Source organism: Excalfactoria chinensis, chromosome 21, assembly GCF_039878825.1.
Source record: "Excalfactoria chinensis isolate bCotChi1 chromosome 21, bCotChi1.hap2, whole genome shotgun sequence".
Taxonomy (NCBI): domain Eukaryota; kingdom Metazoa; phylum Chordata; class Aves; order Galliformes; family Phasianidae; genus Excalfactoria; species Excalfactoria chinensis.
The window spans coordinates 147,690-269,737 of NC_092845.1; the positions used below are offsets into that span (position 1 = coordinate 147,690).

Genomic DNA, 122,048 nt, shown 5'->3' on the forward strand with positions numbered 1-122,048 from the left:
CATTGAAAGGGTCTCTCTTCTGTATGGATGCGCTGGTGGCACTTCAAATCAGAACTGCTTTTGAAGCTCTTCCTACACTCAGTGCACTTAAATGGTCTCTCTCCTGTGTGGACGTGATGGTGGATGGTGAGGCTGTAACTGCTTTTGAAGCTCTTCCCACACTCAAGGCACTTATATGGTCGCTCTCCTGTGTGGACACGTTGGTGTCTTTTGAGTTTAGAACTACTTTTAAAGCTCTTCCCACACTCAGGGCACTTGTACAGTCTCTCTCTTCTGTGGATACGCTGGTGGGAAGTGAGGCTCCCACTGACTGTGAAATTCTTCCCACAGTCAGAGCACTCGAAGGCTCCCTCTCCTGTGTACGTGCACTGCTGCCCAGTGGGGTGGAGTCTCCATTTCATGCTCTCTGCAGAATCACAGAACTCGTCATGCCTCTTTGCTGAGTGCATGCACTGGTGGCTAGTGATGCTGGAATCCATTTTAAAGCTTTTCTCACACTCAGTGCACGGATTCTGCTTTTTCATCCGGCACGCATCCTTGCTCCTGGTTTCCTCAGGCTGCTTTGGACCTATGGTGAAGTCCACTGGGTTCCTCAATGTCATTCCCAGACGCTTTCCCAGGGGTTCCTTGATGTGCTCACCCTGACCTTGCTGCAGGCCTTCCTGGGCATCCCTTCTGATTTCTTCCACAGAGATGTGACCCCGCTGTATTTCTGCTACACAACTTCTCTGCAGAACCTCCTCTGTATTTTTGATCCCACTAGCTTCTGGATGACAGAGGAAATGCACACGGTGCCCAAAATAAAACAGAGGCAGAGAAGGCTCTTACAGCCCCAACATTCCCCTTCCCTCCACCACCTCACCTGGGCTGAGGTCTCCTGGCACGGCCTCAGGACTTTGCACATCTGGGATCCAGGGCTCTTCCCCTCCTTCAAGCAGGGAGATCAACACGGGCTTGGGGGCTGGAAGTGGAGCTTCAGGGAGAGAAACAGGGAACAAGAGAGCATTTCCCTCATGCTGGCACAGTGCCTCTTCAACAGCTCCACTCTGTGTCCCTCCCCAGGGAGAAACCACCATTTGGGCCTGAATGACACCATGCCTACATCTTCCCGTGGAGCAAAGAATGCTTTGACATCTCTGAACATTGTGAAGGGATATTTGTTCTTTTGAATTAACTTGACAACAGCTTATTGATATTCTTACAATCTACCAGTGGTCAAGGCATCAAAACGTTGATGGCAGTTGCATGGAAAATCCTCAGTTCCAAAGCAGTAACCAGGGAGTCATCTGTGAGCTGGAGCTGGTGGCACCATGCAACACACAACACAGAGGGCTGGTTTTCTCCCTTCTGGCTGATGCCTGCTTGCCAGCACTGACTCTGTGGCTCTGATCAGAGTGCCGTGCATACTAATCCCTTCTGAAACTCATGCTTCTCAGTATCTCTTTTGTTGCTGGCACTGTGGTGTTAGTCAATATGTAGCTGCATGGCAGTTATTCAAGGCCTGGCTTGCAGAGGCTCATTCTGCACAGCCAAAGGTGCCCTAACGAGGAGGAAAGGCAGCCAAGCTCTCACCCAGCGAGGCCACGCACTGGTACGTCTCCAGCATCACGTCCCGGTAGAGCGCTCGCTGCGCAGGGTCCAGCAGCGCCCACTCCTCCCTGCTGAAATACACGGCCACCTCCGCAAAGCTCACGGGCTCCTGCAAGCAAAGAGGCTCCTTGCTGGAACAGCCAAGGCCCAGGCAAGCAGCCTGCACAGGACAGAACCTCCTATCCCAGCTGCATCTCTGTCCCCAGCACACACACGCTGGGCTGAGGGCACCTCCCTCTTCCCCTGCATTCACATCCCTGGCCCCTTGGCCTCTCCTGCCTGCTTCCCCAACCCCTACCTCAGCTGGATGTGCTGCGGCCATTTGCTGCTCTCCTGCAGGCTGGGATGATCACGACTGGAAGGCAGAAGTTGAACTGGAACCTGCTGGGAGAAGAAAAATGTCAGGGGAGCTGTGAAGGAATGCAGCAGTCCCAGTCCCAGCTCAGCCCTTTTGCAGGGCACTGCTTGGCCTTGCAGAGGAAGACAATGAGCTGCAGCACTGGAAACAGTCTGGCTCAAAGAGATGAACCATCACAAAGCTGTCTCAAACTGGGAGGCTGAAACCACTGGTAGCTGACACTTGGTTCAACACCTGAGACTGAGCCAGGGACATAAGACAAAGCACGGCAAGGAAGCAGTCATCTTACCCCAAAACAGGGAGCAGCCCAAGTGCCCCTCCAGCTCTGCTGCACAGCAGCGGGCTGCAACACAGGACCTGCCCTCAAGCAGGGCTGTCTCTGCAGCTCACACCTGCACAGAGATGCCTTGCAGCTTGACAACAAGACTCCCTCTCAGTACAGATCTTCTGTAAGACACCTGTAGTTACTTTGGAGCTTTCATGTGTTCCTTGAGGTTCTGTCTTAGAGGGACTGTGCACGTATGATTCCTTCCACACAACGCCTTGACCAAGCTTTGGACTAGGAGAGGATCCAGCCACATCCTAGCTCCTTATCTCCATGGTCTGAAGACATGAGAAAGAAACAGGAACTACTCCGAGCCTCATGACTCAATGGGAGGGCCTCCTATAGGTGTGTGTGTAACCCTACCCTCCATGCAGTAAATAACCAAGTGTATCCAGCCACCTCCGATCCCGTTGTGTCACTGTTAAATCTCTACAGCATATCCGTATTATATCAACAAATATAGTCCTGCTTCTCCCTTAGGAGTGTGTGTGCTGTGTTTGGATCCACCTGTGACAAACGAGAAAGTCTGCAGGATGACAAGAAGGGAAACAAACCGATGACATAAGACATGAAGCGCATCCCAAATTCTTCTGTGAATGTTCTCGTGGCAACTGCTGTAGTTGAGCAGCAAGCAGAGGTCACTGGGTGCAGTAAAAGGACGCAAAAGGGGAAAGGTGTTATCAGCATCGTGTCAGGTTTGGAAGTGACATATGAACCAAAGGAGAACTGCACCGGTCCTCCCAGAATCAAAAGCGACTGATATTCCACAATATTTCTGCTGCGCTACACAGTGGAAGTTGTGCAGGTAATGCTTGTTCACACAATAAACAAAGACCTCCCTGAGTCACCTACAGTCCTTTAGGCCGCACATCACATCCTCCACCTCTATGGTTTGGCTCCAAACAGATGTGAAATTGCACCAATAGCACTAATTAAAGGCGCTGCCTCTTCACAGTTAAGGCAAACAGAGGCAGCAGAATGACTGCTTACTGTCTACCTTAGCTGCAGTTAAGGAAACTGAACAGTGATAGACGAGAAATGGGAAAGGGGAGTTTGATTGGAGGTCTGAGTGGTGAAGGAAGTTGAGGACATACAACAAGGACAGCCTGTGCCAACTGGGGGATCTTTTGATTGACTACAAGCACGCCTAAAGGGGACGGCTACCCAGGAAAGAGCTGCAGAAATACTGTGAGAAAATGGTACGGCCATCCAACCATCCAGCAGGAGGTGCAGAAAAGCACCTGGTTCATGGCAGAACACCGTGAATGCAGCCCCCAACACTCAAACACAGTGAGCCTCAGCACAGGTGGCAGCTGCCAGCAGAGCAGCCTGCTGGAGCACCGACCTCTACTGATCAGGGAGGGGAACACCTGGTGGCAAACGGATTCAATCCTCTGGCAGATGTCTGTATATCCTCTCAGGAGTGCAAGTAGCCTTGGGCTTGCTGAAATCAACCAAGCCCTCAAAAAAGGGTTGGGAAAATACCTTGTGAAGGCGACTGATGTCTTTCTCAAAACCACCTACTGCTGATGTTACCTACAAGTGATGATGGCTCACATTCCTTGGGTAAGGAAGTGCAAAACGGCGAGGAGTCAACTGGATGGTACACACTTCTCAAATCAATAGGACGGCTTACTTAAACACGTAAATAAATCAACAAAACATCCAACCATACGGAGATTATTTTTCTATCTCCTGAGAGAGTATCTGACACCACTGCAGCCAAACCAGCCTGTGATGGTCACAACCACCAGCAGCCGATGCTGGTAATTTTAACTGAACCGTGAAGGCAACTCATCGAATAGTAGCAGTGCTAAACAGAACAATTAAGGCAGTAAACAACCAAATGGTTACAACAGCCTTGTTAAGCCGTTGTTAGAGCACTCCAGGATACCTGCACTATATCAATAAATACATTCCTCCCTCTCTCTTCAGCTGAGCACGCAGACTGCGCTCACTGCCAGGGGACGCTCTCAGCAGCGCGTGCCCTTTGCAGAAGGCAGCCTGGGCTGTGCTTTACTCACCTGCTGCTGCTCGGCCGTGCTCTCAACGCGTGCTCCACTCAGCCCACAGGCTGCCAGCTTCTCATCGCCTGTTCCAGAGCCCAGTGCTGGAGCTGCTGCAGATGCTGAACATGCTCAGGGCCCGCAGCTGTGCGCTAAAGGCATCTGCAGCTGCCGGGACAGCCTGAACAAAAGCCTTGCGAGGGGTTTGCACAACCCCAGCTGAGCCATCAGGCAAGCGCTCAGCAAACAAAAGGGAACGCCATTGCAAGGGTCGCCAGAGGCACATGTTGCCCGCAGGGAAGCGGGGGACTGCCGGGGAGGAGGAGCAGGGGGAGGGCAAATTCCCTCTTTTAGGCTTCGCATTAAGACACTCCAAAGGAGGCATCGTGGAGTTTAAAGCTTCCATCAATCCACGCCTGCAGAGCGAGGCCGTCTCGTGTCTCCCGTGGCCCAGAGAAGAACTGTAGTCCCAGCTGCGCGGTGTTACAGAGAGCCAACCGGGCAGCAGAGCACGCTGACCTCCTCTGCTCCCTTCCTCACCGTCCCAGCTCCGAGCCCGTTCCCGTTGATTTGCGGAATCAAACTCTATAATCCAGAGATGGGTTATAAAGCAGGTATGTTTATTTCAGCGCTGGGTGCAAGGGGGATAGCTCCTCCAAACTTGCACACCAACTGGTAAAACCGTGATACAGATATAGGTACACCTCATGCATAGTCAATGATGTCCCGTAATTCTGATACATATTCTTTATCATGCAGACCCCCTCTTGTTATCACCCATCTTGTCAGGGAGATGCAACTCCTCTTTTGATATTTACAACCCCTAATCCCCTCCTCACCAGATGTTTCAGGGAGTTCTCACTCCTTATCTGCTCTCCCAGACCCACTGTCTCCATTCCTTGTTATTCTACCTAACTAAATCATTTTCTGTAAACTCCATTCCTTGTTATTCTACCTAACTAAATCATTTTCTGAAAACTACCTTTAACTATCCCCCTTCTAGCCCCCCTTTATTCTGAATTCCAGCAGAGCATCTGTTTTCTGCTTCCCTGTTCACCGTGACCCTCGGAGCTCAGCCCGGGCTGCAGAAACTGCTCCCCTACTGGCAGCCCGTCGGGCCAGCAAACCTGCTGCGCTGAGTGGGAGCTGGAGCCGGGACCAGGGTCCCGCCTGGGGTACGGCAGTGCGGGTTCCGCCCCGTCCGGGGCCGCTCCCCGCTGCTCTCCCGGCGCTGCTGGCAGGGGGCAGGAAGCGTGCGCTGCTCTGCACGAGCCACGAAGGGCACCTACCTTGGGTGCGGAGCAGGCTGCTCCCAGCTCTGGTGCAGGTAGCCAGGCTCCTCGGAGTCGCGGAGAGCAGAGGATGCCGAGCGCCCTCAGCCCGGAGCTGGCCGCAGGACGGCCTTGGTGCACCTCCTGCCACCGCGGTGCTGCCCGGATGCCTTCCAGCCAGGCTCTCGCCTCTTCCGCACAGGCTCAGGAAGGCAGGAATTGCCACAGCGAGCACGTCCCGAGCCGGCTGCCAGGCGCTCGGCAGTTTCACAGCTCGTTCTCATGGCACATCCGCACCCGGGGGAGCGATGGGGGCTGTGTTCAGTTACGCTAATGAAGCGTCGCTTTCTGCCGGCTCTCTTTGCTTCCTTCGGTGGGGACATTCGCACACCCTTGTGGTCACGCATCCCTCCCTTGCTGTCCTGGCGTTCCTTTCATTCCTCTCACCCAGGAGCAAAACAGCGCTGGGCGCTGAGGGGAGTCTATACTCCGCCTGGGTCTCAATTTGAACAAAGGATCGGTTCTGCGTTGATACAGTTCTTATCTCTTGTATACATTCCTGTCATTCTCGGCTGTGCAGGTTAATGCTGGGGCCTGGGCTGTTGTTGGGAAGAAAGTCAGCAGCCTTTTCTGTTATTCTTTGGTTATTTTCTAGCAGATGATGTGCCCCGGCAATGTGTAGTTTGCAGTGCCGGCAGCTTCTTAGTTTCCCTGGTTTACAACACGATTTACATGTGTAACACGATTACATGTAATCATTTACATGATTACATGTTGATTTCTGCAAGTTTTGCTTTCTCTTTAAGGCGTTATCTTGTAGACCTCTTCCTCTTCATCCTCCTTTAATATCATCATTTGATCTGAGTACTGGTGTTTGTTTTAATAATGGTGCTGAACACTGAAGCATGAAGCAGAGGCTCTGTTGGAAGTTAGAATAAAGGGGGGCTGGAGGGGGATAGTTAAATTTAATTTGTAGGTGGGAAAAGGAACGATCTAGTTAGTTAGAATAACAAGGAACGGAGACAGTGCCTCTGGGGGAAGAATTTCCTCTACCCACCCACCTCAGTTTCCACTCTTGGAGTTTAAAGCCATTCCCACTTGTATTATCACTGTCTGCCAATGCCAAGTAACATGCAAGATCTGGTAGTGGGTCAGGTAATGACACGACAACAGCACATGGACAACTGTGCTATAATTGTCTATTTATTGGTAGTGTGGAGCCTGGAAAACTCTGGTTGAGGACAGCAGTGGTTCTGTGGATGTCAGATGGTGCCCCAAACCAACTCATTGGGCTGCTCCCACCTCCTGATGGATGGTGAAGAGGAGCGAGAGGGCAGAGGTGGTGCTGGGGAGGGCTGGGGGCTGCCGGGCCTGATCTGTTTCCCCCTGGCAGTGGTTTTCCAGGTGTCTGATGCCCCTAAGCTGACACGGTGGGGGGGCCGCTCCTACCTCCTAAAGGATGGTGGTAGGGGAGGGGGAGGGCCGTGGGGGGACTGGGGGTGACCAGGCCTGTCATGCTGGGGGCGCTGCTGCCATCTCTTGAATGATGGTGTAGGGAAGTGTGGAGGTGTTGCTGGGGGGGCTGCTGGGTCTGGTCTGTTTCCCCCTGGCAGTGGTTCTCCATGTGTCTGATGATGATCCTGAGCTGACACCTGGGGGGGCTGCTCCCACCTCCTAAAGGTAATGGTGGAGAGGAGCGGGAGGGCAGTGGGGGTGCCTGAGGGGGTCATTCCTATCCCCTGAAGGATCATGGAGGGGAATGGGAGGGGGTGACGGTGCCTGGGGAGGTGGGGAGCTGCTGGTCTGGTTGTGCTTCCCCCAGGCAGTGGTTGTCGGTCTCTTGGACAGTTTCCCCACGTCTGCACTCTGAGTCCCCTGATGGATGGTGGGGGGGAGGAAGAGGGCAGAGGTGGTGCTGGGGGGGGGCTGGGGGCTGCCGGGCCTCTCAGTCTTCCCCAAGGCAGCAGTTGTCCGAGTGCTGGGTGATGCTCCGGAGCTGACACCCTGAGCGGACCGCTCCCGCCCCCTGGAGGATGGCGGTGGGGGCGGGGGGTCGGCGTTGCTGCCCGGTGGGGCCGGGGGCTGCTGGGCCTGTCGCTCATCTGCCAGTTCGCCGTTGTTTCAGTGCTGGCCGATGAGCGCCAGCCTCCACCCCGGGTGGGTTCTTTCCGTCCCCCGAAGGATGGTGGGGGGGCCGGGGGGACAGCGTTGATGCCTGTTGAGACCAGGGGCTGCTGGTCTTGTCAGAGATCCCCCGCTAGGAAGCTTGACCGTGAACTGTAGATGCTGGTATCATCCTGGCCCCATTTTTTAGCTTCAGCGAGGCGCCTGCAAAGAGAACGTGCTGAGGGCACAGGAGAGCCCCTGCTCTGCTTTTTCCCAGCACATGGCAAAGAGCCACCCTCAGCTCCCAGCCTGTCTCTGGCTCAATTTTGGAGCATGAGAATGTCTGCCCATTCCTCTCCATCTCTATTCCCAAGGGATCCTCCTTCCCCACCCTCTCCCCAGTCCCAGATTTCATCTCCAACCCCCAAAATTGGCATTTCCAGGTTCCAAATTCATCCACCCTTTCACAGCAACACCATAGAAGGCACCACTGGAGCTGGGAACTCCTCCCCAGCCAAGCTGTCATGGATTTGTACCTTTTGCTATGGTATCCCACCTCATCACATCCTGTGGAGCACAGAGAAGAACTACACGGCCCAGAGGAGCTCAGGTTCAATTAGACTGTATTATATTGTGTAATCTTGCATCCTGACATCATAGTTAGTAAAGTAAGTCTTCCTCCTTAGATCGTTGCCGCTGCTCTGTTTGTTTCCTTAGCCCAGCTCCCATCTCACTACCCCTTTCCCTTCCCATTTTGAAGGGCCAGGGAGCCCAAAGGCCTACTACCCCCGTCATGGACATAGATTGATCCAGATAACCCTGTGACAAGGTTGGGCAGTGATAGGACAAGGGAGAATGGTTTTAAACTGAGACAGGGGAGGTTTAGGATGGATATCTGGAGGAGGTTTTTCACCCAGAGGGTGGTGACACTGGAACAGGTTGCCCAAGGAGGCTGTGGATGCCCCATCCCTGCAGGCATTCAAGGCCAGGCTAGATGTGGCTCTGGGCAGCCTGGGCTGCTGGTTGGTGACCCTGCACATAGCAGGGGGTTGGAACTGGATGATCATTACGTTCCTTTTCAACCCAGGCCATCCTATGAGTCTGTGACTCTCACAGCCCCCACCAGAAGCACACAGCCTGTCCGTGCCCAGGATGGGAGCAGCTGTGCAATGGCACAGACATCTTTACCAGGGCATCCAAAGGAGCTCCTCTGAGCTATTCCTGGGTATTCCAGCCTTGGGCTGGGGGCAAACCCACGGGGTCTGTCCCTCCTGGGCACACCCTGTGAGCTCATAGAAGGCGTCACTCGGCCTTGGCAGCTGTAAAAAGTTGGTGAAAGTTTGTTCATTGTGTTGGGTATGTTGTTGTTGTTGTTGGGGAGGGGGCTGCGCGGAACGGAGTCAAGCGGGCTTCCGGGTTTTGTAAGCGCCCCTGCGGCTCCTGCACTTGCCGCCCCTGTTTCTGCGGCTTCTGTCTACCCGCCACGTGGCAACGAGTGGCGGGAAAGCATAGCGGCGGGGAACAGAGTGGCGGGAAGAATGGGACCAATCAACAAGAAGAGAAGAACCACTCGGAGCAATACTGCCCGGCAACAAGGGAGCGCAGGCGTGGAAGGCCAACACGGCAGCCAATCAGAATACAAGAGAGACTATAAAAGCTGGGGCCAGCAGGGGGAGGGTGCGCCACACGTGCGGAGCTGTGACTCCCGTGGTCGCCCAGCGCTGTTTTTGTTTGCGGTTGCTTACTCAAATCAATAAATTATTCATGATTTGAAAACGGATTTGGTCCAATTCATGACAGCAGCTGTCAGCCATTATGGCATCGGAACCTGTCATCCTACTGAGCCACGCTGCAGAGCTGTGCAGCACTGCAGTCCCGTGAGGAGTGCAGAGCAGGCGAGTGGAGAAGAGGTGCTTGTGTCCTGGGAGGAGAGCAAGCCATTCTCTGTGTCTGTTAGAGGAGTGAAGGTGTCAAAATGCCAGCCCAGCTGGGCAGGTGGGTGCAGCAGGGCCCAGAATGAGGGGAGGGGAAGCCAGAATCACTGCGTGCTGCTGGGCTTTCTCCAGCCAGGCAGCCCAAACTCCCTTTCCGTGGGCACAGCCCTGCTCCTGCTCTGGGGAGAGCCCAACGGGGCAAGGCTGCTGCCCCCCATGGCACAGCAGAGCCCTTCATTCTCATGTGTCCCACGGGTGCTGTGACACTGGCCAGCTCTTACTAACGGGTCCCCCCTGGACTCACATCTCTGCTGGGCAGAGGAACCCATGGCAGCCGTCTGCTAAAGGGATCCCAGAGACCATGTGTGTCCCTGTGCAGGGCCGTGATAACCACCATCTGATCTCTCCCTTAGGCAATGTGTCTCCCAAGAGAGGGGAAGGAGGACTCCCGTCCTGCCTCTAGCGGTCCTTTCCGGTGAGTGTTCCCCACCCAAAGCCATCCCAGCACAGCCGGGGAGCGGGACTGTCCCACACGGCGTGTCCTCGCTAGGTTGGGAGGAGGGAAATGGGCTGCAGGGCTCAGAGCAGCCTGGCAGACTCATGGTCTCTCCTGACCGATGTCCCCCACAGCTGGAGCCTTCATTTGGATATTGGGAGTATGGAGAAATGACGTCCTGCAGGTCAGTGCTATGCTGCGCGGCAGAGGCCAAAGCTCTGCCCTTCGGCCTCCATGGGGACAGTTTGGCCATGGGCTCATCGCTGCTGAGACGGAGCCAGGCTGAGGGCTGCCTTGGCAGCAGGAGGGCTTTGGTGTGGCAGCATCTTCCCAGCACCCAGCACAGAGCTCAGGCTGAAGGCAACAGCGCATGGGAAGAAGGAGCCTTTGGGCCATCTGTGGCACTGGGGAGTCCGGAGGGGATGGGAAAGCGAAGGGAGAAGCAGCAGATGCTCTGCAGCAATGGAGGGCTGAAGAGCCCAACATTGGGCAGTGGTCCTCTGCAAAGTGCTGGGAAGCAGCAGGAAATTCTGCCATTGTTTCCTTGGGAAGCTCCTTTGGAAGCTCCTTGTGCTCCTTGTGCTTCCTCCCATCCAATGCCTTTCTCTTCCAGGTGGTGTCTGCAGGACCTGGGCAGAAGCTCCTGTCTATGGGGTAAGGACACTTCCTTGCCACTCACCTGGCTCTGTAGGGTGGCCTCAGCTGGCTGTGTGCTCTATGCACGCCTTCGCCTCGTGCCCAGGGCTCCAGCCTTTCCCATCTGTACGGTGAAGGCAGCCCTTGGCAAAGCCAAGGAACTAAAAGGGCTGGGGGATAAGGAAGGGCACAACCCCTTGGAATCCTTCACCTCGTGGCACTGGAACATGGACCTGCGGGGTGGACATGGCTGAACAAGACTTGCTTTGCCTTTGCCTTCAGGAACCCACTGGTTCAGCTGTCGGCCAGGAAGGAGCTCATTGCAGAGTCACTCTCTGATGTCCTGGAAGAGAACGGGATCCACGGACTGAAGAGAGAGGTAATGGCACTGCTCCCTCCTGTTTCCTTTCAGCCCTTTACAAGGACAGCTCTGTGCTTTGGCTGCCCGCCCCACACCTGGCTATGGGGCTCAGCCTCCCCTGTGTCTTGGAGCTGCTCTGCTCCCCACACTGAGAGCTGCTGCTGGTAAAGCTGGGATCAGGGTGCTCTGTGCAGAGCTGTGAATTCCCCCTGGGCTGGGCCCCAGCCAGACACCTGCTGGGCTTGGCTTGGAGGCTGGACGTGGCCCCTTCCAAGAGACTTGCACTTCAGGCTTCTTAGCTGGAAGGGCCATTCTGCAGGCCAGCTGCAACCGGAGCTCTGCAGGGCCTGGCTGGCTCAGGGCACGATCTGACTGCCTGCCCAGGCTGTTCTGCAGCAGACACAAGGCTGGCAACAAGGGGATCAGGCAGAGCCCAAAGTCCATCTTTGCTGTGTCTCTGGAGTGCAGTGGCTCATCAGGGCACACCTGGAAAGACACGGAGCCTTCCCTTAGCTCTTGGGTAGGACACCCACCTCCTGTCTTTGTGCTCACTGCTGTCTCTCCATTCCTTATTTGTTGCCAGGAAATTCTGCAGCTGACACGGCATGCAATCGAGAAAGTCATGGAAAACAGCTACTGGATGCCCAACTGGGCTCTAAAATCCTTGGGTATGTAGACAGCTTCACTACCCTCAGCTTTTGTGCCTGGCACTCCGCAAAACCTGCCCAGCTCTGCCTTCTCTCACAGTGATCTCATAGAGCTTTAGGCTGGCTGAGGTCTGAAAGGAGCTTAAGACCATCCCAGCCCAACTCCCTGCCATTGACAAGACTGCCATCCTTTGCATCAAGGTGCTCAGGGCCCCATCTAACCTATTCTCAGCGCCTCCAGAAACAGAACATCTATGGCTCCTCTGGGCAGCACATTGCAGGGCCTCACTGTCCACTGGGGGTCAAGAATTTCCTCCTCACATCCCATATAAACCCCCCATCTCTCAGACTTTACAAACTCTTCTCTGCTCCCAGGGCTGACTGGCTCCTTGCCCCAATCAGTGCTTCAGGCCGGGACTCAGCAGTTCCCATACACACAGAGAGGGGGATTCTGCACCCCAGAGCCCCGCCAAGAGCAATGAGCATTCAGTCCTTCAGCTCGTCTCTGGGCTGTCCCAGTGCACATGTGTCCATCTTGATTTCAGGTGCCACTGTTGATGCGGAGAGGACAACCAAGAGTTATGGTGGGAAAGGCTGGATTTCCCCCCTCTTTTCCTCCGCGAAGCCCCCCGAGACCCTCTTGCAGGTAAGGCATGAGAAGTGGTGACTGTGGGCTTCCCCCCTTTGCTTCCCCCCCTCCCCCCACAGATACCCCATAGAGCCCCATAAGGGCCCTCCCTCCTTCCTCCAGTCATTTCTTCCCCCAGTCCTCCCTCCCCTCCTTCCCTCCCCTCCTTCCCGTCCCCTCCTTCCCGTCCCCTCCTTCCCGTCCCCTCCTTCCCGTCCCCTCCTTCCCGTCCCCTCCTTCCCGTCCCCTCCTTCCCCTCCCTTCCTTTCCCCCCCATCCTTCCCCCATGCTCCCCCATCTCCTCACCCCAGTCATTTCTTCCCCCAATCCTTCCTCCCCATCCTTCCCCCCCAGTCCTCCCCTTCCTCTCACCATTCTCCCCCCCTCCTTCCCCCAATCCTTCCCCCCCATCCTTTCTCCATCCTCCCACCCCCCAATCCTCCCTCCCCCCCCATCCTCCCCCCAATCCTTCCCCTCCATCCTCACCCCAATCTGGCTGCACATCACTTTCCCTTGGCCCAGCATTGTTGCTCATCCCACACTCTTCCCATCACTGACACCAGCGTTGGGAGGGTGCTGGGCTGACAGATGCTGGGAAGGGCTGCCCCGCCACCTCTGTGCAAGCAGAGAAAGGCAATTGAGTCCAGAGCTGTTGTCCAACCCTTTGCATCTTGCCCTCCCGTCCCTTGAGTAGCGTTCCATGACGGGCAGCCCCATAGCAGACAAGGTCTGTGCTCCCTGCCCACCATCCAGCTCTGGCGGCTCTTTGCCTGATGGACGCGTCTCTCTCCTTTCAGCCCGATGTTTCTGCTGGCAGCTGCTGGGCTTTCCAAGGCTCTCAGGGCCACGCAGTCATCCAGCTGCCGGAGAACATCTGGCCCACGGCTGTCACCATGTGGCACGTCTCCAAGGCGGTCTCTCCCTCTGGGGATGTCAGCAGTGCCCCCCGAGACTTTGCCATCTTGGTAAGGCTCTGCCTGCTGCTGCTAATGGAGGGCCCTGAGGAAAAAGCTTTGCCATAGAGCCCCATAAGAGCCCATAGAACCCCTATAGAACCCCAGAGCCACCCAAAGAGACCCATAACCACAACATAAGACCCTATAGAGATGCAGAAGAGCTCATAGAGAACCAAAGAGACTCATAGTGCCCACAAACAACCCATAGAGCCCCATAATTGTCCCACAGACACCCAACAGAGCCCCATAACTGCCACATAGAGCCCTGTAAGACCCCATAGAATCCCTATAGAGCCCCAAAGACACAAAGCAGAGCACCATAACCACAACGTAAGACCATATAGAGCCCCCACAGACACCCCATAGAGACCCATAATGCCCATAAGACCCCATAGAGTCACACAAGAGCTCACAGAGAACCAAAGAGCCTCATGGTGCTCCACAGACACCCAACAGAGCCTCATAACTGCCCCAAAGAGCCTTGTAAGACTCCATAGACCTGCACAAGAGCTCATAGAGAACCTTAGAGCCTTATGGTGCCCACAGACACCCCATGGAGCCCCATAAGGGCCCCACAGACTCCCAATAGAGCCCCATAACTGCCACATAGATCCCTGTAAGACCCCATAAAGCCACACAAGAGCTCACAGAGCACCACAGAGACACATGGTGCCCCACAGACACCCAACAGAGCCCCATAGGAGCCCCACAGACACCCAATAGAGGGTTGGAAGGGCTCCCACCTTTGGCCTTGGTGTGTTCGTTATGGCATGGCCTGCCTCAGTGTGACCACCATCATCTCTTGTCTTTCAGGGAGTGGATGAGGATGAAGGGGAAACTCTCCTGGGGTTGTTTGTTTATGACGTGGACGGAGAGATCGCCCAGACCTTCCATGTTCAGGTATGGCAAGTGCAAGGGGGGAGGGCCGGGCTGCCTGCAAGGCATGGCAAGAAAGAGCTTTCCTGCCCACCCTCTGCTCTCCAACATGGCCGACTCCCGCAGGGTCCCTGTTGGAAGCCTTTGGGGGGTGGGGGGGGGATGTAATTAATGACCACAAATCACCCCCAAAATTGGGATCCCCCCCTATAAATTGAGCCCCCTCCCCATATTTAATGGGCCTGGGATGCCTAATTAACCCCTTGTAATTAAAGGGCCTTTGGGGAAAGGGGGGGGAACCCCTAATTACACCCCTATAATTAAAGGGCCTTTGTGGGGGGGGGGGGGGAATCTGATTAATGACTCAAATCAGCCCGATAATTGAGACCGCCTCTCCCTTAAATTGACTACCCCCCTCCCCCCCCCCAACATTTAAAGGGTCCCCTAATTAACCCCTTGTAATTAAAGAGCCTTTGGCGGGGGGGTGGGGGTGGGGAGGGGGATGTAATTAATGACCCCATGGGAAGCACTTTTTGTTTTTAATCTTCCCATGCCCATAACGAAGCCTCTCCTCTGCTACTGCTTCACTTATCTACTGAGACCTTGAAAGAAAAGAATCTTATCTTGTTCTAAATGCAGAAACAACATTTGATTCCCACACTGATAGGATGGGTGATAACAAGAGGGGGGTCTGCTTGCTAAACAACTATTGAATATGGATCCGAATTGCAGGAAATCATTGGCTATCTATTAGGTTTACCTATATCTATGGGGAGAACAGTTGGATCTATGGGGCACTATGAGATCTATGGGATGCAGTGGGATCTATGGGGTGAACATTGGGATCTATGGGGCAATATGGGGCTCTGGTCCCCCTCTGGCCCATAATGAAGCCTCTCCTCTTTGTCTTGGCAGGAGAAGCCCCTTCAGGCCTACAGAAAAATCAAACTGGAGGTGCAGAATAACTGGGGGAATGCAGAATACACCTGCATGTACAGAGTCGATATCCACGGAACCCCCTAAAAACCTCTAAAAAAAACCCTTAAAAAACCTCTAAAAAACCCTAATAAACCCTAAAAACCCCTAAACGCTGATGTCTACCAGAGGGTTTTAATTAGGGATTGATCATTCAATGAAGAGATGTTGATAACTTTCTGCCCGCCTCGAGGTTGGTTGGGGGGAGGGAGAAGCTGATGGGGCTGAGTTGGGTGGGTGTTCGGGGGGTGTCCCCCCCCATCCCCAATGCAGGGTCCCTCACTGCCCCCCTTTCCACCCTCCCAACACCCCCCTGCTCTCCCTCCTTATCCCTCTCTCTGACCCCCAGGGTCACACTGTCCTCCCTAGTCCCCCTCCCATCTGACCTTCAGAGCCCCCCCCCACTCCAGTTCCCCTATTCTGATCCCTACAGCCCTCTTTGACTTCCCCCCCTTCCCACCTCAGTTCCCTACCCCCATTCTGACCCCCAGGGTCCCTTCCCAAACCTCACCCCATCCCACCCTTCCTATTCCCCCATTATGATCCCCCCCCTCAGCCCCCATTCTGACCCCTAGAGCCCCCTATCCACCTCCCCACCCCCCATGAAACACCCCATTCTGTCCACCAGCTCCTCTCTCCCCCCCAGCGACTCCCCCTATTCTTACCCTAAGGGTCCTTTCCCTCCCATCCCATCCCTCCTATTCCCCTTTCTGATCCTTTTCCCCCTTCTAATATCCCTCTCAGTCCCCCATTCTGTCCCATAGAGTCCCCTGTTGTCTCCCCAGTGAGCCCCCCTGTTCCTACCCTCAGGGTCCCTCCCCCATTCCACCCCTCCTATTCCCCCATTCTGATCCTCTTCCACTCCCCATGCCCCCCCCAGCCCCCCATCCACAATCACCAAGGTTGGAGAAGCCCTCCAAGCTCCCCCACCATCCACCCCTCACCAATAGCTCTCATTCAACCACGGCCCTCAACGCGGCATCTCCATCCCCACCACCCCCTGTGCAGCCCATTGCAGCCCCCAACCACTCTTTAGGAGCAGCACTATTTCCTCACATCCAGCCTGAATCTCCCCTGGCACAACTCAGGGCCATTCCCTCCCATCCTATCACTGTTACACGGGAGCACAGGCCGACCCCCAGCTCATCACAACTTCCCTTCAGAACCCATAGAGACACATAGAGACCCATAAGGACACATAGAGACACATAGGGACCCATACAAACCCATTGGGACCCATAGAGAGCCCATAGGGAGCCATAAGGACCCATAGAGACCCATAGCCACCCCATAGACCCCATAACCCCTTAACCACTGTTACACGGGACCCCCAGCTCATCACAACCTCCCTTCAGGAGCCTTGAGGTCTCCCCTGTGCTCCTCTTCTCCACGCTGACCCATCCTGGCTCCCCATCAGCCCCATCAGGTTCTCCAGACCCCTCACGGCTGCACCTCAACCTCATTGGGTTGGAAGGGACCTCAAGGATGATGAAGCTCCAACCCCCCCATGCCTGGCAGGGCCACCAAACTTCCACTATTGACTAGATCAGGTTGCCCAGGGTCTCACCCAACCTGGCCTTGAACACCTCCAAGGACGGGGCATCCACAACCTCCCTGGGCAGCCTGTTCCAGGACCTCACCACTCTCCTAGTAAAGAACTTCCCCCTGACATCCAACCTAAATCTGCCCTCTTTCAACTTAAATCCGTTTCCCCTAGTCCTGCTATTATCAGCCCTTTCAAAGAGTTTACTCCCCTCCTGGGCGTAGATTCCCTTCAGGTATTGAAAGGCTCCAATGAGGTCACCTTCTTTTCTCCATGCTGAACAAGCCCAGCTCCCTCAGCCTGTCCTCACAGGGCAGGTGCTCCAGTCCCCTGACCATCCTCATGACCCTCCTCAGGACCCTTTCCAACAGCTCCTCTTCTTTCTTGTACTGAGGGCTCCACACCTGGACACAGCACTCCAGATGGGGCCTCACAAGAGCAGAGTCAAGAGGGGGAATCGCTTCCCGGTCCCTGCTGGCCACCCCTCTCCTGATGGAGCCCAGGATCCCATTTGCCTTCCGTGCTGCCAGAGCGCACTGCTGGCCCACGTTACGTGTATCGTCCATCAGGACCCCCAGGTCCTTCTCTGCCGAGCTGCTCTCGAGGATCACTCCTCAGTGAGGACAGCAGAGTCTGTCAAGAGCACCGAGCAGGGAAATGCAGCGCGAGCCATCGATTGCCTACGGAGATGAGCTGCTGGAGGCATCTCCGGTGCAGAGCTGGAGAGCGAGGGTGGCCAGAAAGCCAAGGGAAGGGAGGGGAGGGGGCCGAGGGCGAGCAAGGAAGGAAGGGAAGGGGAAGGAAGGAAAGCGAGAGAAAAGACGCGACATGAGACGTTAATGACGGGGTCCTTTTCCGGCAGCCGCCCCCCCCAACAGGCCCCGGACCGGCCTGAGCCACGTGACGAGAAGTGCTTGGTGGCGGCATGGCGGCGTTGCGGGGCCGGTGAGCGGGGCCGGGAGGAGCGGGCTGTGTGCTGCGAACGGGGTCGGGCCTCGGTGCGGGGGCACGGAGGGGCTGCCGGGGGAGGAGCTGGCGGTGCTGGCGGCGTGCGGCGGCAGCGAGTGCGGCGGGGGCCGGGGGGCAGCTTCCTCCCGGGGAAGGCCGTGCGAGGATGGAGCTGTCGGTGCGGCCTTGGGATGCTGCCTGCAGGGAAGCGCAGCGGGCGCTGTGCCGGGTGCCAAGCCGTGGCTCGGCGGCGTGCTTTGCTCGGCCTTGGAAGGCTGAGGTGTAGGCAGCCGGTTTGCGTCGGGTTGAAGGGGCCGGCGCTGCCCTGAAGGGAAGCGAGAGAAGCGGGCAAAGGGAGGGTGAGTGTCGGGATCCGAGGAGGGCGGTTTGTGTTTGCGTCGCGTGCGTGTCTGTCGTTTGCCTGACGTGTTGGTGCGCGTTGGGGTTTCAGGTGTGTGAACGAGGCCTCCCCGTGAGAATTGGCGGCGAGCAAAGGAATGGAGCGAGGAACGGGGCGCCAGGCCTGGGTGCCGTGTTGGACTGAGGCTGTGGAGCCGAAGGAAGGTGTGTCCGATGTCCTTCCTGTGGCTGTGGGTGAGCGGGACGAGTCAGGGCTGCGGTCTTTGCGATGGTGTTTGTTGCCTGGGACCGGCTGCCTTAGCAGAGTGGGGGCAGGGAGAGGGAGGTGTGGAAAGTGGCAGCAGTCAGGAGCATGTCTGTGTCACGGCCTTATTTAGATCAGTCTTCGATTGATCGATCAATCTATGATCTCCACGTGATGTTCTGATGTGGAACAGCAATAGAAAAAGTACAAAACCACGACAGTATGGCAGCCCGAAAAGATTTGCTTGTGGAGGGAGGGGGAGGGTGAAGGAGGCCGAGGGCCCTTTTCTCGGGGCCGCTCCTCTGTACCCTCTTGCTGGCCGGAGAGAAGGGCTGCCCGCTGGGCACAGGGAGCGCCTTGTAGCTCCTGTGCTGTGCCCTGCCCTCCAGCCCCCTCCTCATCCTGTGTGGAACGCCAGTGCCAGCAGTGCGGCCGCCAGTTTAGAAACCTCCCCACCTTGGTCACTGCTACTGCGTGCAACGCACTGGCCTCTGAGAGATGTGACAGATAAGAACCATGTCAGCAGCAAAGAGGGCGAGGGTTGAAGTTTGCCCAGTTTCATGCGGGAGGATGGAGCTGGGGACCCTGGAAGTAAAAAGGAGGAGGGGCCCGCCATGACCATCAGGTAGAGGAGGGGTAAGAGAACCCGTTTCCATCGCGCCTGCACCAGCCTGGTGACCAGCAACTGTGCGGAGCCTATGGAGGTGGATCCATGTCACCTTAGCCCATGGAGGTGGATCCACCTCCAGAGAAGGAGGCTGGAGGACGGGCCTGGACCAGCCCCGTGACCACCTCCGTGGAGCCCATGGAGATGGATCCACCTCCGGACGAGCCCATGGAGGTGGATCCGCCCGCGGCACAGCTGGCCTGGCACCACACCACCGTGCCAGGCCCCGCATCAGTACCACCAGGGCTGCAGCATCGCTGGTCCAGGCGCAGGGCTCCTTCCCATCTGCGCGGCCCCCGCCCCCGGCAATAGCCGGGAGGCTTCATTTAACATCTGCTCCTCCTCTGCGGGTCCCCGGTCCCATCTTAACCCTCCTATGTCCCATCTTAGCCCTGTTTTTATTGTTGGTTTTCTTGTTAATTTAGTTGTAGGGTTAGGAGTAGGTTATTGTTCGTGTTTTTGAGTTAGGAGTAGGTTATTGTTCGTGTTTTTGATTAGGAGTAGGTGTTACTGTTCATGTTTTAGTGTTAGGAGTAGACGATTGTTCCTGTTTTAGAGTTAGGCTTAGGTTACTGTTGGTGTTTTATTGTTAGGTGTAGGTTTTTGTTCCTGTTTTAGAGTTAGGCTTAGGTTACTGTTCGTACTTAGAGTTGGGTGGGTTCCTACCAGCAGCTGGCAGCAAACAGCGCTCACTCGGTAAGCACACGCCTGCTTTCTCACCCGAAGACGTGAGCGCTGCTCCACGAGTGCGGAGATGTGCTGACATCTCCCAGGGATGGGATTTGCAGCTTGTGACTCTTCTGTTGCAGGTTGTCGAGGGGCAGCGCGTGAGTGGCCGTGAAATGCAATTGGGCTTCAGGAGAGCAGTCTGGAGCTGCGTCTGGAGCTGCCGTTGTAAGGTAGGTGTGCCTTACTGTAAGCGTGCTCTGAAGCAGTGCTGGTTAAGCACGGCTCACTCCTCTGTCTTCAACAGATCAGCTTTCTGCTCTCTTTATTTCCGTGGCTGGCGTTGTAGAGCACAGCAGCAGCAAGGCCGCGAACACGTCCACAACCAGGTACGTGAACATGGGTAACTTTAATGGTAAGAATAACATTGCTGTGATAGTAATAGGGCAGTGGTTACGTGTGTGTGATGGAGCTCAGGGATAGGTTTAATCTTGCCTGGTAAGCTCTTCCCTTATTTGACGTCCACCCGTCCTCTCTGCTTCTCTTCCCCCACCTGCAAGTGCAGCAGTACCGAAGGCTGAGGGCTCTTTTCCTAGGCAGGCGGGCAAAGGCAACTGGAATGCAAGTTTGATGTCCCTCTTTGTTCTCGGGTCAGTAGGCCCTGGATCTCTTCCGAGCGGCTCTCTAAGTTAGCCTGGAAATGTTTGCTAGCAGGAAGTGACCCCGTCGCAGTGCCTGAGACTAACGGTGCCTTTTTCCCCCTCTCAGCAGGCAGCCTCCGTGAGAGCAGTGGAGCAGCAGGCTGTCTGCACTATGGCTGCTGAACTGCATTTCTCTCCACCTGAGATCCCTGAGCCCACACTAATGGAGAACGTGCTGCGCTACGGACTCTTGTTTGGAGCCCTTTTCCAGCTCCTGTGTGTTCTGGCCATCATCCTGCCAGTTTCCAAGTCCCCAAAGGCAGTAAGTAGCGCTGTGTGAGACTGATAGCAATGCTCAGGCAGTGGGCTGGGAGGGAGCCGTCTGTAGCTGTTGCCTACGGCAGAGTGCCCCGGCACTGCTGAGAGTGCCGCACTTGGTTCTGTCCTTCCTTCCGCACTCCAGCAGCCTTGAGGTGCCAGCTTGTCCTATCCTGCAGCTGCTGCTGCGCCCTATGAGCTGCCAGGCAGGGGGTCCACCCGATTAGCTCGGACAGCCTTGCTATAGAGGACTTCAGGCTCTGTTTTCATGGGATTTTTGGGAACTAGACAGAGGGGGAGTTTCTAATGTGCCCTGAGGTCAGGAAGGCGATTTCCAGTGCTGGTCCCCAAAGCTGCTCGGTCAGGTGACTTGAGCTCCCAAAGCCAGCTGTCAGCCAGTTGTTAGGGAGCTCCCTGACTGTGTCCCAATTGCTTCTTGTAGGACTCGGAGGGTTTTGAGTCTAAGACTTGGGAGACGGTGAAGAAACCCAAGGCGAGTGCTGCACAGCTGAGCAAGAAAGCCAAGAAGGAAAGCAAAAAGAAACGATAAGGGCTTGAGCAGTGAGGCGCAAAGGACAGCAGAATCGCTTGGAATGCTTCCTCAGAGGTGCACCAAAGGACACAGACTGCGTGGTCCTGTTTTCAGGCATGGCCGTGCTTTCCCTTTTGTGGACTGCGGAGAGGAACTAAGGAAGCTGTGTCTTTAGTCATTACCAGTATCCCGCCTATTTGATTTCCCATTGAAATGCATTTTGGTTGCATTTAGCATCTCTTTCTTGCAAATAAAAGCGAAACAAACATTTGAATAGTGGTGCTGCCTCTTTCAGTAGCTGCTCAAAAGGTGCCTGGCTCGGGCTGGCAATCGCAGGGCCATGAAGCGGTCGGCTTCACGTCCCTCCCTGGAAATGGAGCTGCTTGTCCCACGTTTCAATTGGCTGGGAGTGTGGATCTGCCTGGGGGTAGCGAGGCCCTACAGAGGGCTCTGGACAGGCTGGAGAGCTGGGCTGAAGGCAATGGGATGAGGTTCAACAAGACCAAATGCCGGGTCGTGCACTTTGGCCACAACAGCCCCAGGCAGCTCTATAGGCTTGGGTTGGAGTGGCTGGAGGACTGTGTGGAGGAAACGGACCTGGGGGAACTGATTGATGCTCGGCTGAACGTGAGCCCACAGTGTGCCCGGGTGGCCAAGAAGGCCAACGGCATCCTGGCTTGCATCAGAAACAGTGTTACCAGCAGGAACAGGGAGGTGGTTGTCCCCCTGTACTCGGCACTGGTGAGGCCGCACCTCCGAGGGCTGTGTTCAGTTTTGGGCCCCTCACTGCAAGAGAGACATTGAGGCCCTGGAACGTGTTCAGAGGAGGGCTACGAAGCTGGTGAGGGGTCTGGAGCACAGGCCTTATGAGGAGCGGCTGAGGGAACTGGGATTGTTCAGCCTGGAGAAGTGGAGGCTCAGGGGAGAGCTTATAGCTCTCTATAACTTCCTGAAGGCAGGTTGTAGTGAGCTTGGGGTCGGCCTCTTCTCTCGTGTAATCACTGATAGAACTAGAGGGAATGGCTTCAAGCTGCGCCAGGGGAGGTTCAGGCTGGACATTCGGAAGTATTACTTCTCGGCAAGGGTAGTCAGGCACTGGAATGCACTGCCCGGGGAGGTGGTGGAGTCACCGACCATGGGGGTGTTCAGGAAACGTTTGGATGTTGCGTTGAGGGATATGATTTAGCTGGGAAGTACTGGTGATGGTTGGACTGGATGATCTTTTAGGTCTTTTCCAACCTTGATAATTCTGTGATTGTGTGAAGGAGGGAAACCCAATACTTCGGAGTGGTCATTGCATCTTAGGTCTGGGCTCAGCCCGTGCAGCAGCACCTCGGGGCTGGGGCCGAGCCCGGTGCCTGGGGCTGTGCTGCCTGCAGGAGGGCTGCGGGGCTGGGGCAGCCGGTGTGGGTGCAGCACATGGGCATGGGGGAGGGCCGGCAGCAGGGAGGGCGTTGGGCCTGAGCCCCGCTCGTGTTGGTCACAGCACAGGGGCCGCAGGGGACGCCAGGAGCGCAGAGCAGGGAGGGCCGGGCTGTGTGCAGGCCAGGGCATGAAACCTTCCCTCGGCAGCTGCTGAGCTGCTGAGCTTTTCCCCCACGTCTGCAGACTCTCCGATGAGGCTCTGCAGCAAAGCCAGCCGGGCCATCCTGATAGTGCACAAGGGGTTAGGAAAGGGCACAACTGAGCAGTCATTGAAGAGCACAAAGCAGCGAAGCACAGCACGAGCCATTGACTGCCTGCACAGATGAGCTTCTGCAGGCACCTCCGTTGGAGATCTGCGTACTGAGTGTGGGCGGAACGTGAAGGGAAAGGAGGAGAGGAGGGGAAGGAAGGCAAAGAAAGGAAAGGAAAAGAGGAGTCCAAAAGGCCAGAGCAGGAAAGGAGAAGGAAAGCTCCGTGCCGCCGGCGCCACCCGCCAGGAATCCGGGAGCGAACCCCCCCACAGGCCCGGGCCGGCCCCAGGCCGCCCTTAGCAACGGGACGGCGCAGGCGGTTGCTAGGGCCGGGGCAGGAAGTGCTTCCTGCCGGCCGAGAGCGCTTCCGGGGCAGCGCGGCGTGGCGGCGCGGAAGTTTGAATGGGGCCGGTAGGAGCGGGCTGTGTGCTGCCAGCGGGGCCGGGCCGCGGTGCGGGGCACGGAGGGATGTCGGCGGAGCAGCTCGCGGTGCTGGCGGCACGCAGAGGCGATGCGTGCGGTGCCAGCGAGTGCGGAGCTGAAGGAAGGTGAATCCATGTCCTTCCTCTGGCTGTCGGCGAGCGGGACGAGTCAGGGCTGCAGTTGTGTGTGATGGTGTTTGTTGCTGGGACCGGCTGCCCGAGCAGAATGGGGGCAGCGAGAGGGAGGCTTGACAAGCGCCCGCAGTCAGCAGCACGGCCCGTTCCTGCCCGCCTTGTTGCTGCTGTTGTGAGTCTGTTGGATGTGGAAGCTGGAGGTATTAATGGTGGGTCGTGGTTGAATCCCCCAAGAGGCCGCCCAAGGAGAGGCGCTGGATGCCAACATGGAGAGCAGAGCTTGTGTGTCCCAGGAGGCAGGCGTAGTCAGGTCCGCTTTGGAGCCTGCTGTTGTTGGCGCTGAGCTCAGGAGCCCCATCAGCGTGGTGCTGCGTGCTGCGTATGGCAGCCCGAAGAGATTCCCTTGTGGTGGAAGGGGGAGGCCGAAGGAGGCCGAAGGAGGCCGAGGGCCCTTTGCTCAGGGCCGGCTCCTCTGTGCCCTCTTGCTGGCCGGAGAGCAGGGCTGCCCGCTGGGCACAGCGAGTGCCTTCTGGCTGCCGTGCCGTGCCCTGCCTTCCAGCCCCCTCCTCATGCCATGTGGAACGCCAGTGCCAGCAGTGCCAGCAGCGCGGCCGCCATTTTAGAACCCTGGCCATGTCACAGCCGTTGCCTTGGTCACCGCTGCCCCACGCAACGCACTCGCCACTCTGAGCTCTGGCCGTCAACAGCCATGTGGGCAGCAAAGAGAGCGAGGCTGGACGATGGGCAGGATGGAGGTGGGAAGATGGAGCCGGGGACCACAGGAATGAAGAGGAAGAGGGGGCCCGCCATGACCATCGGGCAGCAGACAGGCAAGAGAGCCCGTTTCCATCACACCTGGACCAGCCCCGTGACCACCTCCGTGGAGCCCATGGAGGTGGATCCACCTCCGGACGAGCCCATGGAGGTGGATCCGCCTCCGGACGAGCCCATGGAGGTGGGTCCGCCCGCGGCACAGCTGGCCTGGCACCACACCACCGTGCCAGGCCCCGCATCAGCACCACCAGGGCTGCAGCATCGCTGGTCCAGGCGCAGGGCTCCTTACCGTCTGCGCGGCCCCCGCCCCCGGCGTTAGTCGGGAGGCTTCATTTCACATCTGCTGCTCCTCTGCGGGTCCCCGGTCCCATCTTAACCCTCCGATGTCCCATCTTAGCCCATTTTTATTGTTGTTTTCCTTGTTAATTTAGTTGTAGTGTTAGGAGTAGGTTATTGTTCATGTTTTTGGTTAGGAGTAGGTTATTGTTCGTGTTTTTGATTAGGAGTAGGTGTTACTGTTCATGTTTTAGTGTTAGGTGTAGGTTTTTTTCCTGTTTTAGAGTTAGGCTTAGGTTACTGTTGGTGTTTTATTGTTAGGTGTAGGTTTTTGTTCCTGTTTTAGAGTTAGGCTTAGGTTACTGTTCGTACTTAGGGTTAGCTGGGTTCCTACCAGCAGCTGGCAGCAAACAGCGCTCACTCGGTAAGCACACGCCTGCTTTCTCACCCGAAGACGTGAGCGCTGCTCCACGAGTGCGGAGATGTGCTGACATCTCCCAGGGATGGGATTTGCAGCTTGTGACTCTTCTGTTGCAGGTTGTCGAGGGGCAGCGCGTGAGTGGCTGTGAAATGCAATTGGGCTTCAGGAGAGCAGTCTGGAGCTGCCGTTGTAAGGTAGGTGTGCCTTACTGTAAGCGTGCTCTGAAGCAGTGCTGGTTAAGCACGGCTCACTCCTCTGTCTTCAACAGATCAGCTTTCTGCTCACTTTATTTCCGTGGCTGGCGTTGTAGAGCACAGCAGCAGCAAGGCCGCGAACACGTCCACAACCAGGTACGTGAACATGGGTAACTTTAATGGTAAGAATAACATTGCTGTGATAGTAATAGGGCAGTGGTTACGTGTGTGTGATGGAGCTCAGGGATAGGTTTAATCTTGCCTGGTAAGCTCTTCCCTTATTTGACGTCCACCCGTCCTCTCTGCTTCTCTTCCCCCACCTGCAAGTGCAGCAGTACCGAAGGCTGAGGGCTCTTTTCCTAGGCAGGCGGGCAAAGGCAACTGGAATGCAAGTTTGATGTCCCTCTTTGTTCTCGGGTCAGTAGGCCCTGGATCTCTTCCGAGCGGCTCTCTAAGTTAGCCTGGAAATGTTTGCTAGCAGGAAGTGACCCCGTCGCAGTGCCTGAGACTAACGGTGCCTTTTTCCCCCTCTCAGCAGGCAGCCTCCGTGAGAGCAGTGGAGCAGCAGGCTGTCTGCACTATGGCTGCTGAACTGCATTTCTCTCCACCTGAGATCCCTGAGCCCACACTAATGGAGAACGTGCTGCGCTACGGACTCTTGTTTGGAGCCCTTTTCCAGCTCCTGTGTGTTCTGGCCATCATCCTGCCAGTTTCCAAGTCCCCAAAGGCAGTAAGTAGCGCTGTGTGAGACTGATAGCAATGCTCAGGCAGTGGGCTGGGAGGGAGCCGTCTGTAGCTGTTGCCTACGGCAGAGTGCCCCGGCACTGCTGAGAGTGCCGCACTTGGTTCTGTCCTTCCTTCCGCACTCCAGCAGCCTTGAGGTGCCAGCTTGTCCTATCCTGCAGCTGCTGCTGCGCCCTATGAGCTGCCAGGCAGGGGGTCCACCCGATTAGCTCGGACAGCCTTGCTATAGAGGACTTCAGGCTCTGTTTTCATGGGATTTTTGGGAACTAGACAGAGGGGGAGTTTCTAATGTGCCCTGAGGTCAGGAAGGCGATTTCCAGTGCTGGTCCCCAAAGCTGCTCGGTCAGGTGACTTGAGCTCCCAAAGCCAGCTGTCAGCCAGTTGTTAGGGAGCTCCCTGACTGTGTCCCAATTGCTTCTTGTAGGACTCGGAGGGTTTTGAGTCTAAGACTTGGGAGACGGTGAAGAAACCCAAGGCGAGTGCTGCACAGCTGAGCAAGAAAGCCAAGAAGGAAAGCAAAAAGAAACGATAAGGGCTTGAGCAGTGAGGCGCAAAGGACAGCAGAATCGCTTGGAATGCTTCCTCAGAGGTGCACCAAAGGACACAGACTGCGTGGTCCTGTTTTCAGGCATGGCCGTGCTTTCCCTTTTGTGGACTGCGGAGAGGAACTAAGGAAGCTGTGTCTTTAGTCATTACCAGTATCCCGCCTATTTGATTTCCCATTGAAATGCATTTTGGTTGCATTTAGCATCTCTTTCTTGCAAATAAAAGCGAAACAAACATTTGAATAGTGGTGCTGCCTCTTTCAGTAGCTGCTCAAAAGGTGCCTGGCTCGGGCTGGCAATCGCAGGGCCATGAAGCAGTCGGCTTCACGTCCCTCCCTGGAAATGGAGCTGCTTGTCCCACGTTTCAATTGGCTGGGAGTGTGGATCTGCCTGGGGGTAGCGAGGCCCTACAGAGGGCTCTGGACAGGCTGGAGAGCTGGGCTGAAGGCAATGGGATGAGGTTCAACAAGACCAAATGCCGGGTCGTGCACTTTGGCCACAACAGCCCCAGGCAGCTCTATAGGCTTGGGTTGGAGTGGCTGGAGGACTGTGTGGAGGAAACGGACCTGGGGGAACTGATTGATGCTCGGCTGAACGTGAGCCCACAGTGTGCCCGGGTGGCCAAGAAGGCCAACGGCATCCTGGCTTGCATCAGAAACAGTGTTACCAGCAGGAACAGGGAGGTGGTTGTCCCCCTGTACTCGGCACTGGTGAGGCCGCACCTCCGAGGGCTGTGTTCAGTTTTGGGCCCCTCACTGCAAGAGAGACATTGAGGCCCTGGAACGTGTTCAGAGGAGGGCTACGAAGCTGGTGAGGGGTCTGGAGCACAGGCCTTATGAGGAGCGGCTGAGGGAACTGGGATTGTTCAGCCTGGAGAAGTGGAGGCTCAGGGGAGAGCTTATAGCTCTCTATAACTTCCTGAAGGCAGGTTGTAGTGAGCTTGGGGTCGGCCTCTTCTCTCGTGTAATCACTGATAGAACTAGAGGGAATGGCTTCAAGCTGCGCCAGGGGAGGTTCAGGCTGGACATTCGGAAGTATTACTTCTCGGCAAGGGTAGTCAGGCACTGGAATGCACTGCCCGGGGAGGTGGTGGAGTCACCGACCATGGGGGTGTTCAGGAAACGTTTGGACGTTGCGTTGAGGGATATGATTTAGCTGGGAAGTACTGGTGATGGTTGGACTGGATGATCTTTTAGGTCTTTTCCAACCTTGATAATTCTGTGATTGTGTGAAGGAGGGAAACCCAATACTTCGGAGTGGTCATTGCATCTTAGGTCTGGGCTCAGCCCGTGCAGCAGCACCTCGGGGCTGGGGCCGAGCCCGGTGCCTGGGGCTGTGCTGCCTGCAGGAGGGCTGCGGGGCTGGGGCAGCCGGTGTGGGTGCAGCACATGGGCATGGGGGAGGGCCGGCAGCAGGGAGGGCGTTGGGCCTGAGCCCCGCTCGTGTTGGTCACAGCACAGGGGCCGCAGGGGACGCCAGGAGCGCAGAGCAGGGAGGGCCGGGCTGTGTGCAGGCCAGGGCATGAAACCTTCCCTCGGCAGCTGCTGAGCTGCTGAGCTTTTCCCCCACGTCTGCAGACTCTCCGATGAGGCTCTGCAGCAAAGCCAGCCGGGCCATCCTGATAGTGCACAAGGGGTTAGGAAAGGGCACAACTGAGCAGTCATTGAAGAGCACAAAGCAGCGAAGCACAGCACGAGCCATTGACTGCCTGCACAGATGAGCTTCTGCAGGCACCTCCGTTGGAGATCTGCGTACTGAGTGTGGGCGGAACGTGAAGGGAAAGGAGGAGAGGAGGGGAAGGAAGGCAAAGAAAGGAAAGGAAAAGAGGAGTCCAAAAGGCCAGAGCAGGAAAGGAGAAGGAAAGCTCCGTGCCGCCGGCGCCACCCGCCAGGAATCCGGGAGCGAACCCCCCCACAGGCCCGGGCCGGCCCCAGGCCGCCCTTAGCAACGGGACGGCGCAGGCGGTTGCTAGGGCCGGGGCAGGAAGTGCTTCCTGCCGGCCGAGAGCGCTTCCGGGGCAGCGCGGCGTGGCGGCGCGGAAGTTTGAATGGGGCCGGTAGGAGCGGGCTGTGTGCTGCCAGCGGGGCCGGGCCGCGGTGCGGGGCACGGAGGGATGTCGGCGGAGCAGCTCGCGGTGCTGGCGGCACGCAGAGGCGATGCGTGCGGTGCCAGCGAGTGCGGAGCTGAAGGAAGGTGAATCCATGTCCTTCCTCTGGCTGTCGGCGAGCGGGACGAGTCAGGGCTGCAGTTGTGTGTGATGGTGTTTGTTGCTGGGACCGGCTGCCCGAGCAGAATGGGGGCAGCGAGAGGGAGGCTTGACAAGCGCCCGCAGTCAGCAGCACGGCCCGTTCCTGCCCGCCTTGTTGCTGCTGTTGTGAGTCTGTTGGATGTGGAAGCTGGAGGTATTAATGGTGGGTCGTGGTTGAATCCCCCAAGAGGCCGCCCAAGGAGAGGCGCTGGATGCCAACATGGAGAGCAGAGCTTGTGTGTCCCAGGAGGCAGGCGTAGTCAGGTCCGCTTTGGAGCCTGCTGTTGTTGGCGCTGAGCTCAGGAGCCCCATCAGCGTGGTGCTGCGTGCTGCGTATGGCAGCCCGAAGAGATTCCCTTGTGGTGGAAGGGGGAGGCCGAAGGAGGCCGAAGGAGGCCGAGGGCCCTTTGCTCAGGGCCGGCTCCTCTGTGCCCTCTTGCTGGCCGGAGAGCAGGGCTGCCCGCTGGGCACAGCGAGTGCCTTCTGGCTGCCGTGCCGTGCCCTGCCCTCCAGCCCCCTCCTCATGCCATGTGGAACGCCAGTGCCAGCAGTGCCAGCAGCGCGGCCGCCATTTTAGAACCCTGGCCATGTCACAGCCGTTGCCTTGGTCACCGCTGCCCCACGCAACGCACTCGCCACTCTGAGCTCTGGCCGTCAACAGCCATGTGGGCAGCAAAGAGAGCGAGGCTGGACGATGGGCAGGATGGAGGTGGGAAGATGGAGCCGGGGACCACAGGAATGAAGAGGAAGAGGGGGCCCGCCATGACCATCGGGCAGCAGACAGGCAAGAGAGCCCGTTTCCATCACACCTGGACCAGCCCCGTGACCACCTCCGTGGAGCCCATGGAGGTGGATCCACCTCCGGACGAGCCCATGGAGGTGGATCCGCCTCCGGACGAGCCCATGGAGGTGGGTCCGCCCGCGGCACAGCTGGCCTGGCACCACACCACCGTGCCAGGCCCCGCATCAGCACCACCAGGGCTGCAGCATCGCTGGTCCAGGCGCAGGGCTCCTTACCGTCTGCGCGGCCCCCGCCCCCGGCGTTAGTCGGGAGGCTTCATTTCACATCTGCTGCTCCTCTGCGGGTCCCCGGTCCCATCTTAACCCTCCGATGTCCCATCTTAGCCCATTTTTATTGTTGTTTTCCTTGTTAATTTAGTTGTAGTGTTAGGAGTAGGTTATTGTTCATGTTTTTGGTTAGGAGTAGGTTATTGTTCGTGTTTTTGATTAGGAGTAGGTGTTACTGTTCATGTTTTAGTGTTAGGTGTAGGTTTTTTTCCTGTTTTAGAGTTAGGCTTAGGTTACTGTTGGTGTTTTATTGTTAGGTGTAGGTTTTTGTTCCTGTTTTAGAGTTAGGCTTAGGTTACTGTTCGTACTTAGGGTTAGCTGGGTTCCTACCAGCAGCTGGCAGCAAACAGCGCTCACTCGGTAAGCACACGCCTGCTTTCTCACCCGAAGACGTGAGCGCTGCTCCACGAGTGCGGAGATGTGCTGACATCTCCCAGGGATGGGATTTGCAGCTTGTGACTCTTCTGTTGCAGGTTGTCGAGGGGCAGCGCGTGAGTGGCTGTGAAATGCAATTGGGCTTCAGGAGAGCAGTCTGGAGCTGCCGTTGTAAGGTAGGTGTGCCTTACTGTAAGCGTGCTCTGAAGCAGTGCTGGTTAAGCACGGCTCACTCCTCTGTCTTCAACAGATCAGCTTTCTGCTCACTTTATTTCCGTGGCTGGCGTTGTAGAGCACAGCAGCAGCAAGGCCGCGAACACGTCCACAACCAGGTACGTGAACATGGGTAACTTTAATGGTAAGAATAACATTGCTGTGATAGTAATAGGGCAGTGGTTACGTGTGTGTGATGGAGCTCAGGGATAGGTTTAATCTTGCCTGGTAAGCTCTTCCCTTATTTGACGTCCACCCGTCCTCTCTGCTTCTCTTCCCCCACCTGCAAGTGCAGCAGTACCGAAGGCTGAGGGCTCTTTTCCTAGGCAGGCGGGCAAAGGCAACTGGAATGCAAGTTTGATGTCCCTCTTTGTTCTCGGGTCAGTAGGCCCTGGATCTCTTCCGAGCGGCTCTCTAAGTTAGCCTGGAAATGTTTGCTAGCAGGAAGTGACCCCGTCGCAGTGCCTGAGACTAACGGTGCCTTTTTCCCCCTCTCAGCAGGCAGCCTCCGTGAGAGCAGTGGAGCAGCAGGCTGTCTGCACTATGGCTGCTGAACTGCATTTCTCTCCACCTGAGATCCCTGAGCCCACACTAATGGAGAACGTGCTGCGCTACGGACTCTTGTTTGGAGCCCTTTTCCAGCTCCTGTGTGTTCTGGCCATCATCCTGCCAGTTTCCAAGTCCCCAAAGGCAGTAAGTAGCGCTGTGTGAGACTGATAGCAATGCTCAGGCAGTGGGCTGGGAGGGAGCCGTCTGTAGCTGTTGCCTACGGCAGAGTGCCCCGGCACTGCTGAGAGTGCCGCACTTGGTTCTGTCCTTCCTTCCGCACTCCAGCAGCCTTGAGGTGCCAGCTTGTCCTATCCTGCAGCTGCTGCTGCGCCCTATGAGCTGCCAGGCAGGGGGTCCACCCGATTAGCTCGGACAGCCTTGCTATAGAGGACTTCAGGCTCTGTTTTCATGGGATTTTTGGGAACTAGACAGAGGGGGAGTTTCTAATGTGCCCTGAGGTCAGGAAGGCGATTTCCAGTGCTGGTCCCCAAAGCTGCTCGGTCAGGTGACTTGAGCTCCCAAAGCCAGCTGTCAGCCAGTTGTTAGGGAGCTCCCTGACTGTGTCCCAATTGCTTCTTGTAGGACTCGGAGGGTTTTGAGTCTAAGACTTGGGAGACGGTGAAGAAACCCAAGGCGAGTGCTGCACAGCTGAGCAAGAAAGCCAAGAAGGAAAGCAAAAAGAAACGATAAGGGCTTGAGCAGTGAGGCGCAAAGGACAGCAGAATCGCTTGGAATGCTTCCTCAGAGGTGCACCAAAGGACACAGACTGCGTGGTCCTGTTTTCAGGCATGGCCGTGCTTTCCCTTTTGTGGACTGCGGAGAGGAACTAAGGAAGCTGTGTCTTTAGTCATTACCAGTATCCCGCCTATTTGATTTCCCATTGAAATGCATTTTGGTTGCATTTAGCATCTCTTTCTTGCAAATAAAAGCGAAACAAACATTTGAATAGTGGTGCTGCCTCTTTCAGTAGCTGCTCAAAAGGTGCCTGGCTCGGGCTGGCAATCGCAGGGCCATGAAGCGGTCGGCTTCACGTCCCTCCCTGGAAATGGAGCTGCTTGTCCCACGTTTCAATTGGCTGGGAGTGTGGATCTGCCTGGGGGTAGCGAGGCCCTACAGAGGGCTCTGGACAGGCTGGAGAGCTGGGCTGAAGGCAATGGGATGAGGTTCAACAAGACCAAATGCCGGGTCGTGCACTTTGGCCACAACAGCCCCAGGCAGCTCTATAGGCTTGGGTTGGAGTGGCTGGAGGACTGTGTGGAGGAAACGGACCTGGGGGAACTGATTGATGCTCGGCTGAACGTGAGCCCACAGTGTGCCCGGGTGGCCAAGAAGGCCAACGGCATCCTGGCTTGCATCAGAAACAGTGTTACCAGCAGGAACAGGGAGGTGGTTGTCCCCCTGTACTCGGCACTGGTGAGGCCGCACCTCCGAGGGCTGTGTTCAGTTTTGGGCCCCTCACTGCAAGAGAGACATTGAGGCCCTGGAACGTGTTCAGAGGAGGGCTACGAAGCTGGTGAGGGGTCTGGAGCACAGGCCTTATGAGGAGCGGCTGAGGGAACTGGGATTGTTCAGCCTGGAGAAGTGGAGGCTCAGGGGAGAGCTTATAGCTCTCTATAACTTCCTGAAGGCAGGTTGTAGTGAGCTTGGGGTCGGCCTCTTCTCTCGTGTAATCACTGATAGAACTAGAGGGAATGGCTTCAAGCTGCGCCAGGGGAGGTTCAGGCTGGACATTCGGAAGTATTACTTCTCGGCAAGGGTAGTCAGGCACTGGAATGCACTGCCCGGGGAGGTGGTGGAGTCACCGACCATGGGGGTGTTCAGGAAACGTTTGGACGTTGCGTTGAGGGATATGATTTAGCTGGGAAGTACTGGTGATGGTTGGACTGGATGATCTTTTAGGTCTTTTCCAACCTTGATAATTCTGTGATTGTGTGAAGGAGGGAAACCCAATACTTCGGAGTGGTCATTGCATCTTAGGTCTGGGCTCAGCCCGTGCAGCAGCACCTCGGGGCTGGGGCCGAGCCCGGTGCCTGGGGCTGTGCTGCCTGCAGGAGGGCTGCGGGGCTGGGGCAGCCGGTGTGGGTGCAGCACATGGGCATGGGGGAGGGCCGGCAGCAGGGAGGGCGTTGGGCCTGAGCCCCGCTCGTGTTGGTCACAGCACAGGGGCCGCAGGGGACGCCAGGAGCGCAGAGCAGGGAGGGCCGGGCTGTGTGCAGGCCAGGGCATGAAACCTTCCCTCGGCAGCTGCTGAGCTGCTGAGCTTTTCCCCCACGTCTGCAGACTCTCCGATGAGGCTCTGCAGCAAAGCCAGCCGGGCCATCCTGATAGTGCACAAGGGGTTAGGAAAGGGCACAACTGAGCAGTCATTGAAGAGCACAAAGCAGCGAAGCACAGCACGAGCCATTGACTGCCTGCACAGATGAGCTTCTGCAGGCACCTCCGTTGGAGATCTGCGTACTGAGTGTGGGCGGAACGTGAAGGGAAAGGAGGAGAGGAGGGGAAGGAAGGCAAAGAAAGGAAAGGAAAAGAGGAGTCCAAAAGGCCAGAGCAGGAAAGGAGAAGGAAAGCTCCGTGCCGCCGGCGCCACCCGCCAGGAATCCGGGAGCGAACCCCCCCACAGGCCCGGGCCGGCCCCAGGCCGCCCTTAGCAACGGGACGGCGCAGGCGGTTGCTAGGGCCGGGGCAGGGAAGTGCTTCCTGCCGGCCGAGAGCGCTTCCGGGGCAGCGCGGCGTGGCGGCGCGGAAGTTTGAATGGGGCCGGTAGGGAGCGGGCTGTGTGCTGCCAGCGGGGCCGGGCCGCGGTGCGGGGCACGGAGGGATGTCGGCGGAGCAGCTCGCGGTGCTGGCGGCACGCAGAGGCGATGCGTGCGGTGCCAGCGAGTGCGGAGCTGAAGGAAGGTGAATCCATGTCCTTCCTCTGGCTGTCGGCGAGCGGGGACGAGTCAGGGCTGCAGTTGTGTGTGATGGTGTTTGTTGCTGGGACCGGCTGCCCGAGCAGAATGGGGGCAGCGAGAGGGAGGCTTGACAAGCGCCCGCAGTCAGCAGCACGGCCCGTTCCTGCCCGCCTTGTTGCTGCTGTTGTGAGTCTGTTGGATGTGGAAGCTGGAGGTATTAATGGTGGGTCGTGGTTGAATCCCCCAAGAGGGCCGCCCAAGGAGAGGCGCTGGATGCCAACATGGAGAGCAGAGCTTGTGTGTCCCAGGAGGCAGGCGTAGTCAGGTCCGCTTTGGAGCCTGCTGTTGTTGGCGCTGAGCTCAGGAGCCCCCATCAGCGTGGTGCTGCGTGCTGCGTATGGCAAGCCCGAAGAGATTCCCTTGTGGTGGAAGGGGGAGGCCGAAGGAGGCCGAAGGAGGCCGAGGGCCCTTTGCTCAGGGCCGGCTCCTCTGTGCCCTCTTGCTGGCCGGAGAGCAGGGCTGCCCGCTGGGCACAGCGAGTGCCTTCTGGCTGCCGTGCCCTGCCCTGCCCTCCAGCCCCCTCCTCATGCCATGTGGAACGCCAGTGCCAGCAGTGCCAGCAGCAGCGGCCGCCATTTTAGAACCCTGGCCATGTCACAGCCGTTGCCTTGGTCACCGCTGCCCCCACGCAACGCACTCGCCACTCTGAGCTCTGGCCGTCAACAGCCATGTGGGCAGCAAAGAGAGCGAGGCTGGACGATGGGCAGGATGGAGGTGGGAAGATGGAGCCGGGGACCACAGGAATGAAGAGGAAGAGGGGGCCCGCCATGACCATCGGGCAGCAGACAGGCAAGAGAGCCCGTTTCCATCACACCTGGACCAGCCCCCGTGACCACCTCCGTGGAGCCCCATGGAGGTGGATCCACCTCCGGACGAGCCCATGGAGGTGGATCCGCCTCCGGACGAGCCCATGGAGGTGGGTCCGCCCGCGGCACAGCTGGCCTGGCACACACCACCGTGCCAGGCCCCGCATCAGCACCACCAGGGCTGCAGCATCGCTGGTCCAGGCGCAGGGCTCCTTACCGTCTGCGCGGCCCCCGCCCCCGGCGTTAGTCGGGAGGCTTCATTTCACATCTGCTGCTCCTCTGCGGGTCCCCGGTCCCATCTTAACCCTCCGATGTCCCATCTTAGCCCATTTTTATTGTTGTTTTCCTTGTTAATTTAGTTGTAGTGTTAGGAGTAGGTTATTGTTCATGTTTTTGGTTAGGAGTAGGTTATTGTTCGTGTTTTTGATTAGGAGTAGGTGTTACTGTTCATGTTTTAGTGTTAGGTGTAGGTTTTTTTCCTGTTTTAGAGTTAGGCTTAGGTTACTGTTGGTGTTTTATTGTTAGGTGTAGGTTTTTGTTCCTGTTTTAGAGTTAGGCTTAGGTTACTGTTCGTACTTAGGGTTAGCTGGGTTCCTACCAGCAGCTGGCAGCAAACAGCGCTCACTCGGTAAGCACACGCCTGCTTTCTCACCCGAAGACGTGAGCGCTGCTCCACGAGTGCGGAGATGTGCTGACATCTCCCAGGGATGGGATTTGCAGCTTGTGACTCTTCTGTTGCAGGTTGTCGAGGGGCAGCGCGTGAGTGGCTGTGAAATGCAATTGGGCTTCAGGAGAGCAGTCTGGAGCTGCCGTTGTAAGGTAGGTGTGCCTTACTGTAAGCGTGCTCTGAAGCAGTGCTGGTTAAGCACGGCTCACTCCTCTGTCTTCAACAGATCAGCTTTCTGCTCACTTTATTTCCGTGGCTGGCGTTGTAGAGCACAGCAGCAGCAAGGCCGCGAACACGTCCACAACCAGGTACGTGAACATGGGTAACTTTAATGGTAAGAATAACATTGCTGTGATAGTAATAGGGCAGTGGTTACGTGTGTGTGATGGAGCTCAGGGATAGGTTTAATCTTGCCTGGTAAGCTCTTCCCTTATTTGACGTCCACCCGTCCTCTCTGCTTCTCTTCCCCCACCTGCAAGTGCAGCAGTACCGAAGGCTGAGGGCTCTTTTCCTAGGCAGGCGGGCAAAGGCAACTGGAATGCAAGTTTGATGTCCCTCTTTGTTCTCGGGTCAGTAGGCCCTGGATCTCTTCCGAGCGGCTCTCTAAGTTAGCCTGGAAATGTTTGCTAGCAGGAAGTGACCCCGTCGCAGTGCCTGAGACTAACGGTGCCTTTTTCCCCCTCTCAGCAGGCAGCCTCCGTGAGAGCAGTGGAGCAGCAGGCTGTCTGCACTATGGCTGCTGAACTGCATTTCTCTCCACCTGAGATCCCTGAGCCCACACTAATGGAGAACGTGCTGCGCTACGGACTCTTGTTTGGAGCCCTTTTCCAGCTCCTGTGTGTTCTGGCCATCATCCTGCCAGTTTCCAAGTCCCCAAAGGCAGTAAGTAGCGCTGTGTGAGACTGATAGCAATGCTCAGGCAGTGGGCTGGGAGGGAGCCGTCTGTAGCTGTTGCCTACGGCAGAGTGCCCCGGCACTGCTGAGAGTGCCGCACTTGGTTCTGTCCTTCCTTCCGCACTCCAGCAGCCTTGAGGTGCCAGCTTGTCCTATCCTGCAGCTGCTGCTGCGCCCTATGAGCTGCCAGGCAGGGGGTCCACCCGATTAGCTCGGACAGCCTTGCTATAGAGGACTTCAGGCTCTGTTTTCATGGGATTTTTGGGAACTAGACAGAGGGGGAGTTTCTAATGTGCCCTGAGGTCAGGAAGGCGATTTCCAGTGCTGGTCCCCAAAGCTGCTCGGTCAGGTGACTTGAGCTCCCAAAGCCAGCTGTCAGCCAGTTGTTAGGGAGCTCCCTGACTGTGTCCCAATTGCTTCTTGTAGGACTCGGAGGGTTTTGAGTCTAAGACTTGGGAGACGGTGAAGAAACCCAAGGCGAGTGCTGCACAGCTGAGCAAGAAAGCCAAGAAGGAAAGCAAAAAGAAACGATAAGGGCTTGAGCAGTGAGGCGCAAAGGACAGCAGAATCGCTTGGAATGCTTCCTCAGAGGTGCACCAAAGGACACAGACTGCGTGGTCCTGTTTTCAGGCATGGCCGTGCTTTCCCTTTTGTGGACTGCGGAGAGGAACTAAGGAAGCTGTGTCTTTAGTCATTACCAGTATCCCGCCTATTTGATTTCCCATTGAAATGCATTTTGGTTGCATTTAGCATCTCTTTCTTGCAAATAAAAGCGAAACAAACATTTGAATAGTGGTGCTGCCTCTTTCAGTAGCTGCTCAAAAGGTGCCTGGCTCGGGCTGGCAATCGCAGGGCCATGAAGCGGTCGGCTTCACGTCCCTCCCTGGAAATGGAGCTGCTTGTCCCACGTTTCAATTGGCTGGGAGTGTGGATCTGCCTGGGGGTAGCGAGGCCCTACAGAGGGCTCTGGACAGGCTGGAGAGCTGGGCTGAAGGCAATGGGATGAGGTTCAACAAGACCAAATGCCGGGTCGTGCACTTTGGCCACAACAGCCCCAGGCAGCTCTATAGGCTTGGGTTGGAGTGGCTGGAGGACTGTGTGGAGGAAACGGACCTGGGGGAACTGATTGATGCTCGGCTGAACGTGAGCCCACAGTGTGCCCGGGTGGCCAAGAAGGCCAACGGCATCCTGGCTTGCATCAGAAACAGTGTTACCAGCAGGAACAGGGAGGTGGTTGTCCCCCCTGTACTCGGCACTGGTGAGGCCGCACCTCCCGAGGGCTGTGTTCAGTTTTGGGCCCCTCACTGCAAGAGAGACATTGAGGCCCTGGAACGTGTTCAGAGGAGGGCTACGAAGCTGGTGAGGGGTCTGGAGCACAGGCCTTATGAGGAGCGGCTGAGGGAACTGGGATTGTTCAGCCTGGAGAAGTGGAGGCTCAGGGGAGAGCTTATAGCTCTCTATAACTTCCTGAAGGCAGGTTGTAGTGAGCTTGGGGTCGGCCTCTTCTCTCGTGTAATCACTGATAGAACTAGAGGGAATGGCTTCAAGCTGCGCCAGGGGAGGTTCAGGCTGGACATTCGGAAGTATTACTTCTCGGCAAGGGTAGTCAGGCACTGGAATGCACTGCCCGGGGAGGTGGTGGAGTCACCGACCATGGGGGTGTTCAGGAAACGTTTGGACGTTGCGTTGAGGGATATGATTTAGCTGGGAAGTACTGGTGATGGTTGGACTGGATGATCTTTTAGGTCTTTTCCAACCTTGATAATTCTGTGATTGTGTGAAGGAGGGAAACCCAATACTTCGGAGTGGTCATTGCATCTTAGGTCTGGGCTCAGCCCGTGCAGCAGCACCTCGGGGCTGGGGCCGAGCCCGGTGCCTGGGGCTGTGCTGCCTGCAGGAGGGCTGCGGGGCTGGGGCAGCCGGTGTGGGTGCAGCACATGGGCATGGGGGAGGGCCGGCAGCAGGGAGGGCGTTGGGCCTGAGCCCCGCTCGTGTTGGTCACAGCACAGGGGCCGCAGGGGACGCCAGGAGCGCAGAGCAGGGAGGGCCGGGCTGTGTGCAGGCCAGGGCATGAAACCTTCCCTCGGCAGCTGCTGAGCTGCTGAGCTTTTCCCCCACGTCTGCAGACTCTCCGATGAGGCTCTGCAGCAAAGCCAGCCGGGCCATCCTGATAGTGCACAAGGGGTTAGGAAAGGGCACAACTGAGCAGTCATTGAAGAGCACAAAGCAGCGAAGCACAGCACGAGCCATTGACTGCCTGCACAGATGAGCTTCTGCAGGCACCTCCGTTGGAGATCTGCGTACTGAGTGTGGGCGGAACGTGAAGGGAAAGGAGGAGAGGAGGGGAAGGAAGGCAAAGAAAGGAAAGGAAAAGAGGAGTCCAAAAGGCCAGAGCAGGAAAGGAGAAGGAAAGCTCCGTGCCGCCGGCGCCACCCGCCAGGAATCCGGGAGCGAACCCCCCCACAGGCCCGGGCCGGCCCCAGGCCGCCCTTAGCAACGGGACGGCGCAGGCGGTTGCTAGGGCCGGGGCAGGAAGTGCTTCCTGCCGGCCGAGAGCGCTTCCGGGGCAGCGCGGCGTGGCGGCGCGGAAGTTTGAATGGGGCCGGTAGGAGCGGGCTGTGTGCTGCCAGCGGGGCCGGGCCGCGGTGCGGGGCACGGAGGGATGTCGGCGGAGCAGCTCGCGGTGCTGGCGGCACGCAGAGGCGATGCGTGCGGTGCCAGCGAGTGCGGAGCTGAAGGAAGGTGAATCCATGTCCTTCCTCTGGCTGTCGGCGAGCGGGACGAGTCAGGGCTGCAGTTGTGTGTGATGGTGTTTGTTGCTGGGACCGGCTGCCCGAGCAGAATGGGGGCAGCGAGAGGGAGGCTTGACAAGCGCCCGCAGTCAGCAGCACGGCCCGTTCCTGCCCGCCTTGTTGCTGCTGTTGTGAGTCTGTTGGATGTGGAAGCTGGAGGTATTAATGGTGGGTCGTGGTTGAATCCCCCAAGAGGCCGCCCAAGGAGAGGCGCTGGATGCCAACATGGAGAGCAGAGCTTGTGTGTCCCAGGAGGCAGGCGTAGTCAGGTCCGCTTTGGAGCCTGCTGTTGTTGGCGCTGAGCTCAGGAGCCCCATCAGCGTGGTGCTGCGTGCTGCGTATGGCAGCCCGAAGAGATTCCCTTGTGGTGGAAGGGGGAGGCCGAAGGAGGCCGAAGGAGGCCGAGGGCCCTTTGCTCAGGGCCGGCTCCTCTGTGCCCTCTTGCTGGCCGGAGAGCAGGGCTGCCCGCTGGGCACAGCGAGTGCCTTCTGGCTGCCGTGCCGTGCCCTGCCCTCCAGCCCCCTCCTCATGCCATGTGGAACGCCAGTGCCAGCAGTGCCAGCAGCGCGGCCGCCATTTTAGAACCCTGGCCATGTCACAGCCGTTGCCTTGGTCACCGCTGCCCCACGCAACGCACTCGCCTCTCTGAGCTCTGGCCGTCAACAGCCATGTGGGCAGCAAAGAGAGCGAGGCTGGACGATGGGCAGGATGGAGGTGGGAAGATGGAGCCGGGGACCACAGGAATGAAGAGGAAGAGGGGGCCCGCCATGACCATCGGGCAGCAGACAGGCAAGAGAGCCCGTTTCCATCACACCTGGACCAGCCCCGTGACCACCTCCGTGGAGCCCATGGAGGTGGATCCACCTCCGGACGAGCCCATGGAGGTGGATCCGCCTCCGGACGAGCCCATGGAGGTGGGTCCGCCCGCGGCACAGCTGGCCTGGCACCACACCACCGTGCCAGGCCCCGCATCAGCACCACCAGGGCTGCAGCATCGCTGGTCCAGGCGCAGGGCTCCTTACCGTCTGCGCGGCCCCCGCCCCCGGCGTTAGTCGGGAGGCTTCATTTCACATCTGCTGCTCCTCTGCGGGTCCCCGGTCCCATCTTAACCCTCCGATGTCCCATCTTAGCCCATTTTTATTGTTGTTTTCCTTGTTAATTTAGTTGTAGTGTTAGGAGTAGGTTATTGTTCATGTTTTTGGTTAGGAGTAGGTTATTGTTCGTGTTTTTGATTAGGAGTAGGTGTTACTGTTCATGTTTTAGTGTTAGGTGTAGGTTTTTTTCCTGTTTTAGAGTTAGGCTTAGGTTACTGTTGGTGTTTTATTGTTAGGTGTAGGTTTTTGTTCCTGTTTTAGAGTTAGGCTTAGGTTACTGTTCGTACTTAGGGTTAGCTGGGTTCCTACCAGCAGCTGGCAGCAAACAGCGCTCACTCGGTAAGCACACGCCTGCTTTCTCACCCGAAGACGTGAGCGCTGCTCCACGAGTGCGGAGATGTGCTGACATCTCCCAGGGATGGGATTTGCAGCTTGTGACTCTTCTGTTGCAGGTTGTCGAGGGGCAGCGCGTGAGTGGCTGTGAAATGCAATTGGGCTTCAGGAGAGCAGTCTGGAGCTGCCGTTGTAAGGTAGGTGTGCCTTACTGTAAGCGTGCTCTGAAGCAGTGCTGGTTAAGCACGGCTCACTCCTCTGTCTTCAACAGATCAGCTTTCTGCTCACTTTATTTCCGTGGCTGGCGTTGTAGAGCACAGCAGCAGCAAGGCCGCGAACACGTCCACAACCAGGTACGTGAACATGGGTAACTTTAATGGTAAGAATAACATTGCTGTGATAGTAATAGGGCAGTGGTTACGTGTGTGTGATGGAGCTCAGGGATAGGTTTAATCTTGCCTGGTAAGCTCTTCCCTTATTTGACGTCCACCCGTCCTCTCTGCTTCTCTTCCCCCACCTGCAAGTGCAGCAGTACCGAAGGCTGAGGGCTCTTTTCCTAGGCAGGCGGGCAAAGGCAACTGGAATGCAAGTTTGATGTCCCTCTTTGTTCTCGGGTCAGTAGGCCCTGGATCTCTTCCGAGCGGCTCTCTAAGTTAGCCTGGAAATGTTTGCTAGCAGGAAGTGACCCCGTCGCAGTGCCTGAGACTAACGGTGCCTTTTTCCCCCTCTCAGCAGGCAGCCTCCGTGAGAGCAGTGGAGCAGCAGGCTGTCTGCACTATGGCTGCTGAACTGCATTTCTCTCCACCTGAGATCCCTGAGCCCACACTAATGGAGAACGTGCTGCGCTACGGACTCTTGTTTGGAGCCCTTTTCCAGCTCCTGTGTGTTCTGGCCATCATCCTGCCAGTTTCCAAGTCCCCAAAGGCAGTAAGTAGCGCTGTGTGAGACTGATAGCAATGCTCAGGCAGTGGGCTGGGAGGGAGCCGTCTGTAGCTGTTGCCTACGGCAGAGTGCCCCGGCACTGCTGAGAGTGCCGCACTTGGTTCTGTCCTTCCTTCCGCACTCCAGCAGCCTTGAGGTGCCAGCTTGTCCTATCCTGCAGCTGCTGCTGCGCCCTATGAGCTGCCAGGCAGGGGGTCCACCCGATTAGCTCGGACAGCCTTGCTATAGAGGACTTCAGGCTCTGTTTTCATGGGATTTTTGGGAACTAGACAGAGGGGGAGTTTCTAATGTGCCCTGAGGTCAGGAAGGCGATTTCCAGTGCTGGTCCCCAAAGCTGCTCGGTCAGGTGACTTGAGCTCCCAAAGCCAGCTGTCAGCCAGTTGTTAGGGAGCTCCCTGACTGTGTCCCAATTGCTTCTTGTAGGACTCGGAGGGTTTTGAGTCTAAGACTTGGGAGACGGTGAAGAAACCCAAGGCGAGTGCTGCACAGCTGAGCAAGAAAGCCAAGAAGGAAAGCAAAAAGAAACGATAAGGGCTTGAGCAGTGAGGCGCAAAGGACAGCAGAATCGCTTGGAATGCTTCCTCAGAGGTGCACCAAAGGACACAGACTGCGTGGTCCTGTTTTCAGGCATGGCCGTGCTTTCCCTTTTGTGGACTGCGGAGAGGAACTAAGGAAGCTGTGTCTTTAGTCATTACCAGTATCCCGCCTATTTGATTTCCCATTGAAATGCATTTTGGTTGCATTTAGCATCTCTTTCTTGCAAATAAAAGCGAAACAAACATTTGAATAGTGGTGCTGCCTCTTTCAGTAGCTGCTCAAAAGGTGCCTGGCTCGGGCTGGCAATCGCAGGGCCATGAAGCGGTCGGCTTCACGTCCCTCCCTGGAAATGGAGCTGCTTGTCCCACGTTTCAATTGGCTGGGAGTGTGGATCTGCCTGGGGGTAGCGAGGCCCTACAGAGGGCTCTGGACAGGCTGGAGAGCTGGGCTGAAGGCAATGGGATGAGGTTCAACAAGACCAAATGCCGGGTCGTGCACTTTGGCCACAACAGCCCCAGGCAGCTCTATAGGCTTGGGTTGGAGTGGCTGGAGGACTGTGTGGAGGAAACGGACCTGGGGGAACTGATTGATGCTCGGCTGAACGTGAGCCCACAGTGTGCCCGGGTGGCCAAGAAGGCCAACGGCATCCTGGCTTGCATCAGAAACAGTGTTACCAGCAGGAACAGGGAGGTGGTTGTCCCCCTGTACTCGGCACTGGTGAGGCCGCACCTCCGAGGGCTGTGTTCAGTTTTGGGCCCCTCACTGCAAGAGAGACATTGAGGCCCTGGAACGTGTTCAGAGGAGGGCTACGAAGCTGGTGAGGGGTCTGGAGCACAGGCCTTATGAGGAGCGGCTGAGGGAACTGGGATTGTTCAGCCTGGAGAAGTGGAGGCTCAGGGGAGAGCTTATAGCTCTCTATAACTTCCTGAAGGCAGGTTGTAGTGAGCTTGGGGTCGGCCTCTTCTCTCGTGTAATCACTGATAGAACTAGAGGGAATGGCTTCAAGCTGCGCCAGGGGAGGTTCAGGCTGGACATTCGGAAGTATTACTTCTCGGCAAGGGTAGTCAGGCACTGGAATGCACTGCCCGGGGAGGTGGTGGAGTCACCGACCATGGGGGTGTTCAGGAAACGTTTGGACGTTGCGTTGAGGGATATGATTTAGCTGGGAAGTACTGGTGATGGTTGGACTGGATGATCTTTTAGGTCTTTTCCAACCTTGATAATTCTGTGATTGTGTGAAGGAGGGAAACCCAATACTTCGGAGTGGTCATTGCATCTTAGGTCTGGGCTCAGCCCGTGCAGCAGCACCTCGGGGCTGGGGCCGAGCCCGGTGCCTGGGGCTGTGCTGCCTGCAGGAGGGCTGCGGGGCTGGGGCAGCCGGTGTGGGTGCAGCACATGGGCATGGGGGAGGGCCGGCAGCAGGGAGGGCGTTGGGCCTGAGCCCCGCTCGTGTTGGTCACAGCACAGGGGCCGCAGGGGACGCCAGGAGCGCAGAGCAGGGAGGGCCGGGCTGTGTGCAGGCCAGGGCATGAAACCTTCCCTCGGCAGCTGCTGAGCTGCTGAGCTTTTCCCCCACGTCTGCAGACTCTCCGATGAGGCTCTGCAGCAAAGCCAGCCGGGCCATCCTGATAGTGCACAAGGGGTTAGGAAAGGGCACAACTGAGCAGTCATTGAAGAGCACAAAGCAGCGAAGCACAGCACGAGCCATTGACTGCCTGCACAGATGAGCTTCTGCAGGCACCTCCGTTGGAGATCTGCGTACTGAGTGTGGGCGGAACGTGAAGGGAAAGGAGAGGAGGGGAAGGAAGGCAAAGAAAGGAAAGGAAAAGAGGAGTCCAAAAGGCCAGAGCAGGAAAGGAGAAGGAAAGCTCCGTGCCGCCGGCGCCACCCGCCAGGAATCCGGGAGCGAACCCCCCCACAGGCCCGGGCCGGCCCCAGGCCGCCCTTAGCAACGGGACGGCGCAGGCGGTTGCTAGGGCCGGGGCAGGAAGTGCTTCCTGCCGGCCGAGAGCGCTTCCGGGGCAGCGCGGCGTGGCGGCGCGGAAGTTTGAATGGGGCCGGTAGGAGCGGGCTGTGTGCTGCCAGCGGGGCCGGGCCGCGGTGCGGGGCACGGAGGGATGTCGGCGGAGCAGCTCGCGGTGCTGGCGGCACGCAGAGGCGATGCGTGCGGTGCCAGCGAGTGCGGAGCTGAAGGAAGGTGAATCCATGTCCTTCCTCTGGCTGTCGGCGAGCGGGACGAGTCAGGGCTGCAGTTGTGTGTGATGGTGTTTGTTGCTGGGACCGGCTGCCCGAGCAGAATGGGGGCAGCGAGAGGGAGGCTTGACAAGCGCCCGCAGTCAGCAGCACGGCCCGTTCCTGCCCGCCTTGTTGCTGCTGTTGTGAGTCTGTTGGATGTGGAAGCTGGAGGTATTAATGGTGGGTCGTGGTTGAATCCCCCAAGAGGCCGCCCAAGGAGAGGCGCTGGATGCCAACATGGAGAGCAGAGCTTGTGTGTCCCAGGAGGCAGGCGTAGTCAGGTCCGCTTTGGAGCCTGCTGTTGTTGGCGCTGAGCTCAGGAGCCCCATCAGCGTGGTGCTGCGTGCTGCGTATGGCAGCCCGAAGAGATTCCCTTGTGGTGGAAGGGGGAGGCCGAAGGAGGCCGAAGGAGGCCGAGGGCCCTTTGCTCAGGGCCGGCTCCTCTGTGCCCTCTTGCTGGCCGGAGAGCAGGGCTGCCCGCTGGGCACAGCGAGTGCCTTCTGGCTGCCGTGCCGTGCCCTGCCCTCCAGCCCCCTCCTCATGCCATGTGGAGCGCCAGTGCCAGCAGTGCCAGCAGCGCGGCCGCCATTTTAGAACCCTGGCCATGTCACAGCCGTTGCCTTGGTCACCGCTGCCCCACGCAACGCACTCGCCACTCTGAGCTCTGGCCGTCAACAGCCATGTGGGCAGCAAAGAGAGCGAGGCTGGACGATGGGCAGGATGGAGGTGGGAAGATGGAGCCGGGGACCACAGGAATGAAGAGGAAGAGGGGGCCCGCCATGACCATCGGGCAGCAGACAGGCAAGAGAGCCCGTTTCCATCACACCTGGACCAGCCCCGTGACCACCTCCGTGGAGCCCATGGAGGTGGATCCACCTCCGGACGAGCCCATGGAGGTGGATCCGCCTCCGGACGAGCCCATGGAGGTGGGTCCGCCCGCGGCACAGCTGGCCTGGCACCACACCACCGTGCCAGGCCCCGCATCAGCACCACCAGGGCTGCAGCATCGCTGGTCCAGGCGCAGGGCTCCTTACCGTCTGCGCGGCCCCCGCCCCCGGCGTTAGTCGGGAGGCTTCATTTCACATCTGCTGCTCCTCTGCGGGTCCCCGGTCCCATCTTAACCCTCCGATGTCCCATCTTAGCCCATTTTTATTGTTGTTTTCCTTGTTAATTTAGTTGTAGTGTTAGGAGTAGGTTATTGTTCATGTTTTTGGTTAGGAGTAGGTTATTGTTCGTGTTTTTGATTAGGAGTAGGTGTTACTGTTCATGTTTTAGTGTTAGGTGTAGGTTTTTTTCCTGTTTTAGAGTTAGGCTTAGGTTACTGTTGGTGTTTTATTGTTAGGTGTAGGTTTTTGTTCCTGTTTTAGAGTTAGGCTTAGGTTACTGTTCGTACTTAGGGTTAGCTGGGTTCCTACCAGCAGCTGGCAGCAAACAGCGCTCACTCGGTAAGCACACGCCTGCTTTCTCACCCGAAGACGTGAGCGCTGCTCCACGAGTGCGGAGATGTGCTGACATCTCCCAGGGATGGGATTTGCAGCTTGTGACTCTTCTGTTGCAGGTTGTCGAGGGGCAGCGCGTGAGTGGCTGTGAAATGCAATTGGGCTTCAGGAGAGCAGTCTGGAGCTGCCGTTGTAAGGTAGGTGTGCCTTACTGTAAGCGTGCTCTGAAGCAGTGCTGGTTAAGCACGGCTCACTCCTCTGTCTTCAACAGATCAGCTTTCTGCTCACTTTATTTCCGTGGCTGGCGTTGTAGAGCACAGCAGCAGCAAGGCCGCGAACACGTCCACAACCAGGTACGTGAACATGGGTAACTTTAATGGTAAGAATAACATTGCTGTGATAGTAATAGGGCAGTGGTTACGTGTGTGTGATGGAGCTCAGGGATAGGTTTAATCTTGCCTGGTAAGCTCTTCCCTTATTTGACGTCCACCCGTCCTCTCTGCTTCTCTTCCCCCACCTGCAAGTGCAGCAGTACCGAAGGCTGAGGGCTCTTTTCCTAGGCAGGCGGGCAAAGGCAACTGGAATGCAAGTTTGATGTCCCTCTTTGTTCTCGGGTCAGTAGGCCCTGGATCTCTTCCGAGCGGCTCTCTAAGTTAGCCTGGAAATGTTTGCTAGCAGGAAGTGACCCCGTCGCAGTGCCTGAGACTAACGGTGCCTTTTTCCCCCTCTCAGCAGGCAGCCTCCGTGAGAGCAGTGGAGCAGCAGGCTGTCTGCACTATGGCTGCTGAACTGCATTTCTCTCCACCTGAGATCCCTGAGCCCACACTAATGGAGAACGTGCTGCGCTACGGACTCTTGTTTGGAGCCCTTTTCCAGCTCCTGTGTGTTCTGGCCATCATCCTGCCAGTTTCCAAGTCCCCAAAGGCAGTAAGTAGCGCTGTGTGAGACTGATAGCAATGCTCAGGCAGTGGGCTGGGAGGGAGCCGTCTGTAGCTGTTGCCTACGGCAGAGTGCCCCGGCACTGCTGAGAGTGCCGCACTTGGTTCTGTCCTTCCTTCCGCACTCCAGCAGCCTTGAGGTGCCAGCTTGTCCTATCCTGCAGCTGCTGCTGCGCCCTATGAGCTGCCAGGCAGGGGGTCCACCCGATTAGCTCGGACAGCCTTGCTATAGAGGACTTCAGGCTCTGTTTTCATGGGATTTTTGGGAACTAGACAGAGGGGGAGTTTCTAATGTGCCCTGAGGTCAGGAAGGCGATTTCCAGTGCTGGTCCCCAAAGCTGCTCGGTCAGGTGACTTGAGCTCCCAAAGCCAGCTGTCAGCCAGTTGTTAGGGAGCTCCCTGACTGTGTCCCAATTGCTTCTTGTAGGACTCGGAGGGTTTTGAGTCTAAGACTTGGGAGACGGTGAAGAAACCCAAGGCGAGTGCTGCACAGCTGAGCAAGAAAGCCAAGAAGGAAAGCAAAAAGAAACGATAAGGGCTTGAGCAGTGAGGCGCAAAGGACAGCAGAATCGCTTGGAATGCTTCCTCAGAGGTGCACCAAAGGACACAGACTGCGTGGTCCTGTTTTCAGGCATGGCCGTGCTTTCCCTTTTGTGGACTGCGGAGAGGAACTAAGGAAGCTGTGTCTTTAGTCATTACCAGTATCCCGCCTATTTGATTTCCCATTGAAATGCATTTTGGTTGCATTTAGCATCTCTTTCTTGCAAATAAAAGCGAAACAAACATTTGAATAGTGGTGCTGCCTCTTTCAGTAGCTGCTCAAAAGGTGCCTGGCTCGGGCTGGCAATCGCAGGGCCATGAAGCGGTCGGCTTCACGTCCCTCCCTGGAAATGGAGCTGCTTGTCCCACGTTTCAATTGGCTGGGAGTGTGGATCTGCCTGGGGGTAGCGAGGCCCTACAGAGGGCTCTGGACAGGCTGGAGAGCTGGGCTGAAGGCAATGGGATGAGGTTCAACAAGACCAAATGCCGGGTCGTGCACTTTGGCCACAACAGCCCCAGGCAGCTCTATAGGCTTGGGTTGGAGTGGCTGGAGGACTGTGTGGAGGAAACGGACCTGGGGGAACTGATTGATGCTCGGCTGAACGTGAGCCCACAGTGTGCCCGGGTGGCCAAGAAGGCCAACGGCATCCTGGCTTGCATCAGAAACAGTGTTACCAGCAGGAACAGGGAGGTGGTTGTCCCCCTGTACTCGGCACTGGTGAGGCCGCACCTCCGAGGGCTGTGTTCAGTTTTGGGCCCCTCACTGCAAGAGAGACATTGAGGCCCTGGAACGTGTTCAGAGGAGGGCTACGAAGCTGGTGAGGGGTCTGGAGCACAGGCCTTATGAGGAGCGGCTGAGGGAACTGGGATTGTTCAGCCTGGAGAAGTGGAGGCTCAGGGGAGAGCTTATAGCTCTCTATAACTTCCTGAAGGCAGGTTGTAGTGAGCTTGGGGTCGGCCTCTTCTCTCGTGTAATCACTGATAGAACTAGAGGGAATGGCTTCAAGCTGCGCCAGGGGAGGTTCAGGCTGGACATTCGGAAGTATTACTTCTCGGCAAGGGTAGTCAGGCACTGGAATGCACTGCCCGGGGAGGTGGTGGAGTCACCGACCATGGGGGTGTTCAGGAAACGTTTGGACGTTGCGTTGAGGGATATGATTTAGCTGGGAAGTACTGGTGATGGTTGGACTGGATGATCTTTTAGGTCTTTTCCAACCTTGATAATTCTGTGATTGTGTGAAGGAGGGAAACCCAATACTTCGGAGTGGTCATTGCATCTTAGGTCTGGGCTCAGCCCGTGCAGCAGCACCTCGGGGCTGGGGCCGAGCCCGGTGCCTGGGGCTGTGCTGCCTGCAGGAGGGCTGCGGGGCTGGGGCAGCCGGTGTGGGTGCAGCACATGGGCATGGGGGAGGGCCGGCAGCAGGGAGGGCGTTGGGCCTGAGCCCCGCTCGTGTTGGTCACAGCACAGGGGCCGCAGGGGACGCCAGGAGCGCAGAGCAGGGAGGGCCGGGCTGTGTGCAGGCCAGGGCATGAAACCTTCCCTCGGCAGCTGCTGAGCTGCTGAGCTTTTCCCCCACGTCTGCAGACTCTCCGATGAGGCTCTGCAGCAAAGCCAGCCGGGCCATCCTGATAGTGCACAAGGGGTTAGGAAAGGGCACAACTGAGCAGTCATTGAAGAGCACAAAGCAGCGAAGCACAGCACGAGCCATTGACTGCCTGCACAGATGAGCTTCTGCAGGCACCTCCGTTGGAGATCTGCGTACTGAGTGTGGGCGGAACGTGAAGGGAAAGGAGGAGAGGAGGGGAAGGAAGGCAAAGAAAGGAAAGGAAAAGAGGAGTCCAAAAGGCCAGAGCAGGAAAGGAGAAGGAAAGCTCCGTGCCGCCGGCGCCACCCGCCAGGAATCCGGGAGCGAACCCCCCCACAGGCCCGGGCCGGCCCCAGGCCGCCCTTAGCAACGGGACGGCGCAGGCGGTTGCTAGGGCCGGGGCAGGAAGTGCTTCCTGCCGGCCGAGAGCGCTTCCGGGGCAGCGCGGCGTGGCGGCGCGGAAGTTTGAATGGGGCCGGTAGGAGCGGGCTGTGTGCTGCCAGCGGGGCCGGGCCGCGGTGCGGGGCACGGAGGGATGTCGGCGGAGCAGCTCGCGGTGCTGGCGGCACGCAGAGGCGATGCGTGCGGTGCCAGCGAGTGCGGAGCTGAAGGAAGGGGAATCCATGTCCTTCCTCTGGCTGTCGGCGAGCGGGACGAGTCAGGGCTGCAGTTGTGTGTGATGGTGTTTGTTGCTGGGACCGGCTGCCCGAGCAGAATGGGGGCAGCGAGAGGGAGGCTTGACAAGCGCCCGCAGTCAGCAGCACGGCCCGTTCCTGCCCGCCTTGTTGCTGCTGTTGTGAGTCTGTTGGATGTGGAAGCTGGAGGTATTAATGGTGGGTCGTGGTTGAATCCCCCAAGAGGCCGCCCAAGGAGAGGCGCTGGATGCCAACATGGAGAGCAGAGCTTGTGTGTCCCAGGAGGCAGGCGTAGTCAGGTCCGCTTTGGAGCCTGCTGTTGTTGGCGCTGAGCTCAGGAGCCCCATCAGCGTGGTGCTGCGTGCTGCGTATGGCAGCCCGAAGAGATTCCCTTGTGGTGGAAGGGGGAGGCCGAAGGAGGCCGAAGGAGGCCGAAGGAGGCCGAGGGCCCTTTGCTCAGGGCCGGCTCCTCTGTGCCCTCTTGCTGGCCGGAGAGCAGGGCTGCCCGCTGGGCACAGCGAGTGCCTTCTGGCTGCCGTGCCGTGCCCTGCCCTCCAGCCCCCTCCTCATGCCATGTGGAACACCAGTGCCAGCAGTGCCAGCAGCGCGGCCGCCATTTTAGAACCCTGGCCATGTCACAGCCGTTGCCTTGGTCACCGCTGCCCCACGCAACGCACTCGCCTCTCTGAGCTCTGGCCGTCAACAGCCATGTGGGCAGCAAAGAGAGCGAGGCTGGACGATGGGCAGGATGGAGGTGGGAAGATGGAGCCGGGGACCACAGGAATGAAGAGGAAGAGGGGGCCCGCCATGACCATCGGGCAGCAGACAGGCAAGAGAGCCCGTTTCCATCACACCTGGACCAGCCCCGTGACCACCTCCGTGGAGCCCATGGAGGTGGATCCACCTCCGGACGAGCCCATGGAGGTGGATCCGCCTCCGGACGAGCCCATGGAGGTGGGTCCGCCCGCGGCACAGCTGGCCTGGCACCACACCACCGTGCCAGGCCCCGCATCAGCACCACCAGGGCTGCAGCATCGCTGGTCCAGGCGCAGGGCTCCTTACCGTCTGCGCGGCCCCCGCCCCCGGCGTTAGTCGGGAGGCTTCATTTCACATCTGCTGCTCCTCTGCGGGTCCCCGGTCCCATCTTAACCCTCCGATGTCCCATCTTAGCCCATTTTTATTGTTGTTTTCCTTGTTAATTTAGTTGTAGTGTTAGGAGTAGGTTATTGTTCATGTTTTTGGTTAGGAGTAGGTTATTGTTCGTGTTTTTGATTAGGAGTAGGTGTTACTGTTCATGTTTTAGTGTTAGGTGTAGGTTTTTTTCCTGTTTTAGAGTTAGGCTTAGGTTACTGTTGGTGTTTTATTGTTAGGTGTAGGTTTTTGTTCCTGTTTTAGAGTTAGGCTTAGGTTACTGTTCGTACTTAGGGTTAGCTGGGTTCCTACCAGCAGCTGGCAGCAAACAGCGCTCACTCGGTAAGCACACGCCTGCTTTCTCACCCGAAGACGTGAGCGCTGCTCCACGAGTGCGGAGATGTGCTGACATCTCCCAGGGATGGGATTTGCAGCTTGTGACTCTTCTGTTGCAGGTTGTCGAGGGGCAGCGCGTGAGTGGCTGTGAAATGCAATTGGGCTTCAGGAGAGCAGTCTGGAGCTGCCGTTGTAAGGTAGGTGTGCCTTACTGTAAGCGTGCTCTGAAGCAGTGCTGGTTAAGCACGGCTCACTCCTCTGTCTTCAACAGATCAGCTTTCTGCTCACTTTATTTCCGTGGCTGGCGTTGTAGAGCACAGCAGCAGCAAGGCCGCGAACACGTCCACAACCAGGTACGTGAACATGGGTAACTTTAATGGTAAGAATAACATTGCTGTGATAGTAATAGGGCAGTGGTTACGTGTGTGTGATGGAGCTCAGGGATAGGTTTAATCTTGCCTGGTAAGCTCTTCCCTTATTTGACGTCCACCCGTCCTCTCTGCTTCTCTTCCCCCACCTGCAAGTGCAGCAGTACCGAAGGCTGAGGGCTCTTTTCCTAGGCAGGCGGGCAAAGGCAACTGGAATGCAAGTTTGATGTCCCTCTTTGTTCTCGGGTCAGTAGGCCCTGGATCTCTTCCGAGCGGCTCTCTAAGTTAGCCTGGAAATGTTTGCTAGCAGGAAGTGACCCCGTCGCAGTGCCTGAGACTAACGGTGCCTTTTTCCCCCTCTCAGCAGGCAGCCTCCGTGAGAGCAGTGGAGCAGCAGGCTGTCTGCACTATGGCTGCTGAACTGCATTTCTCTCCACCTGAGATCCCTGAGCCCACACTAATGGAGAACGTGCTGCGCTACGGACTCTTGTTTGGAGCCCTTTTCCAGCTCCTGTGTGTTCTGGCCATCATCCTGCCAGTTTCCAAGTCCCCAAAGGCAGTAAGTAGCGCTGTGTGAGACTGATAGCAATGCTCAGGCAGTGGGCTGGGAGGGAGCCGTCTGTAGCTGTTGCCTACGGCAGAGTGCCCCGGCACTGCTGAGAGTGCCGCACTTGGTTCTGTCCTTCCTTCCGCACTCCAGCAGCCTTGAGGTGCCAGCTTGTCCTATCCTGCAGCTGCTGCTGCGCCCTATGAGCTGCCAGGCAGGGGGTCCACCCGATTAGCTCGGACAGCCTTGCTATAGAGGACTTCAGGCTCTGTTTTCATGGGATTTTTGGGAACTAGACAGAGGGGGAGTTTCTAATGTGCCCTGAGGTCAGGAAGGCGATTTCCAGTGCTGGTCCCCAAAGCTGCTCGGTCAGGTGACTTGAGCTCCCAAAGCCAGCTGTCAGCCAGTTGTTAGGGAGCTCCCTGACTGTGTCCCAATTGCTTCTTGTAGGACTCGGAGGGTTTTGAGTCTAAGACTTGGGAGACGGTGAAGAAACCCAAGGCGAGTGCTGCACAGCTGAGCAAGAAAGCCAAGAAGGAAAGCAAAAAGAAACGATAAGGGCTTGAGCAGTGAGGCGCAAAGGACAGCAGAATCGCTTGGAATGCTTCCTCAGAGGTGCACCAAAGGACACAGACTGCGTGGTCCTGTTTTCAGGCATGGCCGTGCTTTCCCTTTTGTGGACTGCGGAGAGGAACTAAGGAAGCTGTGTCTTTAGTCATTACCAGTATCCCGCCTATTTGATTTCCCATTGAAATGCATTTTGGTTGCATTTAGCATCTCTTTCTTGCAAATAAAAGCGAAACAAACATTTGAATAGTGGTGCTGCCTCTTTCAGTAGCTGCTCAAAAGGTGCCTGGCTCGGGCTGGCAATCGCAGGGCCATGAAGCGGTCGGCTTCACGTCCCTCCCTGGAAATGGAGCTGCTTGTCCCACGTTTCAATTGGCTGGGAGTGTGGATCTGCCTGGGGGTAGCGAGGCCCTACAGAGGGCTCTGGACAGGCTGGAGAGCTGGGCTGAAGGCAATGGGATGAGGTTCAACAAGACCAAATGCCGGGTCGTGCACTTTGGCCACAACAGCCCCAGGCAGCTCTATAGGCTTGGGTTGGAGTGGCTGGAGGACTGTGTGGAGGAAACGGACCTGGGGGAACTGATTGATGCTCGGCTGAACGTGAGCCCACAGTGTGCCCGGGTGGCCAAGAAGGCCAACGGCATCCTGGCTTGCATCAGAAACAGTGTTACCAGCAGGAACAGGGAGGTGGTTGTCCCCCTGTACTCGGCACTGGTGAGGCCGCACCTCCGAGGGCTGTGTTCAGTTTTGGGCCCCTCACTGCAAGAGAGACATTGAGGCCCTGGAACGTGTTCAGAGGAGGGCTACGAAGCTGGTGAGGGGTCTGGAGCACAGGCCTTATGAGGAGCGGCTGAGGGAACTGGGATTGTTCAGCCTGGAGAAGTGGAGGCTCAGGGGAGAGCTTATAGCTCTCTATAACTTCCTGAAGGCAGGTTGTAGTGAGCTTGGGGTCGGCCTCTTCTCTCGTGTAATCACTGATAGAACTAGAGGGAATGGCTTCAAGCTGCGCCAGGGGAGGTTCAGGCTGGACATTCGGAAGTATTACTTCTCGGCAAGGGTAGTCAGGCACTGGAATGCACTGCCCGGGGAGGTGGTGGAGTCACCGACCATGGGGGTGTTCAGGAAACGTTTGGACGTTGCGTTGAGGGATATGATTTAGCTGGGAAGTACTGGTGATGGTTGGACTGGATGATCTTTTAGGTCTTTTCCAACCTTGATAATTCTGTGATTGTGTGAAGGAGGGAAACCCAATACTTCGGAGTGGTCATTGCATCTTAGGTCTGGGCTCAGCCCGTGCAGCAGCACCTCGGGGCTGGGGCCGAGCCCGGTGCCTGGGGCTGTGCTGCCTGCAGGAGGGCTGCGGGGCTGGGGCAGCCGGTGTGGGTGCAGCACATGGGCATGGGGGAGGGCCGGCAGCAGGGAGGGCGTTGGGCCTGAGCCCCGCTCGTGTTGGTCACAGCACAGGGGCCGCAGGGGACGCCAGGAGCGCAGAGCAGGGAGGGCCGGGCTGTGTGCAGGCCAGGGCATGAAACCTTCCCTCGGCAGCTGCTGAGCTGCTGAGCTTTTCCCCCACGTCTGCAGACTCTCCAATGAGGCTCTGCAGCAAAGCCAGCCGGGCCATCCTGATAGTGCACAAGGGGTTAGGAAAGGGCACAACTGAGCAGTCATTGAAGAGCACAAAGCAGCGAAGCACAGCACGAGCCATTGACTGCCTGCACAGATGAGCTTCTGCAGGCACCTCCGTTGGAGATCTGCGTACTGAGTGTGGGCGGAACGTGAAGGGAAAGGAGAGGAGGGGAAGGAAGGCAAAGAAAGGAAAGGAAAAGAGGAGTCCAAAAGGCCAGAGCAGGAAAGGAGAAGGAAAGCTCCGTGCCGCCGGCGCCACCCGCCAGGAATCCGGGAGCGAACCCCCCCACAGGCCCGGGCCGGCCCCAGGCCGCCCTTAGCAACGGGACGGCGCAGGCGGTTGCTAGGGCCGGGGCAGGAAGTGCTTCCTGCCGGCCGAGAGCGCTTCCGGGGCAGCGCGGCGTGGCGGCGCGGAAGTTTGAATGGGGCCGGTAGGAGCGGGCTGTGTGCTGCCAGCGGGGCCGGGCCGCGGTGCGGGGCACGGAGGGATGTCGGCGGAGCAGCTCGCGGTGCTGGCGGCACGCAGAGGCGATGCGTGCGGTGCCAGCGAGTGCGGAGCTGAAGGAAGGGGAATCCATGTCCTTCCTCTGGCTGTCGGCGAGCGGGACGAGTCAGGGCTGCAGTTGTGTGTGATGGTGTTTGTTGCTGGGACCGGCTGCCCGAGCAGAATGGGGGCAGCGAGAGGGAGGCTTGACAAGCGCCCGCAGTCAGCAGCACGGCCCGTTCCTGCCCGCCTTGTTGCTGCTGTTGTGAGTCTGTTGGATGTGGAAGCTGGAGGTATTAATGGTGGGTCGTGGTTGAATCCCCCAAGAGGCCGCCCAAGGAGAGGCGCTGGATGCCAACATGGAGAGCAGAGCTTGTGTGTCCCAGGAGGCAGGCGTAGTCAGGTCCGCTTTGGAGCCTGCTGTTGTTGGCGCTGAGCTCAGGAGCCCCATCAGCGTGGTGCTGCGTGCTGCGTATGGCAGCCCGAAGAGATTCCCTTGTGGTGGAAGGGGGAGGCCGAAGGAGGCCGAAGGAGGCCGAAGGAGGCCGAGGGCCCTTTGCTCAGGGCCGGCTCCTCTGTGCCCTCTTGCTGGCCGGAGAGCAGGGCTGCCCGCTGGGCACAGCGAGTGCCTTCTGGCTGCCGTGCCGTGCCCTGCCCTCCAGCCCCCTCCTCATGCCATGTGGAACACCAGTGCCAGCAGTGCCAGCAGCGCGGCCGCCATTTTAGAACCCTGGCCATGTCACAGCCGTTGCCTTGGTCACCGCTGCCCCACGCAACGCACTCGCCTCTCTGAGCTCTGGCCGTCAACAGCCATGTGGGCAGCAAAGAGAGCGAGGCTGGACGATGGGCAGGATGGAGGTGGGAAGATGGAGCCGGGGACCACAGGAATGAAGAGGAAGAGGGGGCCCGCCATGACCATCGGGCAGCAGACAGGCAAGAGAGCCCGTTTCCATCACACCTGGACCAGCCCCGTGACCACCTCCGTGGAGCCCATGGAGGTGGATCCACCTCCGGACGAGCCCATGGAGGTGGATCCGCCTCCGGACGAGCCCATGGAGGTGGGTCCGCCCGCGGCACAGCTGGCCTGGCACCACACCACCGTGCCAGGCCCCGCATCAGCACCACCAGGGCTGCAGCATCGCTGGTCCAGGCGCAGGGCTCCTTACCGTCTGCGCGGCCCCCGCCCCCGGCGTTAGTCGGGAGGCTTCATTTCACATCTGCTGCTCCTCTGCGGGTCCCCGGTCCCATCTTAACCCTCCGATGTCCCATCTTAGCCCATTTTTATTGTTGTTTTCCTTGTTAATTTAGTTGTAGTGTTAGGAGTAGGTTATTGTTCATGTTTTTGGTTAGGAGTAGGTTATTGTTCGTGTTTTTGATTAGGAGTAGGTGTTACTGTTCATGTTTTAGTGTTAGGTGTAGGTTTTTTTCCTGTTTTAGAGTTAGGCTTAGGTTACTGTTGGTGTTTTATTGTTAGGTGTAGGTTTTTGTTCCTGTTTTAGAGTTAGGCTTAGGTTACTGTTCGTACTTAGGGTTAGCTGGGCTCCTACCAGCAGCTGGCAGCAAACAGCGCTCACTCGGTAAGCACACGCCTGCTTTCTCACCCGAAGACGTGAGCGCTGCTCCACGAGTGCGGAGATGTGCTGACATCTCCCAGGGATGGGATTTGCAGCTTGTGACTCTTCTGTTGCAGGTTGTCGAGGGGCAGCGCGTGAGTGGCTGTGAAATGCAATTGGGCTTCAGGAGAGCAGTCTGGAGCTGCCGTTGTAAGGTAGGTGTGCCTTACTGTAAGCGTGCTCTGAAGCAGTGCTGGTTAAGCACGGCTCACTCCTCTGTCTTCAACAGATCAGCTTTCTGCTCACTTTATTTCCGTGGCTGGCGTTGTAGAGCACAGCAGCAGCAAGGCCGCGAACACGTCCACAACCAGGTACGTGAACATGGGTAACTTTAATGGTAAGAATAACATTGCTGTGATAGTAATAGGGCAGTGGTTACGTGTGTGTGATGGAGCTCAGGGATAGGTTTAATCTTGCCTGGTAAGCTCTTCCCTTATTTGACGTCCACCCGTCCTCTCTGCTTCTCTTCCCCCACCTGCAAGTGCAGCAGTACCGAAGGCTGAGGGCTCTTTTCCTAGGCAGGCGGGCAAAGGCAACTGGAATGCAAGTTTGATGTCCCTCTTTGTTCTCGGGTCAGTAGGCCCTGGATCTCTTCCGAGCGGCTCTCTAAGTTAGCCTGGAAATGTTTGCTAGCAGGAAGTGACCCCGTCGCAGTGCCTGAGACTAACGGTGCCTTTTTCCCCCTCTCAGCAGGCAGCCTCCGTGAGAGCAGTGGAGCAGCAGGCTGTCTGCACTATGGCTGCTGAACTGCATTTCTCTCCACCTGAGATCCCTGAGCCCACACTAATGGAGAACGTGCTGCGCTACGGACTCTTGTTTGGAGCCCTTTTCCAGCTCCTGTGTGTTCTGGCCATCATCCTGCCAGTTTCCAAGTCCCCAAAGGCAGTAAGTAGCGCTGTGTGAGACTGATAGCAATGCTCAGGCAGTGGGCTGGGAGGGAGCCGTCTGTAGCTGTTGCCTACGGCAGAGTGCCCCGGCACTGCTGAGAGTGCCGCACTTGGTTCTGTCCTTCCTTCCGCACTCCAGCAGCCTTGAGGTGCCAGCTTGTCCTATCCTGCAGCTGCTGCTGCGCCCTATGAGCTGCCAGGCAGGGGGTCCACCCGATTAGCTCGGACAGCCTTGCTATAGAGGACTTCAGGCTCTGTTTTCATGGGATTTTTGGGAACTAGACAGAGGGGGAGTTTCTAATGTGCCCTGAGGTCAGGAAGGCGATTTCCAGTGCTGGTCCCCAAAGCTGCTCGGTCAGGTGACTTGAGCTCCCAAAGCCAGCTGTCAGCCAGTTGTTAGGGAGCTCCCTGACTGTGTCCCAATTGCTTCTTGTAGGACTCGGAGGGTTTTGAGTCTAAGACTTGGGAGACGGTGAAGAAACCCAAGGCGAGTGCTGCACAGCTGAGCAAGAAAGCCAAGAAGGAAAGCAAAAAGAAACGATAAGGGCTTGAGCAGTGAGGCGCAAAGGACAGCAGAATCGCTTGGAATGCTTCCTCAGAGGTGCACCAAAGGACACAGACTGCGTGGTCCTGTTTTCAGGCATGGCCGTGCTTTCCCTTTTGTGGACTGCGGAGAGGAACTAAGGAAGCTGTGTCTTTAGTCATTACCAGTATCCCGCCTATTTGATTTCCCATTGAAATGCATTTTGGTTGCATTTAGCATCTCTTTCTTGCAAATAAAAGCGAAACAAACATTTGAATAGTGGTGCTGCCTCTTTCAGTAGCTGCTCAAAAGGTGCCTGGCTCGGGCTGGCAATCGCAGGGCCATGAAGCGGTCGGCTTCACGTCCCTCCCTGGAAATGGAGCTGCTTGTCCCACGTTTCAATTGGCTGGGAGTGTGGATCTGCCTGGGGGTAGCGAGGCCCTGCAGAGGGCTCTGGACAGGCTGGAGAGCTGGGCTGAAGGCAATGGGATGAGGTTCAACAAGACCAAATGCCGGGTCGTGCACTTCGGCCACAACAGCCCCAGGCAGCTCTATAGGCTTGGGTTGGAGTGGCTGGAGGACTGTGTGGAGGAAACGGACCTGGGGGAACTGATTGATGCTCGGCTGAACGTGAGCCCACAGTGTGCCCGGGTGGCCAAGAAGGCCAACGGCATCCTGGCTTGCATCAGAAACAGTGTTACCAGCAGGAACAGGGAGGTGGTTGTCCCCCTGTACTCGGCACTGGTGAGGCCGCACCTCCGAGGGCTGTGTTCAGTTTTGGGCCCCTCACTGCAAGAGAGACATTGAGGCCCTGGAACGTGTTCAGAGGAGGGCTACGAAGCTGGTGAGGGGTCTGGAGCACAGGCCTTATGAGGAGCGGCTGAGGGAACTGGGATTGTTCAGCCTGGAGAAGTGGAGGCTCAGGGGAGAGCTTATAGCTCTCTATAACTTCCTGAAGGCAGGTTGTAGTGAGCTTGGGGTCGGCCTCTTCTCTCGTGTAATCACTGATAGAACTAGAGGGAATGGCTTCAAGCTGCGCCAGGGGAGGTTCAGGCTGGACATTCGGAAGTATTACTTCTCGGCAAGGGTAGTCAGGCACTGGAATGCACTGCCCGGGGAGGTGGTGGAGTCACCGACCATGGGGGTGTTCAGGAAACGTTTGGACGTTGCGTTGAGGGATATGATTTAGCTGGGAAGTACTGGTGATGGTTGGACTGGATGATCTTTTAGGTCTTTTCCAACCTTGATAATTCTGTGATTGTGTGAAGGAGGGAAACCCAATACTTCGGAGTGGTCATTGCATCTTAGGTCTGGGCTCAGCCCGTGCAGCAGCACCTCGGGGCTGGGGCCGAGCCCGGTGCCTGGGGCTGTGCTGCCTGCAGGAGGGCTGCGGGGCTGGGGCAGCCGGTGTGGGTGCAGCACATGGGCATGGGGGAGGGCCGGCAGCAGGGAGGGCGTTGGGCCTGAGCCCCGCTCGTGTTGGTCACAGCACAGGGGCCGCAGGGGACGCCAGGAGCGCAGAGCAGGGAGGGCCGGGCTGTGTGCAGGCCAGGGCATGAAACCTTCCCTCGGCAGCTGCTGAGCTGCTGAGCTTTTCCCCCACGTCTGCAGACTCTCCGATGAGGCTCTGCAGCAAAGCCAGCCGGGCCATCCTGATAGTGCACAAGGGGTTAGGAAAGGGCATGTATGTGGATGATGCCCCTGCTCAGCAGGATGCTCAGGTGTGTCGGTACGTGCTTCCTTGCAAGAGCAATCTATTCTTGTGCATGTGATGTGTGGTGAAAAGAAGCCAACCCCTGAAATGGGAATAAATGTGTTCTGGTCTCGTTTGCAAGTCTCTAATGAGAAGCCTGTAGGTAGACTGGTTACTTGGAAAGGGCAATGACATTTCAGCTGTGAGTTGCCGTGCCTGGTTGGTGCTTGTTGGAAGATATCCATGATCTGGACAAGTATGTTCCAGCAGTTCTCTAGCACCAATGAATTAAAGATCTCATGTATACCCAGTCTTCTCCATGAGCCTTACTTTGTCATCCATAATAAGTGCCTGTACGAAGCGAGGGAGAAGAAATGGGGAACAGATGAGGTGCAATTTATGTCTGTCCTCTATACATGGAACAGGCATCACCTACTGAGAGGTAGGACCCCTCCACAGCGTCCTGGGTTTTTCTTCCCTTCCTTGTTTGTGTGTGATGCTTGTGTAGGAGCTTCATAGGTGTTGAGTAAGTGCAAGCTATTCTGGGTCAACAGGTGTCATAGCGAGACATTGCATCCATTCCCTTCGGTCTGTTTTATTCCCTTCTGAGACTGGAAGGGACTTCAGAAACCTAAGTACAATTTGCTGCTGCTCTAGCATGGAAAGCAGAGATCGTGGAGTGTGACCAGCATTGGGGCGGGGGGGAGAAGCTGAGAAATTCATCTGCCAGGTCTTGAAAATGGGAACAGTTGTTGTAGGCCAGTTAGTAAGCATGTTAGCAATGGAAACGAATTATTCTAGTGGGAAGGTCCTGATTTAGCTGGCAGTGCTGCAGGAATGATAGGATGTTCATGCAGCACGTGAGGAGCTTGTTCTTGCAAAGTGGTCCTTTGGATCTCTCTGACTCACTACCATGGACTCTTCCTCCTAGTTTTCGATGTGTACAGAGGCATTGCTAACAAGGACATAACAGACAGTATTAAATCTGGGAGGTCAGGAGACCTGGAAGATGCTTTGCTGGTTGTGGGTGAGCGCTCTGCTTTTAAACCTTGCATGCAGAGTAATGAAATGATGAGAGGTGCTGTGTGTCCCCTTGAGTGGCTGTTACAGGTTTCAGGGGGTAGACTAGTTTGTCTTTGTTTATGTGCACAAAGCCAGGCTGGGTGGGACTTGGAGCTCCCTGGTGTAGAGGGAAGTGTCCCTGCCTACTGCAGGTGGTTGGAACTGTGTGATCTTTGAGGTCTCTTTATACCCAAACCATTCTCTGCTCCCAGCTTCACACCTACTGCCTGCCCTTCTCTATTCCCTGCTCATGCCTTCCAGGCTTTTCCTCCCCTTGCTGAGCAAGGCCATGCCCGGTAGCTACCCTGGATCCTCCTCCGCTCTTTGCCTTCCTCCACACGGATGCTTGCTTCTGGCCAGCACTTCAGCCACTGCCAAGCCTATGCACCTCATCTCTTGGGGAGACAGCAAGGTGGCCTGGAGCGGCCCACAGCTCCTCCCGGGCATGGCTTCTCAGCTGTGCTTCAAACCCAGAACCCAAAGGAGTTCCTCTTACATTCTGGCCCAGATTCTTTTCCTCCCATGCAGCTCCTGTGGCAAGCAGGGGCCCAGCTCTTCCCCCATTCCTTCATTCCTGCAAGTTTGCTTTTTTCCATTCTTTGCCTTGCTTTGCTTTGCTTTCCTTTGTTGTGCTGTGGTTAGTTTTCCTACTTGCTTTCTCTGTCTTTGTTGCTATCCATTACATTTTATTCTCTTTTTGCCTCCATGTTTCATGATTTTCCCTTCAGCCTTTGTTCCAGGAATGTCTTTATGGCCAAGCCAGGTGTTGTCACAGGTACAGGAAATGCTGCCGGCCATCCTGTAAGCTGGCAGATGATCAGCAGCAGGTGTTTAAGTCGCCCAGCCCCAGGCATCTCACTGACATCTACCTGATGGCACTGGAAGGGCTGCACTGCCCACGGCTGGCCTCCCTTTGCTATTTGCTGCATTGATTCCTTACTTCAGCACGTGGCAGACCACAGTAATGCAAATGACTGATAAAGCATCAGCGGTTTGCAATGCGCTGATGTTAGAAAGGCTTCAGGGAGCGGCAGCGCATTCCTGTGTGCAGCGGTGAGGAAAAAGGAGTAACAAGAAGGTATACATAAAGGTACTAAATTAATTTATTAATGACTTACTCCTAACACTGACATTAACAGTATAATGGGCAAAAGCCCAACTGGATGAAGGGAAATGGAATCAGAAGGAAACCGGCAGTTGGCTGCTCTTTCTTCTCCTCCCTTCCCGTTCGAGGAAGGGCCTTCCAGACTTTGTGTCTTATTCCACGATGAGAGGGGTTGTGTAGAGGGAATGCCGGATCCCAAAAGTGGAGGCAGGTGCCTGGGGCTTGATCAGCGTCACCTGGAAGGGCAGGCAGAAAGGCAGATCAGCAAGGGCCCTTCTTTGCTGCCCTTGCTCCCTGCTGTCCTGCACCCCTCCCAATCCTAGACAGTCCCTGGTGCCTCACTGGGAAGGGCTGAGCGCCAGTGCAGAGCCGGTGTGGTTCCCTGCTAGAGCAGAGCTGGCTCAGGGAGGTGTGCTGGCCTTACATGTGCTCTTATGGGCCCCTCATGTGCACCTGGGACCTCACAGCTAACTCTCGTATGCTGGAGGTGTGCTGCTTGGAGCCCCTCTGAGCTGCATCCCCCAGAAGAGCTTGTGAAGGACCAGGCGACCCATTGAAGGGAAATGGAGCAGAGGGAGGAAAAATTGTGTGCTGTGCTGTTCCTCCCTTCTTCTGCTAGAAGGTGGCACGAAGGCAGAGAGCAGGCCTGCTGTCCTGCACTTGGTCCCTGCAGCTATAAGCTGTTTGGCTTGAGGAAGCCGCAGGGGAAGGGGAAGAGGCATGAAGGCTGTGCTTGCGAAGCAGAGGGGAAGAGCTGAGCTGAGGCCTTACCCGGCCTACACTGTAGTCTGCTGGCCCGGGCTTCACTGCTTTGCCCTCTCCCTGTTTTGGTCGGGCTGGCATCGTGTATGCGGGCGCCCTGGTCTTGTACACATCCACAGCCACTTTGGGGAGCGCCGCAGGACCTGGAGTCTGCAAGAGAGGCATGGCCACGTGGGGCTGGGGTCACATTCAAGGCTCTCTCTTTCCCTGGAAGGCTGCATTAAGCAAAGTTGCAGCAGGGTTGGAAGCCCCTGTGGCTCAGGGAGAGCAGCCCAGGTTTGGACGCTAACATGGAAAAGAGGAGCAGCGGAGCTCACCTTGGCAAGGTCCTCATCAAAGCGACCGCGCTGGCTCCTTCCCCTCATGGAGTAGCAGGGGCTGGCCGATGTGTAGGCTGTGTTGGGCCCCATCAGCCTGGGCAGTGTGTAAGTGCCAGGACCTGCAGGAGGAGCAGCAGAGAGTGTGTGCGTGAGGGGATGGAGGAGATGGAAGCAGCAGCGAGGGGCAGCCTGCCCAGCCCGCTGGTGGGAAGTGGAGGGACATCTTGCCCCTCTGCCAGTTCCTCCCTCTCCTCTGACACAGGGCCAGTGCCAGCAGCTTCGAGCATGAGCAGCTGGAGACGCTGCTGGCCGAGAGGTGGTGGTCATGTAAGAAAGCTTGTGGCCCAGCGCCGCATCTTGCCGCACAGGCCATGCAGTAGGCCCTCTGCTGGTGCTGAGCAGCAGCCCGTCCCTGGAGGATGCTCAGGCTGAAGGGTCTGCCTTTGCCAGGGTCACGTACCTGGAGGGCGGTCTGTCCGGAGGGGCTCCCGCCGGAAGGCCATGGACTGCACCGGTGGGCACTTGAAGATGTGCCTGTTGGCAGCTTCGGTGCAGTAGTCACCTGGGACAGAGGAGAGGAGGAAGAAAGCTGTGAAGGGCTGGTCTCCTTCTGCAGCCAGAAAGAGTCCTCTGAAGAGCTGCAGAATTGCTGGGGGACACAGGCAGCACGCGGGGACACTTCTCTGTGCCCTGCCACTATGTCCTGCCTTGCTGTCCCTCCTGTCAGCTCCCTGCTCCTTGTTCTTTTCAAACATGGGGGCCTTGTGCCCTGGGCCCATGGTGCTGGGCAGCTGTCCTTCTCCGAGGGCATTTATCGCTGCTCAGAGCAGCTCATGCTCTCTCAAAAAAGACCTACAGCTCCATCAGGGTGTGAGCTGACCCCAGGCAAACGTGCTGCGTGCTCGTGTTGTCTGGGAGAAGTGCTGCAGCAGTGCTACTCACTCGGTCCGGGGGTGACGGTGGTCTTTGTCGTGGGTCATCCCCGGAGGTGGGTGCCTGGAACCACGTACTTGCCATTCCTAGTGATGGCCGGCTCCACAAAGTAGCAGGGACCTGGCCCACAGCTCTCTGCCGCAGGCCGTTTGGTCCCTCTAAAGGTGTACGCGGGGGCACGGTTTTTGGTGGGGCTGTGGCCCACGTAACCTAGGAGGAAAAGCAGAAGAGAGCACACCCCTGTGCAGCTGCATGTTTTGAGCTCCTTTGGACCCAGGCCAGAAGCAGGCCCCTTTGTCCTCAGGTCACAAGGAGCAGCGCCAGCAGCATTGGCCTTCCTCGGCCAGGCCTGGCTTGCAGCTGTGCCAGAGCCAGGAGGCTCTGACAGAACAGGGCAAGGCTGGGGAGCTGCTCTGCCCTGTGATGTCCCCAGTGCGCCTCACACCCTGGGGATGGTCGCTGTACCTGTTGTCCCCGGGATGGAGTACTGGGGCCCAGGGCTGGGGAACTGGGCCGAGATGAGGCCACGTGGACGATGAGGTCTCCAGGTCCCCACCCAGGCTCCGTCCATGCTGGCACGCATGTGCCTCCAAACCTAAAGGCAAGAGCAGAGCAGTTACTGATGGGAGTTCCTGAGCAGGAAGGTGTTCACTGCCAGTCCTGCCAGTCTCGTGCTACACGCCCCTCACACACACTGCAGCCAAGCCCACATCCTGCAGCTGGGCTCTGCAGCCTGAAGTGTGCAGGAGCTCTCTCTCACCTCTCTGAGCCTTGGAGGACGAGCGCGATGAGGCTGAGCTGCTCTGCTGCTGGGGCTGCTCTCAGGCACAGGGCACGGCGAGCGGCTGCGGGCAGCACAGCTCACAAATGAGGTGCCTGGAGCCAGTGGCCGGCTGTCCTTGGGGAGGGCCCGGCGTCGTCATGGCAGCGCACTGTGACAGCACACAGGCTCCGGGTGATGCCATCCGTGCTGTGACATCTCCTGGCTGGCCTGGAGCCGCGCCCTCCACGCCTTCTTGGCCTTGCACCCCAACCAGTAAGAAGTCGTAGCTCTGACACCTGCAGATGGACTGAGCTCTTAGTTAGATCACACAGCAGAGCTCAGCTAGGTCCTGCTGGCTGTTCAGATTGGTAGTTTTTCTCTCGTTTTCTTTTTAATTGACGGAATAACACGTGTGAATGGGAACTGCTGTGCAGTCAGGATTGGTCAGTTATGGAAATGTCACATGCCCAGAAGTGTTATGAAAACGTTTGTCCAGGCAGTGAGAGGTCCTGGTGGGACAGAAGGTGCAGCAGAGATGAGAATTTCCTTTAGTGAGGTTGGAAAGGAGGAAAAGAGGAAAGAATGCAGCAAAAAGGGGGATAGATTTATCTCCAAAAAATTCAGTAATCTATGCATAACCTGTCACGTGTGATGTCTGCATATTCCCCTAGAACATGCAACAATTTTCTGCTTCTTGTTGTTTGGAGCTCTCCTATGGCTTGATCAAGTTAGTCTTGATGCCAGCCATGGGTGCACCTTTAGCCATTCTCAGCAGAATGGTAACAGAGGTTGCTCAAAGAGAGAGAGGAAAAGAGGAGCTAAACTGAAGTCAGCACTTAGTTGCAAAGAGCTCTGCCTGCATTCCACGTCAGCACCCAGACATGAGCCGTACAGCCCTTGCTCTCAGCACACACACCTCTTCTCTTACCAGCTGCTTTCATTCCTGCACAGCGCTGCTCAAAGCCCTCCTCCAGCTCTCTCTCCACAAAGCAATACGCAGTCTCTCCCCAGCCATGAGCTCTGGGCTGTTTGATGCCTGTGCCATCAGCGGGACCTGCAGGACAAACCTTGGCTTCAGAGCTTGGAGGGGACAAGCGCTCTGTCTAGGAACATTCACCATCTGAAGCACTTGAAAGCAGCGGCTTCTTGAAAGCCCTGGATCTGTGTGACACACCAGGAGATGCTCAACTCAAGCCGCAGCCCTCTCCACAATGGAAGGGCTCTTCACAACTGGCTGGAGGGGGAGCAAAGACGCACAGAGCTCCCCACAGCCCTATATAATATCACACCCCCCCAGCTCTCTATAGCCCCATGTTCCCTTGTAGCCCACCACAGCCCAGCATCAGCCCTGTATCCCCTCCACAGTCCCCTATATCCTCCCCAGAGCCCCTGCTGTCCCATATCCTCTTATACCACATCAAAAGTTCCAGACAACTTTCTATAACCCCATATCCCTCCTATGGCCACTACGAAGCTCCTCATAGCCCCATATACACCTACATCTACCCCTGCAGTCCCCCTAGCTCCCTTACAGCCCCATATCCTCCTATAAACCCCACACTGCTCTATATCCCTCTATAGCCCCCCAAAAGCTCCCGATAGCCCCAGATCTCTCCCAATAGCCCCTCCATACCTCCACACCCCCCTACATTCCCACAACAGCTACCTACATCCCCACATCCCCCGACAGCCCCCATATTCCTCTCAGAGCAACCCAATTCCTCATATCCCTTGGTATCCCCCCACAGCCCACTACAACCACATATCCCCCACTATTCACCCCTAGATCCCTCCCACTGCCCCCCGCAGCCCCATATTACGCTATTCCCCGCCCCCCCGTACCTGCATATTACTCTATACCCTCCCTATAGCCCCACATTACCCCACAGCCCACCTCAGCCCCGGGAGGCACCGGGAGCAGCGCTGAACGGCTCGGGGGGGACGGCCCGGATGCGGGCAGCGGCGCTGTGGCGGTGGGGGCCCCGAGTCCTTCAGCCGCCCCAAATCCCCGCATCCCACGCCGGAGGGCAGGGCGGGCCGCTTCGGGCCGCGCACGGTTCCTCTCCCCGGCCCCGGCCCGGAGCCGTTCTCCCGCACACCTCCGGCGCCGCCGTGCTCAGCACCGCTCCCGTCGTGCCGCGGTTCCGCCTCGGGGCGGCCCGTACAGCCTCAGCCAATCGGAGCCGGCGGTGCAGCCGCTGACCAATGAGAAGTACGATCGGGCCGGAACTGCCTCTGACCAAAGAGTGGCCGGGGGCGGGCCGGAGCTGCCCATGACCAATGAGAGGCCGGGGGCGGGGCGGAGCGGCGGCAGGGGCGGGGCTTGGGATGCGTTCGGATTTGACCGGGGACGGGATGGGGGATTGGGATGGGAATCGGGATTGGGATTAGGAATGAGGGATTGGGATTGACAGGTGGGAGGTGGGTTGGAGATGAGGGACTGGGAATGAGATTGGGATTGGGCTGTGAGATTTGGGATTGGCACGTGGGCTGTGGGGATGTGGATATGCGATGGATACGGGATGGGATATCGGAAATGGGGTAGATATGGATGGGCTCTGAATATGGGATGGACTTGGGATGCATTTGGGATCATGGAATCCTAGAATTGCTCCAGCTGAGCAAGAGCTTCAAGGTCCTGCAGTCCAACTGCAGCCCAACCATCGAATCAATGCAGTCTCTCCAGCTCCTTTCTCCCCTCCAGCAGATCAGCAATCCCTCCCAGCTCGGTGCTGTCTGTGAACTTACTGAGGGTGCACTCGATGTTCTGGTCGAGATCCCTGATCAAGGTGTTCAATAGGAGCAGCCCCGGTGCCGAGCCCTGGGGGACACCACTGGTGACCGGCTGCCAGCTGGAAAAGGCTGCTCTGGGTGTCCAGGCTTGTCTGAGTGCCTGTCTGAAGACAGACCTGCCAGGCCCCGAACAAGGCAGAGGAGCCACGATGCCATGTGAGGTATCTTTATGCCTGTCTGTGTATCTGCACGGCAGGCCCAGCTGCCCCTGCTTCCCCCCTCCATGGGAGCTGCCCCTACTGCTGCTCCTGGAGCCTCTTCTGGCCACAGTGACCCGATGCGATTCCCCTCAGCTGCCCGTGCCCTGCCTGGTGCCCATCCCCACAGCAGTTCCTGGTTGAATTTCCTTGTAGCTTGCCTGTGCAGTCTGCATGGTAGTGGTCGGGCTGCCGGTAGAGGAGAGGAATTGCAGCTGCTTCCTCACCTCCTTCCAGGCCTTCTGTGTCAGATCAGGAAGGTGCTGGGGGAGGAGATGCTGCTGCCTGCCCTGAGATGTCAGAGACAGTTCTGCCACAGTGTGCCAAGGAGCGCAGCCAGACCACGCAGGTGAGGACCCAGAATGGAGAGGGAAGTTGGGGGGGCTGTCCTTCCCCAGCCAGGTCTCTTCATTTATGATGAGATGAGGGCTACAGTCTTCCCATTTTCCCCATGCATAGGCACAGGTTGCCCACATTTGTTTGGCCTGGCAGTGCATCACTCCAAAAACACAGCTGTTTGTGCCAAATTGAGGTGGAACAAACTGGTCTCCTTTCTTTGGCAGCTCGATTCTCATCTCTTTAGGTGCCCAACCCCCTGTGTTTAATTTTCCCCCATTCTCCTCCCTTTGAGATCCCCCTTCCTCTATACTTGGCACCCCCAAGGCTCTGGGCACCCCTAATTCCCTCTGGGCCCCCCAGACTCCTGCCATGTCCCTATGTCCAACCCCAGCCTCGGGCTCCTCCATGGGCAGAGGTGCACACAGACCTTGGCAGCCGTGGGGATGGGGGCAGCCCTGGGACAAACCAGGAGACTTGGATGGGGTCACCCTTTGATCCTCCAGTCTCACAGTTCCCTCATGGCTGCCCCATGCACTTAGGGGGACCCTGGGTGTCTTCGCAGCCCTGAGGACCAGGAATCAGGGGCTGGGAATTAATTGATGGCATGGAGGGGACTGTCCGTGGCCTGTTCCAGGGGGACCTGGGCACTGTCACCTTCAGCCCTTCCCTTGCGCTCTATGGGGCTGTGCAGAGGAATGGATCTGGAGGGGGCAGGCTCAGGGTGCCCTATTGGATGGCCCAGTCACCATGCAGGTGGGACAGGGGATGTTGCTTCTGTCCCCAGGGGACCCACATCCTGCCCTGGGTCTCTTGGCTGCTGCCAGTCCTTCTCCTGGCCCAAGTCCTTGGGACAAGGCTCCTCCTTGCCAGTGCTGCACTCTGACATCCTCGCATGACCAGTGAAGACCCCAATGATCAGTGACACCTTCTGATGATCAATAAATCCCTCAGCAAAGCTACACACTGTGTGTCTGTGTCCTTGTTGTCATGCTCAGCAGGGACTGCTGGGATCTGTTCCTGCCTGGCTGTGGCCACCTCCAAGTGCAGTCGGTAACTGTGTATATATATGTATACAGACCCGTGTGCATATGGTGTTTTGATTATTGTTTATTTATAGGTAGATGTTTATATTGAGTATGATGTTGTGAAGTAGAATTGCAAGAGCAAATATTAATAATATTATACTAATATTACATAAGTCTATATGACAGTCTTTATCCCTTGCCTCAAACACTTCCAGCAGTGGGGTTTTGCTCCTAAAGAGGCATGGGGTCTTGGAAGAGTCTTCACTCTCTCTCCTTGTTCCTTTGCTTTTCTTCAAGGAGGTGGTGTGCAGGAATGACACAAATGGGTCTCAATGACCCAAATGGGACTCAGCAGCTGTTTTGCAGCCTCCGGTGGAGCTCTGTCTGTCCTGGGCACCCCATGCCCGCATCAGCGTGTGTTGGGTGTGCTCTTCCTGCGGGGTGGGGCTTTGGTCTTTGGAGACTGACGTCTGGGAGACCCCGTTTCTTTCCTTATGGGAGGCAGAAATCCAGATCTGATGGCTGAGGACTCCTGTGGTAGGCTGGACTCAGCACGAGATGCTGCTGCTATCATCTCATGCGTGGGAGACTCTGTTCCTTCCTTTATGGGTGGCAGCAACCCAGATGGGACAACAGAGGGCTCCTTGGGCAAGCTGGGCTCACCATGAGATGTTGCTGCTGCCATCTTTTTAGTGGGAGACTCCCTTTTTTCCCTTATGGGAGGCAGCAATACAGATCTGTCGCAGGACTCCTCGGGCAGGCTGGTCTCACCACAAGATGTTGATGCTGCCATCTTTTCAGTAGGAGACTTCCTTTTTTCCCTTATGGGAGGCAGAAATCCAGATCTGTCGGAGGACTCCTCAGGCAGGCTGGTCTCACCACGAGATGTTGATGCTGCTGCCATTTCCTTGGCTCGTTCCCGCTCTTCCCTGCTCTTCTTAACCCTCTTCCTCAGAAGTATCACAGAGTCGCATGTCTGAAGCAACAGCCTGGGTGGTATGCCTGGGGTCTCCATGGACGGGCTGGATGCAGCCCTTGAGCAAGATGGTGGCTCTTGGTAGCAAGCTGTTGCCTGGTGGTGTGAGGCCTCAGCTTCCTGCAGCTTGGGCAGTGCAACCTCACGCTGGGCTTCCCCTGCTGCTCCGTCTTCATCGAGGAACTTGACCCGTCTTGTTCGGCCCAGCCCTTCTTGGTTATCCGTTTCCTCATGGTCCTGCAGCTGGCAGCTCATCGGCTGCTCTGGGGCTTCAGGCACTGCCCGGATGGGTGGCAGAACACTGAAAGGACAGAGCGGGAGGGGTCCGCCTGAGTGGCTGATGGCTTTGGGGCCGCATCCCTCAAGGCTGAGCCAGGAGCCTGGGCTGTAATGCAGCCTTCCCCACAGACAGCTGACCGGCTGCCCCGGGGCTCTCTGCAGATGTGGAGAGGGGCCAGCCCTGTGAGCTGGGGGGATCCTGGAGTCCCCATCCCAGCACTCTCGGGCGGCCACAAACAAGCAGCGACCCTTTGGTGTTAGGGATTGGGCTCTCGTTGTGTCACCTCCACGCACAACCCAGCCCACAGCCGCCAGCCTCACCTGCAGGCAATGCTCTCCCTCCGCAGTCTGTTCCTTATCTTTCGCAACTGCCCTCCATCGACACTTGCCGTACTCAGGCGTCTGATGTAGGTTGGAGCCTTGTCAAATCTTACTGCAGTTGGGAAGGAAGAGGAGATTCGCCGTCAACCCCTTGGCTTGCTCACAAGCAGCACTCAGGCCTGTTCCCAGAACCCGCCCTGAAACCATCTCTGTCCCCACTCCTCCTCTCTGCAGTTCAGCTCTGCTTTGGGGCTGCAGGAGGGACACTGGCTTTGGGAAAGAGGAGCTGTCTGGTGACAATAAGGCGGCAGGGTGACTTTTGAGGTCCCTGCCCTTCCAGTGGGGGAGGGCAGGGCCTGAGATCCCCACATCCTCCTGCCATAGCCAGGGATGGGGGTACATCACACCCTGCACCTTCCTTTTGGACTGGCCAACCATAACCTAAGGGGAAGAGGCCGTGCTGAGCCGGCACAAAGGTTTGATGCACATCAGAGCCCTGGGCTGATGGTCAGCAAGGGACTGCCCACCTCCAGTTGGTTGCCCGTGCTGTGGAAAGGAGCTGGAAGCCACTTTACCTTTCTTGCCCCCAGTAAGAGGTGGCAAAGTCTCTTCTTTGGTTGGTTTCCCTGCCCCAGAGAAGCTCCCGGAGGACTGGCGGCGTATCAGGGGCGGCAGTTTGGGGACCAACTCCATTTGAAACCTGTAAACGAGGAAAAGGCAGTGAGCGGTGTGACAGTGCAACAGCAATCCTTGCCGCTCGCTCTGCTTGTCTGCTCACAGGCACGTTTTCATGCTGCATGAAGGCTTTCTAAAGCCGTTAGCAGGGTCACTTGGGATAGGAGGAGGGGAAACAGTTTCAGGCGGAAAGAGGGAAGACTGGCTTTGGATGGGAGGAAGGTTTTGGCTGGAGGGTGCTGAGGCACTGGGGTGTCTTGTCCAGAGAGATGCTGGGTGCCTAAACAGGCATTCAAGGCCTGGCTGGACCAGGCTCAGAGCAACCTCATTTGGAGGTAGGTGTCCCTGTTCCCCGCAGGGCAGTGGGACCGGGTGCTCTTTTTTTCCCTTCCTGCTCCAATCGTTCTGTGATTCTCTGGCACATCCTCCTGGGCAGGACACTGACGGACACGAGGCACAAGCGCTACAGAATGAGAGCTGAGAAGCTGCATCAAGCAGCAGAAAAATACTCACTTGGGTAATACAACAAGGCAGCCAGAGAACACCAGGGAAGCCACCGGTGTCATACGGGACACCCCCATGTCCAGCAGCGAGGGGGCCTGCAGGGGAGGAACAGGGAGGTTGTGAGATGTCCTGGTCATGGCTGAGGCACTGGGGACACGAGGAGCCCGAGGCAGGGAGAGCTGACAGCACCGCAGCACCTGCACGGCTCGAGCAGCTGCCCAGGTCCTGGTGGGCCGTGTGCGGGCTGAGTGAGGCTCACGGCACTGCCCGCGCTATGGAGAAACCTACGGCTCACCTTGCGGACGGCTCTCCTGAAGTTCTCTTTCCCCGACAGCGTCTCGAGGAAGTCGTAATAGAACTTCATTTGGAAGGTCAGCCCGTCAATGAGCAGCACTCCAACATCCTTCAGAACCACAGCCACCTTCTCCCCATTCTGCAGGCAGCTGGAGAGCAGTGACACGGTGCTTTGGATGCACTTCTGTGCTGTCTTCCAGCTCACAGAGGCAGCTGCGGCCACCTGGCTGCTCTTCAGGGCCTCCACCTTCCTGTCAACTGAGAAAATACCAGGGATGGGGTTGATTATAAGGTTGCTCTTCCACCTAGCCCTGCTTCTAAGGGACATCATCCAGAACGGCCCCGCGTTTGGACGGGCTTCTCAGAGGGGGAGGTCTGCTTCTGAGAAGGGAGGCGGTGTCCCTGTTTGCCCCATCCATGAAGCCAGCAAGGGTTTAATACCCCCTCCTACCTGGCAGGGACCCCCTGCGGGACTTGAGGTGGTGCATAGAAATGAGGTTGCTGGCCAGCTGAAACACAGGCCAGCACAGGGTCATGGTCCTGTCCTCCATCCTGATCTCCTTGGAGATGATGTCAAAGGAGCCGAAGGTGGGAATCCAGATCCCCTGCGAGTGGAGGAGGAAGAAAGGGTGGAAGAGTTAAGGGCTGGCTGGAGGAAGAGTTGGAGGTGGTCCTGTGCGGGGACAGTGCTCAGGAGCCCCCTCCTGCTGTTCAGAGGCACAAGCCAGGGCAGCGGGGATGGCTTTGGGGCTGCACAGCCCACTCCTTCTCCTCGCCTTTCCTCCCAAATGCAGCTCAGCAGGGAAACACAGGGTGAGTTTCCTGCTGTGTGTGCAGGGGAAGGCTCAGAGGAAGTCCAGGCTGAGCCAGGCAGGGTGAGGAGGAACCCGACAGCCAACAAACACACCTTGTGCACCAGGAGCTGCTCTCGAATGAAGGCGGCCACTGCATCCCAGACGGCAACTCGCTCTGGAGGGCAAAGGAAAAGCAGGTCACACTATGCATCTGCCTCTTCCTGGCATCCCTCCCACTTCTGGGCAGGATGGAGGTGGCAGATGGAAAAGTGTCATCTCCATCCGAAGACTGGCTGCAGCACCGCTCCCATGGTGGCTGTGGGCTCGTGTACCTTCAGTTTCACTGCACGTCTGCCCAGAGGCACGGCCCACCATGTTGCTCATCCCATGTTGCTCCTTGTTGGCGTCAGCCATGCTGGAGCTCATCCTTCAGATGCGTCTGCTCTGTACCAGATGCTCCTTCAGGATGCAGGACCCACCTCCGTGCTCTGCCTTTACCCCCCTCCCGGGTGGCCGTGTCACAAACGCCACCACGGCAACGCAGTGACATCATGGCCAGCTGCCCATTATGATGCTGGCACTGCTGTCTGCCCCGCCTGGCACTGCTGACCCATCTCTGCTTTCTCCCTCTCCCGGGCCTGTGAGTTGAGGGGTGACCCTGGGTCGAGGATGGGGCTGGGATGTGTTGCTGTTCTCTCAGTTCCCCTGGGCCTTGGGGACACCCCTGGTGTTCCAAAGCCTCTGTAGGGCTCCCTCTTGCCATGGGTGGGTAACAGGAAGGGGAAGGAGGCAATGGGGGGCAGTTGGGGCTGAGCAGGCTACATGACCATGACTTGGCCACGTTGTTCTAGTGCTCACAATGGGTCCCTGCACCACAGGGCACTTGGGGGACCCTGGGTGTCTCCGCAGCCCTGAGGACCGGGCATCAGGGGCTGGGAATTAATTGATGGCATGGAGGGGACTGTCCGTGGCCTGTTCCAGGGGGACCTGGGCACTGTCACCTCCAGCCCTTCCTTTGCGCTCTATGGGGCTGTGAAGAGGAATGGATCTGGAGGGCGCAGGCTCAGAGTGCCCTATTGGTGGCTTCTGTCCCCAGGGGACCCACGTCCTGCTCCGGGTCTCCTGGCTGCTGCCAGTCCTTCTCCTGCCCCGAGTCCTTGGGGACAAACCCTGCAGGGACAAGGCTCCTCCTTGCCAGTGCAGCCCTCTGACATCCTCTGATGACCAGTGCTGCCCTCTGGTGAGCAGTGAAGACCCCGATGATCAGTGACACCCTCTGATGATCAATAAATCCCTCAGCAAACCTACACTCTCTGTGTCCGTGTACTTGTTCTCATGCTCAGCAGGGACTGTCCACCTCACAGTTCTGGGAGGCCTCCCCAGCTCCATGCCATGCACACCATGTCCTGCACCCCTGTGGGCTTCCCCTCCCTCACTCCTCATCCGCTCCAAAGTCCTCAAGGATGGAGCTCCTCATGCTGCCATCAACCCCAGTACCCTCCCTCTGCTCTCTCTCAGTTCCTCCGTACATTTCCTCCCAAAGCCTTCACCCTTTGATCCGCCTCTGCATGGACACAGTGTGACCACAACACCCTACTTTTAGCCCCTCTCTTATTGCAGCCACTTGTCACTCCTTTGGGTCTGCTTTAGGCTGCTTGCATCAGTGCCCCAACCCCCTTCCCATCACCCAGAACAAGGTCTGCATATCCCCTCCCATGGACACCTCCAATCTCCCGATGACCAATGAAACCCTCTGATGACCAGTGACACCCCGTCTTGATCAATGAAGCCTTCTGACGGTCAGTGAACATCTCTGACAACCAGTGGAGCCCTCTGACAACCAACAAAGCCTTCGGATGACCGCAGCCACCTTCTGACATCACAGCAAGCCCTCTGATGGCCAGCAGCTTGCTGCTTCATGTGCAGGGAAGGGAAGGGTGGGAAAGGAAGATGTTGACATCAGTAATGGTCTGTAACGTTTGTGTCACCACTCCTGCAGAACCACGGGCTAGTGTCTGTGACAAGTTGGTGATGTGTGCTGTTGTAACTCAGACGTTTGTACTTTGTGTGATCCCGTGTTTTATTCAACTTACACAGCACGATGTATCCTCCGTGTGCTTTGTAACCACTGCAACTGGTGACAGACAAGGCCAACAGGTCAGGGCAACATTTGGAACCAAGCCCCCAAACTCCTTTGGAGCAATTGTGTCCCACTGAAGTCCCTCTTCCCACGCCAAGCGGGAATGAGATGCACAGTCAGCCAGGGTTGGCCTTGTCATGTCTGCACCCCATCATGTGTGGGTACCTGCAGTGCCCAGGCCAGATGATGTGCCCTGCAGTGCAAAGCCGGCCCACGTGTGCAGATGGCAAGGAGCGTGCCTGCAGCATTGTGCACCTGAGAGTAGGAATCAGGTAAATAGGGGCCTTTCATGAAGATACAGTATCCTCGGCTTTGGGAAATGTCAGCAGAGAGGACCAGCGGGACATGTCGACGTTGCTGTAGTTACAGTACAGCTGGGTCTATAGTTAAGACAGTACAGCTGGGTGTACATAAGGGAAAGGTCGCCAAAGAAACTGGTTTTGACTGAGTGAGTGGAGGAGCTGGTCAGAGCAACCTGAGGAACTTCTGACTTCATCCCAATGACCACCGGAGTGAGACCCCCACTACGGACTGCACAGGCGTCAGTAGGAGGGACAGCATGTAAATGAGTTCCTGGAAACACTACGAATATGTGAATGATTTCTTGGAGATCTGATGAATATGTATACACTTACACTACAACTACAACTCAGCCTTAACAGAAACTAACTGTAACTACCCATTGCCTCAGTGAGGCCCCTTTTCCCTTTCTGTAGCAAAGTCTTCCCTTTCCATCTGCTGTGAGGTCCTTTGTCACTATTCAGAAGGAAAGCGAGAGAAAGGACGCGACATGAGACAGGAAGGGAAGAAGCGAAGCGCCGTGAGTCCGGCAGCACCCGGGACCGAGCCGGCAGCCGCCCCCAGCCCGGCCTGAGCCACGTGACGGGAAGTGCTTGGCGGCGGCGGAGAGCACTTCCGGGCCGTGGCGTCATGGCGGCGTTGCGGGGCCGGTGAGCGGGGCCGGGAGGAGCGGGCTGTGTGCTGCGAACGGGGTCGGGCCTCGGTGCGGGGGCACGGAGGGGCTGCCGGGGGAGGAGCTGGCGGTGCTGGCGGCGTGCGGCGGCAGCGAGTGCGGCGGGGGCCGGGGGGCAGCTTCCTCCCGGGGAAGGCCGTGCGAGGATGGAGCTGTCGGTGCGGCCTTGGGATGCTGCCTGCAGGGAAGCCGCAGCGGGCGCTGTGCCGGGTGCCAAGCCGTGGCTCGGCGGCGTGCTTTGCTCGGCCTTGGAAGGCTGAGGTGTAGGCAGCCGGTTTGCGTCGGGTTGAAGGGGCCGGCGCTGCCCTGAAGGGAAGCGAGAGAAGCGGACAAAGGGAGGGTGAGTGTCGGGATCCGAGGAGGGCGGTTTGTGTTTGCGTCGCGTGCGTGTCTGTCGTTTGCCTGACGTGTTGGTGCGCGTTGGGGTTTCAGGTGTGTGAACGAGGCCTCCCCGTGGGAATTGGCGGCGAGCAAAGAAATGGAGCGAGGAACGGGGCGCCAGGCCTGGGTGCCGTGTTGGACTGAGGCTGTGGAGCCGAAGGAAGGTGTGTCCGATGTCCTTCCTGTGGCTGTGGGTGAGCGGGACGAGTCAGGGCTGCGGTCTTTGCGATGGTGTTTGTTGCCTGGGACCGGCTGCCTTAGCAGAGTGGGGGCAGGGAGAGGGAGGTGTGGAAAGTGGCAGCAGCCAGGAGCATGTCTGTGTCACGGCCTTATTTAGATCAGTCTTCGATTGATCGATCAATCTATGATCTCCACGTGATGTTCTGATGTGGAACAGCAATAGAAAAAGTACAAAACCACGACAGTATGGCAGCCCGAAAAGATTTGCTTGTGGAGGGAGGGGGAGGGTGAAGGAGGCCGAGGGCCCTTTTCTCGGGGCCACTCCTCTGTGCCCTCTTGCTGGCCGGAGAGAAGGGCTGCCCGCTGGGCACAGGGAGCGCCTTGTAGCTCCTGTGCTGTGCCCTGCCCTCCAGCCCCCTCCTCATCCTGTGTGGAACGCCAGTGCCAGCAGTGCGGCCGCCAGTTTAGAAACCTCCCCACCTTGGTCACCGCTGTTGTATGCAACGCACTGGCCTCTGAGAGCTGTGGCAGATAACAGCCATGTCAGCAGCAAAGAGGGCAAGGGTTGAAGTTGCCCAGTTTCATGCGGGAGGATGGAGCTGGGGGCTCTGGAAGCGAAAAGGAGGAGGGGGCCCACCATGACCATCAGGCAGAGGAGGGGTAAGAGAACCTGTTTCCATCACGCCTGCACCAGCCTGGTGACCAGCAACCGTGCGGAGCCAATAGAGGTGAGCCCATGGAGGTGGATCCGCCTGCGACACAGCTGGCCTGGCACCACACCACCGTGCCAGGCCCCGCATCAGCACCATCACAGCTCCACCGTGGCTGATCCAGGCGCTGAGCTCCTTACCCGCTGCGCGGCCCCTGCCCCCGGCATTAGCTGGGTGGCATTTTTGTAACATCTCCTCTTTCGGGCCTCTTCTGCAGCCATTTCTGTGGGCCCCCAGACCCATCTTTACCCTATATGTCCCAGTCCCCGTTTCTCTTGTTGGTTTTAGGGTTTAGTTTAGTTTTAGTGTTAGGCGTAGGTTGTTGTTCGTGTTTTTGAGTTAGGCCTAGGTTGTTCATATATATTGTTCATGCTAGTGTTAGGAGTAGGTCTTGTTGGTGTTTCTTGTTAGGAGTAGGTTCCTGTTCGTGCCGTAGTGTTAGGAGTAGATGGTTGTTCCCGTTTTAGAGTTAGGCATAGGTTACTGTTGGTACTGTCGAGTTAGGCATGGGCTCCTACCAGCGGCTTGCAGCAAACAGCGCTTGCTCGGTAAGCACACGTCTGCTTTCTCCTGTGGAGCCGTGAGTGCGACTGCCGTGAGAGCGGAGGTCTGATGCCATCTGCGAGGGATGGGATTTGCATCCGGTGGCTTTTCTGTTGCAGAATGTCCAGCAGCAGAGCGTGAGTGACCATGAAATGAAGCTGGGCCTCGGGAGAGCAGTCTGGAGCTGCGTCACAAGCTTCCTGTGTGGCCAGCGCAAGGTAGGTGTGCCTTACTGTAAGCGTGTGCTGAAGCAGTGTTGGTTAAGCACAGCTCAATCCTCTGTCTGCAACAGATGGGCTTTCTGCGCGCTTTATTTCTGTGGCCATAGAATTTCCCTCTTTCTTACCATCAGATTTGCAAAGGCTTTTTTGTGGGAAGATTTTGAGGGATGAGGGAGTAGAAATTGCTTTTGTCACGAGTCATCTGGAAAGGTGTCACAGAAATGGTGACGTTTGCAGAAGGAACGTCTTGGCGTTGGCAGTTGTGCAAAATGTTCCTTGGGATAGAGAGCAGGGAGTACCTGCAGAAGGCCATTCTCTTCTGGTTTTGAGGAAGCCGGGGAGAGCTCAGGTTCCAGCTTAAGCAATGTTCTGTTGTCACACTCTGGGTCCTGTGTTACGTTACCCAGAGTTTCATCTCTCCTTTAGATTCCAGTTCTCCTGATGGGTTAGGCTTGAATTCAGCATCATATCTGCTTCTCCTTGGGTTCAGGTTCTTCAGGTCTCCTGCCTGCTTTTCACCCTTTGATTAATGGAGAGTGGAGTTTCTACCACAGAACAAAGTTTCACGATTAACAGAAACAAATATGGAACACATTAGATGAATACGGCTCTGCATTTTTTTCTTCCTCCGAATAGCAAGGAACTGCTGTGCTCTCATTAATGTCATCAGTGAGTAGATGCTGCCTCCTGTTTGAGCCTAAAATGCTTTTCATAGTTGAGTGGTTGGAAACATAGGGTTTTAACTTAGAATTGTTTGCACGGAGTGAAGGTTGCGAATACAATTAGAATACAGTTATACGGTGCTCTATCCCCAGAACTTTCCATCATTTTTCTTATCACGGCTTACGGTTCATTTCAAAAGGAACTAACAGAGATGAACTTGGGTTAGCGTAGCCCGTTTTAAATGATCCTTCTGTGTCTTTTCCAGGCTGGTAGCAGAATGGGGACTTTCCCGAGGTGTTGAGGAACAGACACAAGCTTTTTTTGAAGGCTTCAACGCAATTCTACCACAGCAGTGTCTGCGGTACTTTGATGCTAAAGAGCTGGAGGTAAACGATTCTTTGCATATTGCCAGATCCAGGCTGCTCCACGTAATCCTTCACTTTCAGTCAGTGTCTGAAGAGCAGAGTTCATTGAGGCTGGCGGTTCTGTTTTCAGGATGCGTGAGAGAAGCTTTACGTATCAGTTAGCGTTTGGTTAGTGTGTCGTTCTTCACTTTCTTCTTTGCAGCCAACTTAGACACATTTCTAATGTTAAGATTCTGCCAGCATAATTTTTTTGGCTAATGGTGTTTTTGTAATCCTTGACAATGTGATTGGCGTGTGCTTAAAGAGTGAGCAATTGGAAAGCAAGGGAGATAAGAACCAAATATGAGCGGATGGTCAAATTACTGAGTGGACCAGGTTTTAGCTGCTTTTGTTCTCTCCAAATTATACTCTGCAGCAGAACATCGTATTTCTAGCACAGAATGGTACGGTTAGGCAATGGCAAAGTATACATTCCTAGATTGAATGTCTGACTACAAACGTTTTCATGACGTTTCATGGGTTTTCTCTTTTGTGGCCTCTCCACATTTTCTTTGTGAGCGGATGTTGTTATTTGCTGTGGAAGTCTGAGAGTTTAATATTAAAAACGAGCAGGTGCTTTGAAGTACAGTAGTATGTACTTCATGATACAGTAGTATTTAAGTACAATAGTCTTGCTGTAGAAGCAACTAGCTTGTAGTTTCCATGTTTCTGATCCTTTCTCTCCCCTAGAGGTGCTGCTGTGTGGAATGCAAGAAATGGATCCGAATGACTGGCAGAGGCATACCATCTACCGGCGTTATACCAGAACCAGCAGACAGGTGCTGTGGTTCTGGCAGGTTTGTAGACTTCTTTTTTCCTCATAAGAACACAGCAACAGCTTAGTGAGCAACAGTCAGAATTACTCAACAGATACGTAGCGTGTAAATACAAATGATAACTGCTGATCCAGCTGTCCGAGGGGTGATGGGGAAGTGAACGTTTCAATATTAAACTTAACATCAGTGTTAATTATTATTTTTCAGTTTGTGAAAGAAATAGATAACGAGAAGAGAATGAGACTTCTACAGTTTGTTACTGACCTCGGTTCCAGGGAAGGTTATGGAACCAGATTGTCTTGAGGGAGATCACGTGGCATGTGCGGGATGAACGGGGGAATAGGCCTAGCCAGCATGGGTTCATGAAGGGCAGGTCCTGTTTGACCAACCTGATCTCCTTCTATGATCCAGTGACCCATCTGCTGGATGAGGGAAAGGCTGTTGATGTGCTCTACCTAGACTTCAGCAAAGCCTTCGACACTGTCTCCCATGCTATTCTCCTGCAGAAGCTGGCAGCCCGTGGCTTGGACGGGTACAGTCTCGGCTGGGTAAGGAGCTGGCTGGAGGGCCAGGCCCAGATAGTGGTGGCAAATGGAGTTAAATCCAGCTGGTGACCGGTCACGAGTGGTGTTCCCCAGGGGTCGGTGCTGGGGCCTCTCCTCTTCAATATCTTTATTGATGACATGGATGAAGGCATTGAGGGCACCCTCAGTAAGTTCGCAGATTACACCAAATTGGCTGAGAGTGTGGATCTACCTGGGGGTAGCGAGGCCCTACAGAGGGATCTGGACAGGCTGGAGAGCTGGGCTGAAGGCAATGGGATGAGGTTCAACAAGACCAAATGCCGGGTCCTGCACTTCGACCACAACAACCCTGGGTGACGCTACAGGCTTGGGGCGGAGTGGCTGGGACTGTGTGGAGGAAATGGACCTGGGGGTACTGATTGATGCATGGCTGAACATGAGCCCACAGTGTGCCCGGGTGGCCAAGAGGGCCAATGGCATCCTGGCGTGTATCAAGAATGGTGTGGTGAGCTGGACTAAGGAAGTCATCCTGCCCCTGTACTTGGCATTGGTGAGGCCTCACCTCGAGTGCTGTGTTCAGTTTTGGGCACCTCAGCACAAGAAAGACATGGAGGTACTGGAGCAGGTCCAGAGAAGGGCAACGAGGCTCGTGAAGGGCTTGGAGAATCAGCCCTACGAGGAGAAGCTGGGGCTGTTTAGTCTGGGGAAGAGGAGGCTGAGGGGAGACCTTATCGCGCTCTTCCAGTACCTGAAAGGTTCTTACAGTGAGAGTGGGGCAGGTCTCTTCTCACTAGTGACAAGTGACAGGACGAGGGGAAATGGCCTCAAGTTGCGCCAGGGCAAGTTCAGTTGGATATTAGGAAGAACAACTTTACAGAAAGGGTGGTTAGGGACTGGAATGGGATACACATGGTTAGGGACTGGAATGGGATACACATGGTTAGGTACTGGAATGGGCTCCCCAGGGAGGTGGTTGAATCGCCATCCCTGGATGTGTTCAAGAGCCGTTTTGATGTGGTACTCAGGGATATTATTTAGCAGAGGTTTTTTTAGAGATGGGTACTGGTTGGGCTGCGGTTGGACTTGATGATCTTCAAGGTCTTTTCCAACCTGGGTAACTGTATGATTCTATGATCACCTGGCTCCAGGAGCTTTAGGAAGCTGATGGGGCTCTCGAGGTAGACGGGTTGGTATGGCCCCAGGTTCCACAGTTACAGTGACAGTGAAACCTTCAGGGACAGCCAGTTGTCCCAATGGTAACGCCACCAGCTTTGCACAGGGGTTTGGTAAGAACAACCCATTTCTGAAGGGAAGTGGAGTAAAAAATACAACAAAATTGACACAGTATTTATTTTAATGGAAACAGACATTTTGGGGGCAACCCCACAGGGACAAAGCAGAGCAAGACCGTGTCACTATGTGACATTGTCCTCAAAATCTCCATTTGAGACCTCTGGAAGACTCCAGGAACCCCTGGGGAGCCCCTAGTCACCTTGAAACCCCTCTGGGACATCTCCAGACCCTTCCAGAGGATGACATGACCCCTTGAACCCACCTGAGGACCCACTGAACCCTACAGGATCATTCTGGGATATCTCCAGACCCTTCTGTATGAATCCAGGGACCCCCTGGACCCATCTAGGGACCCTCTGGATGCCCCAAACCCCTCTAGGACATCTCCAGATTTTTCTGCATGACTCCAGGGGTGGATAGGGGAAGTTGTTGGAGGGAGAAAGGGGTTAGTGAGACTTCTGTGGGGTGGAAAGGGAGTCTGAGGGAGACATTGAGGGGGGGTAGGAGGGGGCTTCAACAGGGGATACTAGGAATCAGATTGGGGGACTGGGGAGGGATGAGGAATCAGGGGGGTGGGGGGGGACAGAAAGTTCAACCCTGGGTTCAGAATGGGGGAGGCACAGTGGGGAAGGGTGGAAGAGGGTTATAGTGATCAGAATGGGGAACTGGAGGCGGAGGGGGGGGGGGGGGGGGGGGAAAACGGTGGGACACTGTAACCCCAGGGGTTACACAGAGGTACAGGAGGGGGTTGTGGGAGACCAGTGGAAGGGGACCAGCCGAGTGGAAGCCCTGAGCACCTCAGAGGCCCTGTGGGGCCAATACAGGCGCGTAGCCCCCCCCCCCCCGCCGCTTTCCAGCACCTTATCCCCAGCCCCCATCCTGGTGCCCCCCCCCGAACACCCATCTTTAGAAGCTGGAGTGCTGCAGAGCCCAGCACAACTCTCCCATGGCACAACTCCCTCATGGCCACCTCCTCTTCGGCTCATCTAGGCTGAAGGAAAGAAGGGAAAGAAAGAAAAAGTTAAAAAGATAAGAAAGAAAGGAAAAGAAAGACAAGAAAGGAGAGAAAGTAGGAAAAACAGAAGAAAGGGAAGAAAGGAGACTCTCCACCCCTGTTGGGGGCAGAGGGGAACACAGAGACCAAGGATCAGGATAAGACTGAGGTACTTGGTGCCTTCTTTGCCTCAGTCTTTAATAATAGTACAGCTAGTTGTTTCCTGGGCTCACAGCCCCTTGTGCTGGTAGATAGGGATGGGGAACAGAACAGGCCCTGCATGATCCATGAGGAAATGGTTTTGGACCTGCTTCAAAAGCTGGACACCCACAAGTCCATGGGGCCAGATGGATTGCACTCTGGAGTGATGAGGGAGTTGGCAAATGTGGTTGCCAAGCCCTCTCCATCATCCTTCAACAGTCCCGGCTAAGCGGGGATGTCCCAGCAGACTGGAGGCTGGCAAATGTGACACCCATCTTCCAAAAGGGCAGGAAAGAAGATCCTGGTAGCTACAGACCTATCAGTCTCACCTTGGCGCCAGGAAAGGTTATGGAACGGATAATCTCAGGAGCCATCACAGATTAATTAAAGGTCAGCAAGGGGATCATGTGACAGTGAGGCACTGACTCAGATGTGGATGATCCAAATCATTTATTAGAGGTTCTAACATTGCTTATATACATTCACAGGTTTTCTCTTTTAACTTTCCCACCCACCCTTAGATGTCAACAGAACATTCCACAAATACTCCCTCACTGCGCATCCAGATGCTTATCCAAACTGAGCCATGAGGGTAATTATCACATGGCTATACGCAGCTTACTTGACTTGCTTTTCTCTTCCTTCTGGAGATATCTTTGGTTCTCAGCATTGCTTTTCCATGCTGTCTATCTTGCTCCACAGCTGATGCTCTGAATAGTCTTCCTTGTATTCCCACAGGATCAGGCCCAGTCAGCACAGGTTCATGAAAGGTAGATCCTGCTTGACAAACGTGATTTCTTTCTATAAGGTGACCCACTTAGCAGATGAAGGTAAGGCTGTTGATGCGTTCTACCTGGATTTCAGTCAAATCTTTGTTCCCCACAGTATCCTCATGGAGAAGCTGGCTGCCTGCGGTTTGGATAGGCATACACTCTGCTGGGTGAAATACTGGCTGGATGACCCGGCTCAAAGAGTTGTGGTCAATGGAGTTAAAGCCAGTTGGCAGCCAGTCATGAGCAGCATGCCCCAGGGCTCCGTACTGGTACTCAGTCCTCCTATTTAACGTCTTTGTCAATGATCTTGATGAGGGGATTGAGTGCACCCTCATTAAGTTGGGAGGGAGCATTTATCTGCCTGAGGGAAGAACGGCACTACAGAGGGACCTGGATAGACTGGATCGATGGGCCAAGGTAAACTGTATGACTTTCAATAGGGCCAAGTGTCAGGTCCTGCATTTTACTCACAACAACCCCAGGCAATCCCCAGGCTTGGGGAGGAGCGGCTGGAAAGCTGCCTGATGGAAAGGGACTTTGGTGTACTGACGGTCAGTTGTCTGAATATGAGCCAGCAGTGTGCCCAGGCGGCAGAGAAGGCCAATGGCATCCTGGCTTGTATCAAGAATGGTGTGGTGAGCAGCACTAGGGAAGTAATCTTGCCCCTGAACTCGGCACTGGTGAGGCTCCCCCTTGAGTACTGTGTTCAGTTTTGGGCACCTCCATGCAGAAAGGACATGGAGGTGCTGGAGCAGATTCAAAGAAGGGCAACAAGGCTGGTGAAGGGCTTGGAGAATATGGCTTACAAGGAGAGACTGAAGGAACTGGGGCTGTTTGGTCTGGGGAAAAGGAGGCTGAGGGGAAACCTTATTGCTCTCTTCCAGTATCTGAAAGGTGATTGCAGTGAGAATGGGGTTGTTCACTTCTCACTGGTGACAGGACAAGGGGAAATGGTATCAATTTGCACCAGGGGAGGATTAGGTTGAATATCAGGAAGGACTTCTTTACAGAAAGGGCTGTTAAGCCCTGGAACAGGCTCCCCAGGGAGGTGGTTGAGTCACTATCTCTGAATGTACTTAAAAAACATCTGGATGTGGTGCTCAGGGATATGATTTAGAGTTAAGGTAGTATGGTTAGGTTGCGGTTGGGTTCAGTGATCTTTAAGATCTTTTCCAAACTGAGCAATTCTATGATTCTGTGTGATTTAACACCACTGTTCTTGTGGGAGCTGTGTTGAAACTTGCAATGTCTCTGGCTTCCCTAGAATTGCTTTCTCCAGGCTGATTCATAGGTCCTGACAATTCTTTAAAGCCAAGTACACATCCCTGTCCAGTTTCCTCACCAGCTCCTGCAGTGGCACCTCAGACAGCTTTCTCCTCTAACGAAGAACCAAGCAGTAGCCCAGCTGGGCTTAGCGGATGGGATATGAGAAGAGCACAGCCTGAACCAGAACGTGAATAACAAGCTCAACTAACTGATGGCACTTGTTTAGTCCCCCGGGTCCCCCAGAGCTGCACTGGATGAACTGAGCAGCATGGCATGGTGCAGGGGATTTACTGCCTGTCCAGCATCACGTCCAACATCCACAAACTACGGTAAGAGTGCTGCAACTGACACAGCTGTAGTGAACAGGGGTAGAATGGGGCATGTGCCATGTTCTGAGCATTCAAAGACCGGTGCTGTGGGGCAGATCTGTGCAGGCAGTGTGCACTCAGCAGTGGTGCACCAGGCTTGTTGCTGTTCAGTAAAACACAGGATGTTCAGCAGACTTGCTGGTGCAGGAAGTTCTCCTTCAGGATGGAGCGTTGGAAGGCTCCGGGACTGCGGTGTCACTGCTGTCAGCTTTCATTCCAGTTTCCTCTTGTTTGCAGAGCCCTTTGGAGCAGGACACAGTCCTCCTTGATGCTCTGGGCTCCTGGCATGTGATTGTAGACTAAGCAGCCAGTTGTCAGCGTAACTGACAACTGCCTTAGCAAAAAGAAAAGGTCTCCTTTTGGAAACATCTCATCTAGAATGGCTCATGTTGGTGACTGTTTTTTCCTGTAAATCAGGAACCCCTTCCTTCTCTTGTCTGTATTTTGTATTGCTTTTTACTTGCAGTTTTCCTCTGTTTCCACCCCTTCTGCCCATTGTTGTGTCCTTCCCTCCAGCCATGAATTTGTCTCCAGGCAGATTCCTGACCTAACCCAGGACAGCTGTATATGACATTCGCAGCATGAGCTCCCTCTGCAAAATATACTTCAGGGAGCTGCCAAACCTTCTGCTGACCAACCAACTGTATGAGAAGTTCTCAGTAAATACAAGCCAGTGCCTTTCATTTACCTCTTCCCCAGGCCTCTTGGCATGGCCTGTCATGTACACATACGTCTGCCTGCCTTTTCTGGTCCTCATTCCATTTAAGTCATTTTTTTTATAGAGATCCAAAGGGTGAAACTGTAAAACAAAACGGTTATTTTGGCATTATCTTCCAGTGGCTAGGATAACCAAGTCTTAGAAAAATAAAGCACCTCCCCCAGAACTGTGGTGTCTGTGCTGCTGCTTTCTTATCCTCCCTCTTATCTGTGGTTTTCTTTTACAGCATGCAGTTCTTTTTTATGGCCAAGTCCCTGTGGGTGTCTTCTCCTTCCACAAAGCTGCTCACACCGGAGGAGGCGACGCAACTATCCCATTGTGTCAGACAGCAGAGACATTGAAGTGGAAGAAGGCCCCACAGTTTTATAGGGGAAATTCAACACAGTCGTTGACTTTCCATCTGGAAAGGCGAAGAGGATTTTCTTTTCCAGCACCTCTCATAATTGTTTGTATGAGTTTGGGTTTTCTTCCATCATTTCTGCTGCAAAAATTTACAGTTAGCTTGGCTGAACAGGAACAGCCCACAGCAGGCTGAGCTTTGCCAGGGGAAGATGAACATGCAAAGCACCTGAGCCAAACAACGATCCAGGCTTCAGAATGGTGCATATCAACTTGGCTAGTTGTTTAATGATTTGGGCATTCACATAGTCTGCTTCCCCACAAGCAGAAGACTCAGGGGATGTCACAGCCTATCAACTAAGCTCCGGAATACTGTGCTCTGGCAAGGCAGCCCCTCTGAGCTCAGCATCTCAACTCGTACCAGCCTGCATGAGGGGACAGCATCCCCCAGTCTGCTTTAAGGCTTTCAAAGTTGGATGACAGCTGGATGTTTATATACCGTTTGGCCCAAACCCTGGGTACTCAGATACAGCTGACAAACACATGAGGCTGTGCACACATTGCCCAGGAGCTATGATGCTAAAGGGATAAGTGGTAGGAATGTATCCAACCAGGATGTTGATGTGAGCAGATGATAAACTTTCCTCCCACACCCCTTATCACATGAGAATGACCATATCAATACTTGCTCTGCAAGCAGTGGTAAACAAGGACAGCTCTCAGAGCAGACTTCTCATGTTCACCTGCACAGCTCTGCACTAAGAGGCTTCAGAGATCCTAGTAGCTGTTGGACAGACCTGTTGGCACTAGAAATTAAACATGGCAGTGAGATGAGGCCAATGATGTGTTAACGTAAGAGATGCTTTTGAACGCCTTTTATGGTTGCATAGTTCCTCAGGAAGCAGTTACACCTGCCAGCTAAATAAAAGCCATCCCTTAGATGCTGTACTGTACAGCTGTGGAGTCTTTGCTCACCTGCGCTGTATCTTGCTTTGCATAGTTTAGAGAAATTTAACCAGCAAGTCTTTAGGGCTGAGCTATAAGAACAGAAACATCCTTGACTGTTTGAAAGAGCACAGCCCTCTCATGCCTTTTCCCTGAGTAGTTTCTAAGAGACAGCATATGGGCACCCCTACAAGAAATCTCAGAATGTTTCCTTCTGACACTGTGATTATGGAAGTTAGAATACATTCCTGGCTCCATTTTGCTTCTGTGTCAGAAGACAGACATTTAAACTACGTAAAGGCACTTTTCCACAGACATCCCCATGGAAAGAATCACAGAATCACCAAGATTGGAAAAGACCTAAAAGATCATCCAGTTCAACCAATCTCTAGTAGTCCTTCAACACAACATCCAAACATTCCTTGAACACCTCCAGCGTCAGTGACTCCACCACCTCCCTGGGCAGCCCATTCCACTGCCTGACCACTCTTTCAGAGAAGTACTATTTCCTAATGTCCAGCCTGACCCTCCATGGTGCAGCTTGAAGCCATTCCCTCTAGTCCTATCACCAGTTACATGAGAGAAGAGGCCGACCCCCAGGTCAATACAGCCTCCCTTCGGGTTACAGGGAGCAGTAAGGCTTCCTCCAGGCTAAACAATCCCAGCTCCCTCAGCCTCTCCCCATAAACCCTGTGCTCCAGACCCCACACCAGCTTTGTTGCCCTTCTTTGAACAGGTTCCAGGGCCTCAATGTCTCTCTTGCAGTGAGGGGCCCAAAACTGAACACAGCCCTCGGAGGTGCGGCCTCACCAGTGCCGAGTACAGGGGGGCGATCACTGCCCTGTTCCTGCTGGCAACACTGTTTCTGATGTAAGCCAGGATGCCGTTGGCCTTCTTGGCCACCTGGGCACACTGCTGGATCATGTTCAGCAGAGTACTAATCAATACCCCCAAGTCTATTTCCTCTGCACGGGAAGACATCCAACATCTTTCTGTAGCTATGGAGACTCTGACTTCTCAACCCTTCCCGTGTATATTTTACTGTCTCGTTCCAAATTTAAAAACAGCAACTGTGCATTTTTGCAGTTACATACCACTGAGAGATGGGGCCTCGTTAGTACTTCTCCAGGCAAGCAGGTGGAGACGTGAAGTTATTCATAGGGATGTGCTGAATCTTAGCAGGGCTGGCATGATACTCAGGTTTGGACAGATGCTGGAGAAAGAAATTCACAGTTCTTTCCCCAAGCAGCCCCTGCAGAGCTGACAGCTCAGAAGCACATAATTCCATTACCAGGGCTTCTCTCTACCACCACCACTTGGAGCAATTTTAAAGCAAAATAAATGCACAGCAGACCCACCCAACCTGGTACCCCCGCTGGATGTCAGGTGGATCCAAATACTGAGATAGACTCAAAACTGGACATCAATGTAGCAGGTAAGAAATTTCAGTCTGATCCCCACAGTATCACGCCATGCTTTACAGAAATCTTTATAACACAACACAGGCAGCTACCTGCTCTACACATCCCAACCCCTAAAGAATAAAGGCAGCAAAAATCAATCCAAGACTGCAGGCACCATCCCAGTGTGCTCCCCAGCAGGTATAGGCATGGCCACCCTCCTGACTGTTTGTCCCCAGGGTTGCAAACCACGAGCTTTTATTTCTTTTAATATAGATTACAAATTAAATGTTCCAAACCTGTCTCCTTGTAACGAGATCATGCATTTGCTTTAACAAAGGTCAAAGTAAAAAACAAAGAAAAAATGTAAAACCCCTCCCCACAAGTTTGTTAACAAAATCAGAAAAGGAAACAACAAAACCCTTTGGGTTTTTGTGGTTTTTTTTGTGTTTGTTTTTTTTCTTTTTTTTGACACACTTTCACCTTTTGGAACAAACCTCTTTGCACACACAACTGCATTTAAACTGGGCGGTGTACAACAGCCCTTACGTATGAATTAAACTAGAGAGGAAGGTGGGACAGCCACAGCCATTTAAAACACATCTTCACTGCACTGTCTTCACATCAGATTAAAGACTACAACAGCATGGAACAGTCACACAAACAGCACCAGTGAGAGGTGCAGCTGATTCTTCAACTACATTTGTTTCTTTATTTAAGGTCAGGGATCAGCAAGGGGAGAGGCAACAAAAAGGGCCACAGATCTGGTTCTGGTTCATCACTACAGAGCCCTGTTTGATGTATGTTTGCATGAGGGGAAGAGCAGGCTGGAGGGTGGGAAGGAATGCTGTGAGCATAGCCCCCACACCGGCTCACTGAGCACACCAACTGCTCAGCAGAAATCCTTGAGCTCCACGCTTGACCCTTAGGATACTCACAGAAGGCGAAGTCCATTCTCCAAGCAGGGCCAGGTCACCAATGTCACAAATGACCTAAACCTTTCAAGTTTAAATTCACAGTCCCAGCTTCAGCCTGTTTCCCCATACAGTGGGGGTAGCTTACTGCATTTCCCATGCTGCAATCAACCAAAGTGCATTTGCTCTTACCATAGGCTGTCTCTACCAAAGCACAGTACTGCTGAAAAACTTCCAAATGAAAGGCAGAGGATTCAAAATGTCTCTGCCTACATTTCCAAGTTTCTCTTACAGTTCAACCTCTGCATTCTTTCTCGTCCTGCCTGCTCTGTCTCATGTTAGACCACAGCCCTGCTGGTGCCACTTGCCCTTGCCATCCTGTTCAGATGCTAACCTGCAGACTGGCTGAGACCTGCCTAACATTCTGCACTGACACATGCCGCTCAGGAACAGGTGCTTTCCTGTTTGCATATCAACCCATCTGCTCCCTGATCCTCCTGCTCCAGCATTCTGTCACTGCATACGCACTCTAATGTAATCACATGTAATCACTTTCAGCAGAGCATGCAGTCTGCATAGCCTCTTCTGCAAAGGGAACTTCCTCTCTGCTCCAATTTCATGCCATCCTATTCCTGCACAATTCCAAGAAAGCAGGTGCAAACAATTCCATTAAGCCTGTAATACTGCATGCTTTTAAAATGAAGACTAAATTAAATACAGCATTCCTCTGGAGCATATTAGAACAACAGAATAAATACACTCTACCTGGTAGAATCAGAAGACAGATTAAAAAAATAAAATCAACCTTTTTTCTCTGCCTTTACCCAGAAGCTGAAGAAGCTGTATTTAGAACTGAAAGCACATTACAGGCATCCTTAAAACATTATAAATAATGAGCTAATCCTTTGTGTTTCACAGTGTCAAATATAACAAATGCAACCCACTCCCATTGAAAAAGATAACTGGCTCAATTTGTAAGTTTGCTGTAGCCTTCTTTTTTTCCCAAAAGTGCAAGTTTCTCCTTGAAAGTATCTTCTGTACAGAGCAACTTCAGGCTGTTTCTCCATGGTGTACGCTACTTCACTCAAGATTCAGTGCATTTCACAGTTAATTGTCTTTCAAGTGCTTTCCTTTTTTCCCTTCTTTTTGGTTTGAAAAAGGAAAAGCAAAAACAACAGAAAGCAACTGTAAGATCTGTTGTCTGAAAAAAAATATCCCTATAAGAAACTGATCGCCACTTTAACAGATAAGGATCAGAGAGATGGGGAGTAAAGCTGGATTTTCCACATGCCAGACTACAACCTGGACCAGAACCTGATACTGTTATTTCTTTTTATTTTCCATTTTTCTGTTCTCTGGTATAACAGGTATAAACACAGGGAGCAGCAAGGATAATATGTCTGTAGGTGGTGTTAGATGTTCCAGCTGGTTCTAAACCAATAGGTTCTGTGCAGGCAGAGCAAACACCTGACTCTGAGAACTGAAAGCAGATGATGTATCCTTCTTACAGCAGGAAGCCTGCAGAGTGAAATCACTTCATGGAAACCTTTATTAGTGGATCTTACAAGCACAGTCTTTCAGGAAGGAAACTGAAGAAGGTTTAGGCAGCTGTCCCAGAGTGTCAGTTGGTTTTTGTTACCCAGGTGTGTTACTAGCCTCCCATTTTTTTCTTGGTTTGCTTCAACCTCCGGGATTTCAGAATTGTATAGTTTGCATATTGTGTGTACCTTTCTGACAGGACAGGGATGTAGAATGCACGCAACAGTTTTGAGGACCTGAAACCAGAAAGGAAAAGATAAGTTGTCCTTAAATTATTCATTAGCTAATACATTCAAAGCAACAAAAAAGAAGGTTTGCAAAAGATCTGTGCTGGTGAGTCAGTGATGCAAGGAATGTCAATGGAACAAGCATAGAAAGCCCGGTTTCTTTTTCTTCTTGTCTGTGGGACCAAAGCTGGCTTGTGCCAGCATCACCAACTTCAGGGCATCAGCTTGCTCCATTCTTCAGCCTGCCTGCTAACCATTCCAGTGGGACGTTAGGGTTAGGTATTTACCAAAAGAAGATTAGCTCCAGGATATCAGGTTCCAAAGACAGACAGAATAGCCCTGAGGGCCTTCAGCATCATACAGCTAGGCAGGTCTCCCACTCATCAGAGCACATCCTGAAGGTGAAAGATAGCAAGGCTGTGTTTTAACTCCTGACACTGCCTCTTCTTTATCCAATATTTTTGATTACCTACTCTTCCACAAGTGCCTGAAGGGCAGAAAAACTTTGATGGGCACTGGAATTACGGAGTTTAGCTCTTTTGCTGATCTTCTGTTGCAGGTATTGCATTAAAGGGGGACGGAACATCCTGAAGCCTACACGGCAGTTTGCTGGAGGCTGCCAGTACTTGCTGGCCATTTTAATTCACACTGTTTGGCTGGTAACACAGCCAAGGTTCTGGTCTGCCAATTCAATTCAATCTTTCAGAAGAAAGATCGTATTTTGTCTGCTTATGGTAAGGCAGCACTGGATATCTTCAAAAAACGATGAAGAAATGGCAGAAGGTGCCACTGTGAACTACATCTCTCAGGAGACTCCCAGGGTTCTCAGCCTTGCTGTAATACAGGCATGCCCTTTCACACCCTGGCCCACACATGGCCCAGCCCTGGTGTGCACCCATTGCTTCCAGCAGCCACACAGCACTGTGTGATGGGCACTGTGTGCACTGAACCCAGGACACAGAGAGGGCACAGGACAGTGCTGACCCCAGTGATGGCCAGTAGTGGTGTGCATTGTGACACATTGGCTAAACACAGCTCTGTGAGCAGTGAAAAATATGAAGTTGTGCTCTCTGTTCTAATAAAGGAATCTGAGAGTGTTCCAAGAAGTCAAAGATCCGATCATGTCTAACAGACATATATGAGCCCTCTATCATCAGAGATAATAAACATCCCTCATTTCATAATCACACATTATTCCCTTTTTGGCAGCACATATACTTGTAGACAACCATGTTGAAGGATGAAGCACATAAAGAGCAAAATTTCATCACAAATCGCTGACCAACACTGTGAAACCTCACTCAGAACTGCAGCCACTTCCACCAAATCAGACTGATGTGTTACCTTCACAACAACAAGGTCACGGATTCCACTAATTTGATGGCTTCATTGCTCTTCTTTATGTTTTACTAAAAACAAGTGATGAGAGAATCACATCTCAAATAAGAATCCCTGAAAGCGGCATGGCAAATGATAGCAGCACCATATCACACCACAGTGATAAGCTCAGCCTTTGTGCTTGCTACTCAACAACTTTCTCAATAAGAAAAGACTCTAGCATGCACAAAGGCAAGGCAGAGCTCTCTGCAGCCAGTAACAATTGAGCAGAGCCCTTGCTTCTAGTGAGAAGTCCACAGCAGATGATGCTCCTGCTCAAGAATCCATGTGACAACTCAAAGTCAGTCAAATCTTTACCTCCTGCCACTTCACTTCATCAGGCTCAGGCAACAGATAGCACATGGAAGTGGTGAAGATGACAGTTAACATATATAACGTTCTATTTGCATTTGGTTCCCAATTTGGACACAGGAGATCATGAGTGTGTAGCTTTGATCAGCACACTGCTCATAAGAAATGTGTTGGTAACGATGAAGTCCACAGTCACTCCAAGCTACATGGAACACAGCTGCAGAAAGGCTGGCTCCAGGTCAGAGCCAGGCAAATTCTGCCCTGTCTTGAGTGCTCCAAAGATGGCAGGGTCAGGTTGTTTGCTTGTAGAGAAACAACAACTGCATCACCCAGAGCAGTTTCCAGTTGCGACAGAGGTGTAATGCAGCCAGTTGGCCCAGCAGAACTGGGACCACAGTGCTCCTTAGTGCTGAGCAGACTTCTGCAAATCACCTGCTGGCCTTCTCAACAGCCCTGTTCTACTAACACCAGTGGAAGCGAGAATAAAGTGAAGATACTTGTGTCACCCTTCCCAAATGCAAAGACTGACATGGAATGGAAACAGCTGGAAACGTGATGGTGTGGGTTCTTCCTAACTGTGTCTTGCAACCCAAACTTCTCACTTCGGACAACTTAGAATGAAGCTTGACAAGGAAGAAGAGGCAGAAAGAACAGGCAGGAGGAAGCTCAATTTCTGCCACATGGGTCAGACCTCACACTTCCAGGACATGGGCATACACCAGAAACTCATGACCAAAGCTCTCTGAGAATCTCTACATATCACATTTTGCACCAACTGTGCCCCAGACAAGTGATCTAGCTACTTGTAAAACAAAAGCAGGGAAACTACTTCATGAAATAAGGAAAGCATCACTGATGGGAATGAGAAGGTCACCTATTAAACCAGGATAATGATATTCTAGCACAAGGTGACTGCATCATTTATCTTACGCTAAGAATATATATATATATATATTTATTTCATGATGGAAAATCTAAGGGTGAGAGCTCAAGTGTTTGGAGTGAGCAAACAGCTCAGCCTAAAGAGCTGGAATGGGTAGTCCTCAGCAGAGAGCTGTCAGCTATTCTCCCTCTTCTGTTCCAGAAATGGAGTGCTCAGCCAGTACAGAATTAAATGGACATGAATAAAGCAGCTTCCTGAGGAGCATAATTGCAGCTTGGAGTGCTCTCTAATTCAATAAGCAGCCCCATTTTTCAGAGGCAGCTGAGATTTACACTTATTGACACCAATGTAAGACTCACAGTGAGTTCCAGATGTCTCCAGTTCAACAGGAGTGAATGGAACTGCTGGAATCATTTATTTTCAAAGAACAAGATCTGCAAGGATTTTTGTTTTGTTTTTAAATGCTCTGCAGAAACACCTGAATGTGTCTTTAAAGCAGAAATGCACAGAGGTTTAGACATTTGGGGGTGCAAATGCTACAAAAAGAGTCCTCTGCAATAATCTGCAGATGCTTCTGTTGCCTCATTAATGAGTTACTGGCCATCTTACTCTCCTCTCCTGAAGTCCTGCTTTTACATAACAGCATGTCTTTAGGCAAACAAAAAGCCATGCCAAGATGTCATGGAAACTCATTCGTCTGAGGAAGCCAGGAACATGAGAGTAACCCCTAGGAAAAGCATATAATCACTATTTCTCACTGTCTAACTGCTTTCACCAGCCCAACTCCCTGGAGTGATCTACTAAGAGGAGGTAATAATGTCTCATATAGAATACCAGAGGGCACTGAACTCTATGCTCTCTACCCTGATATGACACCTGTATGACCAAAGCTTTAAATGGCTAAAAACCCATCCCCAAAGAGCTGAGAGTTTCTGCCATTGTAGGCATGTATTAAAAATACTCCAATTTTAACAAATTGCATTACACACAGCCTGAAGGATGGCAATTTCAACCCTTGCTTCTCAAAGTATCTCCTCATCTAATACACCAACAGTTATTCACTGAGCAGCAGAACTAACGAAGAGTTCATTCTGACATAGGTCTGCTACAGGAGTTCTTCAATGTCTAATACAGATGTCACCTCACTGTTGCTGCCTCCTTTCTTTATCTGACAGCTTTCATAAGACATCTAGGAGTTCATTCTGAGACCGATTTACAGAATCCCAGAATCACCAAGATTGGAAAAGACCTAAAAGATCATCCAGTCCAACCATTCTCCTATTACCAATAGCTCCCACTAAACCATGTCCCTCAACACAACATCCAGTTGTTCCTTGAACACCCCCAGGGTCAGTGACTCTACCACCTCCCTGAGCAGTCCATTCCAGTGCCCAACCACCCTTACTGAGAAGTAATACCTCCTCATGTCCAGCCTGAATCTCCCTTGCCACAGCTTGAAACCATTCCCTCTGGTCCTATCAATAATGACACAACAGAAGAGGTCGACCCCAAGCTCACTACAACCTCCCTTCAGGAAGTTATAGAGAGCTATAAGGTCTCCCCTGAGCCTCCACTTCTCCAGGCTGAACAATCCCAGCTCCTTCAGCCTCTCCTCATAAGCCCTGTGCTCCAGACCCCTCACCAGCTTTGCTGCCCTCCTCTGAACAAGTTCCAGTGCCTCGATGTCCTTCTTGCAGTGAGGGGCCCAGAACTGGACACAGCACTCGAGGTGCAGCCTCACCAGAGCTGAGTACAGGGGAACAATCACCTCTCTGCTCCTGCTGGCAGCACTGTTTCTGATGCAAGCCAGGATGCCTGGGCACACTGTCAGCTCATGTTCAGCTGAGCATCAGTCAATACCCCCAGGTCCACTTCCTCTACGCAGTCTTCTTTTACTCCACCCCAAGCCTGTAGCATCACCCAGGGTTGTTGTAGCTGAAGTGCAGGACCCGGCATTTGGTCTTGTTGAACCTCATCCCATTGCCTTCAGCCCAGCTCTCCAGCCTGTCCAGATCCCTCTGTAGGGCCTCGCTACCCCCAGGCAGATCCACACTCCCAGCCAATTTGGTGTCATCTGCGAACTTACTGAGGGTGCCCTCAATGCCTTCATCCAGGTCATCAATAAAGATATTGAAGAGGAGAGGCCCCAGCACCGACCCCTGGGGAACACCACTTCTGGCTGGTCACCAGCTGGACTGAGCTCCATTCACCACCACACTCTGAGCCCAGCCCTCCAGGAAACTGGATTTCAAGCTGGCATTTGCAGTGTATCTTTCTTTCCTGTGTACAGCTGTTGTAAGCATTTTATTGCACAAAATTAGTTCACAGATCTGTCAGTCTATCACTAATTTCAAACAGTAAGACATACCTGGAAGCATCTAGGAATGGCTTGTAGGCAATGGTTACCCACTCCTCTTTGTTGGAGGAGTACCTTGGCTCCCTTGGGGTTTCAGTTGCTAGATCCAAGTCCACTAGATAGTGGCATCTAGAAATGTCAATCTGTAAAAAGAAAGACTCTTGCTGTTTATTTCCTGAAGGCATTTTTATTCATACAAGCTGTTACTTACCTACGAGAATGGGTCTAAATTTCTAGCAACATGAGAAATACTTTATCATAAAAGATTCTGAGTGTCTTCAAGTAAAACTTTTTTTGAGGAATAAAAACTTTCACTACTGCTACCACAGGAAGAGAAACCTGGTCTGCCTGTATGAGGAAGTACCACTGCTAGTCCCATTACAGAGGAGGGATTTGAGGCATTAGAAGCAATTCTGCTGGTGTTTAACTTGAGGTTCTCTAACAAACTTTCATTACTAACAACTCTAACAAACTCAGACTTCTCATAATGCTGACTCCATGAGCTCCCCAGACAAAAGACATCATTATCTTTATTGTTGGAAGTTTCCTGGTGTCTAAACTGAATTTTTTTTTTTTTTAAGTTTTTACCCATTCCTACTTGTTTTACACCACAAACAAGGAAAACAAAACCAATACATGATTACACAAACTCCGTAACTAGTTAACTCCACAAGAAAGCAAGCAGTCCCAGCACAGCAAGCATGTTAGCTGATGCAAATCATGCTGGGTTTGTGCAGGAATAACCTGGTCTGTAGCACTGGTGACCCCCACTATCTCTCTTGCAGCAGATGGACATCCCATTGCACCTCTCAGACCACATGCACTTGTTATCAGTGCAGTCATGTCTTTGTCAGCTGCCTATGACCCAATTAACTTCTTTGCCCTGACCAAAACATTTGGTAACAGTTAAATTATGAAACAATATTTAAGGTAGCAATGCCATAAATGACTTATGTGTGTGTGACCTCTCCATTAAGTGAGCTGTGGGCAGTGTCCTCACATTGTGTTTCCATCCAGTGGGGAAAGATTGCTCTTGGGAATGAGCAGGGAATACTGTTCATTCATACACAGCACTGTCCTTTCTCGGCAACAGCACCTTCCTCCTGCCCCTGTTTTCCTCACTCCTTCCAGGTTCCCCTGCAGACATACATGTGAGCTACTGAGATAAATATCAACTATTGAGCTCCTGTCAGGACAAACTCCCTTTAAACAATAAGCATGAGATGTAGGATAAGTTTTGTACAAGGCAGTTCAACACAGGGCAGAAACCATTGCAATAAGCACAGAAGATCTAGAGAATAAGACAGGTATATACAAATAAAGGCTCATATCCTCCTCCTAAACATCTAATTGTCTCTAAGTGGCACCAAAAGTCATTTTCAAAAGTAAATTAAGAACTCTAGAGCCTAAAGGCCGTGTTTACATTGTATCAGGGTGGCTGTACCCTGCAATGCACCAATGAATGGAACCTCTTGCAGGTGCAGCAGTGAGGCTCAGCTTCTGGTGACATTATGACTCAGCCACTGGTCCAAAGCCAACTCCTAACACTTATTGCCTCTGTACTTGCATATGTTGCTGGCACTAGGTTTTGTAAACCAAGGGTCACTCATTCTCAGATTTGGCACACAGGCTGATCGTTCTGGCAATAGCTCACAGTAGTGACCTCAGAGGCAGCCATTTCCCCCCCAGATCTGCCCATTCTGGATGTCCCTTCTCTAGCGTTTCTTTCTGCCAACTGAGAATGCCTATAACTCTTGGATGCTGCTTCTGGTTTTCTTGGCCTACTACTCCTCCTTGCAACATGTCAGTGCCCCCACACACCAAAGGGACGAACGATTCCCATTCTGCTACTGGTATGACACTGAGCATTTTACATTAAAACATAGCAGCGTTTTGAAGTTTCTGAAAAAAAAGCCACCAGTGGAATACAGAACAACCTGGTAACTATAGGCTGTTCCTCCACTTATCAGGATATTTTGATCTGGGACACATCATAGAACTAGAATACATACATTTAGATACAAAGAATGACCCAAGCAGAATCTTTACTCAGGTTAAGTGGAACAGAAGATAGTTCGTAATTCCTGATTAATAAACAACTGCATGCTAACAACAGCCTCATTAGCCACATTGATGTTTCAACCTTGTGAAACACAAGGGAGAGATGAAAGACCGATTTTCTGACTATAAGCAGATTTTTTTTTTGCCACCAGATGGCTCTATGGCATCATAACTGAGAGGTAAATGAAATTACACCACAGGAAACTTAGCTAATGAGACTCTTGAATCCATTTCTTGCATTGCATCAGAAAAACATCCCAGGCCCTGGGAGAGGTTCTGGCCATTGGCAAAGACAATTTTTTTTTTTTCATCTAAGTTACAAAGAAACTTCTTTGATCACTAAGACTGACCTCACTACTTCTACTCCAAATGCTGCACCTCCAATGCTTATGAATCATCTGACACACAGAAAGGCTTCCACTCCTACCATTTCATGTAGAACACAGCGTCCTCTTACAAGTCACACTGAAGCTAATAACAACATTCATCCTGGTCACAGGACCAGCACAACTACGCATTTATTTGAGGGTTGCACAAGATTTTAGTGGTGTACAGATCTTTAAGTGTTTCTCTGCATTAAATGGGTCTTAGTAAACAGAGATTAAATGAATTTCTAATTACATCCTACTCCCTTCAGTTCTTCTTTCTTTTTCTTCCTCACAGTCTTTTTATTTGATGCAGCTAAGTGACTGAGAACTACATTTGGTCACATTCCAAACAACAGGGAGAAGACTGAAGATTTAACCTTCAGTTTTCAAGCAGAGCAGCAATAGATGCTCACAGGTGAAATACTGAAATTGGTCACATTTCTGCAGACATTGAGCTTTATTTAGATATATTGCTAGGAGGTCCTTTGCAGTTCCTATTGACTTTTATTTTATTTCTTTAAACCTGGGTATGCCTGCAGTCCTTGAGGAAAGATCCTGTTCCTCCTGGTATTAACAGCTCAGAAGCAAAAGTTTTAAAACTGTGTTTAAAATTCACACGAAGTAGCTAATTTCTAAACATGTTCCAGGCCCTTTTGCTTGCATGAGAAATAGTAAAGGATGATATTAATAAACAACCACAAAAGTGCCTCTCATTACATCAGTAGCAGGGAATGTGCCAATCAGTTGTCTCCATTATAGATATGCCACAGTTAAAGATTTCCTAAATTAAATGCAGTGTAACAGAGAACTTTCTTCAGGTGGGAATTTGCCTCCTTCCATCTCTAGTAACTATCTAACAAATTCCAAAATAAGAGAGCTTTCATTCAGCAGATTTTTATCCACGTGGTTTGCTCCTGTGTCACAGTGCTGCCTTCCATCTACTCCTCTGAGGCAATTACAAGTGCTTATGCAATGATTAAATGGCCAGAGTAATGAGCCACATTAAAAAGTGCATGTCTACTGTCCTCAACAAGGACACACTTCTCATGTAAAGGAGAGACCTGATCCATTATGGGAGTGCTCCTAATGTACTGATAGAATATCACAGAATCACAGAATAGCCTGGGTTGAAAATGACCATAATGTTCATCCAGCAACCCCCTGCTGTGTGCAGGGTCACCAACCAGCAGCCCAGGCTGCCCAGAGCCACATCCAGCCTGCCCTTGAATGCCTGCAGGGATGGGGCATCCACAGCCTCCTTGGGCAACCTCTTCCAGTGCGTCACCACTCTCTAAGTGAAAAACTTCCTCCTAATATCCAACCTAAACTTCCCTTATCTCAGTTTAAAACCATTCCTCCTTGTCCTATCACTATCTACTCTTGTAAACAGCCTCTCCTCCTCCTGTTTATATACTCCCTTCAGATATTGGAAGGTCACAATGAGGTTTCCCCAGAGCCTTCTTTTCCCTAAGCTAAACAAGCCCAAATCCCTCAACCTTCCTTCATAGGAGAGCTGCTCCAGCCCTCTGACCATCTTAGTGGCCCTCCTCTGGACACATTCAAAGAGTTCCACATCCTTCTTGTGCTGGGGGCAGCAGGCCTGGATGCAGTACCCCAGGTAGGGCCTCACAAGAGCTGAGTAGATGAGGCAATCACCTCCCTCTCCAAATATCAAATCCATCCTCTGAGGTACTGAGAGAGGATGAAGAAAAGACCAGGTGTATATGAACAGTCCCCCTCATTCACTCTTAAGGAGAAAAAGAAAGGATGATCAAATATCTGTACCACAGAGAATATTCAGCACACTTCTGAAACAAAAGTTTAAAAATATTTGTAAGCATTAACTATTTTTGTTTGGGTAATACGAAAACAAGTCAGTAATAGCAGTGTACATTAACAGCTTCCCATAGAAATCACCAACACAACCATTTCACTGATTACCAAATTGTGATCTTCTTCCTCTGTTGCAAATTCATCAAATACAGTCATATTTTTAAAAAAAGTAGAAGGGAAAATTCCAATCTCTGTTCAGTGACTAATATCTTCTATTGGGAATTTCAAACCAATTCACTTTTGTGTTATCACAATAAAATAATAGTGAACTCAAAACTCCAATAACTAGGAATTACCTTTTTTTGTTTTTCCCCAACCTCTTTAAATGGAAAATAAGAAGACGAAGTTGTACAGTGACGTATAGCGACAATAACGCAAAGATGGTACAAAAGAGGTGGTGATAAGCATCCAAAAGGTTATTTAAAGGAAAGACTCACCCAATAGAGGCCTTCTGCTGGAAAACCCTGAAGCAATCTCCACCATGGAGTGACCTCCAAGAGATGCTGCCTTAGTGGTCAGCCCTTAAATGAGGTCTAGAGGAGGTGGAGTCAGGCTCCACCCCTTCCGGGAGCACAGCTGAATTACCTTCACCTGTGCTCCCACAGCTGACCCAAAACTTGCCTCAGCTGATTAATCAGAGGTTCAGGCTGTGATTACCAATCTCCCATACAGAAATGCAAACAGAAACCAGACTCACATCATCAATCAAGAATTTCCAAGTGCTGCAGAGAGCCCATTTTTTGTTTGTAACTGTACTGCCCATAGAACACAAAATGGAGAAACCCAACCACATTCTAGGCACTGCATTAATATGGACGGCACAGTAAGGTGAGGAATGTAAAACAAGAATGTAATCCTCACATATCGAGATGGCTCTTCCTTGTTTTGGTCGTTCATGTCTGTGGGAATGATCCGCGTGGCCATTGGTCCCTTGGCAAATGGTTTGGGTAACTGGCCCCTGAATTCTGACAGGATGAACTGGAGCTGCCAACTGCAGAGAACAGTGTCAGAAATCCCAGCAGGAAACTGCAGGAGGCAGTAACATTTTGTACAGAATCAAACAGAAGCATAACAAAGGGAATTTCATTCCCAAGGACAGACAGCATTTCTAGATGAACAAACACTATAAAACTGTCACTAAGTTGTGACCAATAATCCGTTAACACCAAACTTCTAAATCTTTTGTTTTGGACATGCTGCTGTCAACAGAGATGCAAGATTTTGAAGGTTACTCCCAAAATACTTCTTGTGAGAAATGACCCTCATGGATCAACACCAAATCATAATTTTCACATTACACAACTCACTTGTCTGGCAGCAGAAAGCTACTTGGGAATCTGTGCCATTCCTTCCCCACGCAGACATTAACTGGCCTCCCCTCCGGTACACTGTGAATACTTGGGTCCGTAGCAATCCTGTGAAATTCTGGGTACAGGTCCAGAGGCCCATGGTAGCCTATGGGAGGCAGAAGTTTGTAAATAAAGCTAAATAAATAGACAATATTTGCATGACTTCTTTTAAAACACTACAAGTAAATACTCAGTTATATTTTTAAACTGGTTACTTACTGAATATAATAATTTGTCTGTACTAAGAAGTAACTGGAATCCAACGTTCCCTATCATATAAAGGGTGCTTATACTAAAAAAACCTTTTCCTCACATTCTCCTGTCCTGACTGTCAGTGGCTAGTATCAAGCAAAAAGTACTGATGCTGCCTAACTTCAATGAGGTGGAAACATACTACACAGCTGTGAATCAGGAAAACACTTAGGTACAGTCCTTAATGCATCTCCATTAAGGACAAATGAACCTAAGGACACGTTTTTCATGGGAAAATGTTATTTCAATGTCTGCAAGTTTCCAATTTCTACCTGAATAGTAGCCTGGGTGCACACTGTACATCATTATAGTTGTACTGGCTGAAGGTCAGAAAATTTTTAACTGGTACAACTCTAGTGACACGCACATATATACACACCACACATGTGCATGTACACATGAATGAGGACACCATTTTTCTCTCTTCAATAACATCCAAGCTTTCAGATTACCTTATTCTTATTGTTCTCTCTAGTTAGGCCAGCCTGATTTTGGCTGGCCTTGTGACTTGCCAAGACTAATACCCAGGAAAGCCCGGAACAATGGTAAAATACTAACCTCTGAATAAGGCAACAGAGCGTGACAATGACAAAAGGCCAAAGAGAAAGACGGTGCTCAGTGCCAACCAGTTGGAAGAGACCGTGTAGTGTTCCAGGCGATAGCGCTGGAATATGAAGTGATAACACTTCTGAGGAAAGGAAGAAAAAAAGAGCATATAAACATTTCAGAGTTTGAGCAACTTTATCAAAATGTTTTTTCAAACAGACCTAAAAGCACAGCCTACATCTCTCACCCGATCTTTGGTCTGTGTCAGCATTTTTCATTCTAACATCTAAGAAATACAAAGAAACTTCCATGGTTCAGTCAGGTTTCTTAACTCTAGGGTATTTATGCATTTTTAAGGGCGTGAGGGAAGATAAGGGCAGGAGCAGTAACAGAATGAGGCAGAACAGCTGCAATGGGTTCTAACAGGGATGAGCAACTGCAATCCTGCTCCTCTTTCACAGAAGAGAAATGAATAATATGGAGCTTTGGGAAGGCTGATCAGTTTTGAATGCTTTACTCTATCAAACATCACAGCTGCTTTTTACCCAACATAGTTTTTGGTTCTTCAAATGCCCAAAACAATTTCCTTACGCCTAAACAAGATTACTTTTTCAAATCAGTGAGAATACTATAAGGAAGTTACTAATCTCTGTCACATCTCTTGGATATTATGTCAGTACCACAACATCACAAGTGCTCCTCACCAGCAATTCCCCCAGGAAAACAAAAGAACTCAAAGTCATCATGAAATAATCAGTTGAGGAAATATTTTCAACTGTTTATCACTTGACATAACTCCAGAGGGGGATTTTAATATTCCAGACTATAATGAAGTCTGCATTGGAGGCTAAGATTACTAGATTAGAGCATTCAGTATGATATCCAGAGAGGGAAATCCTAAATATCTTTGCTGTTGTAATCAAAATTTACAGCGTGCTAACAGATTTTGACATACTCTCAGTCAAATTATACTGGGAGACTACGGTTTATGTTGTAAAATCAGCATTACACAGTTCAGCATTAATGCATTTTGCTTCCAGAGTCTCAAGACCTATCTATGAAACATGGTCCAAAAATGAAAATTAGTTAGCAGATTAAAAGTGACCAGAAGTTACGCATGGGACTGTCCTGAACTGTGTAATCACTATAGATTGTGTCACAGTCACACGTACTCTACGAATATTCCCAAGCTTTCAGAAACAGTCTTAGAAAAGGGAGGCAGCACTTCACTCCCTAAAGCTATCAGCTCATAACGAAACAATAAAACCCATATTCCAGAAACTTACCTGAAGAGCAGACAGAGCGACAGCACTGCAGAGACATATGAGAGGATAGATGGGAAAGAGAAACCTCTCCTCTTTGTGGGGCTGGCTGAAAAAAATTACGATCCAAATGTACATAGGAGCTAGTGTCAGCCAGTAGGGACGGCCCAGATTCTGAACTGAAAGAAACAGGCACTCAGCAGAGTAGCAACATCACATGTCTACACTACTCTTCCTCTTGCACGCACCCATCGGGTGCATTATCACATCTTATATTCAAAAGCCCATTCTTCAAAACCAACTCACAGCCTTCAGACAAACACGTTGTGTTCTGAGCAGCTAAAATTTAGGTAATACGTCCAGTCAGCACAGAATTCTGCTCAGACAGCCGTCACTGCTTCACATAACACTGCCAACAGACTCTTGAAGACAAATGCAGAGATGAGTGAATGGGTTATTGGATTCACCTAAGTGACAAAATCCACCAAGAACTGACATGTCCAGGAAGGCAGGCGGAAACTCTGCAATTCCTGCCGTGCATTATGCCATGCATGCAAAGATCACAGTAAGTCTCCTCTGGATCTATACTTTTCTTTTAAAAGCCTGTTTGGGCTCTGGTGTTTCTACAGCCCTCGTAGCTTCATTACAAAAATAACATGCGTGAGAGGTCTCTTAGGTACCTTCTGCTCAATGCAGGAAATAACTGATTCAAAAACAACAAAAGTTACCCTGAATTTTAGTCACACTGAGGAGGCACCCCATAGTACCTAACAATTTTCAATCCCTTTTCTGCCTCTTTGCTACTGCCAGCAGCAGAGAGAAACAATTAAGCTAATAGTGTGTTTCAGACAATAAGAACAAAGCACTCAACAGAGTGGCTCCTGCTGTTAAAAGCAAGAACACCAAACCAACAGCAGGAAATCTTGAACTTACAGGACCTCCTGCTGAGCACCTACTTGTTTCTGACAGTCTGTCAGCCACGTCCAAAGAACACATATTTGCAAATAGCCACTAACATACATTATCAGCGAAGATTATGATATTACCGTTTCTTGTATTCAGTTGAATAAATAAATAAATAATCAGACAGCAGAGCCCCAAATGGGCTGATGAAACTGGAGGTCTCAGCTGACACTTAATGAGCCCTCCTCTGAAAAACAGCAAGGGAAAATTCATGCTTTCAACACATCTTTCCTTACATAGTCATTTGCCAGACACCATGTATTTCAACTGATGTTATTTTACTTAAAGAAAGCCCAGTATGAAGTAAGGGACGTTCCAGATCCTCCTTTCTCTACCCTTGGTATATCCATGCCTGTAGGAATACTTCCTAGTGCAGACAGTAGCAAGACTGTCTGCCAGTGCTTAGTTCTGCAAGTTAGAGAGCACCCAATTCACAGCACACAGAGCCCAGGTTCAATCCCAACATGGGCAGCAGGAGACTCCAGAGAATGCCTTTTGGCAGGATCAGCACCAATAAGGGAAAAACTAGAAACAACTTCGCTCTCCCCAGCTGTTGCAGTAATCACTATGACGCTGATAACAAAAAAATTCTGAAGTGTGCAGGAAATGTTGCCATTTCCAGCTGCAAATAAGACAGAAACAGCAACGGGGATATAGTTTCTTCCCACTTTAAGATTTCTGACATGGCTATTGCTAATGTATTTGCATGCCTAGCTGACGACTGTGTACTGTAGACTTGTTAAGCCTATTTCAGGTATGAAGAATTTAGCATTGACAACACAGTATTATTATTCTTGAGGTGAAGACAGAACACAGGAGTTATCCTTAAACAGGAAAAACATATTTCTGCCCTTCTGTAGACAGCACAAAAGCAGATACATCTCACTGCTGCACCTTTCTGCACAGAAATTCTATTGTGGGATCAATACTGAACCAAGCAATGATGTCTAGGAACTTTGCTTTCATTCCAGAGACTTTCTCTGATCCTAGTTTCACTTCCAATAAAGGAAAGCTGCTCTTTGGCAAATTCTCCCTTTACTAATAAGGCTGTGATCTGTCTTTTCTCAGTTCTCATATCTGTCCCACACTCACCATGAAATTTCTGAAGCAGACTCTCCATGAGACAAGTAAGTGGTAGAACAAGCAATGCCAAAATAAATGCCACATTGAAATTCAGAAAGCCATTGATGAAATAGAAGGACCAGGGTTCTGTACCTGAAAGAAGAGAAAGGGAAAGTTTCTAAGCGCAAGCATGCATGAGATCTGGATGTCATAGCAACTTCGTTCCTTCTTGCCTGACACAAGGAACATACCCAGCAGCAGACAGCAGTTCTCTGCACTGCAGGTATACTGAAAGCAAAGAATGGAAAAGGTGCATACAAAAGATAATTGTTGTCTTTGTCATAAAAGACTTTTCTCTTTTTTTCCGCTGGTCAACATCACGTGTGCTGCACTTTAAAGTCAGACTTGCCCAGTAACAAACAGATTCTGCAACACAGAACTCACCTCTGCTCTAAGAAAGCCTCCAAAGCAAGAAAGGAGGCTGAAATTTGTGAAATTTGGAAATTCTACTCCAAATTCATTTTAACTGTAGAGAAGCAAAAGACGCAACACAAAACCACACAATGATAATAGGAGACAATTACCACCCTGGAGTGACGATGTATATATTCAACGTGTCAGCAGGAACAGAAAACAGACTAAGAGGAACAAGAGTTCAAATTCACACTTATCCCCAACAAAGACTGTCACTGAAGTTGATCCAGATGTTAGCTCTGCTACCTCCTCAGCAGCAAAATCTTTTTAGGTTTCCCTGCTTCAATTGGTGTTTAAATGTACTTTTTAAGAGGAGCAAGCCAACCCTGCCTCCTAATACTTTGCACTTGGGTATTAGTTGCAAGCTTTGAAGGACTGACAGAAATTCCTATCTATCACCTAATTGGTCTCCAAATTCATGATGCTTAAAATCCTGAACTATAAGGAGTGCTGGGTCCTTTCCACACACTTGCCACTTTCGCAGTGTGATGATTTCAACCAGTCAGTGAGTGGCAGGAAGGTGTTTAAATTGCTGCGCTATTGTGACAAGAGTCACATGCCACAACAATTTCCTGCACTTACAGACACTCAGAAAAGGGTAGATGCTGCAATTAATCAGACAACTGAAAAGCAGCAAGAAAAAACACAATCCTCTGCAGCTCCTACTATTAACATGATTAAAAGATGCTCTATTAACATCAGAAACATGCAGCTGGAGTTACCACAGCAAATTCCAAACATCTGAGATACACAAAACATGCAGCTGTTAGCACTGAAAGCAAACAGCATTTACAAGTTCAGGTTTAGGGAAGCAGAGATCATTAAGGGAGTGAATAATTAGCTCATCTTCTCTCTCCCTCCACGTGCCTCATAATTCTTTTCAGTCCCACAGCAGTACAATCCTCATCATGTGAGAGTCTGAATATGAGATATTAGTCCAGAAGGAGAACACTGCTGAAGAAAAAACAAAAAACCCCACAGTCCTCTAGGACTCGAGCTTTTATGCAAACCAAAAAAACACTGCAGTGCTTAGAATGAAGATGATATAGGTTAATTATTCCCATCACATCAAAGCTGGGAAATCCCAGCTGCAAACCCACAAGGCACTGGCCAGACTTTCATCTTCCCTTGCAATGAAGCGTTCTGAAGTTCTAAACTCACGTTGTCCTGCCCACACTGCATTGAAGAGCAGTTTCTAGCAGAATCTTTTACTAGCCTGAGGATGTCATACAAATGTCACTACGAATAAAACACTTCAGAACAGACTGGTCCATGGAGGCTCCTGGAAACAACTCGTACACTACCATTGAAAATGTCAGGCACGGGCCCATTCCAAAACCCAAAGGCAGGGCCTGAAGTTTTCATTACAGAAAATTCACAGTGACAGACTTCAGAGTCTCTAGAAGTACACAGTGTGAACTACTCGATGCAGCAGCAGCTCCCAAATAAGCACCATGGCACTGCCATGGTTCAGACCTGACGTAGGTCAGTCAATATTCCAAAGGGCCAATACCTGGAAAGTCCTAAAAGGCAGATGAGTTTCCAGCTGATATCATTGATGAAAACTCTGATGCTCCTTGACATTCACCAATTATTTCTAAGATATTCAGGAATTCTACTGAGGTCAGCAGCTCAGTTATTTCTCAGAGCAGTAATTTCCATGTCTAACCACACACTGTCTGAAACGGCCTTCTGCATCAATTCTCACTTTTTGCTAACATAAAACTGTACTAAATGAAACATTAATGCTGCCTTTAGCTCTGTCTCCCTTCATAAGTTTAAGAAAAGCCTTACAGGGTAAAAGCACAGATAATTTTTGCATTGCTTATGGAAAAAAATAAAAAGAGGAGGGAGTATCTATAAGCTCTTTAAAGTGTATAGGGAAATATCTTGAAAGTTTTTTCTTTAATGAGCTCCTAGAAAGATAGCAGGAGGAACCGAAGCGTGGTTATCATTCCTTGTCACTGAGTCTCTCTAACTTATCAGTCTTCAGGACAATTCAATTCGTTCATCCAAAAGAAACTGAGAGCTCAGGTGCTGCCTCTGTAAGTCAGATTGGCTGAAATGCAGTACGATTCCAGCAGGTGGAATTATTACCCTTTCTTTCTTCTCCAGAGTCTCAAAGATGCCTTTATGGTAACCCCAGAGCATGGAAGCACATCAGGAACCTGATATGAACTGAAGGAACTATGGGTTCTGCACTGCTATCTACCTTCCCAGGGTTCTGCAGCTTGACTATGAGGAACAATCTCAGCCAAGAACTGGGTACCTACTACACTTTTGTGTTACATTCAGACAAATGTGCTATTAACAGCACTTTGCTTTGATACTGTGCTGTTGAGACACCTCATGATGACTGATAGGGCTTCAAATTGAACAAAGGCTGCTTAATTCACAGCACAGAGAAGCAGCTTGAGATATTCGACAGTGCCTTGTCAAATTCCAGCTTGAGGGAGACATTCTGTGGCAAAATAGCCAAAACTGCAGCCCTTCAGAGCCTGCAGGATGTCTTTGAATGCATCAGAACAAGATCAACCATCAAAACCTGATGTATAACTGCCCCCTGACAGCAGCAAGAAAACCATTGCCTCCCACAGCTTTTCTTAAACTCACCATACAGATCAGGTCCGTGGGAGGTGAAGACATTGTATAAAACGATGTTGAGAGGTGCAACTACCAGCTTCCCATAGTGATAGCTGTCCACAACTACCAGGGGCACCTGAAAGAAAGCATCTGTTATTTGCAGGGTGCCAGAAGCTCTTAGCTGGATCGCCCAACTGCTGTGACTGATTTTGTTATCTGAACTTGCTCCTTCCACTGTAAACCAAATCCAGTCCATCTCTGTACTGTTACAGGAACTTACCAAAAACAATATCAGTGACACCACACACCAGTTTAAGAAGCTTTTCCACCTCTGCTTCAGTATTAACAAGTCAAAGGCAATAGGAAGCCTGAAACAGAGACCAAGCATCAACTGGAGATTATCATTCTCAGACAGGCAAGAAACATCAGACAAAATGCCAGGTTCCTGGGTTCTCATCTCCTTACCCAAGAGCTGCACTGAAGGGCCAGCCTACTAGTGCTCCAGCAGCTACGCCTAGCACTGCTACAGAGGTCTTGTCCATATACCAACCAGTCATGGCAATTACTGTGGTATACATGCAGAAACTGCTTGGGAGGAAAGCTGCAATACAAAAAAAATAATAATAATAAATAAAAGGGCTTAGCACAGCTTTCCCGTGATGCAAAACTACGTGATGCAAAATAAGGCCACTAACACTTTTCTTCGCTCCACTGGAGGTGGGATGCTGTATTGCAAATGCACACTTCAAAGAGGACTCCAGTTCTGCCAAAGGCCAGAAATACTCCTCAGTGGTACCCAGCAGTGGTTGATCACCTGCTGACAGCATCCAAACCTGCAGTGGAACACTACTTGCAACACCTGCTTTACCTTCTACATTCTGCTAGACTGAGAAAGAAAATGAAAAGTATCTGCTCAAGCAGCAGCAGGAAACATGACCTGACAGGGCAGTCTCTAAAACAGTGGGGTATAGACTCATGAAAAGTGAGCAAAGCACAAGGAAACTGAGGACTTCTTACATTGCTCCTGCAGCGCCATTTCTACATTCACCACAGAAAAAATAAAAGACAAAAGGAAAATACTAATACTCATAAGCTGTTATAGTTCTATTTCAGTTTCTGCATACACACAATAGAACAAGCCTTTCCTCAAAGCCTGTCTTTACACCTCACTCAATACTCGCAGCAGGTGCTTAATCAGCCTTACAGTAGCTGGCTTGGCAAATGCATACAGCCAGCCAGAGGATAGGATGCAAAGGCAGGTGACAGTGCCAAGGTACAAGAAGACAAAGTCCCTCCTTGGATGAAAAGACAAAACCCTCCTTGGATCAGAACATGTTCGAGGAAGGCAGGCCAATACCCCCTTTAAATATCCTGGACTACTGCATACAGAACAATACAAATTCTCTTAAAATGCCTTTGGTTTTTATAGACAAGGTCGTTCCTGGTATCACTGCTACATAAACTCACCTGCTGATGAACAATACATCCCTGTGCTGAGCACTAAGAAAGCCAACATCAGACGACTCACATGCAGTCCAAACTTCTTGCACACAGCCCTAAGGAAGCAAAAGAGAATTGGAAATCCCGAAAATAATCCCAGTACATGAAATAATAGTAGTCAATGCATGCAAAGCCACAAATAATACACAGAGCATCCCAAGAGCTTTAAGATGAGTGATTCTTATTACTCAGACACCAAAAGCGCACTGAAGGCTGCCTCTGGCTTTGTATTTAAGATCTTCCTAAGTTATACTAAGTGCAAAACTTGGCCTCTGCCGGTGTAAATTCCACTCAAAGTTTCAGGAAGAAACTGTATCATCATCAGTCTAAGATATGCACCAATCACAGAGTTGTGCAAAAAAACCCTGCTCACACTCTTTAAACCATACTGTTACCAACAGAAACACATTGGAACACAATAGTTTGGAAGTCACAAACAAAGAGGCAGCAGGCAAAAGTAAAAACTCAGCCTAGACAAGGTAACTGTACATTCAGCAGTATTTCATTAAGTTACCTTGCAAATGTGTATTTTGAAGTTTCACTGTGAAGTAATCCAATTTGCACATTATACATCAGCTTCAGGGCGTACTTCCTCTGGCAATAACAGTATGCTACCCACATTGCTCCGAACTATTCATAGCAGACAGATTCTAATACTCACTTATAAAAGTAGAGTTCACAAACACAGCTCAGGAACGCCAGGAAGCATCGTAGGAAATAGAAGATAAGAACCTAGGAGACAGAGTCAGAACAAAATTTGCAATGAAGCTTCTAAGACAAAGAGAGAACAGAGACAGCCCACGACTACTGAGTAACTACACTCAAAGTGGCCAGGAAACACCTGCCCTGTTGGGATAATTCCTCAACCAAACCAGACCCTGGCAGAGCCTCCCTACAACCACCCGCTCACTCTTTCTTGGTTATTCACCAATTGCCTCACAAACCCTTGCAAATCCTTACAGAGAGGTTAGCATTTGTACACTTAGTGTTTATAAAAACACTAACTTCTTTCTTAATTCTGACAATAAACAAAGCAGCTGTGCACTGCAAACTAAACATGCATATATTCATCACAAGAACAATTCTGATGCGTCTGATTTACCTTGTTAGTCTGCAGGACTCTAGCGTGGAACAAGGCCGGTAGGGCATGTAGCCATAGGTATGCATAGGAGCGGATGGCATAGGCTGGAGAGTACTCCCATGTCTGAAACCCCTTCCCATAAATGAGGTAGTGTGTCTAAAATGGAAATTAACATATGTTTATAAAGTGCATCATGCCACAGTTTGAACACACAATTTAACAAAAGGGTGTCAAATGCCTGAATTTGTGCAAGCCAGATCCAGACTGAAAATACCCCACCTGCAGTGCTGTGCCCAGACCTGGGGCCCCCAGAACATGAGGGATGTGGAGCTGTTGGAGCAGGTCCAGAGGAGGGCATGAGGATGCTCAGAGGGCTGGAGCACCTCTGCTGTGAAGACAGGCTGAGGGAGTTGGGCTTGTTCAGCTTGGAGAAGAGAAAGCTGTGGGGAAACCTCATTGCTGCCTGCCAGTACTTGAAGGGAGCTCACAAGCAGGAGGGGAAGCAACTGAGTACAGAGTCTGATAGGGACAGGACAAGAGGGAATGGCTTTAAAGTGAAAGAGGGGAGATGTGGGTTAGATGTGAGGAAGCAATCCTTTCCCCATAGGGCGGTGAGGCGCTGGCACTGCTGCCCAGAGAGCTGTGGGTGCCCCATCCCTGCAGGCACTCAAGGCCAGGTGTGATGGGGCCCTGGACAGCCTGAGCTGGTGGGGGCAGCCCTGCCCATGGCCGGGGGTGGCACCGGGTGGGCTTTGAGCTCCCCTCCAACCTAAGCCGTCCGGTGAAGCTGTGCAGCGCTGCAGGAGCAGCAGCCACCCACCGGCTCCCAGTAGTTGAAGGTCTCATCACAGTCAGAGATGTTGCTGAGAAGCGCAGCGCAGAACCTGGCCGAGATGAGACACTTGAAGGCCGTGGATCCTTCAGGGGCCCACACTTGCCCGGCCTTGCTCCCGGACGATCTGGTGCAGAGAACACAAAAAGCACAGGCTGCAAAGACACGGTAACACGAGCAAAACCGTCGATGTGACACGGGGCAAAGGCTGACGGCGGCCTGCACGCAGAACGTCCCTTAGAGCACACAAGGCTTGGAGCAGCATTTCCGAACACCTCCCGCCCCCCGGGGCCATTCCCTGCATTCCGCACCGCCCTGCTCCCGTCGGAACCGCCGGCTCCGGCTCGGCCGCCCCCATCTCCGCCCGCAGCCCTCCCGGCTGTCCCGGCACACAGCGGCACAGCGCGCCCCGCTCCCCTCACACCGACACCTACTCTGCCCGAGCCTCCTCCGCGCCGGCCGCCTCCGGCCGCGGTCGGGCCGCCTCCCCACCGCCCCCTCCTCCTCCTCCTCCTCCTCCTGCCCGCGGCCGCTGCCGGGCCCCTTTGGCCGCCATGCCGACTCCGGGCAGCCGCCCACACTTTCGCTTCCTCCAGCGGACGCGACCGGAGCGACGCCGAAGCCGCGGCCGCCATGCCGGGTGTGGGCACGGCCCGGCCCCGCCCGCGCCGACTGCCGGGGGCTGCTCCGCGCTGCGGCCAGCAGGGGAACGGCGGGGAGCGGCGCTGCGCGGGGCGTGCCGGGAACGCGGCACCGTGCCGGCAATGTAACGCGGCGCCGTGCCGCAGCGATCCAGCAGGAGCTGCACACACCGCAGCTGTCCGTGTCACAGCACTGTTATATTGTAGAGCATCACAGAAAGCCTCAGGCTGGAGGGTCCTCAAAGCCCACCCAGTGCCACCCCCGGCCACGGGCAGGGCTGCCCCCCACCGGCTCAGGCTGCCCAGGGCCCCATCACACCTGGCCTTGAGTGCCTTCACAGCAGAGGTGCGCCAGCCCTCTGAGCATCCTCATGCCCTCCTCTGGACCCGCTCCAGCTGCTCTGCATCCCCCATCGGGTTCTCGTGTGCCCCCTCTGGATGCTGTCCCTTCCTGCTGTTGTGTCACTGCACCACTCAGCTCGGTGCCATCAGCAAACTGCTGAGGGTGCACTCCATCCTATCATCTGTCACTGGCAGAGATGCTGAACAGCACCGGTCCCAAGATGGACCCCAGGGGACACCACTCATCACCGGCCTCCACCTGGACATGGAGCCACTGACAGCAGCCCTCTGGCTGTGACCATCCAAACCTTCTCCTTATCCACTGAATAGTCCAGCCTTCAAATCCATCTCTCTCCAATGTGGAGATAAGGATGTGGTGCAGGACTGTGTCAAAGGCACAGCTCCATGTAGATGACAACAGTTGCCCTCCCTTTGCCCATCGATGCCATCACTCCATCACAGAAGGCCACCGGATGGGTAAGATGTACTCTGCCCTTGGTGAAGCTGTGCTGCTTGTCTCAGATCACCCCATCATCTCCATGTACTTTAACATCTCTTCCAGGAAGATCCACTTCATGATTTTCCCAGACACAGAGGTGAGACTCCCTGGCCTGTAGTTCCCCCAGATCTTCCTTTCTCCCTTTCTTAAAATGGGGGTGATGTTTCCCTTTTTTCCAGTCAATTATCAACTTTCCCTATCAAAGAAAGACTCTCCTTTAAGAAACAAGCTTTCATTAAACACACACACACACACACACACACTTACATACAGCATGTCAGTGTCCAGTTTTTATTTTCCAATTATTTACAATGTATGCAGATGCTGAACCCCACCTTTGTAGGAGGCACTGCAACACCACACAGTACTGCGAGATGCAGCCACGTTCTGCAGCCAGCAGCACCACACAGCCCTACCGCAGGGCCATACAGAGCTCTGTCCCAGCAGCACACAGCCCTACCGCAGGGCCATACAGAGCTCTGCCCCAGCAGCACACAGCCCTACTGCAGGGCCATGCAGAGCTCTGCCCCAGCAGCACACAGCCCTACCGCAGGGCCATGCAGAGCTCTGTCCCAGCAGCACACAGCCCTACCGCAGGGCCATGCAGAGCTCTGCCCCAGCAGCACACAGCCCTACCGCAGGGCCATGCAGAGCTCTGCCCCAGCAGCACACAGCCCTACCGCAGGGTCACACGCAGCCGCTGAGAGATTTCCTCCCTGAAGCGCAGCTGCATGGCTGCCACCTCCCCGTGGCCCAGCGCCCTGTCACAGCTCTGGAAGGTGAGCCGGCAGCACAGGCTGTTCCGACCAGTCCCCGGCTGCTGGAAGGTATCGAGTAAATGGATGGATGCCACTGCTTCACCTGACACTTCTCTGGCAATGGTGTGAAAAGCAACATCATCAAACTGTTCCTCATCAGGAAGCCAGAAGCTGACATCGTGCACGTAAGAAGGTGGGTAGAGAGAGAAGCTCCTGAAAATCCGTAGCTCTCCTGCAGGGAACTGACGGAGGAAGCGTGAGTCTGATGTCCAGAGCATGCGCCAGTCATCTATGGCACAGATGAGCATGGCCACAAGGTCCAGATTCAGTGAAGCAGAGACAACAACCAAATCACGGCCTGCTGGCTCATACGGAGCTGTCCTCACTGCACCCACACAAGATCCCTTCTCAGAGCAGTCCCAAGTACCTGCCTCCACGCAGAGGAAGAACTGAACTTCACCAAGCTTAGATTCAAAAGCAGCAAAGTCACTGAGCTCGGCTGTTGCCAAGCTTGTTGCTTCCTGCAGACTGAAGGTCAACTTATGATCAGAAATGGTCTGGTGAAAAGAATGTATGCTGGTTTTAATTTTGTCCACTACCATCTGTATAAAGCTGTTCTCCGAACCTCTGTTAACTGCACACACAAGAAGCATCTCATGAAAAACAGGCACAGAGTAAGGAGAGACACGGCACTTCCTGAAAACTGGGCCAGAAAAAACGTAAAGTGTCCCCGGGACAAAGGATGTACTTTTTATTATGGCCTGAGCATAAGGCAGAAGGGAAGGTCTAAGATAACACTGTTCTGGAGTTTGACATCCCTCTTGTACATTTTTATCTGTGTCCTCATGAAAATCAACATGGGAAAATAAAACCGCCTTTGCCCGCCCACTGGCCATTTCTTCAGCACCGGGAGTCTCCTCTGGGCTCAGAAGGATCCAAAAGATGTTTGAGTGACAAGCGGCACTGAGGTGACCTCGGAGGAGCAGAGAAAGGCAGCAGTCAATGCTCTGCAGTCGGAAGGCTTGGCTGAGCGCTGCAGTGAGCTTCTCCTTTATTGTCCGTACCGGATGATTTGAATTTCGCTCGAGGAAACCCCTGTGAAAAACAAAAATGCAAATTACAGACAAACCAGACAGACCTCCCTGCAGTGCTCTCCTGTCATAATCTGAGCACAGCAATCTACCCAAAGCAGTATCAGACATTAAGCTTGCTTCCAGCAACTAGTCAAGTCCTTCACCAGGGGCACAGCAGCCACTAACATGCTGTCAGGATGCTGGCTACATCTCTAGGCTGCAACCTCACATTACAGGCACTTTTGCTTGTGGAAAGGAATGGAACTTAACTGTCAGCACCACCAAGCTTCCAGTGATCAATGGCATTACCAAGCTATGGAAACCAGTCAGTTTTTCCAACCCCTGCACAGTCTCCAAGGCAGACAGCAGGGCATGTAGGAGATGAGTAGTCTTTACCCTAGCTAGCCTTGGGATTGTAGTAGCAGCAGACACAAAGTCAGCTCCTCATTTCTTCCAAGGTACAGTAAAACAGATCAAAAGGTTTCATTATCTGTGTGAGCAAGCATACAGTAGTGTAGACTCAACCACAGAGTTCCTTTTTTCTTCCATAGACGTTTTTTTAAGTAGGCCATAACCATAACCAACATGAAGCAGACTTCAAGAAATGGGAAAGAGAATTCTGCACAGGGAAAAGGAGAGAATATGGAACAGTTCCATTTTATCAGAGGCCCATCCTGGTCATTCCCACTGAGAGTACGTGTGTGTTAAAGCCAAACGGATACCAGCTGTATAACTTACCTGTTAATTTTATCCACAAGTACTTGTGGTACTTGAAAAGAAATTCTTTGTCTTTCCAGTTGTATCTCACAGATGAGAGGTTTGCAATACAGAAGTGGTGAGCTTCGTGTAAAAACGTGACTTAAAGCACCCTCTATACAGAAAGATTTATCTTGACTCCTGGCAATACATAAAAGCACAGCAAAATCATTGACTCTTTCCTAGCCTTAATGTGACATAGGGGAGGGTGACAAAGATAATTCACCCTAATACTAACACAACTCTTGCTGAATAACCGATCTTGTTAGACAACAAAAATGAAACTTAGCTTTTTATGGACAGATGGTCCAATACTGAACCAACCTGCACAAATAATGTTTGGTCTGCATCTTGCTCTGAGTGACTTGTTCTACCTGGCTCTGCAGTTGAACTGCAATTAACTGATTGCTGGAGGTCCCTGCCAACATCAGCCATGCTGTGGCTGTCTCATCAGACACATATACCCCAGTCCCCACGTTGTCTTTAGGCTAAGTTTGACTTTTGCTCTGAAATAGACCATTTTGACCTTTAAAATTCTAAGATAACTTTATCTTTTAAAGTGCACTTTCTCAAGAAGCTCGCATTTCCTTCTGGGCTATTCTGCTTACAGGCAAAGATGAACTGCAGCTGTTTTAGGGAAATTAAATAGTTTCCCTCCCCAATAAACAACATACTAAAAGATCATATGAGTGTGACAGGCATGATGTACGGACATGTATCTTCTCAGATTTGCCACCCCGCAGGTACCTGTACCCCGTACATTCATAGCCATGGGCAGTCTCTGCTTGGAAGGGATGAACATCACTCAGGATGAAGCCGGCTCCCGCTGCCACTGCCACCACCTGCCAGCTGTTGTGCCATTCTCTCTTGGGCTGATCAGCAGGTGTGCCACCCTGCCCCCTGCAGAGAGCCACGCGGACCTCTCCATCCTGCGTCAGCACTTCTGCACAGCTGGAAAGGAAGCAGGCAACAAGAGGCATTGTGTTAGCACACCCAGAAATCATGCAACACCTGCAAGGAGCTGCAGCGGTGCTAGGAAGATATATTGCCTTGCAAGGCTGTAGAGAGGTGGGTGTCAGCCTCTGTTCCTACCTAAGAGCAACAACATGAAAGATGATGGCCTCAAGTTGCACCACCGGAGGCTCAGGTTGTATATTAGGAAACATTTCTTCTCCAAGAGTGGTCAGGTAGTGGCACAGGCTGCCCAGGGGGGTGGTGAGCCACTGTGTCTGCAGGTGTTCAGGAAATGTGGAGATGTGATGTTTAGGGATACAATCACTGGGCAGCATTGGCAGTAAGTGTGTGGTTGGACTATATGATCTCAGGGGTCTTCTCCAACCTTCACAATTGCTGTGATCTCAGCAGTCAGTGAGCACAGGACTGACTCTGCTCGACTCACCTATGGAAGAAGCGTGAGAGCAGCTCTCTGTTCTTCACCACCCCAGCCTTCCTCCCACAGTGAGGGAAGTTGAAATAAATGCAGTCAAATTCTCTTTTTGCTAGTAAAAAATGTTCCTTCAGCTTGGTGCAGTCCACAGAAAACATAACTTCAGCTCCTTCAAAAGTAAACAAAAACCCTGAGTCTCGTTATGAAATAAGGGCAGCAATTAAAGCTCTCATTTCAGTATACAAAGGAGGGCTGCAAGGAAGAAGGGGACCAACTCTGTATTGGGGTCTGTGTGATGGGAGAAGGGGAAATGGCTTCAGACTACAAGAGGGGAGACTGAGACTGGAGATAAGGAAGAAGGTTTGGCACTGAGGGCGGTGAGGCAGTGGCACAGGTTGCCCAGAGAGGCGGTGGTGCCCCGTCCCTGCACACAGCCAAGGTCAGGCTGGACGGGGCTGTGAGCGCTGCTGGAGCCGTGGGTGTCCCTGTGCACTGCACGGAGCGGCACCGGGCGGCCTTTCAGGTCCCTTCCAACTCAGACCATTCTAGGGTTGGCCCACATTAGAGCCCATCCAAGCTCTTGCCACCCACGTGTCAGGAAAGCGGGCGACCCCACGCTCCCTTTGCTCCCCGCACAGCTCCACTAACGGGTCCTTCAGCCGCTCCGCCCGCGGGCGCTCATTCCCGGACAGCCCCACGCCGAGCGGCTCACGGGACCCGCGAGGCTCCGCAGCGCGGCGCCCACCCACCCCTGTCCCGCAGTCTCCGGATGCTGTCCGCCGCCCGGCCCCGCGCCGCCACCTCCTCCTCTGTCTCGTAGCACGTGGCCACCACGCGGCTCCCGGCGGCCTCGCAGAGCGCGGCGGCGAACGAGAAGTTGCCCTCGCCCAGCAGCAACACGCGCCGCTCCGCCATCGCTCCGCTCTGCGATGGCTGCGCTTCCGCCCGGCGCCGCCCGGTGACGCCGCGCTCTGTGTCGGGAGGGAGGCGGCAGGGGGCGGTGCGGGGCTCAGCCGGGAAGGTGGCGCTGGTCCGAGCGTAGGTGCTCTGTGGGTGGGTGAATGAATTCCTCTGTATCTAAGGGGGCTGAGTTACCTCGTGGTTGTACGTGAAGCTGAGAAATGCTGTTTTAGGATCCTTCTTTAGGAGAGTAAATCCTTGCTGTACCACCCAGACAGCTGTGTTGCATCTGGAATGAATGCAGTCCTGTGATGCCGTTGGCTGTGGTGGTGAATGGCTCAATGTCCAGATGGAGATGGGTGGCAAGTGGTGTCCTTCGGGGGTCAGTGCTGGGACCCGTGATCTGTAACATCATCATTGGTGACACTGACAGTGGGACCGGGTGCACCCTCAGCAGTTTGCTGATGACCCCAAGCTGTGTGATGCCCTTGATGCACCTGAGGGACAGGATGGCATCCAGAGAGACCCAGACAGGCTGAGCTCTGGCCCCAGGGGAACCTCAGGAGGTGCAATAAAGCCAAGTGCAAGGTCTGCACCTGGGTCATGGCAGCAGCCACTGTCAGGACAAGCTGGGGGATGTAAGGACAGAGCACAGCCCTGCCGAAAAGGGCCGGGGGTACTGGTGGGTGGCAGCTGGACATGAGGCAGCAGTGTGCCCTCGCAGCACAGAAAGCCAAGCGGAGCCCGGGCTGCACCCAGAGCAGTGCGGGCAGCAGGGCAGGGAGGTGCTCCTGCCCCTCTGCTGTGCTGTGACAGCTTACCTGGAGCACTGCGTCCACAGGGGGATCCTCAGGGCAGGAGAGACGTGGAGCTGTTGGAGGGACACAGAAATGGGGCCAGGGATGGAAGCCCTCCCTGCGAGGACAGGCTGAGAGCTGGGGCTGTGCAGCATGGAGAGCTGAGAGAGGCCTGTGAGTATCTAAAGGGGCTGTGAGAAGGAAGGGGACCGACTCTGTAGTGGGGTCTGTGTGATGGGAGAAGGGGAAATGGCTTCAGACTACAAGAGGGGAGACTGAGACTGGAGATAAGGAAGAAGGTTTGGCACTGAGGGCGGTGAGGCACTGGCACAGGTTGCCCAGAGAGGCGGTGGTGCCCCGTCCCTGCACACAGCCAAGGTCAGGCTGTTGGGGCTGTGAGCACTGCTGGAGCTGTGGGTGTCCCTGTGCACTGCAGGGGAACTGGAGGAGCTTTAAGAGTCCCTACCAACTCAAACAGTTCTAGGATTGTGTGCTTCCGTCACAGCCAGAGAGGTGTGGTCCCTGCCAGGTTACCAGGGAAGTGTAAGTGTGACATTCTGTGCTGCTAGGTGTGGATTAAGCCCGAACTGCTCACTGCTGCGCTCTGTACCCAGATCAACTCCAGACCATGTTCAACTTTGCCAGTGGCCCTTTAAAGCATGCGACTGGCTATGGGGAGGTGTGGACAGAAGCCGACAAGTTCTCCCAGTATGGCTGGAGATGCACCACCAATGAAAATGATTATTCACACAAAGTACTTATAGGGAACTGGAATGAAGAGCGCTACATCATCGAGAACTTCGCACAACCCAAACCACTTCCTTCCCAAGTACGTGCTGGGCCTTTCATGGATGTAGCAAATCTCAGCTGAGATATTCCTCGGTCACTGAATTTGTCACATACACAGGGCATTATCCATTCCATCAGCTTTGAATATCACAGAGGTGGGCCTGCCATGAATAGCTCCCTTTCTGCTGCCCTGCTCCTGCTCTTTTCTATTGGATTTTCAAAATGCAAAGCCAATCCCTTTCCTCTGCTGGGCATTCTACAATAGTTCTACTGCAGGGCAGAAGCTGTGAGAAGTGCTTCTTCATTTCTTCTCAGCCTTCAGATGGTGAAAGAAGTCACCCAAGCTTTGTGATCTTACCTCAGGCAGACTTTAAAGTAGGGGTGTGATTGCAGATACTTTGATCCTCCTGTAACATACAAAATGCTGAAGTTTTTAGTTTATATTTGGCAGTGTTAAATGTGAATTTTTCTTTCCAGTACGCTCACTGCTTTGAAACAACGTACTCTTCGGATTACAACAAGGACAAGGATCAGAGAACAAGAAGTATGTGTGCAGAATTGAAACAAAACCTGTTTGTTCTGTCGCAGCGTTAAGGAGGATCTGCTGTATGACTTTGCCCAGAGATGACAGACTGTTGTTTTCTCGCTGTTGAGCTGTATTCCTGCACCATTGTAGAACGGATCTTCTGAGTCTTTCAGCTCGCATTTCATGTGTTCTTGCCTAGCTGCCCTCATCACAATTATTCCTGGGAAGTTTACATTGAAAAGTCCCATTTCTTGTTTCTCAGTTTGAGCTTTTGTGGAAGAAATGGGCCTGTGGGTGTTGGTTGGCACTCGGCTGAACGTGAGCCAGCAGTGTGCCCAGGTGGTATAAGAAGGCCAACAGCATCCTGGTTGTGTCAGCAGCAGTGCAGCCAGCAGGAGGTGGCTTTTCTTCTCTGAGTGGTTGGGTGCTGGCACAGGCTGCCCTGCTACGTGGTGGAGTCATTGCCTCTGGAGGTGTTCGAGGGAAGGGTCGATATAGTACTGAGGGACATGTTTTAGTGGGGAAATACTGGTGGTAGGTGGAGGGTTGGACTACATCATCTTAGAGGCCTTTTCTAACCTTAATGATTCTGTGATTCTAACAAATTCCTGTTCTGTAGAAAAGATTCCCCCATTTACACTTGTTGGAAATCTTACTATTTTCGATGTTCTTTCTCAAGTTGGCTTTGTTTTTTCTTTCAGGATTTGAACAAGAACCTCACTGGTTTCCATGCCACCAGCCTAAGTTGGAACCTCCTTTGTTCAAATCAACTGCCCAGTCCTGCTACACAAGGGACTACAAGCCTCTGCTTAGCAACTGCTCATGTCCAGCACTCAGAGAAGGAACAAAAAGGATGCAGAAACAGCAACAGGTGAAGGGAATCTGCAGACAATGACTTCAGGATAACAGGAGGCCTGTCTGCTAGCAGTGCTGCAAAGACATCCCTCAAACCAAAACAACCTGTCCTGCATTAAAGCCAGATATAGCATCTTGTGAAATATGTTGCTCCTGCTTTCTCAGTTGTATTGTTTGTAATTAGCCTGAGAGTTTCTGTCATGCTTCACCTTGTCACTGAAACTCAACACCTTCTCTGGTAGAACTTTTTAAACTAGAGCTTGGCATTCAGATGGGGTCTGGTGTATTTGACAATGATCCCACATCACTGAGTGCCCATTGTATTCCTTTCACTTAAAGCCACAGAAGAAGTTTGCTTGCTGAGTTTATCTGAGATTTTAACCGATCTCTTCTAATTTTTGTCTTAGCAGATATAAGGGATGTAGAAAATGGGTCATAGTATCATAGAATCATTAAGGTCAGAAAAGACCTTTTCAGATCATCCAGTCCAACCGTTCACTGCCTGCTGTGCTCGTCAGTGCCACATCTACCCCTTCCTTAAACACCTCCAGGCATGCTGACTTCACCCCTTCCTGGACAGTCTGTTCCAATACCTCATCAGTGATAGCTGAGTACAATGACCTGTGCAATATATCTGTTGCATTTCTTCTCTTTTTCGGGAATTATAGAAATTGTTCCAGTAATACAGACTTCCCTTTCTGCATGTATCTCTTTGAAGAGAGGTGCTAAGCAGATTCTGACACACAAGAAGGACTTGGTATTGTTTTGCACCACTCAAAAGCATTAGCATAAATCAGATGAATATTGTAGACTTCAGATGCTATTTATTGTTTGAAGGGCACAGACAACATAGTTTCAGCGTGATGTGGTTTGCACCATGAGAGCAGGACATTTTTCTTCTCTCTGGATGTATCTGTGTTTACTGCAGCTATGCAGTTGTCATCTGCGACCGCTCCCAAGTGATTGCAGCACTTGAATGCTTTTGTGTGGCATGAATCATTCTAGAAATACAAGATACAGCTGTTCCCTGTTCAGTTTTTATCTGACACCCACACTTTGAATAGGTTTTGATTGTCATGAAATTGTCATTCCAGCATAATCTCCAC

At 53.3% G+C, this 122,048-nt stretch overlaps 14 protein-coding genes, 1 long non-coding RNA gene and 1 pseudogene across 65 annotated transcripts in view; 11 read left to right on the top strand and 5 right to left on the bottom strand.

Annotated features, from left to right (window-relative positions):
* LOC140261565 (uncharacterized) overlaps positions 1-1,964 on the bottom strand; it is a 2,211-nt gene extending 247 nt beyond the window's left edge. The window contains exons 1-4 of the mRNA XM_072355095.1: positions 1,889-1,964; positions 1,573-1,699; positions 863-973; positions 1-763 (exon numbers count right to left, since the gene is read on the bottom strand). The exon at positions 1-763 is cut by the window's left edge and continues 247 nt beyond it. Of these exons, the coding sequence (XP_072211196.1) occupies positions 1-763; positions 863-973; positions 1,573-1,699; positions 1,889-1,912 (1,025 nt within the window). The 5' untranslated portion in view covers positions 1,913-1,964. The remainder of the gene's footprint in view (positions 764-862; positions 974-1,572; positions 1,700-1,888) is intronic.
* A 6,798-nt stretch (positions 1,965-8,762) lies between these two features.
* Positions 8,763-15,259, top strand: LOC140261566 (SUN domain-containing protein 2-like). Its single transcript, XM_072355096.1, has 10 exons — positions 8,763-9,651; positions 10,004-10,065; positions 10,221-10,270; positions 10,700-10,740; positions 11,005-11,101; positions 11,667-11,751; positions 12,276-12,376; positions 13,156-13,323; positions 14,128-14,214; positions 15,106-15,259. Exons 1-10 carry the CDS (start codon positions 9,632-9,634, stop codon positions 15,211-15,213), a joined length of 819 nt encoding a protein of 272 aa, XP_072211197.1. The 5' UTR covers positions 8,763-9,631; the 3' UTR covers positions 15,214-15,259.
* A 2,367-nt stretch (positions 15,260-17,626) lies between these two features.
* Positions 17,627-21,358, top strand: LOC140261513 (protein MANBAL-like). Of its 2 annotated transcripts, none has more exons than XM_072355009.1 (6): positions 17,627-17,653; positions 18,108-18,220; positions 19,737-19,826; positions 19,901-19,982; positions 20,362-20,556; positions 20,995-21,358. In XM_072355009.1, the coding sequence occupies exons 5-6, from the start codon at positions 20,407-20,409 to the stop codon at positions 21,100-21,102; spliced, it is 258 nt and encodes an 85-aa protein (XP_072211110.1). In that variant the 5' UTR covers positions 17,627-17,653; positions 18,108-18,220; positions 19,737-19,826; positions 19,901-19,982; positions 20,362-20,406; the 3' UTR covers positions 21,103-21,358. The 2 variants fall into 2 exon arrangements, with proteins under 2 accessions (XP_072211110.1, XP_072211111.1); XM_072355010.1 differs by having other exon boundaries at positions 20,365-20,556.
* Positions 18,108-26,514, top strand: LOC140261512 (protein MANBAL-like). 3 transcript variants are annotated; one of them, XM_072355006.1, is made up of 5 exons: positions 18,108-18,220; positions 24,905-24,982; positions 25,057-25,138; positions 25,518-25,712; positions 26,151-26,514. In XM_072355006.1, the coding sequence occupies exons 4-5, from the start codon at positions 25,563-25,565 to the stop codon at positions 26,256-26,258; spliced, it is 258 nt and encodes an 85-aa protein (XP_072211107.1). In that variant the 5' UTR covers positions 18,108-18,220; positions 24,905-24,982; positions 25,057-25,138; positions 25,518-25,562; the 3' UTR covers positions 26,259-26,514. The 3 variants fall into 3 exon arrangements, with proteins under 3 accessions (XP_072211107.1, XP_072211108.1, XP_072211109.1); XM_072355007.1 differs by having other exon boundaries at positions 25,521-25,712; XM_072355008.1 differs by lacking the exon at positions 18,108-18,220 and adding an exon at positions 22,722-23,308.
* A 1,765-nt stretch (positions 26,515-28,279) lies between these two features.
* LOC140261568 (protein MANBAL-like) lies at positions 28,280-31,664 on the top strand. Of its 7 annotated transcripts, XM_072355110.1 has the most exons (6): positions 28,280-28,327; positions 30,061-30,138; positions 30,213-30,294; positions 30,471-30,555; positions 30,674-30,868; positions 31,307-31,664. In XM_072355110.1, the coding sequence occupies exons 5-6, from the start codon at positions 30,719-30,721 to the stop codon at positions 31,412-31,414; spliced, it is 258 nt and encodes an 85-aa protein (XP_072211211.1). In that variant the 5' UTR covers positions 28,280-28,327; positions 30,061-30,138; positions 30,213-30,294; positions 30,471-30,555; positions 30,674-30,718; the 3' UTR covers positions 31,415-31,664. The 7 variants fall into 7 exon arrangements, with proteins under 7 accessions (XP_072211211.1, XP_072211213.1, XP_072211209.1 ...); XM_072355112.1 differs by lacking the exon at positions 30,471-30,555 and having other exon boundaries at positions 30,677-30,868; XM_072355108.1 differs by lacking the exon at positions 30,471-30,555 and having other exon boundaries at positions 28,286-28,327.
* A 1,772-nt stretch (positions 31,665-33,436) lies between these two features.
* Positions 33,437-36,829, top strand: LOC140261463 (protein MANBAL-like). 6 transcript variants are annotated; one of them, XM_072354914.1, is made up of 6 exons: positions 33,437-33,484; positions 35,226-35,303; positions 35,378-35,459; positions 35,636-35,720; positions 35,839-36,033; positions 36,472-36,829. In XM_072354914.1, exons 5-6 carry the CDS (start codon positions 35,884-35,886, stop codon positions 36,577-36,579), a joined length of 258 nt encoding a protein of 85 aa, XP_072211015.1. In that variant the 5' UTR covers positions 33,437-33,484; positions 35,226-35,303; positions 35,378-35,459; positions 35,636-35,720; positions 35,839-35,883; the 3' UTR covers positions 36,580-36,829. The 6 variants fall into 6 exon arrangements, with proteins under 6 accessions (XP_072211015.1, XP_072211016.1, XP_072211014.1 ...); XM_072354915.1 differs by lacking the exon at positions 35,636-35,720 and having other exon boundaries at positions 35,842-36,033; XM_072354913.1 differs by lacking the exon at positions 35,636-35,720 and having other exon boundaries at positions 33,443-33,484.
* A 1,773-nt stretch (positions 36,830-38,602) lies between these two features.
* Positions 38,603-41,987, top strand: LOC140261567 (protein MANBAL-like). 7 transcript variants are annotated; one of them, XM_072355102.1, is made up of 6 exons: positions 38,603-38,650; positions 40,384-40,461; positions 40,536-40,617; positions 40,794-40,878; positions 40,997-41,191; positions 41,630-41,987. In XM_072355102.1, the coding sequence occupies exons 5-6, from the start codon at positions 41,042-41,044 to the stop codon at positions 41,735-41,737; spliced, it is 258 nt and encodes an 85-aa protein (XP_072211203.1). In that variant the 5' UTR covers positions 38,603-38,650; positions 40,384-40,461; positions 40,536-40,617; positions 40,794-40,878; positions 40,997-41,041; the 3' UTR covers positions 41,738-41,987. The 7 variants fall into 7 exon arrangements, with proteins under 7 accessions (XP_072211203.1, XP_072211205.1, XP_072211201.1 ...); XM_072355104.1 differs by lacking the exon at positions 40,794-40,878 and having other exon boundaries at positions 41,000-41,191; XM_072355100.1 differs by lacking the exon at positions 40,794-40,878 and having other exon boundaries at positions 38,609-38,650.
* A 1,768-nt stretch (positions 41,988-43,755) lies between these two features.
* Positions 43,756-47,140, top strand: LOC140261570 (protein MANBAL-like). 7 transcript variants are annotated; one of them, XM_072355118.1, is made up of 6 exons: positions 43,756-43,803; positions 45,537-45,614; positions 45,689-45,770; positions 45,947-46,031; positions 46,150-46,344; positions 46,783-47,140. In XM_072355118.1, exons 5-6 carry the CDS (start codon positions 46,195-46,197, stop codon positions 46,888-46,890), a joined length of 258 nt encoding a protein of 85 aa, XP_072211219.1. In that variant the 5' UTR covers positions 43,756-43,803; positions 45,537-45,614; positions 45,689-45,770; positions 45,947-46,031; positions 46,150-46,194; the 3' UTR covers positions 46,891-47,140. The 7 variants fall into 7 exon arrangements, with proteins under 7 accessions (XP_072211219.1, XP_072211221.1, XP_072211217.1 ...); XM_072355120.1 differs by lacking the exon at positions 45,947-46,031 and having other exon boundaries at positions 46,153-46,344; XM_072355116.1 differs by lacking the exon at positions 45,947-46,031 and having other exon boundaries at positions 43,762-43,803.
* Positions 47,141-48,911: 1,771 nt separating this feature from the next.
* LOC140261563 (protein MANBAL-like) lies at positions 48,912-52,306 on the top strand. 6 transcript variants are annotated; one of them, XM_072355093.1, is made up of 6 exons: positions 48,912-48,959; positions 50,703-50,780; positions 50,855-50,936; positions 51,113-51,197; positions 51,316-51,510; positions 51,949-52,306. In XM_072355093.1, the coding sequence occupies exons 5-6, from the start codon at positions 51,361-51,363 to the stop codon at positions 52,054-52,056; spliced, it is 258 nt and encodes an 85-aa protein (XP_072211194.1). In that variant the 5' UTR covers positions 48,912-48,959; positions 50,703-50,780; positions 50,855-50,936; positions 51,113-51,197; positions 51,316-51,360; the 3' UTR covers positions 52,057-52,306. The 6 variants fall into 6 exon arrangements, with proteins under 6 accessions (XP_072211194.1, XP_072211195.1, XP_072211193.1 ...); XM_072355094.1 differs by lacking the exon at positions 51,113-51,197 and having other exon boundaries at positions 51,319-51,510; XM_072355092.1 differs by lacking the exon at positions 51,113-51,197 and having other exon boundaries at positions 48,918-48,959.
* A 1,768-nt stretch (positions 52,307-54,074) lies between these two features.
* LOC140261571 (protein MANBAL-like) lies at positions 54,075-57,469 on the top strand. Of its 4 annotated transcripts, XM_072355123.1 has the most exons (6): positions 54,075-54,122; positions 55,866-55,943; positions 56,018-56,099; positions 56,276-56,360; positions 56,479-56,673; positions 57,112-57,469. In XM_072355123.1, the coding sequence occupies exons 5-6, from the start codon at positions 56,524-56,526 to the stop codon at positions 57,217-57,219; spliced, it is 258 nt and encodes an 85-aa protein (XP_072211224.1). In that variant the 5' UTR covers positions 54,075-54,122; positions 55,866-55,943; positions 56,018-56,099; positions 56,276-56,360; positions 56,479-56,523; the 3' UTR covers positions 57,220-57,469. The 4 variants fall into 4 exon arrangements, with proteins under 4 accessions (XP_072211224.1, XP_072211225.1, XP_072211223.1 ...); XM_072355124.1 differs by lacking the exon at positions 56,276-56,360 and having other exon boundaries at positions 56,482-56,673; XM_072355122.1 differs by lacking the exon at positions 56,276-56,360 and having other exon boundaries at positions 54,081-54,122.
* Positions 57,470-61,040: 3,571 nt separating this feature from the next.
* On the bottom strand, positions 61,041-65,988 carry LOC140261482 (ciliary microtubule associated protein 1A-like; annotated as a pseudogene).
* A 2,611-nt stretch (positions 65,989-68,599) lies between these two features.
* LOC140261340 (uncharacterized) lies at positions 68,600-72,447 on the bottom strand. The gene is made up of 9 exons (XM_072354646.1): positions 72,366-72,447; positions 72,147-72,208; positions 71,691-71,844; positions 71,241-71,497; positions 70,955-71,040; positions 70,342-70,466; positions 69,767-69,878; positions 69,104-69,467; positions 68,600-68,764 (listed from the first exon to the last, which is right to left on the bottom strand). Exons 1-9 carry the CDS (start codon positions 72,445-72,447, stop codon positions 68,600-68,602), a joined length of 1,407 nt encoding a protein of 468 aa, XP_072210747.1.
* Positions 72,448-75,068: 2,621 nt separating this feature from the next.
* Positions 75,069-88,147, top strand: LOC140261538 (uncharacterized). Of its 15 annotated transcripts, none has more exons than XR_011905722.1 (9): positions 75,069-75,123; positions 75,579-75,691; positions 77,080-77,178; positions 78,110-78,230; positions 78,939-79,045; positions 79,436-79,572; positions 82,775-82,866; positions 84,074-84,404; positions 85,388-86,452. It is a non-coding gene; the product is annotated as an uncharacterized lncRNA (long non-coding RNA). The 15 variants fall into 15 exon arrangements; XR_011905725.1 differs by having other exon boundaries at positions 84,089-84,404; XR_011905724.1 differs by having other exon boundaries at positions 84,143-84,404.
* ALG9 (ALG9 alpha-1,2-mannosyltransferase) lies at positions 81,680-112,296 on the bottom strand. 2 transcript variants are annotated; one of them, XM_072355054.1, is made up of 15 exons: positions 112,054-112,296; positions 111,608-111,746; positions 110,809-110,943; positions 110,368-110,438; positions 109,674-109,762; positions 108,672-108,807; positions 108,487-108,574; positions 108,237-108,342; positions 105,180-105,302; positions 103,149-103,303; positions 101,875-102,004; positions 101,023-101,170; positions 100,577-100,706; positions 95,466-95,596; positions 81,680-81,832 (listed from the first exon to the last, which is right to left on the bottom strand). In XM_072355054.1, the coding sequence occupies exons 1-15, from the start codon at positions 112,173-112,175 to the stop codon at positions 81,802-81,804; spliced, it is 1,734 nt and encodes a 577-aa protein (XP_072211155.1). In that variant the 5' UTR covers positions 112,176-112,296; the 3' UTR covers positions 81,680-81,801. The 2 variants fall into 2 exon arrangements, with proteins under 2 accessions (XP_072211155.1, XP_072211153.1); XM_072355052.1 differs by lacking the exon at positions 81,680-81,832 and adding an exon at positions 88,080-90,534 and having other exon boundaries at positions 112,054-112,295.
* A 1,069-nt stretch (positions 112,297-113,365) lies between these two features.
* On the bottom strand, positions 113,366-118,028 carry FDXACB1 (ferredoxin-fold anticodon binding domain containing 1). Of its 2 annotated transcripts, XR_011905713.1 has the most exons (6): positions 117,825-118,028; positions 117,088-117,244; positions 116,436-116,639; positions 115,671-115,829; positions 113,686-114,954; positions 113,366-113,557 (listed from the first exon to the last, which is right to left on the bottom strand). XR_011905713.1 is itself a non-coding variant. In XM_072354974.1 (5 exons), exons 1-5 carry the CDS (start codon positions 117,988-117,990, stop codon positions 113,778-113,780), a joined length of 1,863 nt encoding a protein of 620 aa, XP_072211075.1. In that variant the 5' UTR covers positions 117,991-118,028; the 3' UTR covers positions 113,368-113,777. The 2 variants fall into 2 exon arrangements, 1 of the variants encoding a protein (XP_072211075.1); XM_072354974.1 differs by having other exon boundaries at positions 113,368-114,954.
* A 1,372-nt stretch (positions 118,029-119,400) lies between these two features.
* Positions 119,401-120,982, top strand: CFAP68 (cilia and flagella associated protein 68). Its single transcript, XM_072354648.1, has 3 exons — positions 119,401-119,601; positions 120,039-120,105; positions 120,789-120,982. Exons 1-3 carry the CDS (start codon positions 119,401-119,403, stop codon positions 120,980-120,982), a joined length of 462 nt encoding a protein of 153 aa, XP_072210749.1.
* The last annotated feature ends 1,066 nt before the right edge of the window (positions 120,983-122,048 follow it).

Coding starts and splice junctions, on each gene's coding strand:
- LOC140261566 (XM_072355096.1), top strand. CDS start 9,632: ATGCCAGCCCAGCTGGGCAG. Junction 9,652..10,003: donor ATGCCAGCCCAGCTGGGCAG/GTGGGTGCAGCA, acceptor TCTCTCCCTTAG/GCAATGTGTCTCCCAAGAGA. Junction 14,215..15,105: donor CCCAGACCTTCCATGTTCAG/GTATGGCAAGTG, acceptor TTGTCTTGGCAG/GAGAAGCCCCTTCAGGCCTA.
- LOC140261513 (XM_072355009.1), top strand. CDS start 20,407: ATGGCTGCTGAACTGCATTTCTCTCCACCTGAGATCCCTGAGCCCACA. Junction 20,557..20,994: donor TTTCCAAGTCCCCAAAGGCA/GTAAGTAGCGCT, acceptor TGCTTCTTGTAG/GACTCGGAGGGTTTTGAGTC.
- LOC140261512 (XM_072355006.1), top strand. CDS start 25,563: ATGGCTGCTGAACTGCATTTCTCTCCACCTGAGATCCCTGAGCCCACA. Junction 25,713..26,150: donor TTTCCAAGTCCCCAAAGGCA/GTAAGTAGCGCT, acceptor TGCTTCTTGTAG/GACTCGGAGGGTTTTGAGTC.
- LOC140261568 (XM_072355105.1), top strand. CDS start 30,094: ATGCAATTGGGCTTCAGGAGAGCAGTCTGGAGCTGCCGTTGTAAGGTA. Junction 30,295..30,673: donor GCGAACACGTCCACAACCAG/GTACGTGAACAT, acceptor TCCCCCTCTCAG/CAGGCAGCCTCCGTGAGAGC. Junction 30,869..31,306: donor TTTCCAAGTCCCCAAAGGCA/GTAAGTAGCGCT, acceptor TGCTTCTTGTAG/GACTCGGAGGGTTTTGAGTC.
- LOC140261463 (XM_072354910.1), top strand. CDS start 35,259: ATGCAATTGGGCTTCAGGAGAGCAGTCTGGAGCTGCCGTTGTAAGGTA. Junction 35,460..35,838: donor GCGAACACGTCCACAACCAG/GTACGTGAACAT, acceptor TCCCCCTCTCAG/CAGGCAGCCTCCGTGAGAGC. Junction 36,034..36,471: donor TTTCCAAGTCCCCAAAGGCA/GTAAGTAGCGCT, acceptor TGCTTCTTGTAG/GACTCGGAGGGTTTTGAGTC.
- LOC140261567 (XM_072355098.1), top strand. CDS start 40,417: ATGCAATTGGGCTTCAGGAGAGCAGTCTGGAGCTGCCGTTGTAAGGTA. Junction 40,618..40,996: donor GCGAACACGTCCACAACCAG/GTACGTGAACAT, acceptor TCCCCCTCTCAG/CAGGCAGCCTCCGTGAGAGC. Junction 41,192..41,629: donor TTTCCAAGTCCCCAAAGGCA/GTAAGTAGCGCT, acceptor TGCTTCTTGTAG/GACTCGGAGGGTTTTGAGTC.
- LOC140261570 (XM_072355113.1), top strand. CDS start 45,570: ATGCAATTGGGCTTCAGGAGAGCAGTCTGGAGCTGCCGTTGTAAGGTA. Junction 45,771..46,149: donor GCGAACACGTCCACAACCAG/GTACGTGAACAT, acceptor TCCCCCTCTCAG/CAGGCAGCCTCCGTGAGAGC. Junction 46,345..46,782: donor TTTCCAAGTCCCCAAAGGCA/GTAAGTAGCGCT, acceptor TGCTTCTTGTAG/GACTCGGAGGGTTTTGAGTC.
- LOC140261563 (XM_072355089.1), top strand. CDS start 50,736: ATGCAATTGGGCTTCAGGAGAGCAGTCTGGAGCTGCCGTTGTAAGGTA. Junction 50,937..51,315: donor GCGAACACGTCCACAACCAG/GTACGTGAACAT, acceptor TCCCCCTCTCAG/CAGGCAGCCTCCGTGAGAGC. Junction 51,511..51,948: donor TTTCCAAGTCCCCAAAGGCA/GTAAGTAGCGCT, acceptor TGCTTCTTGTAG/GACTCGGAGGGTTTTGAGTC.
- LOC140261571 (XM_072355121.1), top strand. CDS start 55,899: ATGCAATTGGGCTTCAGGAGAGCAGTCTGGAGCTGCCGTTGTAAGGTA. Junction 56,100..56,478: donor GCGAACACGTCCACAACCAG/GTACGTGAACAT, acceptor TCCCCCTCTCAG/CAGGCAGCCTCCGTGAGAGC. Junction 56,674..57,111: donor TTTCCAAGTCCCCAAAGGCA/GTAAGTAGCGCT, acceptor TGCTTCTTGTAG/GACTCGGAGGGTTTTGAGTC.
- LOC140261340 (XM_072354646.1), bottom strand. CDS start 72,447: ATGGCTGACGCCAACAAGGAGCAACATGGGATGAGCAACATGGTGGGC. Junction 71,041..71,240: donor TCAGGAGAGCCGTCCGCAAG/GTGAGCCGTAGG, acceptor CCTCCCCTGCAG/GCCCCCTCGCTGCTGGACAT. Junction 68,765..69,103: donor GCAGGGAAGAGCGGGAACGA/GCCAAGGAAATG, acceptor CCCACGCATGAG/ATGATAGCAGCAGCATCTCG.
- ALG9 (XM_072355052.1), bottom strand. CDS start 112,175: ATGGCGGCCAAAGGGGCCCGGCAGCGGCCGCGGGCAGGAGGAGGAGGA. Junction 108,575..108,671: donor CCCTTCAGTGCAGCTCTTGG/GTAAGGAGATGA, acceptor TCTCTGTTTCAG/GCTTCCTATTGCCTTTGACT. Junction 102,005..103,148: donor TCGCTCTGTCTGCTCTTCAG/GTAAGTTTCTGG, acceptor TCCTTTCCTCAG/AAGTGTTATCACTTCATATT.
- FDXACB1 (XM_072354974.1), bottom strand. CDS start 117,990: ATGGCGGAGCGGCGCGTGTTGCTGCTGGGCGAGGGCAACTTCTCGTTC. Junction 116,640..117,087: donor CTCTCACGCTTCTTCCATAG/GTGAGTCGAGCA, acceptor CTTCCTTTCCAG/CTGTGCAGAAGTGCTGACGC. Junction 115,830..116,435: donor TATGAATGTACGGGGTACAG/GTACCTGCGGGG, acceptor ATGTATTGCCAG/GAGTCAAGATAAATCTTTCT.
- CFAP68 (XM_072354648.1), top strand. CDS start 119,401: ATGTTCAACTTTGCCAGTGGCCCTTTAAAGCATGCGACTGGCTATGGG. Junction 119,602..120,038: donor CCAAACCACTTCCTTCCCAA/GTACGTGCTGGG, acceptor TTTTCTTTCCAG/TACGCTCACTGCTTTGAAAC. Junction 120,106..120,788: donor CAAGGATCAGAGAACAAGAA/GTATGTGTGCAG, acceptor TTTTTCTTTCAG/GATTTGAACAAGAACCTCAC.